This window comes from Furipterus horrens, unplaced genomic scaffold (genome assembly GCF_987537825.1).
Source record: "Furipterus horrens unplaced genomic scaffold, mFurHor1.1.pri manual_scaffold_6, whole genome shotgun sequence".
Taxonomy (NCBI): Eukaryota; Metazoa; Chordata; class Mammalia; order Chiroptera; family Furipteridae; genus Furipterus; species Furipterus horrens.
The window spans coordinates 60321541-60465719 of NW_028327176.1; the positions used below are offsets into that span (position 1 = coordinate 60321541).

Here is a 144179-nt window from a genome sequence, read left to right on the forward strand (position 1 = left end):
TCTCGGTCCAGGTGTTCTATGACCCGAGCTGGTGAGCTGGACTCACTGGTGCTGACCGTCTTTGACTGATCAGGCCTCAGGGTTTCAAGACATTCTGTGACTTAAAAGTAATCTCGCTGAGTACTCCATCCTCCCTGATGTTGACAAGGAAACCAAACAAAGCCGAGCATAGGTAGCACAGGTAGTGCTTAACCCTGCGTGCTTTCTGTTAATGTTTAAGGAACAGTGTAGCCATTCCCATATTCTTAAAAGAATAGATGATTGAATTCCTGTTATTTTCTGTTTTTGAATCTATAAATGATATATAGTCTTGTTTGTCAGGAAGCATTCTTTATAGTTTATATATTAACCTCCTTTTGTTGTAATCCCAAGTAAGTAATTGTATATTGTAATCAATATTGGAATGTGCCTGTAAGCTCATTCCTTACCCTCCCTATTGTTTTCTATACTTGTAAAACTCAATAAAAGGAGAGGTCTTTGCGCTGCTCACGGCTGACTTGCCAGAGTGTGCAGCAGCCCTCCAACCGACTCATTCTCCTTGCTGGAATTGCTTCTGCGCCCTCAACCACATTTAATACAACATCTGGCGCTGAACGAGGGACAGAAGGTAAGAACTGGGAACAGGGAGAACCAAGAAGGGTATTTGGTTGCGCGGAGCCTGCAAGCCTCTCGGCATACGAGTTGGAGTCATAGGGAACTCGCCCTCACTAGAGGAAGAAACTTCGAGCCTCACACATTCATTATTAAAGGGGTCACAACTTAAAGTTAAAGGAAGTGCCCTTATAGATTTATTTTCACAGGTTAAGAAACATTGTTATTGGTTTACTCCAGAAAAGGGAAAAACCAAAACCAACAAAAAAGGACCCACTTCCCATGAAAGAATGGGGTCAGGGTTATCTAAGGAACAAGAGATTTATTTTCAGTTGTTACAGCAACTAATAAAAGGAACTGGATGCCAGATTAATGAAAGGCATCTAATTAATCTGCATACTGCAATGACTCAAAGCACTGTGGTCTCGGAAAATTAAAATGAAATTAAAAAAAACAACTCAAGATTAAAAAGTGCCACAGTCACGATAAGAGTAGGAAAGGGGGAGGAAAAGGGGAATATGTGGAGTGCTGTCAAACATTCGGCTCTGCAGACCCCTTCCCTCTGGAATGCTGGAAAGCCACAATATATCTCGCAGCCTGTACCGGCTGACACAGGCCCACCGCCTGATCCAAACCTTGACAGAATAACTGTAAAAATGTTTTTCCTACAATTGCCTTAAAACTAAGGTTCTATTTAGTAAAATAATATATTATGGTATATTACTCAAATATTCAACTAATATTCAAAAATTTATGTCTTTTAGTGCTAAGAACTGAATTTTTTCAGTCTATATTAATATTATATACCTTTTATTATCACTTTAAATAAATAGTCAAATATTATTTCATATATTCCTCAGTTGACAAAATTTCCAAGATTTAAAAGTTAAAAAACTTCCTTACAACCTTGGGGTATTTCAAAGGGCCCTTGAAATATCTCAGGAATTTATTATTTTCTTCTTACCAAAAAGAAGAAAACTCTAAACCAATCAGGCTTAATACATTTTGAAATACTTGGAAAGCTTTGTCAAATAAGAAAATTTTACTAAAGAGCTCAGAAACAATTGGCTTTTAAGAACGCTAATGAAGACTGTAAAACAGTTCTTTGTCCTCTTAAACAAAACTTTCAAAATATTAGTCCGTTTACTCAGGCTTGTCAAAATATTGCCACGAAGAATTATAAAGCGTCTCTGTTTGCTGCAGCCATCTACGGCTGCCGCCAAAGATCAAAAAGATATTAAATGCTTCATTTGTAGAAAAACAGGCCACCTTAGGAAGGAGTGCTACAATAATCAAAAAGGAAACTAAATCTCCAAGAAAGAACTGTTCTTATTGCGGCAAGGGGAAACATTGAGCCAAGAACTATAAATCTAAATTTAATAAGAATAGTAAATGTATAGCACCCTCTGATAATCAGGGAAACTGGCAGTGGGGCATGAGCTCCGGTGCCCCGAACCAAAACAAGAGCCCCCAAGGCCCCAGCAATCAAATGTTTTGAAGTCAGGGCAGTGCCAAGTCACAAATCTTTTCGCCACAAGCAGGAGCACAGGACTGGACTTGGTCACCACCCAGCAATTAACTCTTAAAGAACAAAATCACATTTATGTTGCTCCTACTAGAGTATAGGAACCTTTGCCTAAAGAATATATAGGTTTAATAATTGGCAAATCTAGCCTTATTGTTAAGGGTATTATTACTCAACCAGAAGTTATTAACTCTAATTTTAATAAAAAATCAAAGTTACAATACAAGCCATGGGCTATCATATCATACTTGTTAACACTCGCATAGCACAGCTTATACTTCTTCCTTATACTGTGCCTGCAACTTAAAACGTTAAAAAAGGAAACAAAGGCTTTAGCAGCACTAATAATCAATGTTTTTTAGGCTGCCTCTATTAAATTACAAAAACCTCTTTTAGAAGTAAAAATTAAAAATAAAACATTTCAAGGACTATTAAATACTAAAGTACTGTGTCAGAAACAAAATATAATTGAATAGCTATTCTTACCACACAAATCAACCAAAAGGTTAAAAACTTACCTCAGTAAAATTGTTCAAATTATAATTTGTAGCAGATTGCGTTTTAGACGAATTTATGGTCAAAATCCTGATGAAGTTATTGTTCCTTTTACCAATAAAGAAATTACTAATCATTAAATATTATGTGATAAATAGCAAAATGCCTTCTCTGACTTTCTAGGTAAAGTTCATAATTCATATCCTTCCTCCAAAAGGTTTCAGTTTTTAAAACAAACTCAGTGAATACTTCCCAAATGTGTTGTTTCACAACTTATTACTAAGGCAGAGACATATTTTACTGATGCTAATAAATTTAGTGTTGCTAGTTATAGTAACTTAAAAAATCATAAGACTATTCAAAGCCCTTATAGTTCTGTACAAAAGGCCAAGTTATTCGCTATTGTTACGCTGCTAATGTACTTTCAGTTCCTTTAAACATCATTACAGACTCACAGTATGCTGCTCATACAGTTCAAACTTTAGAAACTGTAACCATACCTCAGAATAGTTCTGAACTTAATACTTCTTTTTTACAACTACAGTTTATTCTCTGAGCTTGCCATCATTCTATCTACGTAACACATATTTGTTCCCATATAGGTTTACCAGGACCTTTAGCTGAAGGCAACAATTATATAAATACTCTAGTTGGTTCTGTTGTCAAAGCACAAGCTGAACATCAGCTTCATCATGATAATGCTCAGTCACTTAGACACAGACATAATCTTACCTGACGTCAAGCACGTCAAATTGTTAAAGATTGTCCTACATGTCAACCTATTAATCAGCCTTCTTTACCAACAGGTGTTAATCCTAAAGGTTTATTACCTAATAAAATCTAGCAAATAAATGTTACTATTGTACCTAGTTTTGGAAAGCTTAAATTCGTTCATCATTCTATTAATACTTACTCTAAATTCTCCTGTGCTACAGCAATGTCTTCTAAATCCGCAGGATGTGTTGTTACACACCTCCTAGAAGCTTTCACTGTTCTTAGAAAGCCAAAAACTATTAAGACAAATAATGCTCCAGCTTATCTCTCTAAGAAATATCAGGATTTTTTTTTCTCAGCATAATATTAAACATGCATTCCATATAATAACACTAAGCAAGCTCTCATTAAGCATCATAATCAAACATTAAAAAAGTTTCTTGTAAAACAAAAAGGGGGATATAGTATGGATTCTCCTAAGAAAATATTAATGAATGCAGTATTTACTTTAAATTTTTTGCAAATTGGTAATGACTCTCTCATTCTAGCTCAGAGGCATTGGACAATGAAAACTGTTTCACCAATAAATCAACCTGTTTTTTATTATGATGTTTTAACCTCCAATTGGCTCCCAGCAACTGTTATTCAATGGGGCTGAGGTTATGCTTATATTTCCACAGGTACCCAGAATATTTAAATTCCTTTTATAACCTTACGCTAGTTAAAAATTCTACTCATTATGCCCAAGCTTGTGTAGGCATTCCATATCTAATCTTAAAAGGTGAAATATCTTAGAATTATAAAATAGGAAAAATTTATTGTTATAATTGTTCTTTATATACTTGTATTAATCAAACCATGAGTTTGTCTCCCAAGGAAAGCTTGTATCTCCTGAAAGCCAGAACTGGAGTTTGAATCCCCATCTAGATGAATTGCCTTTGGCAGGACAGCCCCGCCCTAGGATTCATAAGAAAGATTGCAGAACAACTTTTAAAAAGAAGCAAGCGTTTCATTGGACTTCTTATTGCTATAATAATGGGACTTACTGATGTCACAGCCACTGCAGCAACTGCTGGTGTAGCACTTCATCACTCTGTACAGATGGCAGACTTTGTTCAGGACTGGCATAATAACTCTGAGCAATTATGGACTGCTCAACGTCAAATTGACTCTGAAATACAATCTGAATTAGCAGATTTAAACCAGGCAGTTATTCTTGTAGGAGATCAAGTACAAAGTTTAGAAAAGCAGATTAAATTAAAATGTGATTGGAATCAGTCTACTTATTGTATTACTCCTGTGCCTTATAATGCAACTGAGTTCCCTTGGAATAAGGTTAGAAAACATTTGTTGAATCATGATAATCTAATGAAGCACATTATTTCATTACAGACGAAAATCCATAGTACTTTTGAGAAACATCTAGAACAATTGTCAGGTCAGGAACTCTTTGAAGATATTGTTAAAAGTATTAAAAATATGAATCCTATTCCTTATGTTAATGGGTTTGTTTCATCTTATACAGGTCTGCTTTTTTTTTGTTTCTTGTAATCTTTTTAATCATTATTATGGTAGAATGTAAGTATAGAAAAAAGCAGCAGGTTAAAAATGCCATCTTTTCAGTTATGGTTAATAAGATTTCCATAAAACAAAAAGGGGGAGATGATGCTGGAAATCAAGGTTCCTAAACCGAGGCATGTTCTCATGCCTCTCGGTCCAGGTGTTCTATGACCCGAGCTGGTGAGCTGGACTCACTGGTGCTGACCGTCTTTGACTGATCAGGCCTCAGGGTTTCAAGACATTCTGTGACTTAAAAGTAATCTCGCTGAGTACTCCATCCTCCCTGATGTTGACAAGGAAACCAAACAAAGCCGAGCATAGGTAGCACAGGTAGTGCTTAACCCTGCGTGCTTTCTGTTAATGTTTAAGGAACAGTGTAGCCATTCCCATATTCTTAAAAGAATAGATGATTGAATTCCTGTTATTTTCTGTTTTTGAATCTATAAATGATATATAGTCTTGTTTGTCAGGAAGCATTCTTTATAGTTTATATATTAACCTCCTTTTGTTGTAATCCCAAGTAAGTAATTGTATATTGTAATCAATATTGGAATGTGCCTGTAAGCTCATTCCTTACCCTCCCTATTGTTTTCTATACTTGTAAAACTCAATAAAAGGAGAGGTCTTTGCGCTGCTCACGGCTGACTTGCCAGAGTGTGCAGCAGCCCTCCAACCGACTCATTCTCCTTGCTGGAATTGCTTCTGCGCCCTCAACCACATTTAATACAACATCTGGCGCTGAACGAGGGACAGAAGGTAAGAACTGGGAACAGGGAGAACCAAGAAGGGTATTTGGTTGCGCGGAGCCTGCAAGCCTCTCGGCATACGAGTTGGAGTCATAGGGAACTCGCCCTCACTAGAGGAAGAAACTTCGAGCCTCACACATTCATTATTAAAGGGGTCACAACTTAAAGTTAAAGGAAGTGCCCTTATAGATTTATTTTCACAGGTTAAGAAACATTGTTATTGGTTTACTCCAGAAAAGGGAAAAACCAAAACCAACAAAAAAGGACCCACTTCCCATGAAAGAATGGGGTCAGGGTTATCTAAGGAACAAGAGATTTATTTTCAGTTGTTACAGCAACTAATAAAAGGAACTGGATGCCAGATTAATGAAAGGCATCTAATTAATCTGCATACTGCAATGACTCAAAGCACTGTGGTCTCGGAAAATTAAAATGAAATTAAAAAAAACAACTCAAGATTAAAAAGTGCCACAGTCACGATAAGAGTAGGAAAGGGGGAGGAAAAGGGGAATATGTGGAGTGCTGTCAAACATTCGGCTCTGCAGACCCCTTCCCTCTGGAATGCTGGAAAGCCACAATATATCTCGCAGCCTGTACCGGCTGACACAGGCCCACCGCCTGATCCAAACCTTGACAGAATAACTGTAAAAATGTTTTTCCTACAATTGCCTTAAAACTAAGGTTCTATTTAGTAAAATAATATATTATGGTATATTACTCAAATATTCAACTAATATTCAAAAATTTATGTCTTTTAGTGCTAAGAACTGAATTTTTTCAGTCTATATTAATATTATATACCTTTTATTATCACTTTAAATAAATAGTCAAATATTATTTCATATATTCCTCAGTTGACAAAATTTCCAAGATTTAAAAGTTAAAAAACTTCCTTACAACCTTGGGGTATTTCAAAGGGCCCTTGAAATATCTCAGGAATTTATTATTTTCTTCTTACCAAAAAGAAGAAAACTCTAAACCAATCAGGCTTAATACATTTTGAAATACTTGGAAAGCTTTGTCAAATAAGAAAATTTTACTAAAGAGCTCAGAAACAATTGGCTTTTAAGAACGCTAATGAAGACTGTAAAACAGTTCTTTGTCCTCTTAAACAAAACTTTCAAAATATTAGTCCGTTTACTCAGGCTTGTCAAAATATTGCCACGAAGAATTATAAAGCGTCTCTGTTTGCTGCAGCCATCTACGGCTGCCGCCAAAGATCAAAAAGATATTAAATGCTTCATTTGTAGAAAAACAGGCCACCTTAGGAAGGAGTGCTACAATAATCAAAAAGGAAACTAAATCTCCAAGAAAGAACTGTTCTTATTGCGGCAAGGGGAAACATTGAGCCAAGAACTATAAATCTAAATTTAATAAGAATAGTAAATGTATAGCACCCTCTGATAATCAGGGAAACTGGCAGTGGGGCATGAGCTCCGGTGCCCCGAACCAAAACAAGAGCCCCCAAGGCCCCAGCAATCAAATGTTTTGAAGTCAGGGCAGTGCCAAGTCACAAATCTTTTCGCCACAAGCAGGAGCACAGGACTGGACTTGGTCACCACCCAGCAATTAACTCTTAAAGAACAAAATCACATTTATGTTGCTCCTACTAGAGTATAGGAACCTTTGCCTAAAGAATATATAGGTTTAATAATTGGCAAATCTAGCCTTATTGTTAAGGGTATTATTACTCAACCAGAAGTTATTAACTCTAATTTTAATAAAAAATCAAAGTTACAATACAAGCCATGGGCTATCATATCATACTTGTTAACACTCGCATAGCACAGCTTATACTTCTTCCTTATACTGTGCCTGCAACTTAAAACGTTAAAAAAGGAAACAAAGGCTTTAGCAGCACTAATAATCAATGTTTTTTAGGCTGCCTCTATTAAATTACAAAAACCTCTTTTAGAAGTAAAAATTAAAAATAAAACATTTCAAGGACTATTAAATACTAAAGTACTGTGTCAGAAACAAAATATAATTGAATAGCTATTCTTACCACACAAATCAACCAAAAGGTTAAAAACTTACCTCAGTAAAATTGTTCAAATTATAATTTGTAGCAGATTGCGTTTTAGACGAATTTATGGTCAAAATCCTGATGAAGTTATTGTTCCTTTTACCAATAAAGAAATTACTAATCATTAAATATTATGTGATAAATAGCAAAATGCCTTCTCTGACTTTCTAGGTAAAGTTCATAATTCATATCCTTCCTCCAAAAGGTTTCAGTTTTTAAAACAAACTCAGTGAATACTTCCCAAATGTGTTGTTTCACAACTTATTACTAAGGCAGAGACATATTTTACTGATGCTAATAAATTTAGTGTTGCTAGTTATAGTAACTTAAAAAATCATAAGACTATTCAAAGCCCTTATAGTTCTGTACAAAAGGCCAAGTTATTCGCTATTGTTACGCTGCTAATGTACTTTCAGTTCCTTTAAACATCATTACAGACTCACAGTATGCTGCTCATACAGTTCAAACTTTAGAAACTGTAACCATACCTCAGAATAGTTCTGAACTTAATACTTCTTTTTTACAACTACAGTTTATTCTCTGAGCTTGCCATCATTCTATCTACGTAACACATATTTGTTCCCATATAGGTTTACCAGGACCTTTAGCTGAAGGCAACAATTATATAAATACTCTAGTTGGTTCTGTTGTCAAAGCACAAGCTGAACATCAGCTTCATCATGATAATGCTCAGTCACTTAGACACAGACATAATCTTACCTGACGTCAAGCACGTCAAATTGTTAAAGATTGTCCTACATGTCAACCTATTAATCAGCCTTCTTTACCAACAGGTGTTAATCCTAAAGGTTTATTACCTAATAAAATCTAGCAAATAAATGTTACTATTGTACCTAGTTTTGGAAAGCTTAAATTCGTTCATCATTCTATTAATACTTACTCTAAATTCTCCTGTGCTACAGCAATGTCTTCTAAATCCGCAGGATGTGTTGTTACACACCTCCTAGAAGCTTTCACTGTTCTTAGAAAGCCAAAAACTATTAAGACAAATAATGCTCCAGCTTATCTCTCTAAGAAATATCAGGATTTTTTTTTCTCAGCATAATATTAAACATGCATTCCATATAATAACACTAAGCAAGCTCTCATTAAGCATCATAATCAAACATTAAAAAAGTTTCTTGTAAAACAAAAAGGGGGATATAGTATGGATTCTCCTAAGAAAATATTAATGAATGCAGTATTTACTTTAAATTTTTTGCAAATTGGTAATGACTCTCTCATTCTAGCTCAGAGGCATTGGACAATGAAAACTGTTTCACCAATAAATCAACCTGTTTTTTATTATGATGTTTTAACCTCCAATTGGCTCCCAGCAACTGTTATTCAATGGGGCTGAGGTTATGCTTATATTTCCACAGGTACCCAGAATATTTAAATTCCTTTTATAACCTTACGCTAGTTAAAAATTCTACTCATTATGCCCAAGCTTGTGTAGGCATTCCATATCTAATCTTAAAAGGTGAAATATCTTAGAATTATAAAATAGGAAAAATTTATTGTTATAATTGTTCTTTATATACTTGTATTAATCAAACCATGAGTTTGTCTCCCAAGGAAAGCTTGTATCTCCTGAAAGCCAGAACTGGAGTTTGAATCCCCATCTAGATGAATTGCCTTTGGCAGGACAGCCCCGCCCTAGGATTCATAAGAAAGATTGCAGAACAACTTTTAAAAAGAAGCAAGCGTTTCATTGGACTTCTTATTGCTATAATAATGGGACTTACTGATGTCACAGCCACTGCAGCAACTGCTGGTGTAGCACTTCATCACTCTGTACAGATGGCAGACTTTGTTCAGGACTGGCATAATAACTCTGAGCAATTATGGACTGCTCAACGTCAAATTGACTCTGAAATACAATCTGAATTAGCAGATTTAAACCAGGCAGTTATTCTTGTAGGAGATCAAGTACAAAGTTTAGAAAAGCAGATTAAATTAAAATGTGATTGGAATCAGTCTACTTATTGTATTACTCCTGTGCCTTATAATGCAACTGAGTTCCCTTGGAATAAGGTTAGAAAACATTTGTTGAATCATGATAATCTAATGAAGCACATTATTTCATTACAGACGAAAATCCATAGTACTTTTGAGAAACATCTAGAACAATTGTCAGGTCAGGAACTCTTTGAAGATATTGTTAAAAGTATTAAAAATATGAATCCTATTCCTTATGTTAATGGGTTTGTTTCATCTTATACAGGTCTGCTTTTTTTTTGTTTCTTGTAATCTTTTTAATCATTATTATGGTAGAATGTAAGTATAGAAAAAAGCAGCAGGTTAAAAATGCCATCTTTTCAGTTATGGTTAATAAGATTTCCATAAAACAAAAAGGGGGAGATGATGCTGGAAATCAAGGTTCCTAAACCGAGGCATGTTCTCATGCCTCTCGGTCCAGGTGTTCTATGACCCGAGCTGGTGAGCTGGACTCACTGGTGCTGACCGTCTTTGACTGATCAGGCCTCAGGGTTTCAAGACATTCTGTGACTTAAAAGTAATCTCGCTGAGTACTCCATCCTCCCTGATGTTGACAAGGAAACCAAACAAAGCCGAGCATAGGTAGCACAGGTAGTGCTTAACCCTGCGTGCTTTCTGTTAATGTTTAAGGAACAGTGTAGCCATTCCCATATTCTTAAAAGAATAGATGATTGAATTCCTGTTATTTTCTGTTTTTGAATCTATATATGATATATAGTCTTGTTTGTCAGGAAGCATTCTTTATAATTTATATATTAACCTCCTTTTGTTGTAATCCCAAGTAAGTAATTGTATATTGTAATCAATATTGGAATGTGCCTGTAAGCTCATTCCTTACCCTCCCTATGGATTTCTATTTTTAGTATACTTGTAAAACTCAATAAAAGGAGAGGTCTTTGCGCTGCTCACGACTGACTTGCCAGAGTGTGCAGCAGCCCTCCAACTGACTCATTCTCCTTGCTGGAATTGCTTCTGCGCCCTTGACCACATTTAATACAACACCGATCTCCCTTTCTTTTACTTCTTCCCTGAAACCATAGGTTTAAAAAGGCATTTACCATTATGGAGTGTGAATAACTCATGCTATAAGATTTGAAAAGCTCCCATTGACTCAAATATGTTGCTATCAGTCTCCTCTTTTGCCCTTAATTTTAACCTTTCTCCCAAGGAAATAATACACATAAAGACTCACTAATTTGTCAAACGGTCTGACTATATCATTTGAGAATATCTTCCTCCCAAGACAGTGACTTGGACAATAAGGGGTATCTGGCTTATGTGTCATCTGTACTTTTATTTCTTTATATAGTTAGTCAAAGAAAAAACTGTTTACCTGTGCATTGCCATGGTTCTTATTACCATGGCAGCCAAGATCTTGTATTACAAAGATGAGAGAGAGAAAAGAAAGAAAAGAGAATGAAAGTTGATTAGTAACAGGATTGAGGGATTATGGAGGAAATCACAGGTCCCTGGAGCAATACCTGTGAGGGAGGAAGATTGGTGTTGTCTTCTCAACCAATCTTGAAGAAAAGCAAGGAGATAAGATAAAATGTTGGAAAGGTATTTAGTGTTCCATAGAAGTTCAGTTGTCATCTTTTTTGGTTGGTGCTCTTTAAAAAAGCAATGGTATTTTTTGGTTGGTGCCCCTTAAAAAAGTGATAGTTCTTTCCATGCTTAATTGAAGTTTGGAATGGCTGTTCCCTTCCATAAATCATTACAGCCACTCAAGGAAGTAATGGCGGTGATGGGTAACTAAGGTTACACGGAATTCCCTGGGGCTGAAAACTGAATGCTATTCATTGGAGCACTGGAAGGATATTTTCTCTGTGGATAGCTGTATTTTAGTCTGCAGCCACTGAGAGCTGAGAGCCTTCCAGCTCATGCTGTAACTGGATGGTTTTCTTTCAAAGGAAAGCTGGAGGAGAGGAGCCTATACAATGGCAAAGACTGAATGGCATGAAGCATCACCTAGGTGATCCATGTAATGCCAGATTGCCTCTGGGACTAAAGATGAAGCTTTTTAGAATGTCCCCATTAATTCTCCCAGTGGGTCTTTAGAACCAGGGGTGTGGTATGTACAAGCACCCCATTTCCCAGGGTAGGTCACTGACATCCAGATGCAAAGAAATATTTTCAGCATTACACAGCAAATAAATGGTGAAAAGAAAAAGCAAAAATAGTGTCCTGAATTTTGGATGAATTGAAACTCAGAGTTCACAAATTGAGCTTTTCTTCTCTGAGCAACTCTGGCTTCAGTGCAAGCATTTAACAAAAACATTGGCTCCCGTCATCCTTCCCTTTGTTCTGTTGGAACATTTCTGAATGGAAACAATGCCCTGGGTCTGGTTAGCATCACACTCACTTGAGCACTGGCTTCTGGTTGGAATTCTCTAGTATAAGAACCTTTGTTTTGTCTCACAACATTATCTGCTTTCTGCAACAATCCAGATGTCACCATTTACCTGCCTAAACCTTCTGTCACCTTCCCTTTGCACTCCCACTTTTCTTCATTGATTCCCCAAAGCTTTGTCCTAGACTACTTGACAGCATCTTCCTCAGTCATGAGAATCTGGTGGACCCTTCTTGAGTGGGCTCTCAGAGCTGATCTCCTTTTTGAAGCATCTATTTGCATGTATGAGGCCACTGATGACATCAATATTTTGCAGTTTTGAGCCACATTTGGGGGTTTACCTAGAAGATGTGCAGAATATAAGTGTTTCCATAAGTTGTGGGGGGCAATTTTTGATTCAGGAGGACAAATGTTGCCGATGAAAAAATTTAAGAACATAAACTGAATGCTTAGTTTCTGTGGGCATTTCTGTTCATTTATATAATACAAATGCATTAAGCGATATGTGAAAAAGTTTTAATGCTGAGAAAATACTACAGTTCCCCTTCTCTAGGAGCTTGTACTCCTGCTAGAAGGGAAAAGCAATGTCTGGCAAATATATTATGAATCAAATAAGTAACGTAGACAATTAAGATTCTAATTTTGCTTTCATCCTCACCTGAGAATATATTTATTGATGGGAGAGAGAGAGAGAGAGAGAAGGAGAAAGTGAGAGAGATCAATTGGTTGCCTTCTATATGTGTCCCAGCCAAGGTTCAAACCCACAACCTAGGTATGTGTCCTGATCAGGAATTGAACCCACAACCATTTGGTGCTTGAGATGATGCTCCAGCCAACTAAGCCACCAGTTAGGGAGTGCAATAGTAAGGGTTTTATACAGAAGTTCAAAGGCACTGAGAATGGGAAAACTTGGGAAAATACACTGTAGAGAAAATTGTCATCACTGTAGGTAGAGTAAAAAAACAACAACAAATAACACAAGACCATTTATGTAAATAAAAATACACATACAAAACAACACTAATTTTTAAGGACACATGGGTTTAATTACAACAAACACTTTAGTTTGGGTGCCTTTGTGTACGGAGAAAATAGAGTGGGGATGAGAGCAAATAGAAAACAAAATAAGAGAAAAATTTTGCTTGAATTGAAGATTATAACATGCTATGAAGTGCAAATAACTCAGTTTTCTTCTTCATTTTTAGTTTCAATAGCAGTACGAAAGATAAGATAGAAAAAATAAATAAAACCAGCAAATTCCAGAAAGCTTGAGTATTCAAAAAGTGAGCAGTACTTTATGTAAATATGTTCTAGGGGACTAAACAAAGGGTTATGGTGACCTTCAAAATGCCTATAGTCTTTGGCTTTGTTCTACAAAAAAAATTGTCCACATGAGTTCATCATTTCACTGGGTGGGGCCAGCTGCACACAAGTATCTACTTAGTTCTGGAACTGAATTTAAGGGGAACATTGGCAATCTTGACTATGTTCTGATAGTGACTAAATTATTCAAAGATGATATGGGGGAACTATTAAAGGAACTGGGAATGTCTGTCCTAAAGACATGAAAAAGGAAACATCTGACTTGTATATAGACGCTTTCAAACCACTGGATCTAGCTGATGAGGAAGAACTACTGCCTCAGAGTTGCTGCCCTGCCTGTATTTTCAGAGACCACAGGAGTTTTATGTTTAGCAAGGTCACCAAAACTTTCTTAAGAAAACAATCTGATTGAAAGGGGAAGGACATATCTGCTTTCATGAGGCAAAGAAATATTGAGAAGTCATCTCCCCATTGGCTCATTGTTATTTTATATACCAGAATGAGACAGGTTTTAAAAACAATTTCCTGATTGAGAAAATACATAAGTAATTCACAAAAAGATAAACTAGCCCATTTCAGAACACTTCCTAAAGGTAACTTTGATTAAAAGAGAGAAAAGTCTCCAGAAAATACAGTACCACAGAATCAATAGGAAGTGTGTGTGTGTGTGTGTGTGTGTGTGTGTGTGTGTGTGTGTGTTGTAAGGAATTACCTCACTCAGTTATAAAGTCTGATCTGTAGCTGGAAATCTGGAGACCTAGGGGAGCTGGTGGTATAGTTCCAGCCCAATCTTAAGGCCTTAGATGTAGAAGAGACAATCCAGTCCAAATTCCAGTAGGCATGAGACCCAGGAAAAGCCAATGTTTCAGTTCAAGCCTAAAGACATGTAAAAAAACAATGTCCCAGCTCAAGGTGGTCAGAAGAGAGGAGTTCCCTCTCACTCCCAGGAGTGTCAACCTTTTTGTTCTTTTCAGAGCTTCAACTGATTAGATGACACTCAGCCATGTGAGAGAGAGCAATCTGCTGCCATAACAAAATATCATAGACTGGGGGTTTAAACAATAGGAATTTATTTCTCATGGTTCTGGAGGCTGGGAACTCCAAGATCAAGATGTTGGCTCTCTTCCTGACTTGCAGATGCCTGTCTTCTCATTGTAATATCTCACGGTGAAGGACGAGGGAGTAAAGAAGAGAGAAAGAGAGGGGAAGAGAGAGAAAGAGTGTTCTGTCAGCAAACTAGTGTTTCCTCCTTCTTCTTTCTTTTCCTTCTCCTTCTCCTCCACCTCCTCCTCCTTCTTCTTCTTCTCCTCCTCCTCCTTCTTCTTCTTCTTTCTTCTCCTCCTCCTTCTCCTCCTCCTCCTTCTTCTTTCTTCTTCTTCTCCTCCTCCTCCTTCTCCTCCTCCTCCTTCTTCTCTTCTTCTTCTTCTTCTTCTTCTTCTTCTTCTTCTTCTTCTTCTTCTTCTCCTCCTCCTCCTCCTCCTCCTCCTCCTCCTCCTCCTCCTCCTCCTCCTCCTCCTCCTTCTTCTTCTTCTTCTTCTTCTTCTTCTTCTCCTCCTCCTCCTCCTCCTCCTCCTCCTCCACCTCCTCCTCCACCTCCTTCTCCTCCTCCTCCTCCTCCTTCTTCTCCTTCTCCTTCTTCCTTCTCCTTGTCCTTCTCCTCGTCCTCCTCCTCCTCTTCCTCCTTCTCTTCCTTCTTCTTCTTTCACCCAAGGACATCTTTTCATTGCTTTTTTTAGAGAGAGAGGAAGGGAGAGACAGACAGAAACATCAATGTGAGAGAGATACATGGATTGCACTCTGACTGGGGAATTTAATCCACAACCTCGGTATGTGCCTTTACTGGGATCGAATTTACAACCTTTCGGTTTATGGAATGATGTGCCAACCAACTGAGTCACACTGTCCAGGGCTCTGGTGTCTCTTCTTATATAAATACTAATACTATTTTCGGGGCCCCATCCTTATGACCTCATTTAACCTTACTTATCTCTATGTAGGCCCTATCTCTAAATAAACATTGGGCTTCAACATATGAATTGTGGAGGGAGGGAGCAAAATTCAGTCTACTGTAACTACCTACAACTCTTCAAAAAGAACAAGTATTCAAAGTTAGTTCTCTCTTTCCCGAATCATCAACTTCCTATGCTGACCTTTTTTTTTCCCTCCAAAGCAGCTATAGGATATGAAACAGAGACCTCAGATTAAATATTTTATAGATGATTGGAAGGATTAAACTCAGTAACATATTTGAATTTTGTATAAAATTTCACTTAATCTTTACAGATTGTTTTACAACTGATATTTTTATTCAACAACATATCATGAATAATTTTCTATTTTACTAATGTAAAACTAGATAACTTTAGCTGGTGCATATTATTTTAATTCTATTTGTGATTATTCAATATTTATCTATTCTCCTCTTCAAGGTTATGTTGCCTATTTGCTATTATATATGAAATAATGAATACGGTCATATATGCAGCTTTGCACTTGTGTATATATCTTTGTTCATGTCACCTTCAGGTTTGACACAACTTATTAAAAGGTCATCCAGAAAGTTCATAGTGTTCCATATTTGGATGATTCTTGATGTATTTTGTTTCATGTTCTTTGTGTTCAATAATTCTATATCAGGGACCCTCACTTTCTTCTCCAGATATAGCCCACTTTCGTTCTTTCCCCCCAGAATTTGCTTCTGCAAGTAACCTTGACACTTACCTTGTCGAGAAGAAACTTTGTTATATTCTGAAAATTCACTTACTCAGCTTGCAAGCTTTTTCTTTAATTAAACACCTTGAATTGGGAGAATCAGGTTGCTGCATTAGATTTCATGTGTTGTTAATACAATTCAAATTAAATGCCAGCTCTAAGCCAAAAGTAAAAGGTCACAGATGCAAGAAACAGTGCCAACTCCTTCATTTAGATCAATGCAAAAAGTGCTTTTTCAACTTGGCTGATTTTGTTTCTTGTTTGTTGTTTCCAACTTTCACACACACACACATGCATGTGCACGCACACATACATGCTTTTTTTCTTTAACTGTGCCTAGTTTTCTACCTCTGCACATATGTTGCACAATGTTACTTCCTTTTAAAAAATTTTATTTTATTGATTATACTATTACAATTATCTCAATTTTTTATCCTTTTGCCCCTCTCCACCCAGCACCCCCCATTTCCTCAGGCAATCTCCCCACCATTGTTCATGTCCATGGGTCATGAGTATAAGTTCTTGGGCTGCTCCATTTCTTATACTGTACTTTACATTCCCATGGCTATTCTGTAACTACCTGTTTGTACCTGTACTTCTTAATCCCCTCACATCTTCACCCATTCCCCCACATCTCTCTCCCATCTGGCAACCATCAAAATGCTCATTTTAAGAAGTATAAAATTACTTCTTAAAAAGCTCTTTAGCTGACAAATGCTGATATATGTACCCAATTAACAGCTGAAGAATAGAATAAACTATAAACCATGGATTTTGAGAATATTAAGGGGAAACTACCCTTCATCTCCACGTCTCTGTATATTAAAATTTCACCAGTTCTCTATGACATTTTCTCAAAGACCTCTTTCCTCCTCCACTGGATTCCTAAAGTACCACCTGGATTGAGCAAGTTTTTAATTATCCATTCTCTGCCAAGTGTTTCCATGTTGTGAGTCTTGTTTCCCTCAACAAAACTGATTTTCCAAAGGCAGGAATTTTGAGTTCTCTTTTTTTCTGCTTTGCCTTATACTAAAAATAGTAAATAGTAGAACTTTTGTAAATACTTATTAATAGATTGTTGTGAATAGTGGAACGGTAAAGAGAAAGGTATTGGCCTTAATTTTATTCTTAGACAACATAAAATCTAACAGTGGCCTATAGACATAAATATATACAATTTTAAAGAACATTCCTCACAGCAGAGACAAGTAATTAGTCATATTGTCTATATCCGGTTATAGAACAGAGAAGGCTCAATTATCTGACTTCCTGAATCAGAGTGCTCTTTCCTCTGATCTTTTCATGTAACAATTTACCTTCCCAAACTTTCAAAGCATATCCATCAACATACATTATGGGTCATGAAAGAATTAAACAATTTACAAGTCGTAAAAGAGATTTTCAGCTGGAATATTAGAAGTTCATTATGAGCTGTGACTTTTGCTTATTAAGCATGCCTACTTTTCTTCATTTACAGCACTCATTTGTTCATGCACTTATTCAATGTACTTGTGCTCCTGAGCACCTACTATGCACCAGGCACTGTGCTAGGCACTGAGAATACTGCAATGAGTGATTCAGGCAGGGACCTATGTTCATGGACCTTACTGCATCTGTAAGTTGACATTGGTCTCTGTTTCCCCTTCACCCTCCTTGAGAATTGGGGCACCTAGTACATGGAAATGCCTGCTACTCTTAGTCTTTCCTTGGTCTTGAATGCTTATGGTGTTTTGATATAACCTGCCCTCAATGCAGGCTTTAAAATTCTTTGAGAAATCTTTGTTGCCCTGTAACCACTCACACCCACTAACATCTTGGATCTGGTCATCCCCTAGCAACATTCCAGTTCTGAAATCTCAACCTTGTATCTCACCTTCTGACAACAAACCCCTTCTCTCTCTCTCTCTCTCTTTTTTTTTTTTTTTTAACTTTTTTACATTTGAACTAGAATTCTGAAGGAAATTCCTCAAAGACCAATTCTATGATACTGTCAAGGTCTACAGTCTTCAAATTACTTCAGTTCCCCATTTTCTCCTATTCTCAGGTAATTCTTGTGGTTCATTTCACTATTTCCTCTCCTTTGACCTCAAATATCTTTGTCAGCTATCCTACAACCAAGCCTTGTTTTAGTACAATTATTTAATTTTTTAATACCTATTCCCAGACTGCTGAAGAAAATCATACCACCATGCAGATTGGACACATTACAAGTTTACCCTATACCAAAATTCAACTATCTATCTATCTATCTATCTATCTATCTACCTATCATCTATCTTTATCTACTCATTGCTTCACACTAACCCCCTTCTCTGATTTTCACTCTTTTTCTTTCTTTCTTTTTTCCTTAAAGTCAAACTTGGAAACAGCTTATCCACTTCACTGGAAACAACTTAGTAATTGAATTTAGTTACTCATCCATCTTCCATTTGATCTCCAAGTCTCTACAATCTATTTTCAGCACATATCACTTCATGCAACTGCTTCTCCAAAGGTTCCTTGTGACCCCATTAGATCTAACCCCAGGAAATACTCTGTTAGTATGTTTAGTGCATTAGCAGTATTCTGATTGTTTAGTGTCATTGTCACAGGCTACAAGATGGAAAACAGGTGAAGCAGCTAATAAGTTAAGAAAATTCTGATTAAGTTCCATGAGGCCTCAATAAGCATTATACAGGTTAATTAAATTTTTATACATAATTCTCCTTTCTGGATTCTAAAAGATTGTTCTACTTCAGAGCCCACTGCCAAACCAGTGATGGAAGAAATTAGAAAGCCCAAGCAAAAATAATTGTTCCTATTTTTCATCTTGGGGATCATAATGCATAAGGCAGCAAATATGAGATGAGTAGAGAAAAAATGTTAACTAAATTATAGGGTTATGTGGACACATCAATAGCAGTACAAGATACATTTCAGTCATAATAATGTATAACAAAACACCTTGAGGATTTACTGGATCTAGACAATGAAGAAATTTTCAAGAGCTGAAACAAAATTCTAGATGATTTGTGCTTTCCACATACCCAATAAGTACATTACAGGGCTTGAGCTAAAGCCATTTTAACAATCTTCTAGAAATTAGGAAACAGATGTGAAGGGTAAATATATATTTTTTAAATTAATAGATTTTTGTTTTCAAAAATGTTTAGGCTTATAGAAAAGTTGAGCATAATATATGGCTAGTTACTACACACCTCCTCATTCCCATCCCTTCCAAACACACACTATTAATGCCTTGCATTAGTGTGATATAGGTGTTATAATTGATCAGTCAATATTAGTACATTATTATTAACTGAGGACTAATAGCTTACATTAGGGTTCACTATGTGTTGTACATTCAATGGGTTTTTGACAAATGCATAACAGTATGTGTCTACCATAATAGTATCACACAGAATAGTTTCACTGTCCTACAGTTCCCCAGTGTTCCAACAATTCACTCCTTTCTTCCTCCTCCAAACCCTGGCAATAACTGATCTTTACACTATATCCATAGTTTTGTCTTTTAAAAATGCCATAAATTTATTTTTTCTTTTTAATATTTATTTATTGATTTGAGAGAGTGAGAGAGAGAGAGAGAGAGGAGAGAGAGAGAGAGAGAGAGAAAGGAACAATGATTCATTGTTCCACTTAATTATGCATCATTGGCTGATTCTTGTGTGTGGCCTGACCTGGGATCGAACCCACAACCTTGATGTATTGGGATGATGCTCAAACCAACTAAGCTATCCAGCCAGGGCCAAAATATCATAGATTTGAAATCATACAGTATGTAGTCTCCATAGACTGTTTTCTTTCACTAAAATTTCCTCCAAGAATTTTGCTTGAAAGCACACTTCTTTCTATCATTTAATAATATCCCATTGTATGGATATAGAACTATGGATTTTTAACAGTAGACTGTAGAATCCCCCAGGAGCTAAGAAATTCCATCCAGGAAGTTGCATCCCTTTCTTCTTTCTCCAATGGAGAAGGACCATACAGAATTCATTGATTGTGGGGAGACAGGTTTGTATATGGCAACCACATCAGGATGTGATTGGGGGAATTATTTCTGTATCCTTTTCTCAGTTGATGCGCCATCACAAGATCCTTCTAACCAATCACCTTAAACGTGAAGACCTGAAGATTTTACCTCTTGCATTTCCTAAAGTTTATTAGATTCATACCTTCTTTTAAATTAAATTCTGCTCTCTCTCTATATATATAATTTCAGGCCCTTATCATTTCTCCACAAACTATTGTAATATTACCCTACCTGGTTTCTCGGCTTTCAGCCATGCCCTCCTCCAGTCTATGTTTTTCATTGTTTTTAGAGAGATGTTTTTCTTATACAGAATCGTTTTCCACTCTTCTGCTAAAATCATTTCATGACTCCGCTCTCACTTTCCTTGAAGTCCTGGTTCTTCACCATCTGGCTCTTCTTGCATCTCCAGATTCATCTTTGGCTTGGCTCCCCCTGCCTCACACTTTGCCGTTTGGCAGTACCATTTCTTGTACAGCATTTTTCCTGACCTCTGTGACTCCTTTACTCTTTCTTCTTTCTAAAATGTCACTCTGCAGCCCCTAATTGATATAACTTGACTTCAGTCTTAGCTGAAATATTACATGTGACAAGATGTCTTCCATGAAATTACTTTCTCTCATTACTCTTCTGTCTCAATTGTGTTGAGTCCCCTTTTCTGCATTGCAATAAACTTTGCCAACATCTCTGGTTTTGTATCTGCCCTATTGTGGCTTATTAGATTATTTATAACTGTGTCTGCCTTCTATGCTAGATTCTAAGTTTTGTGAGGGCAGAGAGTCATTCACTGTTAAATTCACCACCCCTGGAACAGAGATTGATACATAATTCAGTATGTAAATGCTCTTTAAATAAATGAAAGAGTACATGTCCAAGGCCAAGCTGACTTCTAACTGGCCACTAAGTAGAGCTCTTAAGTTTGAAGTTCCTGTCTCTCCAGTGAGGACATCATGTTGGAAGGTAATTACAGTTTGTCCATGCCACTGTCCTGGGCAGAGAGACCTGGCATGGTTTTCAAGAACCCTGATAAGCATTGAATGTTATGTGTCCCTGTTTCTCTGATAATATATTCAAACTCATGGAAACATCAGAGATTATTTTTCTCTCCACTCTTAACTTGGCATAGATGACATTTTCCCACTGCTCATTTCTCACTTCTCAAGTTCCCCCTGAGTACAGTAAGAATGTAATGCCTCTGTCTCAACAGGAGACAACTTGAGTCATTCCTCAGTTGGCAAACTCTGGAGTCAGAGAAGTGAGATATGGACTTTCTCATTAAATAGGGAGCTTTGCCTTGCAGAGTAAATTTATTTGAAAAGACAGAGTGAGATCCAACTCTAACCCACATCTGAGAGAGTTATCATGACAATGCCTACCTCTCATATTTCCCATTCCTTTAAGCTCTCCATCTCTGGCTCAGGTTCCTCCTATTCATTTTCACATGGCTAGTGCTGGGCAACCACATCTCCCCTTACCTGGGAGAGGCTGTTTTTCTTCTTGGTGTTTAAGGTCAAACCCGATTGGCTCTGTTCGCTCATGAAACAAAATATCAGATTCCTCTTTTCCTTCTGTCAGTTGACTAAAGAATATCTACAAGGAATATGGGAGAGGCAAAGGACAGTTCTGATGGTTTTATCTCACTTCTTTAGTCCTTTCTTGGGCGAGTTTGTGACATCTTTCTCCTGTTGGGAAATATTAGCTGCATTCTCAATGAAGATTGGGGTATCTTGATGACAGGGCTATCTGGACAGGAAGACTGGTTTCTTTGTTTGTTTGTTTTTGGTGTGTGTGTGTATGCACGCATTTGTTTTTCTTTTTGTTTCTTTGTTTTTGTGGGAAAACACCCTTTCTAGTCCTATGCAAATTAGATTCATGTTTTCTGGTTGCTAAGGAAAAAAAAGGAACTATTATTAATTAAGTGCCCATTCTGTACCAGATAAAGCTCAGTGATTTGCATATTATTTCAATTTTAATAACTACTATAATAATAATGTATCAATGTTTATAAAGTTCTAATTATGTGTCAGGACCTACGTTAACAGGTTTACTTACACTATTTAATTTCAGCCTCACAATCACACCCAATATAGGTATTTTAAATTATCTTTGTTTTGTAGATAAGAAAGAAACAAAAGAAGTTAATCAACTTGTGTAGGTAAGCATAATTAGTAAGCCAGGCTGAGGATTGACTCCAAAACCAAATGAATCTATATCTAAACCCATAGATAATATGCCATACTGCTTTTTTGACCATGTAAGATAGGAATTTCTATTATTATTCACATTTTATAGCCCAAGAAAACAATTTACTTATTTTTAAGCATATTTTATTGATTCTGCTATTAGAGTTGTCCCAATTTTTTTCCCTTTGCCCCCCTCTGCCTTCCCTCCCTTCCATCCAGCAACCACCTCCTCCCTTATTTCATGCCCATGGGTCATTCATATAGGTGCTTTCATTCTCCATTTCCTACACTATTCTTAACATCCCCTTTTTATTTTGTACCTATCAGTTTCGCTCCTTGATCCCTGCAGCTTTTTCCCCATTCTCCCTTTCTCCCTCACCACTGACAACCCTCCATATGATTTCCATATCAATGGCTCTATTCCTATTTTAGTTGTTTGCTTAGTTTTCTTTTTTTTTTTAGATTTATTTGTTGATAGTTATGTGTTTGTTTTCATTTTACTGTTCATAGTTTTGATCTTCTTTTTCTTAAATGTGTCCCTTTAACATTTCACATAATAATGGCTTGGTGATGATGAACTCCTTTAGCTTTATCTTGTCTGGGAAACACTTTATCTTTCTTTCCATTTTAAAAGATAGCTTTGCTGGATAGAGTAATCTTGGTTGTAGGTCTTTGCTTTTCATCACTTTCAATACTTCTTGCCAGTTCCTTCTTGCCTGCAAAGTTTCTTTTGAGAAATCAGCTGATAGTCTTATGGGGGCTCCTTTGCAGGAAACTCTCTTCTTTTGCTGCTTTTAAGATTCTTTATCTTTAAACTTCAGCATTTTAATTATAATGTGTCTTGGTGTGGTCCTCTTTGGGTCTAGCTTGTTTGGGTCTGTGTTTCCTGGACTTGTGTGTCTATTGCCTTTTACAAAATTGTGAAATTTTCTTCATTATTTTTTCAAATGAGTTTTCAATTTCTTGCTCTTCCTCTTCTCCTTCTGGCACCCCTATGATTCAGATGTTGATATGTTCAATGTTGTCTCAGAGGTTCCTAAGCCTCTCCTCATTTTAATTTTTCTTTTAATTCTTGTTTCTTCATCCTGTACTGATTGACTGCTTATTTCTTCCTTTTGTTCCAAATTGTTGATTTGAACCCTGGCTTCCTTCCCTTCACCATTGGCTTCACATGGGTTTTTCTTCATTTCACTTACTATAGCTTTTACTTCTTCCTGTATTCATCTGCCATACTCAATCATGTCTGTCAAGTCTGTAAGCATCATTATCACCAGCATTTTGAACTCTGTGCCTATTAGGTAGTCTATCTACTCATCACTTGGTTCTCCCACTGGAGTCTGGATCTGCTCCCTCTTTTGGGCCATACTTCTCTGTCTCCTCAACTTCACAGCCCCATGTGTTTGCCTCTGTGTGTTAGGTAGAGCTGTTGCATCTGTTACATTGTACGGAAAAGAGCCTTAGGTATTTGTCATTGCAGGGCGACCTGTTTCACCACTTTGTGGTGTTGTATGTAGGGGAGAGGTTAGAGGGAGAACAATGCATTTGCTTAGCACTTTCCCCTTTTCCTGTCACTTTACCCACATCCCCTGCTTCCCATATGCAACTGGCACCCCTCTAGCTGTTGCGCTTATGATAGTTCCCAAAGTGGGTAGGTTTGTGGATATTTTAGAACTGGGGGCCTCTAAACAGATCCATAAGTTTCTTCCACTACCCCAGCCCTCACTTGTTTTCACAGCCAGAAGTAATGAGACTTTATCTCCCTGGTGCTGGAACCATGAGCTGTGCAGTCTGGCCTGGGCCTGGGCTCGCTTCCCAGCTGTTTCTCCTGGCTTTTATAATGTGTGACTGCTCTTTCCAATGGCCAGCCACAGCACCTGCCTTGTTGCCACTGCCACTGCTGCCATAGCCACCACACTGTGTCCTCTCTGCCCCAGCTCCACCCCTCCTACCTGTCCGGATGAGTATTACTTCTTTATATCATTGTTTGTTGGACTTATATGCAGTTCAATTTTCTGGTAGTTCTGGTTGTTTTTTGTTTTAAGGTAGATGTAATCCTTCTTATGATTGTGGAAGGAGGCAAAGTGTGTCTACCTTGCCCACCTAGACTCCAATTGTGGACATTGCACCATGTTTCTTCCAGCAAATCTGGTCTATTGTCTCATTTGCAGATGCACTCACCAATCTCTTGGCATGTAGAATGAAGCTGGTGAGTCTTTTCCTATGGAAGTATTTATACATGAATATATTAATGCATTATCTTTCAAGGGCAATGTTCTTTTTTAACTAGACATAAAGTTCTAATCAAATATAAACTTCCAGTCAACAGAAAGAAATAGTACTAGGGATATATATTGGGCCTGTCACCCTTAAGGAAAATTTGCAAATCATAGCACACAATCAATTCTGTTTTGCAACTATGTAGGTTTTTACTGTTATGTGAAATTACTTTCTGACTCTTCATAAAATATATACTCTGTTTTCCCTAACAGTAACTCAGGTATCATTTGAGATAGTTGTATTTGATTAGTCTCATTCATTCATTCAACAAGGATTCATGCATCAGAAATTATGCTAAGTACCTGCTAAGAATTAGACTGTGTTTAAATTAAAAGTAAAAAAACAGTAAGGTGAGAAAATTATTTCTTAACCAGGTTTGAGTGGTCCATATTTGAAGATTAGTCCAGGATGAAGACTGGAATCCAATCATTGTAGATAAAGCCTTTGGGAAAATAGACGCTCCACACCTGGCTTCAATCTTACTCTGGCTCTTCCTTCACAGTGAAGAGTATTTGGCTGGATATTTGTCACAATTCTAATAACCCTGTAAAAATGAGTTGCATAAATCATGCTGCAATCTCATCCAAAAGGCAAGGAAACAGGGGTCTATTTTATCCTGATGGATTTGCCTACCTTAAATCAAGTACTTTCATTTCTTCATCTCCTTTTCCAAGATATGAGTTATTTCTTTTTTCTTTTCAAAACCTAGCTAACTGCTTAACATCCCATATGCAGGTAGCATTAAACCTTATCTCTTTGTAATTAGTGTTTGTGCACAGGGCAATTAATTAGCTTCCAGCATTAGCCACTTTTTTTCCCCTCACTCAAGGAACTAAAGGACAAAAATGCTAAAGTCTAGATAAAAATTACTTCAATGAGTTTGATTAATTTTCTATAAATCATCCTTAAGTACTTCAACAGACATTGTATGCTCTCACCCCCCTTCCACATTATGTAGTGTCATTTGATAAGCTGATGTATCAAAATGTGGGCAGAGGGATCAGCGTCATTCTCTGGTCAGTTTCACCTTCAAAGATTGTCACCAGGAAGGGACTGGGACTGAAGCAGCTTTGCCCCTGCATAGTCTCTAATGTGTAAACCATTTGATCCTAAGTGTCCCTGGTTAGAAAAGATCTTACAATTTATTAGCTGGCTGTTAATTACTCAACCTTTCCTAACTATCTGCTTCCATTTTCCTCATTCCATTTGTCAAGAAATTCTTCTAACATCTCACAAACCTGTCTCAGTACAATGAATAATTATGTAACAGATTCTATAGCAGCAGGCTCAGAAAAGTGAGACCACAGGGGATGACTTCTGGTCAAGGATAATTTTAGTGGATCTTCCTATCAGGAGCATGGACCAAAATCCTGCATTGGTCTACACCTTCTACTACACAACTTTAACGCAACTTTGTTCCAAAGATAGGAACTCCTCCCAAGGACACCGTTTTGACTCAGTGCGATCAGTTCATTTTGCACATTGTTTCACAGGGGAATGCCCATATGACATCTTACAAATGAGATACAGTAGTTTTTCTCTGAGAATAGGTTTACCATGTACCCTCCAGATATATTAGTTACTTGCTAGTACCCAAGTCCCTGAACACTAGTTGATGGAACATTAAGTCATCCTCATCATTTATGGACAAAGCTCTGTTCTTGAATGTATAAAGGTCACATTGAGCTCAAACACGTATTTTAGCAAATGAAAATGAATTAGGTCCTGTTCTTTTAGCCTTACTATGAATTCCAGAATCAGAAAAAAACAAAAAACAAAAAGAAATAGGATAAATCACTTCATTAAGTTACTGTTCTGAGTGATAGGTGAACGCTTTCCCCTCAGTGGTCTCCCTCTTTTTATCTTCTGCACTTAATGGTGATTATGATTTTCATAAGATAACTTGACCTACTTTTCTCTCATTTTTCCTTGATTCACTTGACTTTTAAAAAACTTTATTAGCTATATTGAGATATAATTTAACACACTATAAAATTTACCTATTTAAAGTCTACTCAATGGTTTTAGGATAGACAGATTTATGCAACCAATATCACTATTTTTTTTTAACTATAACAATTATAAACATTTGGATTTATTTTATATGCAGAAATAATGTTTAACAGTATTCTTATATTAAAAAGACAGAAGCAAAAATGTTTGTTTCTACATCCTAAAAGTAAAGTATATAAAATTGAATAGTCCACTAACAATTTATTCTTGCTTTAGTGTAGTCTGTTATTAGGGACAATTCTTTTCACTATTTCCTTTAAGTGGCCATTTGTCCTCTTGATTTTAGTAGCAGTTGTATATTTGTCAATCTGATGTTTAGTTTCTTTCTTGTATTCCTTTTAAACTTGAAGAAGAAATTTTGGGTTCTGTCATTTGAACACATTTTTTTTGGTTTTTCAATTACAGTTGTCTACTTTTCCCCTAATTTCTCTCCCCCACACAACCCACCCCCTCTCCCGCAATCATATCCATCCCTGTTGTCCATGTCCATGAGTCTTTTATACAGGCTCTTTAATTAAACCCTTCCCTTACTTATCCCCCTTCTCTCCCTCTCCCCTCCCCCCTATTGACTGATATTCTGCTCTTTGTTCTATTTAGTTCCTTTGTGTTGTTCTTTAGTTTCCTGTATTAGGTGATATCATATGGTATTTTTCTTTCTTTGCCTGGCTTATTTCACTAAGCATAATTCTCTCTAGTTCCATCCATGTTGTTGCAAATGGCAGGAGTTCCTTCTTTCTTTCTGCTACATAGTATTCCATTGTGTAAATGTACCACCGTTTTTTGATCCACTCATCTACAGATGGGCACTTAGGTTGTTTCCAGCACTTAGCTATTGTAAACAGTGCTGCAATGAACATAGGAGTGCATAAGTTCTTTTGAATTGGTGTTTCAAGATTCTTCGGGTATAATCCTAGTAGGGGAGTCGCTGGTTCAAAAGGCAGTTCCATTTTTAATCTTTTGAGGTAATTCTATACTGTTTCCCATAGTGGCTGCACTGGTCTGCATTCCCACCAGCAGTGCAGTAGGGTTCCCGTTTCTCCACATCCTCGCCAGCACTTGTTGCTTGTTGATTTGTTGATGATGGCCATTCTGACTGGTGTGAGGTGGTATCTCATTGTGGTTTTTATTTGCATCTCCCTGATGGCTAATGAGGTTGAGCATTTTTTCATGTGTCTATGGACCTTCTGTATGTCCTCTTCGGAGAAGTGTTTGTTCAGGTCCTTTGCCCATTTTTTAATTGAGTTGTTTGTTTTCTTGATGTTGAGTCGTATCAGCTCTTTATATATTTTGGAAATCAGTCCCCTGTCTGTGATGTCATTGGCAAATATGTTTTCCCATATGGTTGGTTTCCTTTTCATCTTGCTGATGTTTTCTTTTGCTGAGCAGAAACTCTTCAGTTTGATGTAATCCCATTTATTTATTTTTTCCTTTATTTCTCTTGCTTTAGGAGATGTATCCGTGAAGAGATTGTTACGTGAAATATCTGATATTTTCTTGCCTATGTTTTCCTCTAGGACTTTTATGGTATCACGGCTTACATTTAAGTCTTTAATCCATCTTGAGTTTATTCTTGTGTGTGGTGTAAGTTGGTGGTCTAGTTTCATATTTTTGCAGGTCCCTATCCAGTTCTCCCACACCATTTGTTAAAGAGGCTCTTCTCACTCCATTTTATGTTCCTTCCTCCTTTATCAAAGATTAGTTGACCATAGAGACCTGGGTTTATTTCTGGACTCTCTATTCTGTTCCACTGATCTATATGTCTGTTCTTATGCCAGTACCATACTGTTTTGATTACAGTGGCTTTGTAGTATTGTTTGATATCTGGTATCGTGATTCCTCCTGCTGTGTTCTTCTGTCTCGAGATAGCTTTTGCTATTCGGGATCTTTTTTGGTTCCATATGAATTTATGGAGTATTTGTTCTAGGTCTGTGAAATATGTCATTGGTATTTTAATAGGGATTGCATTGAATCTGTAAATTGCTTTGGGTAGTATGGCCATTTTGATGATGTTGATTCTTCCCATCCAAGAACATGGTATTTGCTTCCATTTATTTGTATCTTCCTTAATTTCTTTCTTCAATGTTATGTAATTTTCAGAGTACAGGTCTTTTATCTCTTTGGTTAAGTTTACTCCTAGGTACTTTATTTTTCTTGTTGCTACAGTAAATGGTATTTTCTTTTTTGTCTCTGTCTCTGATATTTTATTGTTGGTGTAGAGAAATGCCTTAGATTTCTGTATATTTATTTTGTACCCTGCGATTTTGCCAAATTCACTTATTATATCGAGTAGTCTTTTAGTGGAGTTTATAGGATTTTCTAGGTATACTATCATGTCATCTGCATATAATGAAAGTTTTACTTCCTGTTTCCCAATTTGGATGCCTTTTATTTCTTTTTCTTGTCTGATTGCTGTGGCTAGGACTTCCAACACTATGTAGAAAAGGAGTGGAGAGAGTGGACAACCTTGTCTAGTTCCTGAGTTCAGGGGGAATGCTTTCAGTTTTTGTCCATTGAGTATGATGTTGGCCTCAGGCTTCTCATATATAGCCTTAATTATGTTAAGATATGCTCCCTTTATTCCCATTTTGCTGAGTGTTTTCATCATAAATGGGTGTTGTACTTTATCAAATGCTCTTTCTGCATCTATTGATATGATCATGTGATTTTTGTCTTTCATTTTGTTTAGGTGATGTATTATATTTATTGATTTGCGAATATTAAACCATCCTTGCATCCCTGAAATGAAGCCCACTTGATCATGATGTATGATCTTTTTGATGTATTGCTGGATCCTGTTTGCCAATATTTTATTGAGGATTTTAGCATCTATGTTCATCAGTGATATTGGCCTGTAGTTTTCTTTCTTTGTTGTGTCTTGACCTGGTTTGGGGATTAGGATAATACTGGCTTCATAGAAAGAGTTTGGGATTTTCCCCTCTTCTTGGATTTTTTGGAACAGTTTGAGGAGGATAGGATTTAGTTCTTCCCTGAATGTTTTGTAGAATTCGCCTGTGAAGCCATCCGGTCCAGGGCTTTTGGGTGCAGGGAGATTTTGGATTACTGTTTCAATTTCCTTCTTTGTTATTCATCTGTTGAGACTTTCCACTTCTTCTTGATTCAGTTTTGGAAGGTTGTATGTTTCTAGAAATTTGTCCATTTCTTCTAGATTGTCAAATTTCTTGTCATACAGTTGTCTGAAGTAATTTCTAACTATCATTTGTATTTCTGAGGTATCAGTCGTGATTTCTCCTCTTTCATTTCTGATTTTGTTTATTTGTATCTTCTCTCTTTTTTTCTTGATTAGACTGGCTAGAGGCTTGTCGATTTTGTTGATTTTTTCGAAGAACCAGCTCCTAGTTTTGTTGATTTTTTGGATTGTTTGTTTAGTCTCTATGTCATTTAGTTCTGCTCTGATCTTGATGATTTCATTCCTTCTTCTTGCCCTAGGCTTTGTTTGTTGTTGTTGTTCTAGTTCTTGTAGCATTGTGGTTAGGTGTTTTATTTGAGATTCTTCTAGCCTTTTCAGATATGCCTGTATTGCTATAAACTTCCCTCTCAGGACTGCTTTTGCTGTGTCCCACAGGTTTTGGGTTGTTGTGTGCTCATTATCATTAGTTTCTAGAAATTTCTTGATTTCTTCTTTGATGTCATTGTTAACCCATTCATTATTTAATAGCATGTTATTCAATCTCCATGAGTTTGGGTGTCTTTAATTTTTTTCTCTGAGGTTGATTTTTTGTTTCAAGGCATTGTGATCTGAAAAGATGCTTGGTATGATTTCAATTTTCTTGAATTTGTTGAGGCTTGTTTTGTGACCTATCATGTGGTCTATCTTTGAAAATGTCCCATGTGCACTTGAAAACAATGTATATTTTGCTTCTTTGGGGTGAAAAGTTCTATATATATCAGTTAGATCCATGTGGTTTAGTGTGTTGTTCAATGCCTGTATATCCTTGGTGTTTCTTTGCTTTGATGATCTGTCTATTGTTGATAATGGAGTGTTGAAGTCCCCTACTATGAGTGTGTTGTTGTTGATATCCTTTTTGTGGTCTTCTAGTATTTGCTTTATGTATTTGGGTGCTTCTATGTTGGGTGCATATATGTTTATCAAAGTCATATCTTTTTGATGGATTGTTCCTTTAAGTATTATGAAATGTCCTTCTTTGTCTCTTTTTATTGTCCTTGTTTTGAAATCCATTTTGTCTGATATGAGAACTGCTACCCCGGCTTTTTTTTCCAGTCCGTTTGCTTGGAATATTTTTTTATATCCCTTTACTTTCAGTCTGTATAAATCTTTTGTTTTCAGGTGTGTTTCTTGTAGAGAACAAATATGTGGGTCCTGTTTTCTTATCCATTCCGTTACCCTATGTCTTTTAATTGGAGCATTTAATCCATTTACACTTAAGGTTATTATTGACGTGTATTTATTCATTTCCCTTTGTACCTCTGTTCCTTTCCTCTCTTGTTTTTTCTTCTTTTTTCTTAGAACACTCCCTTTAGCATCTCTTGCAATGCTGGTTTGGTGGAGATGTATTCTTTCAGTCTTGCTTTGTCTGAGAAACTCCTTATTTCACCTTCTATTTTGAATGAGAGCCTTGCTGGGTAGAGTATTCTTGGTTGTAGGCGTTTGTTTTTCATTGCTTGAAATATTTTTGACCATTCCTTTCTGGCTTGTAATGTTTCTGTTGAGAAATCGGTCGATAGCCTTATTGGAGCTCCCTTGTAAGTTATTTGCTGTTTTTCTCTTGCTGCTTTCAGGATTCTCTCTTTGTCTTGGAATGTTGCCATTTTAACTATGATGTGCCTTGGAGTGGGTTTTTGGGGGTTCCTCTTGATTGGAACTCTCAGTGCTTCTTGGACTTGCATAGCTTTTTCTCTCATCAGGTTTGGAAGATTTTCTGTCACTATTTCTCCTATCAGATTTTCAATTCCATGTTCCTTTTCTTCTCCCTCTCGTATTTCGATGATCCTTAAATTATTTTTTCTAATGCTATCCTGTAATTCCCTTACATCTTGTTTATATTTTTTCAATTGTTTTTCATTTTGCTGTATTGTCTGGGAGTTTTTCTCTACATTATCTTCTAACTCACTAATCCGATCCTCTGCTTCGTTTAGTCTGCTTTTGACTGATTCTACTGTGTTTTTCAGTTCAGAGATTGTATTCTTAAGTTCTTCCTGGTCCTTGTTAACAGTTTCTATGTCTTTTTTTATGCTGGTGTAGTTCTCTGCAAGTTCCCTGTAACTTTCTTGGAGCTTCTGGTAACTTCCTTGAAGGTTGTCATAGTTGATTTTAAGGATGTCGAGTATATTGAGCTTCTTTACCAGCATTGTTTTGAATTCCATGTCTGACATTTGGGCTATGTCTATTTCATCTATCTGTCTTTCTGAGAATTCCTCTTTTCTCTTCATTGAGGGGTTATTTTTGCGTCTTACCATGTTGGATTCTTTTTGTTTTTATTTATTTATTTATTTATTTATTTGGTTTTTTTTTGGGGGGGGTGGTAGTCTGCTTTGACTTCCCTCCTTTGTGGTGTAATATTCTTTATCGAAGGTCTGGGAGTTTCAGTGGTGCAATCTCTTTGATATCCTGAGCCTGATGTTCTTGAGTTACCCTTTATGTTGTTTGTTTATGCTGTTCGGTTATATTTCAGATGTTCTTTGATAGGATCTTCCTTCTGGCTAGTTGGTTGAGAGTCACTCTATCCGCTTTCTCTTGGGTTCTTTTGTGGATATGCTGTTAAAGACATAAACACACAGCCCAGGCAGGAGACCCACACCCTCAAAAAGTATCCCCCACTCTATCCTGCTATCATTAGCCAACTAGCCCGTATTAATATAAATGTAAAGAGATTAGAGCTTTTATACTATAAGAAGAATAGATAAGAGTTGTTTTGGGGAGGAAAAATATAATTTTTGATAGAGGGGGTGATAGATTAATAATAGTTGGGACTGTGCAAGCCAGTAAGTAATATTTACATTGTATGTTAATAAAAATAGAAGAAAAGGATAGAAAAATACATAATATAGTAAGAAAGTGGGATTGTATTGTATTTGGGTTTATATAGTAATTATATTATATTATTTAGAGTGATAGGGGGGCTAAGCTAGACACACAAACGAATAAACAACGATTAAAGAGAAAGGATGAGAAGGAGAGGTTATATGCAACACGTTAGAGATAAAGTTTGTTATTATTGGAAGAGGAGAAGGAAAAACACCCCCCCCAAAAATCCCCAAGAAAATAGAGGAAAGAAAAGAAGAGAGAAAGAGAAGAAAATAAAAAATTTACCACAACCCCCCCCAAAAAAACCCCAAGAAAATAGAAGAAAGAAAAGAAGAGAGAAAGAGAAGAAAATAAAAAATTTACCACAACCCCCCCCAAAAAAACCCCAAAAGGGAAGAAAGAAAGGAACAAAGAAAGATAGAAAAGAAAGAATAAAGAAGAAAGAAAAAAGAAAAAAATTGAAAAAAAAATATACCCCCCCAAAACCCCCCCAAAAAAACCCAGGAAAAAAATAAAGAAAGAAGGAAAGAAAAGAAATAATTAAGAAGAAAGAAAGAACAAGGGAGAAAAAAATTGGAAAAAAAAATTGGGAAAAAAAAGCGATGTTTTTACTCCGTTTTAGCCTTGGTGTGTTGCCTTCTTTTTCTGGGTCCGCAGCTGGTCTAGTGTGGCAGGTCAGAGGTTCTTGTTTTTTGCAGGACTGGTGTGCGCTCCCGGTTGCCGCTATGGTGCGTGCCTGCGGTTGCCGGCACGGCGCGATCCCTTGCTGCCCGCTGGAGCCAATTGAGGTGCCCTTGCGCTCGAGCCCCTGCGCGCTCGGGCGGCCCGAAAGTTTGTCCCGCGGTTGGAGCCTATTGTTGCCGGGCCACGGTGGTTCCCCGTTCGCGCCGAGGTGTCCCTGCGCGCATCCCTGCACTTGCGGGCAGCCCGAGAGCTTTCCCCGGGATTGGCTCCTGTTGTTGCTGGGCCTCGGTGGTTCCGCGTTTGCGCCGAGGTGTCCCTGCACGCGTCCCTGCACTCGTGGGTGGCCCGAGAGCTTTCCCCGGGATTGGCGCCTATTGTCCCCGGGCTGAGGTGTTTTCGAGCTCTCGCGCCGCCCCATGCCCTTAGTCCCGCTGAGCCGAGCTCCCGGAGTTGGTCTCTCGCCTCTTAGGGCAGGGCCGGGGACACTTGTGCTCAGTGGAAGTGAGCATCTGTGAGTCGCAGCCTCCCGCTGTTCCCGTGCTGCAGCCGCCGGCCTTCCCTCACCTGTCTGGGCGGGCACAAACAGAGCCTGCGCTAGTGGTCTGCTTTCCGGCCTGGGGCCCTGTGCCCACGGGAGCTGTCTAGGGGTGTCTGCGCACGGTTCTCTGCCTGTTCAGTGGGCCCTCCCTGTGCCCGTAGGGGCACTGATTTTATGTCTGTTGGGGAGTGTCCGAGGGACGCCTGGACTCACAGCCCCGCGCACCTGGGCCAGTGAGTGAGAGCACTTCCCTATGTGCGCCCCCACAACCCAAGGGGAGGGTTGGGGAGTGGATGAGCGCGCCTCTGCGCCTGGGCTCCTCCAGAATGGCCTACCACCCCCAAACTTTCCTCCCCTCTCCACCGTCCACTAGAGAAAAATATAAAGGAGAATTATGTTCTCACTTGCCCGGCAGCACGCTGTCTCCTGTCCTTCAGCGCCAATGCCACTTGGTTGAGTCCCGTCTCTGCCAGCGGGCAGAGATCCGCTCTCCACCTGACTCCTCTTCGGGGCAGCCTGTGGTCGCCAAAAATCCTTTGTGTGATTCCCGCTGCAGCTTGGGCAGCCGCCCCAGTCAGGAATCCCGTTTCGTCCCCCTTTTCTCCGCTATCCTCACTAAACAGGTTGTTCCCAGATGGATTTTCTCTAATCCAGCAGTGCCTTGGCTCAACTCCCGCCAATGTCCAGCTGCTCACTGAGATGTTCTGTCTGCAATTAGCCCAAACTGCAGATGGGTCTCCGGAGCCTAAAACCGCAACCTCTCCTCACTCCTCCACCATCTTACCTCTCAATATCACTATTAATATTTAAAAATTTTAATCTCTCCAAATGGAATCCTATATCCAATGTCAGTCACTCCCTACATCTCCTTAATCCTACTGCCCAACACCAACTGTTAGTCTAATTTGTGTCTCTTTGCATTTGTCTGTCTCAGACAGTTCACAGAAATGAAACTGTATAGTGTACAGTCTTTTGTGATTGATTTCTTTCACTCAGCATAATGTTTTCCATACGCATCCATGTTATAGCCTTTATCATTCATTTATTTTTATAGCCCAATACAATTTCATTGTTTGAATATATCACATTTTGTTTATTTATCATTTAATGAATATTTGGGTTCTTTCTACTTTTTGGCTATCATGGGTAATGCTGCTATAAATATTTGTGTACAACTTCTTTTATGGACATATGTTTTACTGTGTCTTGGGCACATACCTAGAAGTGGAATCACTGGGTTATATGGTAATTCCATGTTTAACTTTTTGGAGAATGGTCAAAACTGTTTTCCAAAGTGGCTTAACCATTTTTCATTTTCACTAGCAATTAAAGGTTTTCATCACATCTTCACCAACATATTTATTACTTGTCCTTTTGGTTATAGCATATTTTTTAAATTTCTTGATACCTTTTCAAACACACAAAATATTTACTTTTGATGAAGTCCAATTAATCTATTTTCTTTTGTCACATGTGCTTTTTATATTATATATAAGAATATTTGCCTAACCCAATGTTACAAAGACTTACCCCCAAGTTGCCCTAAGAGATGTAATTTCAGCTTTTACATTTAGGTCTATAATCCATTTTGAGTTAATTATTTTTTTTAGTGTAAAAAAGGCATTCAAATTTTTTCCTTTTTATGTGGCTACCAAGTGTCTCAGTGCTATTTATTGAAAAGACTTATTCTCCCTTTGAACTGTCTTGGCACCCTTGCTGAAATTATACTGACCATAAATGTAATGGTTTACTTCTGGAATGACATTTCTATTCTGATAATCTACACTGAGATCTGTCCAGAAAAATCTAGCCATTGTTAATATAACAAAATTGTTTACCTGGCAGTCAAGGAGAGTGGACTGGAACGCACATGCATGAACAAAGATGACTTCACTGTCAATGGAGGCAGTAGATGCCTTTGAGTGAGCATGTGTACTGTGTGGCCATCACATTCAAAATGACTGAATGAGTAGAGCAATGAATCTGCATCAAATTTTGCATTAGGCTTAAACATCCCTCCATGGAAACTATTCTGATGATTCAGAAGGCTGCAGCTATGGGCAACTGGTGATTGGCAGTTTCAACATGATAACATGCTCACTCATGCATCACATCTTGTACAGTTTTTTGGTGAAACATCAACTCACTCAGGTGACTCAGCCGCACTACAGCCCAGATTTGGCACCCTGCAACTTCTCGATTTACCCAAAACTAATATTACCTTTGAAAGGAAGGGCATTTCAGACTCTCGATGAGATTCAGAAAAATGCAATGCAGCAGCTGACAACGATTGGGAGAATTGTATGAGGTCCCAATGTACCTACTTTGAAGGGGAATGAAGTGTCATTATCCTATATACAATATATCTTGTATCTTCTTCAATAAATGTCTTTTTCATATTACATGGCTGGATAACTTCTGTACAGAACTTGTATATCTAACCTTATGCCAGTACCACAGAGCTTTTATAGGAAATTTTGAAACAAAAAAGGGTGAATCCTCTTGCTTTGCTCTTTTTTCAAGACTGTTTTAGTTATTTTGATATCTTTGCATTTCTATGTGAATTTTAGGATCTGCTTGTCAGTTTCTACCAAAACTGGTATTATGTTAAATCTGTAGATTAGTTTGAGTAAAATTACCTTCCTTATAATATTAAGCCTACCAATTCATAAATACAGGTTATTTTTCCATTTATTTAGGTCTTCTTTAATTTCTTTCAACAATACTTTGTAGTTTTCAGAGTACAAGTTTTGCACTTCCTTTGTTAAATTCATTCCTAAACATTTTATTGTTTTTGACATTATTGTAAATGGATTTTTTAAAATTTAATTTTGGATTGTTTATTGTTTGTATACAGAAGTACAACCGATTGTATATATTGATCTTGCATCTTGCAAACTTACTGAATTTGCTTATGTACTCTAATAGTTGTCTTATGTATTCCTTAGGATATTCTATATATAAAATTATGTCATCTGTAAATAGATTGTTTTACTTCTTTTTTCAAATCTGGGTGCCTTTTGTTTTCTTTTTCTCCATAATTACCCTAGCTAGAACCTCCAGTACAATGTTGAATACAAGTAGCAAGCACAGACATCTGAACTTAGGGGAAAAGCATCCAGTCTTTGACCCTTAAGAATTATGTTAAATGTGAAGTTTTCATAGATGCCCTTTATCAGTTTGCGAAAGTTATTTTCTATTCCTAGTCTTTTAAGTGTTTTTATTATGAAACAGTGTTGGGTATGTCAAATTATTTTTCTGGAAATATTGAGGGGGTATTTGGTTATTGTCCCTTATCTTCAGTATGATGGATTGCATTAAGAGCTTTTCACAGGTCGAACCAATCTTGCATTTCCAGGATAAATCCCACTTGGTCACAGGGCATAATTCTTTCTATATGCTGATGGATTCACTAGTATTTTCTGAAGATTTTGCATCTATATTATCAAAATATAGTCATCTATAGTTTTATTTTCTTGTGATGTCTTCATCTGATTTTGGTTTCAGGGTAATAATGGCCTCACAGATTGAATTGGGTTATTTAACTTTTTGCATGGACTCCCTTTATTCAAGACTATATGAACTTAGGGGCAGCACCAAACCAAAGCCTTTCAAGCTAGTAATTAAAGTTGTAATGAACTGAATTGATATGGCTGCATAGTGAGCCCCTTCCATTATATAGGTCTCCACCAAATCCTGAGGAAATGGCTTAATTTTTCTCACTCAAATTCATCTTGGTTTCTCACTCTAAAGTTTATAAAACTTTGATTATCTCTGATTCCATAAGTTTGGTTGGAAATTGAGCAAGCTGATAATTTGTTTTGCCTTGAATCAAATCCTAGCCCTCCTGAAATTTTTTAAGATTTGTAAAAAGCTTTAAAATTTGCCATATATTTTAAGTTTTTCTGTACTTTTATCTTACTATATTAATATAACAGGTATTCAAAAATGGATTTAAAACATTGGAATAAATAATCAATATAAATTTGTTAATTTTTTATTAAGCATCAATATAGTAAATGGAAAATGTTGCAGCATTGTAAAGGATATTGTAATAAAACATTGTATTTATTCACTCTGAAATATTTGTTATATACTTATTAAGTGTAGACAAATAAAAATAAATGTTAGTTTGAGACTATTTTTCCATACTAATGATATATGATATCTTCTTATAAAAACAAGTCTTTGGTAATACATGTAGACTGATTGATTTTATATATATCGTCGGCAGCCGTCCGTCTCGAGAGACGATGGTGTAGCTTCTTAAGTGTCCATCTGCACCGCCGAGAATGGCTGTGCAGTCCGACTCGGGAGTGACACGGCATCTGTCTCCTCCCGTGTTGAATTGACATCTTGCGATGACGCTGGAGTGTCCTCTCCAGTGGAGCTGAAGCTACAGAGCCTGGGCAGGGTGATATGGAGGGTCTGCTGTTGCCCATGCAGCAGACCCCCCCTCTCTTCGCAGCTGAAGGGTCCAAGGGAAAGACGGAGTCAATACAGCTTGGCTTCAGGTGCGCCGCAGGAGTTGCCGGTGTTGACTACAATGTCAAACCGCCTTAGGGACTCCGGCTCCGGATTTTCTGTCGGGGTTTACTCCCTTAGCCTTTCCCCAGAAGAGGTATGCCGCAAGGCAGCGGAGGTTTTTTGGAGTCAGAGTTTTCCTTCTCTGATGTACCCTGACTGGAAGATCGAACCAGCGACACTTAGCTCGCAGGCCGACGCTCAATCCACTGAGCTAAACCAGCCAGGGCTGATTTTATATATATATATATATATATACACACACACACACACACACACACATATGGACATGTACACACACTTATGTAATTTATATCCAACACATATATGTATTATAATATCCAGATACTGGACTTAGAAGTTATGATTTAATTACTTTCTTTATCATTGCTTCTCCTGGAGCTATCATCAAATGCCATTGAGTCAGTAAGGTGTAAACAATAAAACTTTAGGTAAGAGAAGAAAAAATAAAATATTTTAAAGGATTCATCTTGAACTTAAATTGACTTTTTCTTACTCCAGGGTGACTATTACACCCACTTATTCCAAAGTTTAACAGGTTCCAGTTCAATCTGAATTAAGGAATATTTATTGATCTTGTTGATTGCTACACACTGGGCTCTGGCTCCCTCATATAAAGAGATGTATGTGTCATTATTATGGCCACTAAGATGCTCATTATTGACAAAAAGATATGCAACCTACAGGAAAGTATGAAGGTCTAAGGAATCATCAAATTATGCTCTGCAGGCTAAATTAGGGCTGCTGCCAAATTTCCTGGAACAAAACCATGCTTTTTTTTTTAAAGGTCTATAGCAGCTTTTCTGCTAAAACAACAGAGTAGAACAGTCATGATAAAAACTGTATGTCTTGCAGAGCCTAAAATATTTACTATGTGGTCTTTTACAGAACAAGTCTGCCAGTCCCTGCTCAAAGAACTCTACTACTTCTTTATATTCATCTGAAGAAATAAAGAAGGTACTGTTCCCTCCATTTGGACTTCAAACTTGATTTAGCAAGGGTCAGTGACAGTACCAACTTTTAAAATATGAAAATAATCCTAATGTAAACTGAGCAAATGTAGAATAGCCACTTCAAAATTAAGAAAGTTTTTTTCTGAGGTAGGTGATTTCTGAGGCCAGTACTAAAGATAAGGAAAGGACACTATTTAGTAAAGACAGGGTTCCCTCTCTAAGTAGAGAGAAAGACCCAGGAAAAAGTACTGATGTAGAATTTAAGCAACATACTACTCATTTCTTCTCTTTATCAAGAGGAAATTAATATGGACCTTATTCAAAGCCCATTGTACATTGACAAGGAAATTCTGTTCCATGCTGTTCTTAAGACATCCATACTTTTGCCCTGACCGGTGTGGCTCAGTGGGTTGGACATTGTCCCTCAAAGCAATTCCCCGGTAGGGCACATGCCTGGGTTGTGAGCCAATGGATCCGTGGTTGGGGGTGTGCAAAAGGCAACTGATGGATGTTTCTCTCACACATCGATGTTTTTTTTCCATTCTTTCTCCCTGCTTCCCCCCACCTCTAAAAGATAAATAAAATCTTTTCAAAAAAGAGAGAGAGATGCAGGTTTCTACCTATGGCTCTGTCTCCTTCGGGCCCTCCATATTCAGCTGGCAGAAGGGGAAAGAACACAAATACGCACTTGAGAATACACACCTAAGGATAGTGCACATTATGTCTACTTATATTGCATTGGCCAAAACTCAAGCCTAAGGCCACATCTAATTGAAAAGAAGCTAGAAAGGAAGTCTAGCACTTTGCCATATAGTCATATCACCTCTCTTTTCATTTGCATTCTGAAGGATTTAGGACTCAGATTAAGGATACATTTGTATCCTTTGAAAATTTTTATCTAATTATCCTTAGTCACAGTCATTTCTTCTTCTCTTATTTATTATAAACATGTATCATTAAAAAAATGACTGAAGCTGCCTCTAATTACTAAGGTAGTGGGATAACCACACACACACACACACACACACACACACACACACACACACAAAAGAGAATTCTTTTTTATGTTTCATGTACAAACCCTTTGATATCTCTGTTAAGGTAATAAACCTAATGCTATCCTCCATATTTTCCCAGGAATTTCTGGGAGAAATGAAACACCAAAACGCTAGAAATGCTCTCCCTATAAAAGTAATGTGAATTTGAGAATTGTTCACTGCATCTTTTGAGCCACAGAATAAGATTCTAGAAAAAGCAAGAAGCAAAAAAATATGAGGTGAAGGAGAAAAGAAGCACACCCACCTGGGTAGGCCCAGCAACCATGAAGGGTGATTCCATTTGTCAGGGAATTTCAATAAATTGCTTTATTCAACATTGACTTTGATGTGGTTTTCTTCCCTGCACTGATGGCATTACTTCCATGTACTTTAATTTTTTTTTCAATAAATACTTACCACATAAACATTTTTGGTATTTTCAGGAAATGGAGGAAGACTAAGTTCCCTATTACAGTGAAAATCAAGGAGCTAAGGGCCACACTGAGGAGATGGCTACACCAGGGGGCAGGTAGCTTCAGCCAGGACCCCTTTCTCTTCTCTTTCTCCCCTCCCTGTCCCAGCAATCTTTGGAGAAGACACAACAGACTTCCCCTAGTACATTCCTTCAAGTTTCAAATTATTTAATCTGGATTTTGAGGGAAGGAGCAGTTTCAGAAACTGGAGGATTTGGAGCAAATGGATTTCTACTCTGATATGTATTACATTTCTGTGTGATTCATTCTATGTATCAAATTGTCCCTGGGCTCAGGGAGGACCTGTGTGGAGACTTGAAGTTTATTGGACCTCAAACCAAGTCCTAGATAGTATAGGTTTTTCCTGGTACTTGATGATGTTGCTATAAAAAATTATAGTTTGCCATGATGTAAACCCCAGGATTGAGAGGAGTCAGTATCTTGCAGACAGAAAGTAAGGCTCTGCCTTTTTGTATCTGCTGAACTCTTGCACTCAAATTAGGAGGCAGCCTCATAGATGCTAGGATCTTCTGGCAAGTCCTGAAGACCACAACACACATGAGAAGATCACAGGCTTTGCAGAGAGAGGTTAAGAGTGTTTATCAGAATCTAATGCAGAAAGGGAGGTTAAACTTGCACTTGCCATTTTTAGACAAAGAAAGAACCATCTTAAAAAAAAAAAAAAAGAAAAAAAAAAAAACAGGAAGGAACTTATAGTCAAAATATCCTTTTTTTTCCCTCCAGGAAAAATAAAGACACTCTGAAGTATCAAACGTCTAGGCAATTTAAAACAGTTAAAAAGTCAACACTTTATTAAAACACACTGAAGACTAATTCTGTATTGAATTTGAATCTAACATTTTTTTCATTGATCCCCAGAATACTTTATGTTCTTAGAGTATCTTGAGAACATTATTACAGATAACACTGTAACATTTTTTTTGGCTACTATTGTTAAGTAATTATAATAACATTTGCTCAGTACTTATTAGTTGCCAGAAACCATATTAAAGGCTTTAGATGTTTTACCTTATTTAATAATCACATCAACTTTTTGGAGTTACATATAATATTAATACCCCAACGTTTCAGAAGAAATCATTGAGGCTTAAAAGAGTCAATCAACTTTCTAGGGAAAACTACAAATGTTTTTGGACTGCTAAGCCCCTGGTCTTAACTAGTTTGCAAGCTTTCATGTAAGGCGTTGGCCTAGTTGCAAGAATCTGAGTTCCTTCATTGAGATGAGACTTATATACAATAGAAATTGATATAAGAGTCTTTCAGGGCTAAGTCATGGGGAATTATTGGTACCACAGGCATTGAGATAAGACTGAAATGTTTTGTTAAAGGGGTTAGATGTGTTTCATGAAACAGAAGGACATAAGCTAGTCTCAGGTTTGACTAGGTTTTCTATTTGTTGAATGTTTAATGAGTCATTGACAGGAAACTCCTCAGCAGAATACTTTCTAATGATCCATTATTTAACTAATTCTTCTGAACTGAAAGTGACATAAAAAGAAGAGGTTCTATAACCTTAGCATTACAGATAAAAAGCCCAAGGTCAAGAAAGGACAGTGATTGCCTGTGTGTACCTTTGTGAGATAGTCAGAAGAGGCAAGATGCAGGTGATAAGAGTCAACCTCATCTTTTTCTTCAACCACTTTGCTGACACACATACACAAATGCATGAGCACACATATACATGCACACAGGCCCTCAGACTGGTAGCTCCACAGAGAGTCCTTGATTTCAGCCACAGACTCCAAGTGGCCACAGGGCTTTGGCAGACATAGATAATATCTCAGAGGATGTGTTATCCCCAAATGTCATTACTGTGCATTTGAAATCTATGTCTTCAGTTTTTTCATTTATAAAAATTACAGTGAAAGCAGCATTTGGAGATGAAAGGGCAAGTGTGATCAGAGAAGTTAATTTGGGAACTGTTAATTATTCAAAACTGCAATAAAGCTATTTTACAGGCAGGAGTCATGGAAATGATCCCTGGTCTGAGACTACTGTCCTAAAGGAGATATCTTCAAAAAACATAAAGTGATTGTCATGAACAAGGGCCTGGAAGACTCTGAGAAATTTCCAAGCACTAAATGAAGAGTCTATTAGGTGCTGATGGATTGTGAGATGCTGCCATGTTAATTTCACTGTCTTGGTATTATTTCATTGAGGCTCTATATTGACTTTGCCTGACCTTTTTATCATTAATGGTGGTTTTACATCTTTTTGTTTCTTCACATGCCTGTTATTAGGAGAGGAATCCTTTGGCAGAAACTTATCCTGAAAATCTTTTCACATCAGTTCCTCATGGGAGAGTGGACTGTTGTTTACACGGACATTTTCCCAAAACTCTAACATTTGAAAATATCTTCTGCACAGATTTTTTTTCAATTGTTAAATTTTCTAGTTGATCTGATTAGTAAATAAAGATGGTAGCTGTGGAGATTTGTGGTATCTTTACAGAGACAAGGCATATTTTTGTGTACATCAGTGAAGAACAATGTTTTTCAAAATACTTTCATTTCCATTTTCATTCACTTCTCAGAGTCCCCTTGAAAGGTTGGGAGGACAAATACATTTACTGTCATGTGCCAAATGGGAATTGTGGGGCTACAATAGGCTCAGAATTTACTTAGGGTACAACTGAGAGGAAATGGTGAAGGTGGAGTTGAACTTGGTTTCTGTCTCCTAGTCAAGTGTTCTTTTCATCTTCCCAATATCTACCCACACATTTCCCTGTAGCTTTCTTTTACTTGTAAGTCATTACTTTTGTATTTTGGTAGAGATGTCTCCAAGTTTCCACAGCTGGTTATTTCCCAACAAATACCTTCTTTTTGCCTTAAAGTCTTTCTTCATAGCCTTTGAGGCATTTTACAATGCTAGGAAAAAGTAGAGTAGCATATAGGACAGATAGAATTTCATTGTGCCCCTTCCCCTAAATCTCCGGTCCCCAGTATGCTTAAGCTGCTCCATGTTCCCCCTTCCTCATGCCTCTCCTGACCACAGGACAGCATCCTATCAGCCACTTCTCAATGAGCTAGTAAGTTACTCACCTTTTCAGAAACATTCTAAAGCCAATTCCTCACGTGGAAAAAAGAAAAACCAAAAAACCAAGACTTAGTCTAAAGGTCAAGGAACTATCAGCCATCAATCATATCATGCTTTGTTTTATATGTTAATGGTGAGGAATTTACCTGGAGATATTTTTTCTAAAATTATGCAATAGATGAAATTTAAGACTAAAGAGTCTAAGGAAATTCCCAAGGTTAAAAAGCTAGTATCCATAAGAGTGAGTGTAGAGGATGAAGGTAAATAGATGTGTACACTTATGGGCAGCAAATACTGATGGTTCTCTATCCAATATCCATTTCTATTTTCTTTTTTTTAAACAAAACAAAAGAGATCCATAATTTGTTTTTAAGGCATACAACCTTCTCCATGTTTCCATGAGTTTCAATAGAGACAGTTTTTAGCCTGAATCTCACTTAATTTAGTCTAACAGTGGTCCCATTTTTAGTGATTAGTTTGGGATTGGGCATAATACAATCCATCTAATGATATTTTGGACGAAGTTTCCTGGGGGCAGGGAGTTGGAGGTTTTCTAAAGTGTTTTCTCACTTCCTGAAGACCAAAATTGGTACTGAGAAATAGAGATGTTACTGTAACAAAAGCCTAAAAATGTGGAAGCAGGTATAAAACTTGGTAATGGGTGAAGGCTGGAAGAGTTTTGAGGTGTATGCTAGAAAAAGCCTAACCTGCCATGAAATGACTATTAAGGGCATTCTGGTAGGGGTTCAGAAAGAAAAGAGAGTTATAAAGAAAGCCTCAGTCTTCTTAGAGAATACTAACTAATACTGAGCAGAATGTGGGTAGAAATATGGAACGTAAAGCCCATTTTGATGAGGTCTCAGATGAAAGTGAGAAACATTTAATTGAACAATGGAAGAAAGTCCATCCTTGTTATCAAGTGCTGCAAAGAAATTGGCTGAATTTGTGTGCCTGTGTGTGTTTAGTGTCATGTGACATAACCCTGCAAGCAGTGAACTGGATATTTAGATGAAGTTTTTTTTCTAAGCAAATTGTTGAAGGTGTGGCTTGGTTTCTCCTAACTGCTTACAGTAAAATACAAAAAGAAAAAACTTAAAAACAGAATTGTTAGTCAAAAAGAAACCAGAATTTAAAGATTTGGAAAATTCTCAGCCTATCAATATTGTAAAAAAAAGAGTGTTGTTAAAAGAAATACTAAAAATGTGGTTAAAAGACTGTTTGATAAAATTAGTCAGCCAGCCCAACAGAATTTTTAATTTATTTTTATTTTTTCACTTTATTTTTATTTATTTATTTATTTTAATTTTTTTTTGTTATTCAATTACAGTTGTCCCATTTTTCCCCCATTGCTCCCCCCTCCCAGCCCATCCCTTCTCCCACAATTATATCCCTCCCCGTTGTCCATGTCCATGAGTCATTCATACACATTCCTTGACTAGACCCTTCCCTTACTTATCCCCCTTCTCTCCCTCCCCCCTCCCCCCTACTGACCACTATTCTAGTCTTTGTCTATTTAGTTCATTTGTTTGTGTTGCTCTTTAGTTTCCTATATTAGGTGAGATCATATGGTATTTTGCTTTCTTTGCCTGACTTATTTCACTAAGCATAATTCTCTCTAGTTCCATCCATCTTGTTGCAAATGGCAGGAGTTCCTTCTTTCTTTCTGCTACATAGTATTCCATTGTGTAAATGTACCAGTTTTTTGATTCACTCATCTACAGATGGACACTTGGGCTGTTTCCAGCACTTAGCTATTGTAAACAGGGCTGCTATGAACATAGGGGTGCATAGGTTTTTTTGAATTAGGGTTTTAGGATTTTTCGGGTATAATCCTAGCAGTGGAATCACTGGTTCAAATGGCAGTTCCATTTTTAGTTTTTTTAGTTAATTCCATATTGTTCTCCATAGTGGCTGCACCAGTCTGCACTCCCACCAACAGTGCAGTAGGGTTCCTGTTTCTCCACATTCTCGCCAGCATTTGTTGTTTGTTGATTTGTTGATGATGGCCATTCTGACAGGTGTAAGGTGGTATCTCATTGTGGTTTTTACTTGCATCTCTCTGATGGCCAACGATGTTGAGCATTTTTTCATGTGTCTATGGACCTTCTGTATGTCCTCTTCGGAGAAGTGTTTGTTCAGGTCCTTTGCCCACTTTTTAATTGGGTTGTTTGTTTTATTGATGTTGAGTCGTATCAGCTCTTTATATATTTTGGAGATCAGTCCCTTGTCTGTGATATCATTGGCAAATATGTTTTCCCATATGGTTGGTTTCCTTTTCATCTTGCTGATGTTTTCTTTTGCTGAGCAGAAACTTTTTAGTTTGATGTAGTCCCATTTGTTTATTTTTTCCTTTATTTCTCTTGCCTTAGGAGATGTATCCGTGAAGATATTGTTACGTGTGATATCTGAAATTTTCCTGCATATGTTTTCCTCTAGGACTTTTATGGTCTCACGGCTTACATTTAAGTCTTTAATCCATCTTGAGTTTATTCTCGTGTGTGGTGTAAGTTGGTGGTCTAGTTTCATTTTTTTTGCACGTCCCTGTCCAGTTCTCCCAGCACCATTTGTTAAAGAGGCTCTTCTCATTCCATTTTATGTTCTTCCTCCTTTATCAAATATTAGTTGACCATGGAGGCATGGGTTTATTTCTGGACTCTGTATTCTGTTCCACTGATCTATATGTCTGTTCTTATGCCAGTACCAGACTGTTTTGATCACAGTGGCTTTGTAGTATTGTTTGATGTCTGGTATCATGATTCCTCCTGCTGTGTTCTTCTGTTTCAAGATTGCTTTTGCTATTCAGGGTCTTTTTTGGTTCCATATGAATTTTTGGAGGATTTGTTCTAGGTCAGTGAAATATGTCATTGGTATTTTAATAGGAATTGCATTGTATCTGTAAATTGCTTTTGGTAGTATGGCCATTTTGATGATGTTGATTCTTCCCATCCAAGAACATGGTATTTGCCTCCATTTATTTGTATCTTCCTTAATTTCTTTCTTCAATGTTGCATAATTTTCAGTGTACAGTTCTTTTATCTCTTTGGTTAAGTTTATTCCTAGGTACTTTATTTTTCTTGTTGCTATAGTAAATGGTATTTTCTTTTTTGCCTCTGTCTCTGATATTTCCTTGTTGGTGTAGAGAAATGCCTTAGATTTCTGTATATTTATTTTGTACCCTGCTATTTTGCCAAATTCACTTATTATATCAAGTAGTCTTTTAGTGGATTTTATAGGGTTTTCTAGGTTTACTATCATGTTGTCTGCAAATAGTGATAGTTTTACTTCTTCTTTCCCAATTTGGATGCCTTTTATTTCTTTGTCTTGTCTGATTGCTGTGGCTAGGACTTCCAACACTATGTTGAATAGAAGTAGGGAGAGTGGACAGCCTTGTCTAGTTCCTGATTTCAGGGGGAATGCTTTCAGTTTTTGTCCATTGAGTATGATGTTGGCTTCAGGCTTCTCATATATAGCCTTAATGATGTTAAGGTATACTCCTATTCCCATTTTGCTGAGTGTTTTTAACATAAATGGGTGTTGTACTTTATCAAATGCTTTTTCTGCATCTATTGATATGATCATGTGATTTTTGTCTTTCATTTTGTTTAGGTGATGTATTATATTTATTGATTTGCAAATATTAAACCATCCTTGCATCCCTGGAATGAAGCCCACTTGATCATGGTGTATGATATTTTTGATGTATTGCTGGATCCTGTTTGCCAAAATTTTATTGAGGATTTTAGCATCTATGTTCATCAGTGATATTGGCCTGTAGTTTCCTTTCTTTGCTGTGTCTTGACCTGGTTTTGGGATGAGGGTAATACTGGCTTCATAGAAAGAGTTTGGGATTTTTCCCTCTTCTTGGATTTTTTGGAATAGTTTGAGGAAGGTAGGAGTTAGTTCTCCCCTAAATGTTTTGTAAAATTCGCCTGTGAAGCCGTCCGGTCCAGGGCTTTTGTGTGGAGGGAGATTTTTGATTACTGTTTCAATTTCCTTTTTTGTTATTAGTCTGTTGAGACTTTCTACTTTTTGATTCAGTTTTGGAAGGTTATATGTTTCTAGAAATCTGTCCATTTCTACTAGGTTGTCAAATTTTTTGCCATATAGTTGTTTGTAGTAATTTCTTATAATTGTTTGTATTTCTGAGGTATCAGTCGTGATTTCTCCTCTTTCATTTCTGATTTTGTTTATTTGGGTCTTCTCCCTTTTTTTCTTAATGAGCCTGGCTAGAGGCTTGTCAATTTTGTTTATTTTTTCAAAGAACCAGCTCCTTGTTTTGTTGATTTTTTGGATTGTTCGTTTGGTTTCTATGTTGTTTAATTCTGCTTTGATCTTGATGATTTCCTTTCTTCTTTTTGCCCTAGGCTTTGTTTGTTGTTGTTGTTCTAGTTCTTGTGGCTTTATGGTTAGGTTTTTTATTTGAGATTCTTCTAGTCTTTTCAGATATTCCTGTATTGCTATGAACTTCCCTCTTAGGACTGCTTTTGCTGTGTCCCATAGGTTTTGGGCTGTTGTGTGTTCGTTGTCATTAGTTTCTAGAAATTTCTTGATTTCCTCTTTGATGTCATTGTTAACCCATTCATTATTTAAGAGCGTGTTATTCATTCTCCATGAGTTTGTGTGTCTTTGATTTTTTTCCCTGAGGTTGATTTTTAGTTTCAAGGCATTGTGGTCTGAAAGGATGCTTGATATGATTTCAATTTTCTTGAATTTGTTGAGGCTTGTTTTGTGTCCTATTATGTGGTCTATCTTTGAAAATGTCCCATGTGCCTTTGAAGAGAATGTATATTTTGCTTCTTTGGGGTGAAAATTTCTATATATATCAGTTAAGTCCATGTGGTTTAGTGTGTTGTTCAATGCCTGTATATCTTTGGTGTTTCCTTGCTTGGATGATCTGTCCATTGTTGATAATGGAGTGTTGAAGTCTCCTACTATGAGTGTGTTGTTGTTGATATCCTTCTTGTGTTCTTCTAGTATTTGCTTTATGTATTTGGGTGCTCCTATGTTGGGTGCATATATATTTATCAGTGTTATACCTTCTTGATGAATTGTTCCTTTAAGTATTATGAAATGTCCTTCTTTGTCTCTTTTTATTGCCCTTGCTTTGAAATACGTTTTGTCTGATATGAGGACTGCTACCCCAGCTTTTTTTTCAGGTCCATTTGCTTGGAATATTTTTTTATATCCCTTTACTTTCAGTCTATGTAAATCTTTTGTTTTGAGGTGTGTTTCTTGTAGACAGCAAATATGTGGGTCCTCCTGTATGATGATAAGCAAATACTGACTGAACGTGAAGGTCTTATTTATTAGCTCTACATGATTTCAGGCAAAAAAAAAATATGTGGGTCCTGTTTTCTTATCCATTCCGTTACCCTATGTCTTTTAATTGGAGCATTTAATCCATTTACACTTAAGGTTATTATTGACGTGTATTTATTCATTTCCCTTTGTACCTCTGTTCCTTTCCTCTCTTGTTTTTTCTTCTTTTTTCTTAGAACACTCCCTTTAGCATCTCTTGCAATGCTGGTTTGGTGGAGATGTATTCTTTCAGTCTTGCTTTGTCTGAGAAACTCCTTATTTCACCTTCTATTTTGAATGAGAGCCTTGCTGGGTAGAGTATTCTTGGTTGTAGGCGTTTGTTTTTCATTGCTTGAAATATTTTTGACCATTCCCTTCTGGCTTGTAATGTTTCTGTTGAGAAATCGGTCGATAGCGTTATTGGAGCTCCCTAGTAAGTTATTTGCTGTTTCTCTCTTGGTGCTTTTAGGATTCTTTCTTTGTCTTGGGATGTTGCCTTTTTAACTATGATGTGCCTTGGAGTGGGTTTTTGGGGGTTCCTCTTTATTGGAACTCTCACTGCTTCTTGGACTTGCATAACTTTTTCTCTCATCAGGTTCGGAAAATTTTCTGTCACTATTTCTCCTATCAGTTTTTCAATTCCGTGCTCCTTTTCTTATCCCTCTCTTATTCCAATGATCCTGATATTTCTTTTAATGCTATCCTGTAATTCCCTTACATCTTGTTCATATTTTTTCAATCTTTTTTCATTTTGCTGTATCATTTGAGAATTATCTCCTACATTATCCTCTAACTCATTAATCCAATCCTCTGCTTCATTTAGTCTGCTTTTAACTGATTTTACTGTGTTTTTTAGTTCAGAGATTGCATTCTTCATTTCTTCCTGGTTCTTGTTGATAGTTTCTATGTCTTTTTTTATGCTGGTGTAGTTCTCTGCAAGTTCCCTGTAATTTTCTTGGAGCTGTTGATAACTTCCTTGGAGGTTGTCATAGTTGTTTTTGAGGTTTTTGAGCATATTGAGCTTCTTCACCACCATGGTTTTGAATTCCATGTCTGACATTTGGGCTATGTCTATTCCATCTACGTCTCTTTCTGGAGATTCCTCTTTTCCTTTCATTGAGAGGTTGTTTCTGCACCTTACCATGTTGGATTCTTCTTGTTTGTTTTTGTTATTTGGATTTGTCTGCTTTGCCTTCCCACCTTTGTGGTATGAGATTCTTTATGGTAGATCTGGGGGTTTCAGTGGTGCAGTCTCTTTGATCTCCTGAGCCTGATGTTCTTGGGGTACCTTTTATATCATTTGTTTATGCTGTGTGGTTATATTTCAGATTTTTTTTGTTAGGATCTTCCTTCTGGCTTGTTGATTGAGTGTCACTCTATCCACTTTACCTCGAATTCTTTTGTGGAGATGCTGTTAAAAACATAAACACACAGCCCCAGCAGGAGACCCGCACCCTCAAAAATATCCCCCACCCTCTATCCTGTTATCGTCAGTCAACGAGCCAGTATTAATATAAATGTAGAGAGATTAGACCTTTTACACTATAGGAAGTATAGATAAGAGTTGTTTTAGTGAAGGAAAAATATGATTTTTGAGACAGGGGATAATAAGTTAATAATAGTTGAGACTGTGCAAGACAGTAGGTAATATTTACGTTGTATGTTAATAACTATAGTAGAAAAAAAAGGGGGAAAGAGTGCAGAATATAGTAGGAAAGTGGAATTATATAGTATTGGATTAATATAGTAGTTATATTCTATTTATTTAGAGTGAAAGGGAGGCTAAACTAGGCCCACAAAGAAATAAACAACAATTGAAGAAGAGGGATAAGAAGGAAAGATTATATAAAACAGATTAGAGATATAGTTTGTTTTTTCCTCCTTCCTTCCCCTCCTTTCTCCTCACCTCCTCTTTCAGGAAGAAAAGGAAAAGGAAAAAGGGAAAAAGAAAAAAAAAGGAATGTTTTTACTCAGTTCAGCCTTCTTGTGTCGTCTTCTTTTTCTGTGTCCACAGCTGGTCTAATGTGATGGGTCAGAGATTCCTATTCCTTGCAGCAGCGGTGTGCGCGAGGTGGCCGGCAGGGCGCAATGCAAGGCAGCCAAGAGCTCACCTCAGGTCTGCCACGCCGCGCTCTGGGTAAGCTGGCAAGGTGTTTTTTTTCACTCAAGCATCAGTGCACGCCCAAGGCGCCCAGGGAACTAAGCTTAGGCCTGCTGTGCCGCACTCCGAGAAAGCCGGGGAGGTGGTTTTTTGTTTGTTTGTTTGTTTTTTGCTCGAGTGCCGGTGTGCACCCAAGTGGCTGGGGAGCTTGCCTCAGGCCTGCAGCGCCGTGTTCCGAGAGTTGGTCTTTCGCCTCTTAGGGCAGGGCTGCAGACACTTGTGCTCAGTAGACGTGAGTGTCTGTGAGTAGCTGCTGCCCGCTGTTCCCACGCCGCAGCCACCCACCGTTACCGCACCTCCTCAGCGGGCATGCGCAGAGCCTGGGCAAGTGCTCTGCACTCCGGATTCTGGCCTGGTACTTCGGCCTGACACCCACTGGGCTGGCCAGGAGTGACTGCGCACAGTCTTCTGCATGTCCAGTGGACCCTCCCTGCGCCCGTTGGGTCACTGATTTTATGTCTGTTGGCGTGTGTCCAAGGGGCACCTGAATGCGCAGCCCTGCGCACCTGGACCAGTGAATGAGGGCACTTCCCTATGTGCGCCCCCGTGACCCAAAGGGAGGGTTGGGGAGTGGGGAAGCACACTTCTGCACCTACGCTCCTTAAGAATGTCCTATCACCCCCAAACTTTCCCCCCCTCTCCGCAGTTCACAAGAGAAAAATACAGAGGAAAAATTACGTTTTCACTTGTACAGTAGCACGCTGTCCCCCATCTTCCAGCGTCAATGCCACCTGGTCCAGTCCTGTCTCTGCCAGCGGGCAGAGATCCGCTTTCCTCCTGACTTCCCCCTGGGGAAGCCTGTGGTCACCAAAAAGCCTTTGTGTCCTTCCAGCCACAGCTCGGGCAGCCACCCCAGTCAGGAGTCCCGTTTCGTCCCTTTTTCTTCAGCTATCCTCACCAAACAGGTCGCTCCCAGATGGTTTTTCTCTAATCCAGCAGTGCCAAGACTTGACTCCTGCCAGTGTCTAGCCACTTACTGAGATGATCTGTCTGCAATTAGTCCAAACCACAGATGGGTTTCGGGAGCCCAAGAGCACAGCCTCCCCTCACTCCTCCGCCATCTTCCTAGTCCAACAGAATCTAAGAGATATTGTTGAAGACGGATGAGGAGGAGTAAGAACAGCGTATGGCTTGACTAGATGTACCTTGTGTTTGCCCTCCAACAACAATTTGGCATCTATCCACAGGCCAAAGCACCTTTGTGGTAACTGTGGGGATCCAGCACAATATGTTAAAGGTCCCAGAGAAGTCTCACCCATCCCTGCATTGGATAATTGGCAGTCTGACCTCAGGCCTGGCTATGCAATCTGCTATGGCCCATGAACCCGTTTTTCTCAGGCAAGGCCAGGGAGCTCCTAGAAACAATGTCTTAGACTATCACCCACAGATAAGACAGCCTTTGTGGAAGTCTGTGATCCCAGAGAAGGCATTCCAACACACCATTGGAGAAAAAAAAAGTGACTTTGGATGCACTCAGAGAGTAAAAGGAACAGCTTGATTTTATTCACATCAACGCGCTCCAAAAGTGGCACAGTTCTGGATCAAGAGAGATTCAGCCATGATTTCTCCCTCAGAGGAAAGTGAGAAACAATTAATTACCATATGTTATTTTATATTCTGCAACTTAGTTCCAAAAGTTTTTTGGTTGAATTTCTAGAATTTCCTACCTATAAAATAATGTTTTCTGCAAATAACAATAATTTTATTTCTTTTTTCTTATTTGAATGACTTTTATTTCTTTGTTTTACTTATTTGCTCTACTAGGACTTCCAGTACTTACGTTAAATAAAAGTGGGGAGCCTATGCACCCTTGTCTTCTTTCTGATCTTAAAAGAAAAGCTTTCAGGTTTTTACTGTTGAGTACAATGTTAGCTATGCATCTGTCATATATGGTCTTTATTATTTTCAGGTGTGTGATTTCTATACCAAATTTATTTAGGCTTTTAATTATGAAAGGATGTTGTCATCAAATGTTTTTCTTTGTCTCTGGTTTCTGTTTTGGCTTAAAGCTTATTTTATCTGATCTGTCTATACTATTTAAAAACATCTATAGATTTTAATGCAATCCCTATCAAAATTCCAATGGCTTTTTTATGAAAATAGGGGGAAAAAATCTTAAAATTTGTATGGTACCACAGAAGTCCCAAATAACCAAAGCAATCCTAAGGGGGAAAAAAGCAAAACTGGAAAGCTATAATAATCAAAACAGAATTATGCTGCCATAAAAATAGACACACCTGTTAGGACGGTCATCCTCAAGAAGACAAAAGATACAGGTGTTGGTGAAGGTATGAAGAAAAGGGAAACCTTGTGTGTTGTTGGTGAAATGTAAATCAGTGCAGCCACTGTAGAAAACAGTATGGAGGTTCCTCAAAAATTAAAAAATAAAATTACCATATGATCCAGCAATTCTACTTCTGGATATTTATCCAAAGAAAACAAAAAAGCCTACACAAAACAATGTTTTTACTCCTGTGCTCATTGCAGCATTATTTACAATAGCCAAGCTATGCAAGTAACTCCATCAATGTATAAAGAAGATGTGATTTTCATATATGCAATGAAATATTACTTAGCCATAAAAAGAAGGAAATCTTGTAATTTGTTTCAACATGGATGGACATAGAGGGAATTATGCTAGGTAAAAAAAGTTAGAGAAAGACAAAAAAACACATGATCTCACTTATATATGGAATTTAAAAAAAACTCATAGATGCAATGAAGATATTAGTGATTGCCAGAAGCAATGGGTGAGGGTTGGGCAAAATGAATGAAGGAGTCAAAAAGTACAAACTTCTAGTTATAAAATAAATAAGCCATGGGTATGTAATGTACAACATGCTGACTATAGTTTACAATACTCTATTGCATATCTGAAAGTTGCTAAGATAGTAAACCTTGAAAGTTCTCATCACAAGAAAAAATATTGTAACGATGGTAATAGATGTTTACTAGACATATTGTGGTGATCATTTCATAGTGTATAGAAATATTTATTTATTCATTATGTTGTACACATGAAACACATGTAAATGTTATATGTCAGTTATATAAATTTAAAAAAATAAAATTTTTAAGAAGGGAAGAGTCTTTGGAATGGAACAATATAGAAGAGGAGCCCAAGCCTTGCTCAGTGAATTCCTAAAACTGATGTTATTTTGGATTTCTTATTAAGTGAGACAAAAGATTTCTTTGTTGTTTAAGCTAGTTAAGTCCAAGTTGCAATTCCTGACAGTAAAGATGTTTTAAATAGTATCCTGCTGTTTTATAAGATTTAAGAGTTATTTCAGTGGTGAGACATGACATAGTAACACTTGTACAGATAGAAGACAGAACTTTTTGTTACTTAGAGCTCTGAATGAAAAGGCTGCCAGGAAGAGACACATAGGAGATCATGGTTTATAGCAGATGTTATGACTGTGTCCTTGAGTCTGGCTGACAAAAAATTCAGAACCAAGAACTCAAATCACAATAGACAGTTTACTAAGCAAACAAAGTGAAAGTACATCTAAAAGAAAAGAATCCATCAGTGGTTCAAAGAGCTGCCCTAGGTGTTGGCAAAGCCTCTTTTTCTAGCCAGAGGGGCCAATTACTTCCTTCTTTAAGCTGATATCGAGGCCTATCCCATAGTCTCCTGTCCTTGTAAAGGAGTCACCTGATGCTTCTCCCGACACCTTGTTTCCCCTCTAAGGATGTCTACCACATGGCTAACTACATACATGCCAGGGAAAGAGGGCTCAAGAGAAGGTCCAAACCACATGATCAGCAATATGCAAGGTGAAGGGATCTATATCACATGACCAGCAATATGCTAGGGGACAAAAGGTCACCCAGGGGCGAGGTCTCACTCTACAATGCTTGTTTTTTCAGTTTTGCCCATTGCTAGGTACCTGGGGCTTTCCACCGTGGGTGACTTTCTGAACCTGGCCTACTGTTCCTGCTCTGCTCATGTCTGTCTAAGTGCCTACTTTAAGAGTTGGCCTCCAGGGCTAAGGTAGCAGCAAGCTGGAGTTCTAGGGTGCAATTTATATATGACAAGTGTGATGGGATTGGGGTTAAGTAGGTTTCTGATTCCCTGTGGATAGGCTAATTTGAATAATTTCTCTGACTCCAGGCACAGGACTGTCCCCAGCTGTATGGTACCTGGCTATAGAGGAATTAGCATCATATGTATAGAGGATCTGGATGGAGTATCCAGAGTGTAAGAACCTGATAAGGGGAAGTGGTTTGGTGTAGACTTAATCAGCTACTTATCAAGGGGGACTGACTGGATTCCAGCCAGTGCCTGAAAACTGGATCAAGGCAACAAAATTAAAAAAAACTATATTACAATGAGGCAGGATAATAAGAAGCTAGAAAAATTCCTTGGCAAATAGAATGGGGAACCTGAGAGATAGGTGGCTTAGCCATTTACAGCCAGATACAGAATGTCAACTGCCTGGGGATAACATCTAGGCCTCAGTTGTATTTCATCTCCAGACCCAGAAAAGCAACAAAGCCAGGACCAGCTACAAAGATTAATGACCCCCTTGCCTTGGTACTAACCAATCAGTGAAGACCACAGTCCTGAAAGGATAAAGCTGAAAAAGTTGATGGATATTCTATTGAGATCCTTCCCTGAAACCTCCCCTAAACTCCAAGCCTTTAAAAACCCTCAAAACAAAGGACCCAGTGTGAACTCTCCCTGCTGGGAGCACACCTGTGTCTTTCCCTTCTTCCTCTCCTTCCCCATATTCTTCCCTCTATTCTTCCCTCAAAGGCATGTGCCTCCTAAACTCTAAGGGTCACCAGAGACTTGCAACCAGGAGAACAATGGGAGTAGCAGCTTGTTCCCCGCTAATCCCCTGAACCTGTCTCGAAGGCCCCGTTTTCTCTGACTTTCCAGTAACCAAAGCAGTCCAGGCTCTCTCCTGTTGCTTCTTCTATCTGAGGCCTTTCCTTGTTTCACTGTCCCCAGCTTTAATGAATTTCCTCTAAAAATCACCTGTACTTGTGTTGTGAAATCTTCCCTGCCTGAAGTCCAGAACCCACACAATACCAGCCAGCTCTAGGCAGACCTGCTCAGGGCCATGTCCCCTTTCTGGTAACAATGGACCCAGTGCGCATGCACGTGCACACACACACACACACACACACACACATACACACACACACTAACACACACAGAAACATACATATGACAGTGTTAACCTAAAAATGGAAGGTCAAAGTGAGAGGCACATAACATTTGAGACCCCAAAGTATAGCTATTTGGAAAACACAAATTCAGGCAGAAACCCAAGCAATGTTCTGATTAGAAGGTGAATGCTAGGAGTATTTATGACAAAGGGAAAGGGAATAATTACATGAATAGAAGAAAGGAATGTCTGTGAGTGTTAACAAGCTAAGGAAGGAATTTCCATAGATGTAGATAATCTACCATATTGATGCTAATTCAAAAGAATGTCTTCAATTTTTAGTCCTGTAGTAAAAATATCTACTTTCCTGTTAGCTTTGTAAACACTTGTTTGGACTACAATGCCATTTTAGGCCTAGTCCAAAGGTTGTTTTGCCAAGTTTCAATTTCCAAAGGTTTAAGGAGTAAGATATACTGGGCAGTTCCTCTTGTTACTAAACAAGAGGCCTAGCCCTGAGAAGATCTATCTGGGGCCAGCTGTCATGTGTGAGTTCTTGATTTCACCTGGGAAAGATTTCATAACATGAGTCTAGGTGACTATGAGGATGTGATTATTAAAGCTGGGGATAGTAAAACAAGGAAGGACCTAGCATAGGGTAAGCAACAGGAGAGCCTAGGCTGGGCTGCCTTAGCTCACTGGGAAGTCAGAGAAAAGGGGACTTTGGGGACAGGTTCAAGGAATCAGCCTTGGACAAGCTGTCAGCTGCCTATTGCCTTAAGAGTTTTGGAGATATGTGCCTGTGAAGAAAAAAGTGGGGGGAGAAGAAGGAAAAGGAAATGATACCCTCTGCTCCGCAAAAGCAGAGCATGCACCCTGTGTCCTCTGTCTTTAGCTTATATCTCTTTCTTACAGGCAAAAATCTTACGGAGTTTTGCGGGAAGGTTTCAGTGGAATATGCATCAGTTTTCCAGGTGTGGCTTTTCAGGGTCATGATCTCCTTTGATTAATCAGTAACAAGGCAGGGGGTCTTTAGTCATTGCAGTTGATCCAGGCATGCCCACCTGGTTTTATTGCTTTTCTGGGCCCAGAGCTGAAACACAACTGTGTTCTAGATGTTATCTCTAGGGAGATGAACTTTTGTATCTGGCTATAAATTGCTTGGCCATTGTGTTCAGTTACTTGTCTTAGTTTCCTTATTCTACTTGCCAAGGACTTTTACTAGCTTACTATCCTGCCTCGTTATGGGATGACACCTCTGACTCTACTTGAAGTGGCTCCATTTATATCGTGTCTTATACCAGTCATTTTCAGGAAAGAATCTCTTGAACAGTTGGTGTCCAGAAGTCACTTTTCATGCCTACTTTAGAGCATATCAGGAGGCATTACAAAGAGAAGTCACACTTAACACTGCTGAGAATGAAGATACAACCTGAGGTGGAGATGCTTACAGCTAAGGAAATGGGTTCAGGCTCCACAGGAACTGGCCCTGATGGTAAAATGGAGCTACATAAATCCACCAACGTTCAATAAGTCTGAAATTCCTGGCTTTCTGAAGCTGATTTTCAAAGCTATCTTCTGAAACATACAGAAAGGTCTAATTTTTATTAGAAGATTATGATAAGAGTTAAGTTCAAAACCTCCTAAAATCTTCCTGCGACTACAGACACCTAGGAGAGAGAATATATATATATATAAAAGAGGGGCACTGAACTATGAGAAAAAGGAATAGGTGTATCAATGGAAAAAAATCAAAGATGATTTCTCCCAAAGCTTCCTACGGCTTAGATCTTATAGACAATGAGATTACCTTTTCAAATCATTTTAAAGATGTGTTCTCTTGGAATAATCAATAATCATTCAGATTTAGGCTGCCAAAAAAAAGCAAAAAAAGAATCGGCAAATAAAAAAAAAAAGAAAAAAAATCTGCAAACTCTACCTACAGAGATTCTGAGATTCCAGGTAGGACCAAGAGTGTCACTAGTCTCTTTGTCTTCTTCAAATAATATTTCAGAGTTTGTGTGTGCTGCTGAGATAGACCTGTGGACAAAAAAGGGGTTCTACAGAAAGTACCCTCCAGCGTAATTTGATCATAAATTCCTAACTAGGAAGGTTGAGGTGGGTAGTCATGCCCCAGGCACATAACTTTTTAGTAAACGTGATGCAGGGAGATCTGACCAGATCACTGAACAGGGGACATTTATAAAACTTATGAAGTGATCCCCCAGTAAGTCTAGTTCACCATTTACTGAATATTAATTGAACCTGATGCTACCTTTATGGACTGTGCAATCTAGCAAAGTGTGCTTTGACATTGAGCAAGTAATACTAAGGGAGGTCTGTGATATGAAAAGAAAAGAACAACCAAAGTGCTAAGGGGACATCATATTTATGAATGCAGAGTCGTAAAACAAATGAGCAAATAAAACTTACCAGGTATCTAGAAACTAGAGAAGGAGATTTGAAGAAAAATTTAAAAATTAGTCACAGCTTCCAAATATTTTGGAGGCCATAAAGACTGCTGGGGCTAATTACACTATTTACATTTTTAGAAATTGGGAGATTAAAATTTCCAGAAGGCACTTTTCAAGCAAACTTAGATTTTTTTTTCCTATATTTGCTTCACCCTTTATAATTTAGGCAAGGTTACAGAGGGATATTCCAGGAATCCATTAACACTTGTTTTTCCTGAGCCATAAGAATGGGCTGATTATCCTGCCCAGATGCTACACTAATCATGGAGGAGAGCTGGTTCACTAAAGGCAGTAGGGGTGGGGGGGAGTAGAGTCAGGTAACCCAGAGTATCATCCACTTCTGAAATGTGCCGACTGTGTGATTTCAAACATTTTCTTTTTGGATCTTGGCTTTCTTGACTATAAAATGGATAAAATCTGTCTTATATCCCTCTGCAGGGAATTCCACACGTCTCTTGTACTTAGTCTGGGCATCAACTTGAAGAGGAAATGTAACGTCACTATCCTCTATAGTCTGTCTCTGATTCTGTCATTTTTCAGAGACACACCTTAATATGTAACATATTGAGAAAATCTAAAAAGTTAACCTAGTGCCAGTGGTTGCTCTGTAAATGCCCTTTGATGGAAAAATATAATTCTAAGTCTCCCTTGAATGTGGTTTTGACTGGACTGTAAATTTCAAAATCCAATTTGTTGCCATAACCCTTAGATCCAAGAGGTGGAAAGGCTGAATGTCTTGGGAGCTGGAAGCAACCCAACAATTCATATTAGCCTAAAATACAGGATCACACAAAGGCCCCTGTCTGAATGTTGGCTTTACTCTCTTCCTCACCTGAATGCCTAATGCTTTTGAAAAATCAAAGAATTTTAGTTTATTAGATATCAAACATTCTTAAGCTCAGCCAACCTCAATATATGGCTATAACAGACAGTTCTGTTATTTCCTTGGTATTGCTTGTCATTTGCTAAAGGTGCCAGTCTCAACAGGCACCACAAGAGATAATGCTTAAAGACATTCGTAGGTGGCATGACATGGGGGTAGCAGGGAAAGGTATCTCATCCATATCAAGAATCTCTCACCACAGTCTGTAGGGGCCTCAAGTTTGAGCGTTTAAGACATTTTCTCCTGCTGATGTGCATGTATGTCACCAAGATGAGAAAGAGAGGGATGGTAAACTGTCCACCTTCCATTACCATTAGCATGATTCTGATTGGCAGATGGCTAATTTCTCTTTGGAAAGTGCTCTGCACAATCTTAAGGCTTGTAGGACAGTGTTGGGTAGAGGAATTGAGACATGTCACAAGGATTACCCAAAGGGGGGAGAGACGTGAGGAGGCTCACTTAGGAAACTGCTCATGGGGTTCCAATCAGCAGAATAAGGTGTTGGCCATGAAGGAGAGAAGCATTGCAGAGAGAAGGAAAGGGCAGCAATGTAATAATGCTCCATCTTCAGAATATTATGGGAGCTGCAAGGCCCAGGAAAGTGTACATTTTCAATACCATTTAATTCAACAAAGATATGTATGATCACCTTAAGCAGAGTTTAATCAGTCACCCACAAAGATTGAGTGTGACTGAAGGGTGGTATGTTGGGAGCTAGTGAAGGAGAAGTTGGAGAGGATCCAAAAACAAACCCCAGAGTTTGCGGCTGGGAGATAGGGAAAAGGAAGCAGCTTTCAGGATGCCTTTGCATGCCTGGGGCTAGTGGATGGAAACTTTGTTGCACAAAGATCCTATTTGAAACTTCCAAGGCTCAGGAAGATAGGAGGAGTCTTGGACTGTGGGATGGTACAGAAGGAGCCTACAGAGCCTGTGTAGGGTTCTGTGAATGGTCAGAACTGCCTGCAACACCCACTGCATCAGAGGACACAGTCAGGAATATATAAGCAGCTGCAGACATTTTAGCTCACGCTCCTTCCAGGTGGCTTGGAGGAGGGAATTCTCCAGGCTGCTTTAAGAAGAGGCTCTCGCCATGTGATTTTTGAGAAGGAGAGGAGATCCATGTGGTTTGCAGGAAGAAGGCAGTTTACAAGGAGGCTGAGAATCCAGGAGGTTCTGCATTGAGAGCTGGAGGACACCACAGCACAGAAAGGACCTCCCCAATCAGAACTGAGTGACTGGCAGCTACTGGTAAAGCTGAACTGTGCCTAGGAAGTAGGGAAATGGTATTTCTGGCTTTTCTAAGACTGGCTAAGTCTGGGAGTGGGAGGCAGAACTATGTGCAAATAATTCTTTTTCTTTTCACTAAACTCTGGTATTGAGAGTTATAATTCTGGCAGCGGGCAATCAAGCCCCTAACTAAACAGCTCATGGGTTCTGTTTCAATAGGAGGAGCCCAGGGGTTCTGTTACAGTCAGATTACACAAGGCCTGCGCCAGTTTCCTGGGACTTCTGTAACAAATCACTATAAATGTGGTGGCTTAGCTCAGCAGAAATGTATTCTCTCATAGTTATGGGGGCTAGAAGTCTGAAATCAAAGTGTAGACAAGGTCATGCTCCTCTGAAGGTTATACAGAAATATCTGTTTCTTCCCTTTTTCTTAGCTTCTGGGGACTGTCAACAATTTTTGACAATCCTTAGCCGGTGGCAGCATAACACCAACCTCTGTCTCCTTCTTTACATGGCATTCTTCCCTCTGCAAGTTTCTGTCTCTGTGTTCAAATTTATTCTTGTAAAGACACCAGTCATATTGGATTTGGGCCCACCTTAATTCAATATAACCCCATCTTAACTTGATTACACCTGCACAGACCCTATTTGCAAGTAAGGTCACATTCACAGGTTCTGGGTAGACTTGAATCTTCTAGAGGCACTGTTCAACCTAAAACAGGGCGAGAATGACCAGTTAAGAAGTTGGAGCTTCAGACAGCAGGCACAAACCTTACTGCCTTGAATGTGGTAGTTCACTTAGCTACTATAGTTTACTAATCACAAGCCTAGGGAATAAGCCTATGGGTATTTACCTGCCAACTATAAATAACTTGAGTGTGGGAGGGGATGATGCAGAATACAAATTGATTGTCAAAAATGTGAGTGAGTGGCAGACAAAAAGGTATGTGTGGAGCATGGGGGATCCTGGAGAATCTGGACTCAGGCTGTGTTTGCCTATGGCATCCCCCATGCCAATGGCCAGTGTTTTTCTGAACTTCTGGTGGGATGTCCAGAATATGTCTTGATTGCTGTTCTTCCAGTCTGGATTTCAGCTTATCTCTGCTAACTATAGTTTCTTGACTAATAATAGCTGAAGTTATCTCCCTCCAGAGTCTCTGTGTTTTAATAAGAGAACCTGGAGATCCCAAGCCTTAATGTGCAAAGAAAGTAATATCTTATTAGCAAAGTAATAATATGGAGAAGTATTTTAACCATCGTGCCTTCCCACATAGTACAAGCACAGGTGTGGATGTGCCTGCCAGGTTTAAGTCAGTTGGGTTGTGGTGAATAATTCCTTCCTTGATAAACCTGTGCTCTCGCTTTGCCTGCAGTCTCCTCAGTGATCTGTCTAGAGATTCCCCTCCAGAGAATCTTGAAACTTTCCATTGTCTTGCTATAATCTCAATGGACCCTCTTACAGGGACACAGCTTCTCACAGTGGATCTCTACCAGGGAAGGGAGGGTGGCTTGTTTTTGCCTTTCTATGTTCTCTTTCCAAGTCCCAAGAACCCTGGTACCACTGCACAGGAGTTGACAGGAGGCAGCAGGCCAACTTCTCCTTAAAGAATACAGATTCTTTAAAAATTTTCAGGCTCTGCCATTTTAGCCTATAGATAAATCTTTCAAACTTATCCATGTCCTCAGATATTAAATCATTATGGGCCCCCAAGTTCCTAGGGCTACTTATCAAAACAATTAAGCAAAAACACAAAAAGCAAATAGTGAACCCATGGATTATTGAATGAGAACAAAATACGTGGATGATTGATTGGAATTGAAATTGATTTCAAGATTTACTAGTTATGCTGAGACACATAGTCACAACGGACTAGCAGAGTAGAATTGTCTGATCTTGGGTTGTATTTTACCTAAATATATATCACAAGATGTATCATCTCTGTCACAGTTCTCTTTTGGGATTGTCATAACCCTGCTGAAATCAGTGCTTATCCTTTGGAGATTGGTCAGGGATTCTTGGCCCGTAGCAGTAAAGGACAGGTGACTACCGTACCACCTCCATCCACATTAACTATTACTGAAAAAAACCAACAAAACATAAAAGACAAATATATTACAAGGGTATAATAGAATGAAGGTTAACATTTATACACATACCAGAAACAGGATATCTGTCAACTTGAGAAGTAATAAAATGACACTTGCTGTGGGGGGTGGGGTAGGGAAGATCCAGGGTGAGAGAGGGGAAAAGGAAAAGCAAACAGTTCTGGAAGTAAACAATGTGATTGGGAAGAAAAGAAGAATAAATCCTGTGGGCAGCATGTACCTTCACATACCCTCTAACTTGGAAATGCAAAAGCATGCTGCGTATGAAAGGTGGAGAGGAGTTTCTCCTAGGAACCTTCAGTTTCCCTCTCCTTGGGGACATTGGCACTGAGACCTCACCAGTATTGTAGAAGAAACTTTAAGATAGACTTCTGAGGTGGAATTCCATACTTTAAAAAGGTAACTAGGTATGGCACTGAGAAACCTTCTTTATAAAAGTGGTCAACTATCCTACAGAGCTAAAGGTATCAAAGAAAGATCCATCTATTCCATTATTCCAAGACTGCTTGATTTCAAAACAAGTAAGGTTTGCTTTGGAAATGCATTTACTTTCAACAGGATTGACATTGCATGTCCTTCTGTAAAAATATGGTCAAGACCCACATCTTATTTCCAACTTGAATATGTAACTAAACCAGCTTCAGGATAGCATAGATTCTTTTTTTTTTTTTTTTAATTACAGTTCACATTCCCTGTTATTTTATATTAGTTTCAGGTAACAGTCAATAATATTGCAATAACTATACAGTAGTCCCTCTCTATATTGCGGTTCACTTATTGTGGCCTTACTATCGTGGAGTTTTTAAAAATATTATATTTAATTATTTATTGTGGATTTTTTGCTATATTGCAGGATTTTGCGGAACTGTATATGTATATTATTAAAGTTACATAGGTTTAAGAGTGTAGAATATGTTTAAGAACATATAGTGCTTATAAAAGTGTGGAAAACATTAATAAGGGAGTGGGAAAGGTTAACAAGGGATTGGGAACAGGTTATAAGTGTGTGGGAAGCATTTATAAAGCCTTAAAATATATATAAATACTAAAATAAATGTAATGTTCTACTTCACGGATTCTCACATATCACGGGGTTGGGGTGGGTCTAGAACATAATACCCATGATAAGGGAGGGAATACTGTACTTGGTGCTAGGGTAGTATAGATACCTGATTATAGAGAGGAACAAGCAGAGCTGAATAACATGGGGTATTTGAAAGTATTTTTGTAGCTTAAGAGTGAAAACTCACCAATATTCTGAGGACATGCAGAATATTACTCTTGCAAAAAATTAATTTATTGCTCTAAGTAAATAATAAAAATTTTATTTTCAATGAGTTTCAAGAGAATTTTAGCTCTATGAAAATGAAAAAAACCAACAAGACCAAAAATAACTAATCAGAATTTTAAAAGAAACACAGCAGGCAAAACAATTGATATATTGAATGCCTTAAATAGTCAGAATCATAAGACCTTATACAGGGAGCAAAATTTTAGAAATGAAGCTCTATTAGAAAAGATAAAACATATTCAAGGGGCACAATCTACATGTAATGGAGCTTCCTATAATAGTGAATAGAGTCAATGAAGCAAAAATAATCAGAAATATAAAAATATTCCTGATTTAAGCAAGACTGTGGTCTCAAGTGAGAATATTCACCAGGTTTAAGACAAGTCTAAATAGATTGTTTACATCAATATAAAATGATTCTTACACAAATCCAGAAGAAAAGTTAACAAAAACAATTTATTTAGAAAAAAAGGGGGCAGGAGAGGACAAAATTCAGGTTGGTGGCAACCTTTCTTCATTAACACTAAGCATTAAAATTAAATTGAGTAATATGTAGAAAGTTTGAAGACACAGCTTCTGAATCAAGAACTCTTTATGCAGCCAATCTTTCATGTATGTGGTCGTAAGACAGAAAGAAATTATGAGATAGTTAAAGGATCAAAATATTTTAACCAAGTACTTTTCCTGAATAACTAGTCAAATGCTTGCTCTAGAAATTACAGAATCAAAATAAAGAATTCAAATGTGGGCAGTAAGATGTCAGCACAAAGGCAGAATAAGAAGCCCTGGGTTCTTCTTCACCCCAAGGATACAGTGATTCAACTATTCACAGAACAATTTGCTTTGTGAGAAATCCAGAAACTAGCTGAGAGTCTCCTGTGTCCCAGTGAGTGTGAAACTAGCCACAGCACAGCTGGTAGGGATATATGAGACAACATCTCGCCATAAGCCTTAGCACTGCCCAGTGCCAGGCAGTCAGGAAGAAACACTCAGGTCACAGCTTCTCCCTGGCAAGAGAAGGACCAGACCATATGCCCAGCATCCTGAATTTTCTGGAGACTGCCTGAGGCACTGGCCTCTGTTCCACCTGTCTGGAGTGTTGAAGTCACTGACATACTATAGTCAAATATACTACAGCCCAATCTTATCACTCCCACCTCCCATCTCAGCACAAAGTGAATGGGGGTGGGGTGGGGGAATCTTAGCTTCTCCTTCAAGAGGGAATGAAAGAACAAGAAGTGGAGAAACTGGAATCCTTGTATATTGTCAGTCGCAATGTAAAATAATATAGCCTTTATAGAAACAGTATGGAGGTTTCTCAAGAAATTAAAAATAGAATTATTATATGATCCAACAATCTCACCCCTAATAAAAACTAATAAAACTCCACTGACTGACTCTGAAGACAAAGAAGTCAGAATAATTTTCATAAAGAAATTCAATGAACTACAAAAAAATACACATAGATAATTAAATAAAATTAAAATAACAAAATGCATGAACAAAAAGAAATCTGAGAAGTCTGACAAAGTAGAAACCATTTTTAAAAAGTACTAGAATGTATGATTAGTAAATTAAAAAATTCAGTGGAGAGCTCCAACAGCAGTCTTGATTAGGAAAAACAAGTGAGCTAGAAAATAGGTCATTTAAAATCCTGCAGACGGGGGACAAAAAGGAAAAAAGTGAAAAAGCCAATGCGAACTATGGGATATCATTAAAACAAACAAGTTATGTATTATTGCAGTCCCATACGGAGAACAGATGAGGAAAGAAGCAGGAAGTTTATCTAAGGAAATAATGATTGAGATGCGGAGGCAGGGTGGAGAGGTAAGGAGATGCGGTGTGGTGTGCAGAGAGGAAGCAGCAGTGGCAGAATGAACATGGGTGCGCCCCTATTCGTGTGTGGTAGATAAAGTTTGGAGGGGTACCTTGGGAGCTAGCAATCCTAGCCCCAGGCCTAACTGCACATCCCAGGGTTCCCACACTGGGAAGATAAATCCCCATAACGTCTGAGTGTAAAAACCAGTGGGGGTTTGGGAGGCAGAAGAAACTGCCGGGTTTTCAGCAAACTTTTATTAAAGGGCCCACATGATTTTAAAACATACTCAAACCCACCCATTCTGGGATTCAACATCAGGGCAACAGCTGGAAGGGTTCCAGTCACATACAGGGAGTAGGTGAAGTGACTGCAAATGGGGCGAGTATCAGGCAAAGCCCCAGAAACCAGGCAGTGGCACAACCCCTTCTCTGAGCCCTCCACACAGAGCCACAAAGTGATGAAGTGGGTTTCCCCACCCTGGCAATTACCTAAGGCTCCATCCCACACAATTTACAGGTGCCTTTTACAGGGAGTCAAAGCAGCTCTACCTAATACACAGAAACAAACAGAGGGAGGATGCTAAATTGAGGAGACAAAGAAATATGGCCCAAATGAAAGAACAGAACAAAACCCCAGAAAAATAACTAAATGAAATGGCGATAGCCAACCTATAAGATATAGAGTTCAAAACACTGGTGATCAAGATGCTCAAAGAACTCATTGAGTACAGCAACAACGTAAAGGAACAAATGAAGGTTACACAAAGTGAAATGAAAAATATACAGAGAACCAATAGTGAAGGGAGGAAGCTGGGATTCAAATCAACAATTTGGAACATAAGAAAGAAACATTCAACCAGAACAAAAGAAGAAACAAGAATTCAGAAAAACAAGGAGAGTATAAGGAGATTCTGGACATCTCCAAACATGCCAACATCCAAATCATAGGAATGCCAGAAGGAGAAAAGGAAGAGCAATAAACTGAAACTCATTTGAAAAAATAATGAAAGAAAACTCCCCTAACTTGGTGAAGAAAATAGACATGCAAGTTCAGGAAGTACAGATAGTCCCAAACAAGCTAGACCCAAAGAGGACCACACCAAGACACATTCTTAATTAAAATGTCAAAGGTTAAAGATAAAGAGAGAATCTTAAAAGCAGCAATAGAAAAGAAGAGGGTTACCTACAAAGATGTTTCCATAAGAATATCAGCTGATTTCTCAAAAAAAAAACTCTGTGGGCTAGAGAAGACTGGCAAGAAATATTCAAAGTGATGAAAAATAAGGGCCTACAACCTGGATTACCCTATCCAGCAAAGCTATCATTTAGAATGGAAAAACAGATAAAGTGCTTCCCAGAAAAGGTAAAGCTAAAGGAATTCATCATCACCAAGCTATAATTACATGAAATGTTAAAGTGACTTTTTAAAACTATCTCTTTAATCTGTTTCATACCATCTCTCCCTTCCATCCTTCATCTTTAATCGTTGGTTTTTGTTGGTTTTGTTTAGCCTCCCTTTCACACTAAATATATAGCATAAAACTACTACATAAATCTAATACTATACACTACCACTTTCTTACTTTATCCTGCATTCTTCCCACTCTCTTTTTTATTTTTATTTTATTTTATTTTTTATCATTAACATACAATGTAAATATTACTTACTGTCTTGCATAGTCTTGACATTACCTGCTACTATTACTCTCTATCATCCCCCTCTCAAAAATTATCTCTTTCTTTATTTAAAACAACTCTTACCTATTTCTCCTATAATATAATAGTCCTAACCTCCCTACATTTATATTAATACTGACTCATTTGTTACTAGTAGTGGGATAGAGGGTAGGGGATATTTCTGAGGGTGTGGGTTTCTTGCCTGGGCTGTGTGTTTATGTTTTTAACAGCATCTACACAAAAGAACTCAAGACAAGGTGGGCAGAGTGACTCTCAATCAACCAGCCAGATGGAAGGTCTCAACAAAGAGTAACAGAAATATAACCAGACAGCATAAATAAATGACATAAAGGGTATCCCAAGAATGTCAGGCTGCACCACTAAAATCCCAAGATCCCCTATAAAGAATCTCATACCACAAAGGTGGGAAATCAAAGCAAATGAATTTAAAAAGCAAAAACAAACAAGAAGAATCCAACATGGTAAGATGCAGAAACAACCTCCCAATGAAAGGAAAAGAGGAATCCCAAGAAAGAGAGGTAGATGGAAGAGACATAACCCAAATGTCAGACATGAAATTCAAAATAATGCTGGTGAAGAAGCTCGATGTACTCGAAAACCTTAAAAATAACTATGACAACCTCCGAGGAAGTTACCAACAGCTCCAAGAAAATTACAGGGAACTTAAGGAGAAATAGACCAGCATAAAAAAGGACATAGAAACTATTAATAAGAACCACGAAGAAATGAAGAATACAATCTCTGAACTGAAAAACAGTAGAATCAATCAAAAGCAGGCTAAACGAAGCAGAGGATTGGATCAGTGAGTTAGAGGAAAATGTAGAAAAAAATCCCCAGACAATACAACAAAATGAAAAAAGATTGAAAAAGACTGAAGAAGGTCTAAGGGAAATACAGGACAGCATGAGACAAAATAATATCCGAATCATTGGAATACATAGGAGGAAGACAAAGAACAATGAATAGAGGGCCTGATAGGAAGAATAATGACAAAAAATTTTTCTACCCTGATGACAGGAAGGGTCATGCAGGTCCAGGAAGCACAGAGAGTTCCAATGAAGAGGAACCCCAAAAGACCCACTCCAAGGCACATCATAATTAAAATGGCAACATTCAAAGACAAAGAGAGAACCCTAAAAGCAGCAAGAGAAAAACAGCAAAAACATACAAGGGAGCTCCGATAAGGCTATCGAACAATTTCTCAACAGAAACACTACAAGCCAGAAGGGTATGGTAAAAAATATTTCAAGCAATGAAAAACAAAGGCCTACAACCAAGAATACTCTACCCAGGAAGGCTCTCATTCAAAATAGAAGGTGAAATAAGGAGTTTCTCAGACAAAGGAAGACTAAAAGAATACATCTCCACCAAACCAGCACTGCAAGAGATGTTAAAGGGAATGTTCTAAGAAAAACGAAGAAAAAAAGAGGAGAAGGACAGAGGTACAAAGGGAAATTAATAAATACATGTCAATAATAACCTTAAATGTAAATGGATGAAATGCTCCAATTAAAAGACATAGGGTAGGGGAATGGATACAAAAACAGGACCCACATATTTGCTGTCTACAGGAAACACACCTCAAAACAAAAGATTTACACAAACTGAAAGTGAAGGGATTTTAAAAAATATTCCAAGCAAACGGACGTGAAAAAAAAGCTGAAGTAGCAATACTCATATCAGACAAAACGGATTTTAAAGCAAAGGCCATAAAAAGAGACAAAGAAGGACATTTCATAATACTTAAAGAAACAATCCATCAAGAAGATATAACACTGATAAAAATATATACACCCAACATAGGAGCACCCAAATATATAAAGAAAATACTAGAAGATCACAAGAAGAATATTAACAGCAACACATTCATAGTAAGGGACTTTAACACTCCATTATCAACAAATAGACAGATCCTCAAAGCAAAGAAACACCAAGGATATACAGGCATTGAACAATACACTAAACCAAATGGACTTAACTGATATATATAGAACTTTTCACGCCAAAGATGCAAAATATACATTCTTTTCAAATGCACATGGGACATTTTCAAAGATAGACCGCATGATAGGACACAAAACAAGCCTCAACAAATTCAAGAAAACTGAAATCATATCAAGCATCTTTTAAGACCACAATGCCTTGAAACTAGAAATCAACCTCAAAGAAAAAAATCAAAGACATCCAAACTCATGGAGAATGAAAAACATGCTACTAAATAATGAATGGATTAAAAATTACATCAAAGAAAAAATCAAAAAGTTTTTGGAAACTAATGATAATGAACACACAACAGCCCAAAACCTACGGGACACAGAAAATTAATCCTGAGAGGGAAGTTCACAGCAATAAAGACATATCTTAAAAGGATAGAAGAATCTCAAACAAAAAATCTAACCCTAAAGTTACAAGAACTGGAGCAACAACAACAAATAAAGCCTAGGGCAAATAGAAGGAAGAAAGTCATCAAGATCAGAGCAGAATTAAATGACATAGAGACTAAACAAACTATTCAAAAGATAACAAAAGCAGGAGCTGGTTCTTTGAAAAAATAAACAAAATCACATGATCATATCAATAGATGAAGAAAAAGCATGTGATAAAGTACAACACCCATTTATGATGAAAACACTCAGCAAAAAGTGAATAGAGGGAGCATACCTTAACATAATTAAGGCTATATATGAGAAGCCTGAAGCCAACATCATACTCAATGGACAAAACTGAAAGCATTCCCCCTGAAATCAGGAAAAAGACAAGGCTTCCCACTCTCTTCACTCCTATTCAAATACTGTTGGAAGTCCTAGCCACAGCAATCAGACAAGAAAATAAAAGGCATCCAAATTGGGAAAGAAGAAGTAAAACTATCATTATATGCAGATGACATGATAGTATACATAGGAAACCCTATAAACTCCACTAAAAAACTACTCGATATAGTAAGCGAATTTGGCAAAATAGCAGGGTACAAAATAAATATACAGAAATCTAAGGCATTTCTGTATACCAACAATAAAATACCGGAGACAGAGACAAAAAAAGAAAGTACCATTTACCATAGCAACAAGAAAAATAAAATACCTAGGAGTAAACTTAACCAAAGAGATAAAACACCTGTACACTGAAAATTACGGAACATTGAATAAAGAAATTAGGGAAGATACAAATAAATGGAAGCAAATATGTTCTTGGATGGGAAGAATCAACATCATCAAAATGGCCATACTACCCAAAGCAATTTACAGATTCAATGCAATCCCTATTAAAATACCAATGACGTATTTCACTGACCTAGAAGAAATACTCCAAAAATTCATATGGAACCAAAAAAGACCCCGAATAGCCAAAGCAATCTTGAAACAGAAGAACACAGCAGGAGGAATCACGATACCAGACATCAAACAATAGTACAAAGCCACTGTGATCAAAACAGTCTGGTACTGGCATAAGAACAGACATATAGATCAGTGGAACAGAATAGAGAGTCCAGAAATAAACTCAGGCCTCTATGGTCAACTAATATTTGATAAAGGAGGAAGGAACATAAAATGGAGTGAGAAGAGCCTCTTTAACAAATGGTGCTGGGAGAACTGGACAGGGATGTGCAAAAAAATGAAACTAGACCACCAACTTACACCACACACGAGAATAAACTCAAGATGGATCAAAGACTTACATGTAAGCCATGACACCATAAAAGTCCTAGAGGAATACATAGGCAGGAAAATGTCAGATATCCCACATAACAATATCTTCATGAATACATCTCCTAAGGCAAGAGAAATAAAGGAAAAAATAAACAAATGAGACTACATCAAACTAAACAGTTTCTTCTCAGCAAAAGAAAACATCAGCAAGATGGAAAGGAAACCAACCATATGGGAAAACATATTTGCCGATGATATCACAGACAGGGGACTGATCTCCAAAATATATAAAGAGCTTATACGACTCAACATCAAAAAAACAAACAACCCAATTAAAAAATGGGCAAAGGACCTGAATAAACACTTCTCTAAAGAGGACATACAGAAGGTCCATAGACACATGAAAAAATGCTCAACATTATTGGCCATCAGAGAGATGCAAATAAAAACCACAATGAGATACCACTTTACACCTGTCAGAATGGCCATCATCAACAAATCAACAAACAACAAATGCTGGCGAGGATGTGGTGAAATGGGAACCCTACTGCATTGTTGGTAGGAATGCAGACTGGTGCAGCCACTATGGAAAACAGTATGGAATTAGCTCAAAAAACTAAAAATGGAACTGGCTTTTGAACCAGCAATTCCAGTGCTAGGATTATACCCGAAAAATCCTAAAACCCTAATTCAAAAAAACTTATGCAGCCCTGTTTACAATAGCTAAGTACTGGAGACAGCCTTAATGCCTGTCTGTAGATGAGTGGATCAAAAAACTGTGGTACATTTACACAATGGAATACTATGTAGCAGAGAGAAAGAAGGAACTCCTGCCATTTGCAACAACATGGATGGAACTAGAGAGAATTATGCTCAGTGAAATAAGCCAGGCAAAGAAAGAAAAATACTATATGATATCACCTAATACAGGAAACTAAAGAACAACAGAAACAAATGAACTAAATAGGACAAAGAGTAGAATAGTAGTCAATAGGGGGAGGGGGAAGTGAGAGAGGGGGGATAAGTAAGGGAAGGGTCTAGTCAAGGAACGTGTATAAATGACTCATGGACATGGACAACGGGGAGGGATATGATTGCGGGAGAAGGAGTTGGCTGGGTCGGGGGGAGCAATGCGGGAAAAATGGGACAACTGTAATTGAAAAACCAAATAATAAAAGAAAAAAAAAAACTAACTGTGGAAACCTGGCAAGGTATCCGAGAGCGATTTGCATACGAAGGCCAAATATGAAGTGGCTGGGAGAGGGGTGTTATGACATCTTTGGGGAAATTAAAAGACCTATAACTTAATTCTAAAGAACTTTCATGCGTTTTATAATTTTTTTCAAGTTTTAATATTCCACAGGTAGCTTCATATGTCACATGACCTAATCTCATTAGAACTTAGCACAGGGCCTTAGTGAGACACCTCTGGTGAGAGAAACCTTATTTCAAAATGTCTGAGATTCTTTATGCAGCCTTCCTTCCCTGCATCCACATATTAACATGTCATAAACATATACCATGATGTTCTAGGCAAGAAAATATCATTTATAGCCAACCAGGTCAATGGGCAGCAAGATGGTTAATGCTAAGTGAGAGTAGAATCTCTTCATGAAATGTCACATGAGAGCATCATGGTATTCATGTTCATAGGTTTAGCAAAGATGCTTAGAGCTAGAAGAGTATCCACTATCACTTAGCCCCTATTCCCTCACTTTCAGAAGAAGCCTGAAGCCCAGATAAATGTTAAACCATACACTTGTGTCAGAGAGAGGACCTGAACCCAGAACTCCTGACTCTTAGTTGAAGATTCTTCCCGTAGTACCAATTTAGTGGTTCCCAAGTGTGGTACAAGGACCCCTAAGGACTCCCTAATCATTTTCATGAGTTCTGTAAGATCAAAATATTTTTATATTAACATTAAAGAATTATTTGGCTCTTACACTCTTTTCTCCCAAGCATATAATGCACCTTTCCAGTGTCTACATGGCATGTGATGACATCATAATCTTGAGTATGTTTGTGATTTAAAATTTTCCCTATCTTAATATATAATATGTCCAATATCAACAGATACAATTTTGAGGTCCCTCAATAATTTTAGAGAGTGTCAAGGATTCTGAAACTAACACATTTGAGAAACACTGTTGTAGTTGAACAAACGGTATTAAGCTGCTAATATGACTAAGACCAGCATGGAGAGCTTTCTTTGCCCTTGGCACAAAAGTTTCTATCCTACTAACATTGGTGTAAACTCTTCCTAATGAGAAAAGGCCATATATACTTGTAATTAGTAATAGATTCATGGGAGAGATAGGTTAAGAGGTGGGTTCTAAAGGATGAGAATTTCAACAGATAGTAATCCAGAAGCGGAATGTTTCTGGATGACAGAAAAATACAATGAGATACTCCAAGGCAGCAGATCACGGAGCACATTCTGATAATAATCAATTCTCTTATGAAGAGAAGCAGCAGTAGGGAAAACCAAGAATGGGAGATGAGGTTAAGGTATGAGGAGGCTTGAGGACCAGACTCAAAAACATGAATTTTTAAGTGATCGTGATAGTTCATTCTGCAGATTAAATAAATAAATAAAACTCCCCACTATAAAAGAAATTACTAGCAGGTAGAAATTACTAACAAAGCAACCTTCTTAAAGCATTCTTCAATTATATTCCTAATGAAGGGTAAATTTTTTCAAAGGCATATATAAAATGTCAAAAGGAACTATATGGGGGGTGGATAAAGAAACACACCCAAATCTCATAGTCAAGATCTACTACTGATCCTGACCAGCTATTGGATCTTAAGGCAAGTATGTTTCCCTCACTGGATACCCGTAGCCTCACAACTCACATAATAATAATCCCCACATACTTCCCAAAGTTGTTTTGAAAATGAAGTGAATAAATAAATAGCAGTCAAGCTGTGAAGATTATAAGAGGACATGTAAAGTTATAGAACATTTAGCTATCGGAGTTTGTGTTGTCAATCTCAGCAAAAGGCACTGAAGCAACTCAAGATCATGGCAGGCCAGTAAGTATTAATATGCACAGGCATTAGGGAACCACAAAACCCTTTTTGTTTTTTAGCAAACAGAAAGGGAACAACCTTTCTGAATATCATGCCTTCCTTGGAAAGATCATGGTAAAAAAAAAAAAAAAACCTTTCTTTTTTTTTTTTTTTTTTTTGGAGGGAAGAATGAGTCTTTTAATAGAAAAACACGTGTAACAGTAGCAACACAATCTCTCACAATCCAGATGAAGTGCTGGACTTCAGTTCTTCACTTTGGGGGGCGGCCTGTACACACCCACGACCACAGCGTGGTCTCTTTCATATGGCTCTAGAGTCAGCTGCTCCTGGGGCTTCATGTTCTCCTGTTGCATCTTTTTCACTTCAGAAGCAAACACTGCCTCGGCAGAGGCTGTGGAGTCAATGCAGTTGGCCTTAATGGAAATCACAAAGTGTCCTCCATTACGTAGGAAGGTGTGGGCATTCAGGGCTACAATCCGGGTCTGGTCTGGCTGGGCCACATCAGCAAAGATCACATCCACCATTGCAATGAGCATGCGGTATTTGTGTGGGTGCCGAGCATCTTCAATGACAGGAATAATGTTGGTCCTCTTCTTGGCCAAGTTAATGAGGTCACGGCCAGAGCGGTGGGAGATTTCAACTGCATAGACCAGACCGTCCGGGCCTACAATGTCAGAGACGTGGGAGACGGTGGTGCCCGAGGCAGCCCCGAGGTAGAGCACCTTGGCCCCTGGCTTGATGTGGATCTGGTCCACACCTCCTAGGATTGCTGCTGCCAGCTTGGAGCGGAAGGGGTTCCAGGCACGGTACTCTATTTTGTCATCTCCCTCCGAAATTGAGACTCTCTTCTCTCCATAAACTGATTCTCCAGGGACCAGATTCTTGGTGACCAGTGCATCTTCCTTTCCTCGACAAATGAAAACACCCTCATGCCGGTAAGGTTCTACCATCACATTTTTCCCCGACTGATTTCCTCTTTTTCCTCCCCGACCACGACCCCGGTTACCTCCAGACTGGAATCCACCACCTCTTCCTCCTCCTCCTCCTCCTCGCCCACGGCCTCTGAAGCCTCCACCACGACCTCGGCCCCCACCAAAGCCACCTCGGCCCCCACCAAAGCCGCCTCGGCCTCCACCTCGACCGCCACGGTCACCAAAGCCCCCTCGGCCACCAAAGCCACCCCCACGGGGACTGAAACCTGGCTTCATGGCGAGCTCGGAGCTGCGCGGATAGGGATTCTGCGGCGTCCGGGGCCCCACGAGTCCGGGGCTTTCGCACGTGTCAAAAAAACCTTTCTTGATTCTATATTGAGATCCATAGAGGAATGAGTACATTGGTTCTTCAAGAAATCCTTTATTCTAATTTTAATTTAATTGGATGGTTTTGATCGATGATACACATGCATGTTAAAGATTTAGACAAGCAAAAAAGAATATGTAGTTAAAAGTGTAGTTAAAAGTATCCTTAATTTAAGGATAAATTTAATTGGGTAAAGAAGTTATTATACTTTATCAGAATAAAGTCCTAAAGGAAGTTTTCTTTTTGGCAGAAGAAAAGGTAACTACCGGAGGAAGGAATGGGAAATGGAAATGTGGATTATAGGTCTTTGATCCTTTTCATCATTTTTCCAGGCCTTTACAGATAGGATGACCATTTTCTGCCTTTATCTATTAGGGATTATGTTATGTGGAATTAAGAAAGAAGTTAGCTGGTCATACTCAAGGTGTTCCCTGACTAACCAAAAGAATCCTTAAGAATCAAAAATTTGTCTGTAGAGTGGCAGCAAGATGGTCAGCCAATGTCCCATTCTGAGCTTGCTCAAGCTTCTCAAACTAAGCAGTGACTATATACCAAGTCAGCTGTGGTCTTGTTTTTTCCAGCATTCTCTTTCTTCCTAGAATGCGTGGCCTGCTTCTGGCAAACACTTACACTCACCCTGCATCTCTTACTGCACCCACAAATATTGCAAATTATAGTCAAAGCTTTTGAACATCCAGGCAACACCTAACCATTTTGATACATTTTTCAAGGTCAAATATTTGTGAAAGTAGACCAAGAGGTTGCAACTGGTAGCTGATGAATGCACCTCTGACCTAGACTTGGCTGGAAACTCAGTGGAATTCTCATGCCCCTAAAGAGGTGTAGTCATCACTAGTGCTAATTACCAAATATCCCAGTTCTTTTTCCATGTGCATGGTAAGATTACACTTGCCATGCCCTTAGGCATGGTCATGAAATTTGAGCTAAAGAAACCTAAATTAATTTTGGGTGGAAGCTATAATCACAAATGCGTGATTTAGCATAACAATTTCTCCAATCTGCTATGGTGTCCACACCAGTCCAGAGAGTGGCAGTTCTGTCAGCCCGTTCCTTAACTAAGGATGAAACAGAGCATAACCTCCAGCTGACAGAGAGTGGACAGTAGATTAGGGGAGAAATAAAGCTATTTGTCATTGAGATTTAGGGGCTATTTGTTACCACAACATAACCAAGCTTATCTTATCAGATTGATAGGGGCAGAGGTCAGACAGAGCCAGGAGGCAAAGTCAATGCCATGAAAAAACAGGAGAATGGTTCAGGTCAAGAGGGAAAATAATAAAGAATTTGACAGCAGACCAATTTAAGTTTTAACCTCTCCACCACTTCTTAGCTGTGTGATCTTGGGAATGTTCCTTAATCCCCCTGAGCCTCAAAATAAATTAATATATGTAAAATTATTTTTCCAGTATCTCTCACATGGTGGGTATTTATTACATTTAAGTTAATACCCCATCTTCCCACATACATAATCACTCAAGATCACACCTTACAGAAAATTGAATCCTCTTATATTGTTTATAACTAGTCATAGCTGAAAATCCCCTTCTGACCACAGGTTAGAGAACATCCCTGAAGCAAGGGTTTTCTTTTGTTGCTCTTTATATCCTAGGGCCAAGGTTCCTAGATAGATATTTAGTTGTGTATACTGTATAGGCCAAGTCATTATGGGCTCAAGGAGCAGACGAATTATACAGTACAGTGTCACCACTAAATCAACACCATGCAAGAGACAATCAGGACAGGCAATCACTCTCCTTGGGCCAGGCTAGAATGCAAATGCAAGGCAGAGAGACAGGTCAAGGAAGATTGAATGTTACTGGGTAAGTCATTGAAAATAGCTGACTCCTGGCTGGTGCAGTTCTCAGATCAGTTTCAATTCCTAGTATGACTTTGATCTGGAGAGGAACCATTAAATCTGAAGGTACCATGAATATACATGGGGTACCACTTTGCCACAGAAAATCATGGATATTAAAGTCTTTTACAGCATAATGTTTTGGGGAAATAAAAAGAAACTATCAGCAAGCAATTTTCAAGGTAAGCAAATGAGCTAAGTTGATTGGTAATAAAGGACAATAAATAAGAATGCCCCAGCAAGAGAATTAGATCATAAGTATTCATGAAGGCTCATAATTGTGTTACCTTAGGTTTATAGAATGACTTTTGAGATGCCTTTTTTCCCCAATATATATGTCATTAGTGGTAATTTATAATATATCTGCTTTAAGTTCTGACAAGTCTATTGTCACTAGGGACAGTATTGTAAGTAGATATACAGACAAGTTGTTATTAATAGGGTTCTGTAAAAACCTACAAATTCAAAATATAAATTTATCTTTTGCTAACTAGCCTAATATTAGTTTATAAAACTCTTTGGGTGAAATAATATCCTCTTTGCTCTTTGCAGGAGTAACACATTAAGCAAAGTCAATACCTTGGTAGGAAATTGGGTTGCCTTTTGGAGAGAAGCTCCAGAACCCTCAGCTGCTTTAGGTAGAAAAAAATCTAGAGGTAAAAGTTTCAAAGACAGTTCACTTCACAGAGGCCCAACCAAGGCTCTGAGAACTCATTCTTCATCAAACTCAGTTTTATGTCACAAACAGATTTCACAAGCAAACTAGTAAGTAAACATTTAAAAAGAGGGGTGAGGGGTAGTAATTTAGAAAGAAGAGGAATAGGTGGAAAATATTTAACTTTCATTTACATTTTGTATTTTATTTTGGTTCCTTTTTTTGCAAAGTACATGATTTTAGACTTGCTCTTCAAAATCATCTCAACATCTTGAATCTTGTGCCAGATTTATATTACAATAATTCTTGGTATGTATAAAATATTTGAATAAATCTTTGCCACCTGCAAATAAGAATGCAGAAAGTGAGAAGATGATTTTAATTCTTTTTGTGTTTGGAGGTGAGAAAGAAAATGAGATGCTTCTTTTGCAGTTCTTACAGCCAGAGCTGTTTTGATTTGTATCCTCTGTCCCTCACCAAGAGCCCAGGAAAAAATCATGCTTCCTGGGTCCAGTAAAATGTTTCAATAATGGCCACTTGTAATTCACACCTTGATTTGCTCTGGGTCACTGGCAATTATGATGGATTGTGATTGCTGCACATTCAAAAGGTATTTTCAAGGTTACCTAGTGAGGGTTAATGTTCAGTTCATTTGCAGCATGTATGAGGTAGAGGACGAAGCTTTATTAGGTATTCTGTAGCTTTACCAAAACTTAGAAGATAATCTGCACTCTCAGGGGAAGCCTCACAATCTGCTGGAAGGTGAAAGTGATGTTTGTCTTAAACATAGTAGGTCATCATGAGTGTGTGTCACACAGAGGGCTAAGTAAGGGCATTTCTCAAACATACCATCATATAGACATTGAGTGTACTTAGCTCTGCATAGAGACAGAAGATATGTTATTTGCAAAAAAAAGAAAAATAAAAAGACATATTTCTGAAAGGCTAAAAAGCATACATCTTCCTACAATATTCAGAATTAAATTAATTCTATTAATTATCATGCTTTTACACAAGTGGAACACATCCTGGCTAGAAACAGGGATCTTTGCCTTATATTAGGGAAAGTGACATAGTTTTCTGTGTTGGCAGCGTTAGTTCAGTGTGGGTTGTCTTTTCTTAATTATGTTCTTTTGTTGGGCTTTTCTCTGCCAGGGTACAGTGAATGCCAAAAGGATGAGGAAGATGGCAGGCTGTTTCTCAGCATGAACAGGGTTTATAACCCTTGTTTATTTTGGCTAACAGCTGGTTGATTCTGGTTTGTCAAATATGTAGGGGATTTCAGAAAGAAAGCTGGAACCAATATCCTGTTCTCAAGTATAGGGACAAGACTCTAATTTCATGGGACTGTAATTAGAGGTCAAGACAGATAAAAGGAGTCGATTCATTCAACATTCAACACAAATTGGGAGCACCTAATATGTGTTCGGAACAGAGGAGGATATCTGCCTTGCCCTAACAACCATTCCAGGAAAGAGGATCAACAACAGATATTTTCATACTTATGTAAAATATGTAGCATGTCAGGTACAGTTGCAATGAGAGGAAAGATGAAGAGTACTAAGCAAGTGGGAAGTGCAAATTAAAGTAGGATGGTCTAAGGGTTCTCTGAGACATTTAAACAAATGGACCTAAAGGAAGTGAGAGAAAAGAACAAGAAAGTAAGGGGAAAGCATTCCTCACAGAGGAAATTGCAAGCCAACACAAAGCCCTTGAGATGACAATGCTGTGTGCCCTTTTTAAGGAGGTCTTTGTGGCAGAGAAGTTGGACTGTTACCAGACAGGGGCCTGGCCCTGAGTGGGTCTGCCTAGGACCAGCTGCAGTGTGTGGGTTCTTGACTTCATGTAAAAAAGATTTCACAACAGGAGTCCAAGTGACTATGAGGATCCACTTATTAAAGCTGGGGACAGTGAAATAAGGAAGAGCTTAGGATAGAGGAAGCAACAGGAGAGCCTAGGCTGGGCTGCCTTAGCTCACTGGGAAGTCAGAGAAGAGGGGGCTTTGGGAACAGGTTCAGGGAATCAGTTTGGGACAAGCTGCCAGCTGTCTATTGCCTTAGAGTATAGGAGATACGTATCTGTAAAGAATTGTGGGCAAAAAAAAAAGGGAAAGAGAGGGGCGAGGGCTGCTCCCCAGAGGGAGAGTACATACTGGGTCCTTTGTCTTGAGGTTTTTATCCCTTTCTGGCAGGTGGGAATCTTAGGGGAACTCTCAGGGGAGGGTTTCAGTAGACTGTTCATCAGTTCTCCGTGTGTACTCTTTTAGGGTCATGGTCTCCATTGATTGGTCAGTGTCAGGGCAGGGGATCTTTAGTCATTGCAGCAGGTCCTGGCATTGCCCACCAGGTTTTGCTGCTTTTCTGGGCCTGGAGCTGAAATACAACTGAGGCCTACCTGTTATTGCCAGAGAGGAAAGGCCAGGGGAGGAAAGATTACTCTGGGGGTGAGGTCCTTCTTTTCCCAGTTTTCCCCCTGCCAGGCACTGTCTGGTGACCATGTGCACCTGGCTGTAAATTGCCCAGCTATTGTGTTCAGGTATCTCTTTCAGTTTCCCTATTCCACTTGCCAAAAATTTTCTTGCCAAAAATAGCTTCTCTATTCTGTCTCAGGAGATGACTTTGGAAGCTAATTGGTGAAGAAATTATGTGAGAATTTCTAGACCAATGAAGATTCCTGGCAGAACAGTGCATCAAGATCTGGCTTTCCTAACTGTCCAGTTGAGAATCTAGCAGAAAGGGCAGAAGGGAAGCAAAGTAAGGTCTTAGAATACTGTTCCCATAATCCAGGACAGACATAGATAGGCTTTAGAGACAGAGAGACTAGGCTAGCATTTGCTCTGGCAATTAGAAATTATGGACTATGTGGTAAGAGTAACAAGAGGATAAGCAATTTACATGAATGATCTCAATAATAGTATTATAATCTATAGTATACAGGTGAGAAATTTTACATCTTAGTTTCTTTGTCTAGGTATGGGGAAAATAGTACTACTTATTATCCCCAACAGGGATATGGTGAAGACAAAATGCAATAATGCTGCCACAGAGTACATGCTCCAAAAGGGATGACAATTGGTTATTATAGGATTTGATTAGGACAGACAAAATTACATCCACATAATCTACCTACCTACGAATGTAGGTTCATGAAGCTGATACTCTTCACCATCCACTTAATTCAGTTCTAAATCAACAGAAAGAGTTAACACAAATCTGAGAAGCAGACTTTCTACATTTAAATAAAAGACTCCTTTTGACAAACCTTTTTACAGCCTTTGCCTAGAGCAACAAGTACCTCCATTCATCTGTCCTGTTATTTGTCTCCTATTATTTTCTGCTCAGAGCTGTTTCTTTCAAACCCTGGAATTCTATTTCTTCCTGCTTTTCTGGGGTAAATTTTATGGTTCTCCCACACTGCTCACAATTCCCTTTTGCAATAAAGCCTTTTTTATGTTATTATACCATCCTGCCCAGGGTATCATCCAAGTCGTCAGCTACTCCCTAGTTGGACACTGTCTTTATTTCCTCACTTTTTCATATTGTCTGAATTATTTCCTCTGGACTGAGTTCCATATTTTTGTAGACAACATTGAGTTTTTTTACTCATTCTCCATACCATGGTGAACTCTTTGAACTTGAAAATGAAAAGACAGTGTAGACATCTCCTTCATCAGATACACTACAGGTTTATGAAACAGGGAACCAGCTATTATACAAAGGTGCCAGGAATGCAATAATTGTTTTATATCAAGTCACTTATACCACAGTATATAATCAACTTAAAACCTTAGTTTAGATAAGGTTCTAATGATCTAAAGGCAAAATGATTTGTGTGTGTGTGTGTGTGTGTGATTTTTTTCCTGAAAGGACTGGATGACGTTGCACTTGAATAAAATTATTTTCCTGACACATTCTTTCCTAATATTAGGTGGGGATGACCTCTTACCCTTATCAAGTTTAAGCACAGAGACCAACTGGCCACTCACACGCTCACTTAGACCAACCTCTGACAGAGCCATAGACTTTGCTCAGTGCTCCATTAGGTGCTGTTGGAGATTAGGGAGCTGAGAAGGAAAAATGTGGGTGGCTCGGGGTTGGCCACTCCTCTGGTCAGTAGCATAAGTTCTATCAATGGCTGAAAGACAGAGACTATTAGGACTTTTATATTCAGGATTCCCCTGTGGAAAACAAGGATTGCAACCCCCAACCAACTTCAAATATCAACAGAGAACAGCATCTTACCTATATGGTTCCTTAACCATACAAAGTCCTCAACCATTGCCAGCTGCCGCTGCTGCAGATTCCAGAGCGTGTTGTCCTCTTCCTGTTGCTTCTAATATCATCTTGACTTAATCAAGGCACACCCACATGATGGCAGCAGCACCCCGTTTCCAGTCCACTGTGTGCATGATGCTCCCCAGTGCCATGCCCCAGTGACCACCTGCTCAACAATTTAGAGCAGCTTCTCCAGGCAGACTTAATGCCCCAAACTTCCTTTGAGGCCTTCAAGGCTCACTTAACTCAAACACTCTCACATTTCTCTCCAAACCACCTTCATTTTTGTTGGATAGACCCATCTGCTTTTCTCCTAGTACTTTGTTGATCCACACCTCCACCCTCATCCACTTCTGCTGGGAGTATCTTCCTCTCGGCACTAATTTAGATTCAGCCTGACACTGAAGATAGTTTAATTCCCACCTTACATGTGAAACCCCTGGGAACACTCTAGTCTTCAGGATTATTACAAGTGTAATTGCTGCTTTGCAGTTTAGTAATTAGTTGTCTTCTCCCTATTTACTGTGTCTTAATCTTATCTACGAGGTTGAAAGTTACTTGAGAAAATGATCCAGGTATTTCACTACTGCTTAGCTCATTGTAGGCACAGAGTTGATACTCAACTTGGTGGTCATACAATTGGGCTAATCTCTTATATAACATGAAATAGAGAACAGGATTTTGACTTCAGTATTAGAAAATACAAAGGTATTTTGTGCTTCTTCTCAAATTGTAGGCTAATTCTAACTCTATGTAGAAATAAACTAGTTGACTTTCAGAACTGAGTGATAGTTCTGAGATTCTATAATCCAAACCCTAAGGAGGAAGCTGAAGCCCAGGGAAGCAAAAATGTCTTGCCTTAAATCACAGAGATGATAAGACAAAGACCAGATCCTAATCCTTTAGAATTCCCAGCAAGAACTCCTAAGTGAATCTCACATATTGTCCTTTTGCATGTTGTCTTCGGAGTCTGGATGGTGGCAATAAAAAATAGTTAGACAAGTATCAATACTTTCTGCATATGCTGTCTATGTTCTATATCCTGAGCTCTGTTCTAGGGTTTGTGAGTCCAAAGAAAAGGAGAAATAAAAATAACATGAACTGCACTTTACACTCAAAACTCTCTATACTCTGCCTGTTTGGAGAACGCACGCTTTCATTAGGGTCCCGAGAGCAGAATAAGTTCTTGCATCATTTTGGCAGGGCTGGAGGGTGCTGAGCCTCAGACAATACTGGTGATAGGCCTATGGGTGTCTTAAGTGTGGCTCTGGAATAAAGATGCAATGAAAGGAGCACTTCTTTCAGAAGCCATATATAATGGAACTTCCTCAGGCAGGAGGAAGTGAGAGACAGATGGTACTGAACAGGCAAATACACCATGGGGACAAAGTTTTAGTGGGAAGGTGTGAAGAGGCAAAAGCCATTGGCAGCAGCAGACAAAGGGAAAAGCCCACACTTTGGAACTTACACACAGCAAGTTGGGGTGAGAGACAGAAGATGGGACCAATTGGCAAGAGACTAGTTCTCACAAAATGTGGAACCAAGGATAGCCTTTCATTAGCAGATAAGAGAACATCCTACCCATTAAAGCAGTTAATTGATGGGAATCATCCAAGATAATATAACAGAGACCTACACATATGTATTTAACCTTATCCTTTAGAAATTACAAAAATGAGGCCCCTTTGAATGGTCTTCAGTGAATGTGTCCAGGTCTTCTGTGTGCCTGAGGTAATCACATGCTGGGGGCATAAAATAACCAAGCCTCCATCACTGAGAAAAATCTGGAAGATCAGGCATCTTTACTTGGTGCTAACACCAAGGAGTAGAAACAACACATTATCTCTCATCAGCTAGGTGCAGTGCTGATTTGCCCAAGTGTGAGCACTCAATAGCTCTCCCTCTCTTCTAGCTGCCTGGCACCAGATGCCACCAATTAGGAAATTAAAAGGCCATGCAGAACAATGGTTCTCACTCTACCACTGTTCAGATCCCACTCCCGTAGCACATGATACAGTTGTCTAGACATGGGTCAGGCATCAGTGGTTTTAAAAGCCTTACATTTGATTTGAAAGAATGAGACCATCTGGTTCAGAATTTTCAGAAACCGTCAACTTTTTGTGTTCCTCCTTCATTCTAATTTTTCTCTTCTCTAGACCTACTTGACAGGCTGTGTAGGAACTCTTCTTTCTTTTCTGTGGCTAATAAGAGAGAGAGAAAAAAAATTTCTGGTAAAAAAAGGAAAGACAAAGTGAGATTCTGAGGCAGGGAAGAGGAATCAAAACTAGTGATCGAATATGACAAGGAAAAAAAGTAAAGGGATGGGGGCAAAAAAGCAGAATGAGGGGCTACATTCTACATTTTAGGTTCAAAGCTTTCAGAATACCTTATAGAAAAACAATTTAAAAATAAAAAAGAGAAAAACTGTAATAGAGAAACAATTTTTTAAAAAGGGAATACCTTATACCATAAAGAGTCTCAAAGGCAAACCACCAGAAAATGGCAAAACAGTTATTTTTCCCAAAATAAAGGTATGTATTGTGGAGTGTTGATTATAGCCAAAAACCTCTGAAGACCTTGAATGCTTAACTGGTAAAGGCCCATAGAAGGTGTGCCATCTCCCTGAAGGACATATAAGGAGAAAGAAAGGTAACTAAAAACAACAACAACAAAAAAAAAACCATCTGTGGACTTCATACTTCCACGGGTTCTTCAGAAGATAAATGATTCCTCAGTATATACGACTGGGAAATGTAATTCCTTGTAAATGAACAGTAGCATCATATAGAAACCTAGTAAAACATAGTATGATGTATAAAAAGAACAGCAAAATCCTTGACAAAATATATAGCAATATGAAAACGTTTGTAATAAATTGTTATAATGGTAGCATTTTGAATTAGAATAGCAAATACTTTGTTATAGGGTACTTACATTTTCATTTTTATCTCTCACATATCAATGGCAAATACAGGTTTGAGACCTTTATGGCACCTTCTAGCTAGATTGCACCTTCATCACTGGAGAAATTTTCATCAGATTTATTTATTAAGCCCATACCTGCAGTTGACTTTACGCAATATACAGACTTAAATAAATAAATAAATAAAACCTCGTGAAAGCAGTCCTGCCTTTAGGGACCTTACACATTATGATGAATATTCCTACTGATACATACAGAATGCTATTAACAATAGCGATACAGATCTGGTGAAGAAAACTGTGCCCTTGCCTGTAGCAGGAAAATACCTAAATAATTATCCAACTGAAACTGATGACCATGATCGTCAACTTGGCAATTCTCATGCCCTCAGTAAGCACAGGGCAGTGGAGTGCAGAAGGGGATGCAAACAAATCTAAAAATTGGACTTTGCCCTAAATGAACCCACAATCTGTTTGGAATGAGAGGAGGTAAACACATACAAAAAGATGAAGAATTCCTATGTAGTATTTTAAAGTGGTCATTGAGTGATCCAGACCCTAACTGCTGCAGTGGTTTGGAAGATGGAACATTCGCCAAAATAGGGCTGGTTTGCACAGTAAATTATGTACACTAAAACTAAGAAAAGAAGACATAATGAAAAGTCCTTACATTTACTTTATGGTGTCCAATTATACCTACTATCATGTTAACTTCTTATAATAACCCTTTGAAATAAGTGTAATAATCTCCAGCTCACAGATGAGCAAGCTGAGCTCAAAGAAGTTAAGCAGCTTCCCTGTGGCCACACACATTAAGTCTCAGAGTCAGTACTCAGGATCAGTACCAGTGGAAGTAGGTCTCCAAAGTTCACAGTGAACGTGTTTTGAAGCAGCTGGCCACAACAGAACACTGTTTATGCATTTCTTCTGGCTGAAACTAGAGGCAAAACCCTTTGAGTTTATTTTATTCAACCTGTCCTATTTTGCTAATCCAGTTGGGAATATCTAATGCTCATAATAGAATTATCCACTTGCCCTACTTGCCAAGTTCATGATTATTCAGTAGCAGTAGCAACAGAAATAGTTGAAAGACTACTTGTTCAAATCAAATCTCATGTGAAAGCCAAATGTATACATGGCACACCTTTTCCTGTCTCTGGCTCCCTTGTTTTCTGAAATTAACATTTCTGAAAGAGGTACCAAGGTTCATCAGTTTGATATTTTGGCTGCTACAAAATAACCATATGCACACACACACACATACACACGCAATAAAGGGGTGACGACAAACTCTATCACTGATTCACAGACTGACAATGCAGGAAGGAATAAAATATTTTCATATCTTTTCCCAGGGGAAAAAGTTTATTTTTTTATTGATTGAATGATTGATTTGAAAGAGAGAAGGGAAGGAAGAGAAAGAGAGAGAGAATAACATTGACTCGTTCTACTTATTGATGCATTTATTAGCTGATTCCTGTATGTGCCCTAACTAGGGATTGAACCCACAACCCTGACATATTAAGATGATGCTCTAACCAACTGAGCTACCTGGCCAGAGCTCCCAGTGGAAAGGTTTTTTCAGTTTCCTGGGAGTTAGCATTGTTAGACTAAATATATATATATATATTTTTTTTTTAAATTATGCTGCTTTGTTCTTACATTTAGTCAATGTTCTCAGAAACTGACAATGGCTCTTTAAAGTTTTAGTTTCTGGAGATGATGTATATTTCTGTCTTTTTCTGTTTCTTTGTTGATATTTTATTTGAAATTTGGGAGGTGATGCATCAGTGGCAACCAGTCTGACACCATTTTAAACTGAAATCCAATAGATATTTAGTTTGATTGCACTACAAATGTTTTACCTTAATGAGATTTTCCTCCTGTCAAGTGGTTCTCTCCCTCTCATTAGACATACCTGGGTAGTGCAAATGGCTGACTTGATGAAAAACAAAAAATGATTCATTCCATTTCAATTTTGAATATGACAGTTGTGAAGTCAGACTAATGTCCTGCATGCCAACCTGCAATATATATTAAAAATTTAAATGCTTGAATTATTAACAGAGAGGGAGGAATGAAAATCAGAATGGAGACATTTATAATGAGGTGACAGTTTCCAGCATAATAGAGTTACTCATTTTTGGACCATCCAATATGCATATTCTCTACAGTTTTCATAGCTTGTAAATTGTTTGTCACTGGGATTCATTTTGAATTCGCTTTACTATTTTATTCTCATTTGCATCAACAGTCAGGGCAGCTGTGGAGAGCAACATAGTATTACTTAAAAAAATAATCAAGTAAAGCTCAAGCTTTAGAGTCAGACATACCTGGATTCAAATTTGAATGCTGACTTTCATTTGCAGTGTGAGAGCTAATGGAGTGCTCCTGCCCACAGTGACAGAATTGCTTAGGTTGACCAGATACCACATCTCTCACTTTCCTAGCATCCAGCCCACTTTTTTCCTATGCTAGTTGTCTCTTTCCATAGCATCCTTTTCTTTGTTTTCGATTACAGAAGTAACAAAGATTAATTTTATATATATTTAAATACAGATAGGCAAAAATGGAGAAATTAGCACCAAGAATGGCTACAGTTAACCTGGGAATTTTTCTATATGTATTTAAGTATAAGTATACATGAATATGTTCTATATTGCATAAAATGGATCCCAATGCAATATCTTCGTTGGCTTTTTTTAAAAACAATATATTATGAACACTGTTCCATGAGAATAAATAAATGACTACATGCATCATGGAAGCATATTATTCCATTATATGCATAAATAGTTATATATTTTTTATTTGAGGTAAAACATATCTGGAAATTTCCAAAAAGGAAGTTTACAGGTTCTGGACTGAATTCCAAAGTGTGTATGTGTGTGAGTGGGGGAGGCTCTCCACACCAACAATTTTCTGACACCGGCTGTGTGACTTATAATTCACCTCAATTTTGACACTATTCACCTAGAAATAGCATCAGATCCCACAGGTTAAAAATTCAGTCTCACTTTCTCCCCACGTACACTTCAGAATTCAGTTACAAATTCAGGTTGTCACCAGCTTCTAACACCAGCTATAGATTAAAGTTTCAAATAACCCTCTTTTTAAAATATTATTAATTTGCTAGAGTGGCTCACAGAATTTAGAGAAACATTTTACTTACCAGATCATCAGTTTATTATTAAAGGTTGTTAAAAAAAAAAGAGAGAGCGAGAGAGACAATAGACCTAAAATGAAGTTTCTTAGGTTAAGCCCCATGGCATCAAATTGAGACCTAACTTAATTACAGCTTTGGCCTTCCCATAAATGAAATCTTAAATCTGTCAATCAGGAATCTCCTGATAGGTTAGTGAGGTAATCTGCGTGATAAACCTCTGCCATCCTCTATAGAATTAAAAAAACAGAAAAACAAAAACCTTGCAATAACCAGTCTGCTTTTTGCCTAGTATAACTTCCTTATTCTTACTCCCTTTGGCCAATAAAAGTCTTTCATTTTTACAGCTCTTCAAAGCTCCTTTCTATCTGCTAAACTGGATGCTGCCTGATTCAAATCAAATTTGCTCAAATAAACTTAAAATTTTTCATATGCTTCTGTTTATCTTTTAGCAAGATATAACTCAGGAACGGCCAGATGGAAGAGATGCATAAAGCCAGATATGTGGGAAGAGGTGTGGAGCTTCCATGGTCTCTCTGAATGTGCCATCTTCCAGAATTTCCTTGTGTTCATCAACTTGGAAGCCCCCCATATTGATCATATTTTTAGATTTTCAAGGAGGCTTCATTACATAGGCATGCTTGGCTAAATCATTAACCAGCAGCTGTTGATTGAACCTGGAGTGCCCCTTCACACCCTGAGAGGTGGGGGTGGGAAAGACTGAAAATTCCTAATTTTTAATCTCAAAGTTGGTTCCTAAGGCCATCAGCCTCTATTCTTGGGTGCTCTCCAAAAGTCACCTTATTAACATATCAAAATACCACTATCACTCTCATTATTTTGGTAATTCCAAGGGTTTCAGGAGCTCTGTGCCAGAAAAGGGGATGAATATTAAATATATATTTCTTATTATCAATATCACAAAGCCTTTCCTTGTACACTTACCCCTTAGTCTTTCTTGGGTGGCCATTCTCCAAGCCCCCATAGAACCTAACAGGCCTTTATCACAGCACTTATCATATTGTGTAATTCCTTATTCTTTGTGTCTCTATACATATGTCAATTAAGATTTTTAAAAAAGTTTAATACTTAACCAGCTCTTGACACACAGTGGGTGAAGAGGGAGCAGAATTTCCCACCCCAAAATATGCCTCTTTGGGATATTGATTATTTTAGGATGGTTAATTTTAAGAAACAGAACACCTGGGAGAAAGCTCTGAAAATCAAATACAAGTTACCATTTGTAAAAGCACATTTGCATTTGTAAGGAAAATCTCCACTTTAGGGTGTTGCCCTCACTGTGTAAAGACTGCCTTCACAATCAATAGAGAAGGCTGGGCTTAAATCTGCATAACAATCTCACCTTTGCTGACTGTAGTTTTTTTCCTGGTAACTTCCCATAATTCACTGTCAACCACCAACCTCAACTTTAGTCTTTAGCTGGAATGCTATTTAAGGTGATGGCTTCCACTGTTCTGGCAAGGTATTCAGTTTTCCTGAATCATTCCCATGTATGTAGAAGACATACATGTTATTAAACTTTAATATGATTTTCTCCTGCTAATCTGTCAAATATCAATTTGATTATAGCAGCCACAAGAACCTTGAAGGGTAGAGTAAAATGTATTTTCTCCTCAACATGGGTTTCCTAACATATCTGTTGAAATAAAATGAAGAATACCTCTATCGTAAAGATCCTTCCTCAAATATCTCTTCACATGTTTCAGATAATTTATCTGAGTGAACATTTTGAAGTGAAATGGTCGAGTCACACAGATACAAATACTAAAGTTTTTGATTTACAGAAACTTCCTGATACTATTTCTGGACAGGATAAATCATCCTCAGATTTCTGCCTTTTTTCCCCTTTATTCTTGTTATCTTTCTGGAAATGAGAAAAGAAAGGAGAATTTTTTTTTAAAGACAAATTTAGGAAAGGATGTAAATTCCTTTCTTCAATCCATTCTAACTTAATATACAAAGTAAACATAAATTCAATTCTAAAATTTATATACAGTAACCCTCAAAATATCCCATTAGAAGATGTCCAGCACCCCTAGAATCTCTTATTTACACAATTGAGACAGTTGTGTTAATGCTGTTTATAAAAATTGCTGCTGCAATTTACTGCATCACTTTGTTCTATCCATAGGGAAATTACTAAACAACTTCTCATAATCTCAAAACTGGACAGAAATTTTGTTGCAAAATAATATAGAAAGAACGTATTATAAAGTACCTCCCAGGCACTTATGCTTGAGTGTCTTGTTCAGAGAAATGGTTATTGCAGGGAATAAAATTGCAATAGGGCTGAGAAATTTCTGCTATTTTCTTTTTTCATGACTGAGAATGAGTGAGTTGTCCCAGGTTGCTCAAGGACAAGAGGTTTTATAACCCCAAGGCGGTATCATTACTCTGCCTTTTATGTCTATGCCTCTTCCACTTTATAAAAATGGAAAATTTTGTGGCTTTTGCACATATTTGCCTGCCATCCTAACTTGGGTCTAAAGAAATACAATCATATGTGACATTTCTTTTCAGTCCAGAAGCAAACAGCACAGAACATATGATGAAACAGTATTAGTTTGTGAATTCAGTCCCTCTAAGCAGTCTAAATGCATATTTCAAGCTTTGATTACTCTTCCATTGGGGTTTTTACTTTTATTTTTCTCCAATTAAGGAAGCAACTATAGACAAAGCAGAATTTTAAAGGTTTAAAACACCTGGAAAATTACAATTAGATAGAGCTCCAGAGATAGAGGGCAGGCTTATTAGTAGTAAATGTTAGACCTCAGTCTTTGAGTTCAGCTAAGAAAGAATTTAGAGCCAAGAACTCTAGTAAAAAAGAAAGTTTATTTAGAAAGTCACAGAAGTAGAAGAAGTGAGCCATCTGGGCAGCATGATTCAGGAAACAAGTTCCAGAGGCAAAAGGAGGGCCCTTGGAGCTTGGGAGAAAGAGAGCCATGGTATACGTACACCTGAGAAAGAAGGCACAGGCCTGCTCTAGAGAGAAGGAGAATGCATGCTGGATCCTTTGCCTTATGAGTTTTTATTTGTTTTCTAAAGGCAGGAATGCTAGGGGAGCTCCCAGGGGAGTATCTTGATAGCATATTCATCAGCTTTCCAGGTGTGTCCTTTTATGGTCTCCACTGATTAGTCAGTGCTAGGGTAGGAGGACATTAGTCATTGCATCTGGGCCTGATGTTAGCCATGGTGTAGCTTCATCTGATTTTGCTGCTTTTCTGGGCCTGGAGCTGAAACACAACTGAGGCCTAGATGTTATCTCTAGTTTGACCAAAACTCTGTCTCTGTGGCCAACAGACCCAAACTTTGTTCCTAAGATGATCTGATGCTGATTAGAAACTCATTGTCTTGGTCCTGAGGGCTTAATGATTAAGGGAGTGGTCATGCAAGGGCTTGTATGGAAGTCTTAGGAGGATATTCTCTGGACTTCTTGTTCCTCCTCTAAGGGGGTTCTAAACTACATGACCAGTGACATGCTAGGATAGGAAAGGTCACCCTGGGTGTGAGGTCCTGGCCTATAGTAGTTGTTTTTTCTAGTTTTGCTCATCGTTAGGCACCCAGGACCTTCCACTCTGGTGATATTCTGTACCTGGCCTATTGTTCCTGCTCTGCTCATGTCTATCTAACTGCCTACTCTATCAGGTTCTCAATAGGAAGAAGTGCCTGGTATATAAAACAGGTAAATTAGAAAGTGGTTTTTAACATTATGAGTAAATTCACTATTTTGTGAAAATTGCATTATGTGATGATTTAGTAGGAGAAACTCTGAACTAAAACTCACTATACCTGAACTGTAAAATAAGAAAATTGCCATTTTTAAGACCTCTTTGAATTTAAGTTATATATTTGTGGGGGAGGAACAAACTTTTCTTTACCTTCAAGGTATTTCTGGCTGGTCTAATAATCAGATATACTTGAGACAGATTAGCAAAATAAAATAACCAAATTTAATACATACATGTGTATTGGAACCCCACATACATGAGAGGTTCAGAGATCTCATATGAAGGATAGTTTCAGAGACAGAAAAGGAACATGGGTATATAAGGTACCCTGAGCTAGCGATGAATTAAGGTATGCTGGGGACTTCAAAGGTTCTTTGCAGATGATAAGAAGAGCAGATGCTTTGTAAATAAAAATTTGTTCTGCCCTATAGCTGGATCAGAAGAGGTTATCTCTGATAATCTCCCATATGGGCAAGGACCCTAATTCAAGTTCTTCTAGGTAGTTAAAGCGAAAGGCAGACATTTCTCTTAAACCTGAAGCTAAAATTACCTTTAACTCAAAACAATCTGCATGCATAGAGTCACATCTTGGGGTGACTAATTCTGGACCCCCACATACGATATTTTGCATATAATTTGAATTTAAAAGGGACTTAGATATTACAACTACCTTATTTTACTAATTTGAGAAATTCCTAGAATTTGGGAGTTCTCAAATCTGAGAAAAACCAGTATGCTTTGAAGATAGTTAATATTATAATATGATTTTATTTGGTTTTCACAGAATTGTTTCAGGGACAGAATGAGAATATCAATTGAAGCAACAACTGAGAGGTTTTTTGTTTGTTTTTAAGCAGGATGTTGAAGAATGTTCCTAAGAAACCAGAGTGACTACATGGAAGCATTCAAGAATGCTTAAACAACAGAGAAAGTTAGAGGTTAAAACAGCCTCGATGGTCATCCACTCCACCTTCCTCGATTTATAATTAAAGAAAATGAGACCCATGTACCAAATAACTCATGTCAGTTAACGAATAATAACCAAGCCCAGAGAACAAATCCCAAAGATGTCTGGCCAATGCTCCTTCCAACACACCTCAATGTGCCTTTCCTTAGTGAAAACAAGTTTTATCTCTGATACAATTGTTATTATAATTTTTAACTTTCATTAATGTATTTATATCTTCATAGTGTCAGAACACGGCTGAAGCTGGACTGCCTGACTGGATTTTGATGTATGCAGATGAACCATATGCAAATTAACCTGCTAAATGTGTTGATGGGTAAACCCACCCTAACCAAAATGTATGTTTGACAAGGTGTGGAGAGGGCACCTGCAGATGAACAGACCGGCAATTCCTATGGCCTGCGTGGGTGGCCAGGAGTTTCCACTCCCCCTTCCTTCCCCTTCCCCTTTTCCCTTGCTCCTATGGGCCCTCGAGTTGGTCTGGGAGTTACCCCTTACCTATAACCCTTCTCCTCCCTCCCCTCAATAAACCTGGTATAAAATCCTAGACTTTTCTCAGGGTGATTTCTCACAGCAAGTCTACCTGACACATAGGTATGACTTAATTAAATAAAATCTATCAAGTAAACTTTAAATAAATGTATGCAGCATCTAATTGTTTAATGCCATGGTTTCATTGCAGTATCTGCTTGCTTCATCAAGATTGTTGCTACTCAGGCAGTGAAGATTTCTAAGTTGAGCAGGAAAGACTACATTGGAGACATTTTATAAAAGAACTTCATATCTCAGTTGAGAAATAGCCTAAAGTTTTTTTTTTGATGAGAGGTTCCTTTTTGTATTGAGGCTTTAGTAGTAGTGACCCCTCTCTCTCTATAAACAGGTGACTATTCAGGATCCACAGCTCTCTGGGGCATAATAGGCTACTCAACAAGCATCTTTAGGTTTGAGCTAAAGTTTCTGTTTTTGGAGATGACGAGTTGGAGTTGTCTGGTTGCAGAGATTAATCACATCTTTCTCTGCTGGTAGGTCCCATTATGTTTATACTCTTAGCAATGCATGCTTGTTTGACTTTGTGTAAAAAAAGACTATTATAAAAAGGAGGATTTGACATATCATTTCTGAAAGCAGATTAGGCCATTAAGTGGAAGTTATTGAAGAGAAAGAACCTACGGCCATAATTAGGAAGAATTTTACAACATTTAAAGCTGTCTAAAGGAAAATGAACTATCTTTAAGTTTAATAAATGTCTTTTCACTGAAAGTGTTCAAGCAGAGCCTGAAGGACCACCTGTCTGAGATTTTGTAGAGATGAAAAGAAAATAACACATTGAGAGACTACACTCAATCTTCTTTTTTTAAAATATGCTTTACTGTTGATGCTACTACAGTTGTCCCAATTTCCTTTCCCTTTGTTCCCCTCCACCCGGTGACACCCCCCTCCCTGCAGCTGTCCCTCCCCCTTAGTCCATGGCCATTGGTTGTGCATATAGTTCTTCTCAACATCTTCCTATCTACTCCATTCCCTCCTACTATGCTTCTTAATTCCTGTACCATCTCCCTCCCTTTCCCTCCTTCCCCCTCCTCACTGACCTCCCCCCAAAATGTACCCCATACCTATAATTCTTTTCCCACTCTCATTGCCTACTTAGTCTGCCTTTGTTTCAATTCCCTAGCTTCTGTTGTTGGCTGTTGTGATGCAGTTTTCATTTTAATGTTCATAGTTTTGATCCTCCTTCTCCTGAACAAGTCCCTTTAACATTTCATATAACAGTGGTTTGGATCTGATGAACTCCTTCGGTTTTGCTTTGTCCTGAAAACACTATCTCTGTACTTCTGTTCTGAATGACAGCTTCGATGGATAGAGTAATCATGGTTGTAGATTTTTGCTTTTCATTACTTTGAATATTTCTTGCCAGTCCCTTCTTGCCTGCACAGTTTCTATTGAGAAATCAGCTGACAGTCTTATTGGGACCCCTTTGTATGTAATTCTCTTCTCTCTTGCTGCTTTTAAGATTCTCTCTTGATCCTTAATTTTTGACATTTTGATTATAATGTGTCTTGGAATGGTCCTCCGTGGGTCCAGTTTTTTTGGCACTCTCTGTGCTTCCTGGAACTGTAAGTCTATTTCCTTCCCCAAGTTAGGGAAGTTCTGCTTCATTATTTTTTCACATAATTTTTCAGTTTCTAGTTCTTCTTCACCTTCTGGCAGCCCTATGATTTGGATGTTGGCCTGCTTATAACTGTCCAATAAGTTTCTGAGCCTCTCCTCATTTTCCTCACTTCTCATTTCCTCATTCTGCACTGGTTGACTGCTTGTTGCTTCCCTATGTTCCAATTTGTTGATTTGATCCCTGATTTTCTTGCCCTCACCACTTGTTACGTATGTGTGTTTGTTCATTTCAGCAGGACTAGCCTTCATTCCTTCCCTGTCTTGTTTAAGATCTGTAGTTAGGTCTGTAAGCATTTTTATAACCAAAGCTCTGAACTGAGCCTCAGAAAGATTTTCTATCTGCTGAGCTGTTAGATTATATATTGGCTGTCTGGTCAGCTATGTCATCAGGATCTCTATCATGATCTGTGTCATTCTGACCATTTTGTGTTTACCTTTGCTTCCTGGACAGGGCTGTCCCACCTCCTATGCTATAGGGGGTGGAGCCCTGTGCACTCATCACAACTGGGCAACCCTCCTCTCCATGCTGTGGTGTTTTCTGCGGGGGTGGGGGTCCAAGATGGATTCCTGCTGTTCATGTTCCACTGAGAAACTGGGAGCCTCCTCCTCCATCCCCACCCACTCTGGGCCTCAGAGTCCAAGACAATAGAGGTCTGCCTTCCCTGGCTTTGGAATTGCAAGCTGACAGGTCTGGTCTGCAGCTGGGAGTGCTCCCCAAGCACTTCTCACCTCCCCCTAAATACGGGTGTCTGTGCTTACCGCTGTCCTGCCTCCGTCGTTGCTGCCGCTGTGGACAGCACAACTTGAACTCTCCTTCCTGGCTTTGCCTCTCTTACCTGTCTGGATGAGCACCCATTCTTTATAACATCATATGTTGGGCTTCCATTTATTTTCTGGAACTTCTGGTTATTTCTGGTTTTGCAGTAGTTGTATTCCTCCTTAGTAGAGGAGGGAGATGGAGTGTGTCAGTCTAGGCCTCCCTCTTGGCTGGAAGTCTCCTATGTTTGTTTTCTTCTGTATCCCAGGGAGAGCTGTTGCTCCTACTACATTGTAAGGGGTGGAGCCTTAGGCGTTTGTCAGTAATGGGCGACCCATTTCACCACGTTATGGCGCTGTATGTGGGGAAGGGGTCTGAGAAGGAACAGTGCTGTTTGCCCAGCACTCGCCCACTTTCCAGGCATTTCTCCCACTTTTGCACCAAACTGGTGCCCCTCTAGCTGCGGCCCTGGCTGTTGTTTCCAGAGTGGGTGGGTCTGCAGACATTCTAGGATTGTGGGGGCCCTTTAAACAAGCAAACTCTGTTGAGAGACTTGCAGTTTCTTCCTCTGTCCCAACCCCCACTGGTTTGCACAGTCAAAAGCAATGAGGCTTGATTTTCCCTGGTGCTGGGACAGTGAGCTGCGCAGTCTGGTGAGGAGCTGTGAATGTTCCCCAGGTGTCCCTCCTGACTTTTAAAACATGTAACTGCACTTTCTGCCAGCCTGCTGCTCTTGCCGCTGCTGCCACCACCACACCGCATCCTCTCTGCCCCAGCTCTGCCCCTGCTACCTGTCTAGATGAGTATTTCTTCTTCATATCTTTGTTTGCTGGACTTCCATGCATTTTGATTTTCTGGAACTTCTGGTTGTTTCTAGTTTTGAGGTAGCCGTATTCCTTCTTAGTTGTGCAGCATGTCTGTCTATGCCTCCATCTTGGCCGGAAGTCTTCAATCTTCTAACTTTAATGTGCTAACATTCTATGAGTTTTTCTATTAAAAAAATTAGATACCAAACTATCAACAAATATTTTTTAATCTCCTCTGGTGAATTTAGATATGGGAGTAAAAACAGAATGCAGAATTTATTCCAGAACAGTGTTCACTGATGTTTTAGGAGAAAAGAATAATTCACCTAAAATTCTTAGAGAATGACATAACTAACATATGAAAACATGTCAAATTAGATGATCTTATCTATAAATTCTGTAAGATCTAGAGAAATAAGAAACATAATTGAATGAAAAAATGGGTTTTCAGAATGAACCTTAAAGAATGCCTAGAAGGAGAAGGGCTGGGCTGGGTCGGGGGAGCAATGGGGGAAAAATGGGACAACTGTAATTGAAAAATCAAAAAATAAAAGAAATTAAAAAAAAAAGAATGCCTAGAATGTGAAAAGAGACTACAGTGGCCATGATGGAGGTGTAGACAGACACGCTGCATCTCCCTCCACAACTAAGAAGAAATACAACTACCTCAAAACTAGAAACAACCAGAAGTTTCAGAAAATCAAACTGCATTGAAGTCCAACAAACAAAGATATAAAGAATAAATACTCGTCCAGACAGGTAGGAGGGTTAGAGCTGGGGTGGAGAGGACGCGGTGTGGTGATGACAGCAGTGGCGGTAGTGGCAGGCCAGCAGAGAGCACAATTACACATTTTTAAAAGTCAAGAGGGACACCTGGGGAGCATTCCCAGTCCCTCACCAGACCATGCAGGTCATAATTCCAGCACTGGGGAAAATCAAGCCTCATTGCTTCTGACTGTGCAAACCAGTGGGGGTTGGGGCGGAGGAAGAAACTGCCGGTCTCTCAGCAGAGTCCAGTTGTTTAAAGGGCCCCCACAATCCTAGAACATCTGCAGACCTATCCACTCTGGGAACAACAGCCAGAGCAACAGCTAGAGAGGCACCAGTCCCATAAAAAGTGGGAGAAGTGCCTGGGAAAGGGGCGAGTGCTGGGCAAACAGCATTGTTCCCTCTCAGACTCCTCCCCCACATACGGTGCCACAATGTGGTGAAATGGGTCACCCTGTACTGATGAATACCTAAGGCTCCACCCCTTACAACATCATATGAACAACAGCTCTACCTAAGACACAGAGGCAAAGAAACACAGGAGCCTGTCAAGATGAGGAGACAGAGAAGTATGGCCCCATAGAGGAAATTGATCAAGGTTCCAGTGGGATAACTAAGTGATGAGGAGATAGCCAGATGAGGGGTCTGAGAGGGACAATACCGCTTGCTCAGCACTCGCCCCTTTTCCAGGCACTTCTCCCACTTTGTATGGGACTGATACCTCTCTAGCTGTTGCCCTGGCTGTCGTTCTTAGAGTGGGTGGGTCTGCGGATGTTCTAACACTGCGGACTCTACTGAGAGACTGGCGGTTTCTTCCTCTGCTTCAATCCACACCGGTTTGCACAATCAAAAGCAATGAGGCTCTATTTTCCCTGGTGCTGGGATCGTGAGCCGCGCAGTCTGGTCTGGTGCTGGGAGCGCTCTCCAGGTATCCCTCCTGACTTTTAAAAATGTGTGACTGTGCTTTTCACTGGCCTTCCACTGCTACTGCTATTGCCACTGCTGCCGCCACTGTACCACGTCGTCTCTGCCTTCTCTCCACCCCTTCTACCTTTCTGGATGAGTATTTCTTCTTTATATCTTTGTATGTTGGACTTCCATGCAGCTCAATTTTCTGGAACTTCTGGTTGTCTCTAGTTTTGAGGTAGTTGTATTCCTTCTTAGTTGTGGAGGGAGACATAGTATGTCTGTCTAGGTCTCCATCTCAGCTGGAAGCGAGAGGAGACCAGAAGAAGTACACTTTTACTTTTTCATTTCCCATCATAACATGGTACGTAGGCAAATGGATGTAGAAGAACTTGTTCCTGAACTAATTTATGACCTCCTCTTTTTAAAAAATAATTTATTGAAAAATAACTGACAAACGTAATTGTATATGTAAAGTATACAATTAATGTTTTGATATACATATAAATTGTGGAATGATTACTGATATGGAGATAATTAACATGCCCATCCCCCTGCTATGTGGACACTAAGCTCTAAGTGCTCCCTTAGTTTTTAATATGCTACAGCCATAATGGCGTTATATCCAATATGATGTTGGAAACCATCTCCTGAATTCTCTATTATTTGAAAAGCAGTTTCTTGTCAATCAAATACACCTGTCCTTGACTGAAGCTGCATATATGGGGGCTGGCTACCTTTCTAGATGCAATAAATGGCACAAAGTAAAGCTTTCTTGTGTTTGCATGGCATCCCTATTTAGGATGGTAACAAGCAACTGTTATATTTGAAAGTGGGATGGAGAGTGAGAGAGGAAAGTTGGCACTATTATCCAGGCCCACGCATAATCACTGCAGTTCAAAGAGTGGAAAGGGCAGAGAGAAATTGGGCAACTCTTACAGGCTGTGCATTATAATAAATGGGAAACTTAGCAACCAAGATCAACAGAGGTAATGGAGCATTTGGCTTCACAACTTCCCCAGGATATACTGAAATTTGAAGGAGTATATGATGAAAACAATCAGAGTAGATTTTAGGGCTGTGTCTCATGTTGCTTTAATTAAAAAGCCTTTCATCATTTTCAGCTTAACCATCTCTTCTCTCAATCTTAAATGTAACTACTGAATCTTCTAGTGCTTTCACATATGTAGTCAGGAAAATTGGTTTTCATTTCCAGGTTGTACAAGGAAAACATTTTATATTCTTTCCCTGGTAATTTGAATGAATATTTTGTCTCTCTTTTTTAGCTCGTTCTAGAGTAATGCGTGTTATTTTAGGTATTCAAAACCAACTAGGATGTCAAACACTTTGAAAGAAAGGTTATAAGGAATGTAGGAATCAGAATAGCTCTAATATACACTAAGTGGAATCAATATAAACAACGGTTGCATTAGGAGGCACTTAAGATACTCAAGACAACTTAGAGGACATTACTTTGATATCTTTAAAATGCAGAGAAAATGTAACTGCAGGGCTGTTTGGTGTTTCTGCACTTGCTCTGCATCCTCTTGGTGTATTTGTGTGGACTTACCCCATTGCTCAGAATTGTTTTCCCTAATTTTCTTGTCAAAATTCTAACCAATCTCAAATCCAGTCACCCTGACTCCATGATCTTTAATCTCACTACTTATTAAAGACCAGACTAGCTGATATTCATGTGGGTTTGTGTAATAAATGTGGTCCAGTATCACATAAAAGTGACACTAAAAGCCTTTGTTATTAAGAAGAATGACAATGCTAATAGTACAAAGCTGATCACATTTCTTGAGTCTTAGATATACTATATTTAGTTAAATGTTTATCACATAGAGCTATGGGATTTAGTATAAAATAGCATTTATTTGCATGTATGTGGAATTTTTATTACCTGTTTACATTGTCCTGTTTTTACTAATGACTTTCTTATTTCTCTTTGAAATGCATCATGCTTCCATCTATCTGCCCGAGTCATAAGTCTTTTAACAAACAAAAGTGTCCAGAAAAGTGGAGCAACTGGTGTGTTGGGTCTTGGGCATTGTCCATATGTAGATCTGCACCATTCCTTCATGAACATTAAGCTGGTACTAATAAGAGACCAGAGGCATGCTATTTGTCAGCTACTTTACCACTCATAAAGGTTGCCTTCTCACTTTCAATGAACCCCAACAGGCACTTCACTCTTTCCTTAGTGCCCCCTCTTCTAGCTATGTTCCAGCCACAGAAGGCTACTTGGGTAAAATTCCAAATATCAGAAGATGCATCTTCAGAAGAGCTTATAGTATGGTATACTGGTCCCTGAAGCTGGCTGTCTATGAAATCTCCTGATGAGCTTTGTTGCCTCATTTCTAAGCATTCTTCCTATGATTAGAAGATTTCCCACAGGTGAGCTTTGCCTGGACACAGACACTGCTTGCCAACACAGGAGCAGTCAATGCCACATACTCATTTTCCCAGCCTCCCTTGCTGTCAATGCATGGGCACTTGACAACAGCTGCACCCACTCTAGACTTTCAATCAGGGTTTTGGAGAGGCAAATACAAGAGAGCCATTTGAGTACCACAGGTGTCCATGAGAGGCACAGTGCTGTGGTGTCCAGGAAAAGGTGGCAAGGGCAGCACTTCTGTGCTATGGTTGGAATATTTTTGCAGGTGCCCTCTGAGCTGCAGTGCTGTGAGTACACAGTGTATTTTTAAAAATAGCTATTTGAGGTACAATTTGCATACCATAATATTCATCCCTTTAAGTGTACAATTCAGTGATTTTCTGTAAGTTTACAGAGAAGGGCATCAGTCACTACAGTCCAGTTTTAGAACATTTTCTTAACCTAAAAAATAACTCATGTCTATTGACAGTTAATTCTGGTTCTAATCCCCAGTATAGGCAACTACTATTAATTTCCCCTCTTTATAGATTATAGGTTTGTCCTTTTGGATATTTCACATAAATGCAACTATGTAATATGTGGTCTTTTGCATCTGTTTTTTTTTTTTTTACACTGACATAATTTTTCTTTTAAATTAATTTTACAGAGGGAGAAAGGAAGAGAGAGAGACACATCAATTTGTTGTTCCACTTATTTATCATCCATTGATTGATTTCTGCATGTACCCTAACTGGGGATCAAACCCACAATCCTGGAGCATTAGGATGATGCTCCAACTAACTGAGCCATTCTGCTAGGGCTAATGTAACATTTTGAAGTTGCAGCATGTATCAGTACTTTGGCAATTTTTGTTTATTCATATAACAGTTGTTAGGCATTTGAGTTGCTTTCACTTTTTGGTGGCTATGAATAATGCTGCCTTTGCACACGTTTATCAGATAAATTTCTTCTTAATACTCTGAAGTAGATCCTACTCCTTGCAACAAAGACTTCTGATGGGTATGAGGACGCTTTCTAGATCATGATTCCCTGGGACCCAGCCAAAATCTTCTAATTAACTACCCATAGGCAGTAAGCATGACTTAACTCAGTGGAACAACTGTCGGGAGCCACTGGCTTAAGAGAGAACATTTGTGCCTCTTTCTCCCACCTCTATGTTTGCAATTCTATGCATATCCTTTCCTCCTCTTAAAATATCCTTCTTTTCCCATATCTTCCTATATAAAGTTCACCAACATGAATATTCTTTATAATAAACATTTAACATACCCCCTTAATTTGAAACAAATATTCGATCCTCTGTGTTTCCACACAATCTGTCTCATTAATTAAAACTTGCCTTATTTACCTATTTTTTCTCAAATTTGACCTTTTCTCTCTATATATACATTGCAACCTAAAATCTTCAAGATAAGAGAAGCTCCCCCAAATTATTTTCTCCTGTATTATAAACTCATTTCCACCTATGTATTTGATAACCTCGACCCATTTAATAATTTGTTGTACTTTTGTCTGCACTATTCAATTTTCAGCTCATTGACAGAAGGAATCATATTTGTCTGAGTAGGTGGCAGAATCTTCTTATATTCACCTGGATTATCTAGGTCTTCTTCTTTAGTAGGTCCATTTATTCACATTGTCAACCCCTCTCCCCCAGTGATAGATACTAAGGCAACTGATATATGGCCATCACTCTAAGAAACATTAGTCCAATAGAATACTAGAGTCAAAAATGTAGCTTCTGTACCACATACTCCCTTACAGGTCAGTAGTCTCTGTTTTCATTTTCTTTTTAAAATAACTCACCCTGCTTTTTTCTTGAGAACATCTCTGTTTAAGTTGTCTGGAGATCTGAAGAACTGAGATCTTTCCTGAGTTCCTGGCCCAGTGTTCTAAGTCCTTGTTCCAGAAGTACAGCCACTTGCCTTGGATTACCTCACCAGGCTCCAGGCATGGGCTTTGGTTCCAAGCATTCGGAACCTGAAGTTCTTTCTCTTTTTCTCTCTCTCAACCTTGCTATGACTGCTCTACTGTTGATCTATTTAATAAGCTCTCCATCCTCACTTTTACTCCTCAGGGATTCTCTTTTCTGTTCCATTCTTGCTTCTGAGTCATCATGGGTCATGTTTCACCTATGAAACCAGCATGAAAGAGGAATCACGGTACTCTTTGGTGAAGTCAACATTTGGAAGCTGGTTCTAGCTTCAGTGTTTGTCTCTAGAGGCACAGGTACATGGCCCAAGTGCCAAGTGCCAGGGAGCACTGTACTCACAGTCTTGTTTCAGCACTGGTTGGCACTGGTGCTTTCAGCTAGATAGTTCAATCAACCAGGAATCATACTGGCTGCTAGTGGTAAGTTTGGAAACTGTCCAAAGAAAGGTGCAGAGTTCTAGGCTGGCCATGGCAAAGGCAGGGTCAGTGGTGTTCCCTGACATGGAAATAGACCTTCCAGGAAGGCTCTGGTGCTAGAAAACATCTGGAGTGGTAGAATAGCCATTGAGAAATAAAGATGATAGTAAATTGGTGAATGTAGCCAAAATCAGGTATGAAAGAAGGAGAGAGAGAACAGAAGAACCAAATGTAACCACAGAGCCATATGAAATTGATATTTTAGGTGATAACAGGCCATAGGATTTTTCATCTTGAAGCAAGACTTGATACTTTATTCTTTTGGAGGGGAAAATGAGGCTGTTAAATTAATGTTCTAATTTGATCAGAACTAGCCTACCAACTGAAAAATTAAAAAATATAATAGTGGAGGTACATATTTGTGTTGGATAACCTGTTATGCTGGTAAGAACCAATGGAAAGATTGTAGTAACTTAAAATAGGAAAGATTTATTGTAATTCAAATTATAAATTCCTTCACATGTTGCATAATGACCTTGCTCTCTCAGGAACCCAGGCTGATGGGGCAGGTCAATGTTCCAGAAGGAGGGGGACTTCTGTAAGGTCTTAAATCAGTAATTAATGGCCAAGCCTAGAATGTGTACAGGACTCTTCTGTTTATGACTCATGGGCCAGAACTAGTTATATGGCTTCATGCAACCAAAATAAACCCAGAACTTGCCCAGAATGTATAGAACTAGAAATATTGGATGAACAGTATTATTGTCAGCATCTTTTAGCTTTTAAAATTACTTGCAGATTAAAAAAAAATACAATGAATATAAAACAAAGTTTCAAATACAAACACAGGTGTGCAGTTTTAATGATTCATCTCTCTTTTCATTCATGTCAGTGTAACTGTGGTTTCCAAAGGCTACATTTGTGGTTCCTCTAGTGCTGTCCTTTTCCCACTCCACATCCCTAGGCTCTGGTCTGCCTGCGAATATTCAAGAGAGCAGAGGCCTTGACTAACTACTGCATTTTCTGATCTCATGAACTCACTTTGGGCCCTAGAACCCAGACATCCTCCTTTTTATTCCTCTCCCCTCTTTCTTTTGCTGTCCCCTCCCCATCTTTAACCGTGATCATATAAACACCTCACCAAGTTTCCAACATTTTCTGGGATTTATCTCGAGAACAGTTTTTCCTGCTAAATAAAAATTCATCTGCATTTATTTATAAGTAATCAACTTTGGCTCCAGCCAGGCTGGAAACTACCAAATTTAACCTTATTTATAGTTTGGGGCTATGTATTGCACAAATACATAGAAAGTCCAAAATTAAAAGAATAATCTTACTTGGAAATCCTCCCAGTTATAACATATATAGAGATATCTTAAAATTATCCTATTTTAAAGAACTTGGGAGAACATATTAATATAAAAATAAACAAAAGTATCCATTTTGTTTTTAAAATATTACCATAATGGTCTGCATAAGTGATCTGAAGTAAAAATCTGACTTGATATCGTCGGCAGCCGTCCGTCTCGAGAGACGATGGTGTAGCTTCTTAAGAGTCTATCTGCACCGCCGAGAATGGTTGTGCAGTTCGACTCGGGAGTGACACGGTATCTGTCTCCTCCCATGTTGAATCGACATCTTGGGATGAAGCTACAGAGCCTGGGCAGGGTGATATGGAGGGTCTGCTGTTGCCCATGCAGCAGACCCCCCCTCTCTTCGCAGCTGAAGGATCCAAGGGAAAGACGGAGTCAATACAGCTTGGCTTCAGGTGCGCCGCAGGAGTTGCCGGTGTTGACTACAACGTCAAACCGCCTTAGGGACTCCGGCTCCGGATTTTCTGTCAGGGTTTACTCCCTTAGCCTTTCCCCTGAAGAGGTATGCCGCAAGGCAGCGGAGGTTTTTTGGAGTCAGAGTTTTCCTTCTCTGATGTACCCTGACTGGAAGATCGAACCAGCGACATTTAGCTCGCAGGCCGACGCTCAATCCACTGAGCCAAACCAGCCAGGAGATATATTCATCATACAATTCACCCATTTAAAGTGTTTAATTCAATGGTATGCTATAAAGCATACCAATTGATGTAGAATTTCAGTCCATTGTGCAGCTAAAAAAATTAGAAAAGTAAGCATAACATTTGATAAATTCATGGGCTGTTTGCAGCTTCAATGTCAAGTAAAATAGAATATCACTCACTCAGGTTCTATAACCTTAAATTTTTGTGACACTGGAAATATGCAAATAAGTCACTGCACTTCACAGATAAAATCCCTGGGGTGGGGTAGGGGGATATTTGCAGCACTAAGCAATGTTCAGAAACAAGGCAAAAGAGAGACTTTTGCACATTTTATAAATTAAAAACATATTCATGCCTAGTAAGTATGTTTTGTGAAGAGTGAATTATTGTCATCTTCAGTTTCATAAAAAACAAAGGTACATTTATGAAGTAGAAATATTGTTTCCTCCCAGAGTTATGTATGTCATGCACAGAAAATAAGAAAGCTGTTCTTACTCTGCCATCATAATGTATACAATGTGAATAAGCTGGTTTGGCATTTTAAAACATCCAAGAAAGAGTGTCATGGATTTAAATATCTCTAATATTAACTTGTGGGTCAGCTATGTGTTTGAAGTTTTCTCCTGCTTTGAATGAGGCTAATTTAGAGAAAAATGTGTTTATTTACCCACAGGGTAATAATCAATGGGATGCTTCTGTTACTACACAATTATATAATCAAGTGATAATAATTATGTAAAGAAGCTAATTATTTCATGATCACTTCAGAATAAGCATTCTAGGAACTGGCATTCACTTCCTCAAAATGCATAAGAGTCTAATTTTAAAAACCAGCAGCAAAACCATTTTTTTCTTTCAACTCTGGGAAGTACATCTGTTGTTTTTGCTCTCTGAGTGTCTGTGCTAACTTGGTCATTCTCTGTTCTTCAGATTGACAGGGACCAGAGAGGAAGCCAGCTGGGGGCCTGAATAAGAGATGTGGTGCTGGAAGCTAATTAGGTTTGACTTATTTCTTTCAGCAATGCTTTCCATTTCTTTTTCAATGTTTGATTTAAAACTTGATTGCTTAAATAGCAATAAACAAGCAGCTAAGCAGAACCCAGCTGATAATGATATTGAATTTTATGTTTATCATTAGTGGTATACATGATCTACAACTCACTGAATTATCACCTGTCCATTCAAAGGAAACCACCAACAAAACGAAAAGACAACCCACTGAATGAGAGAACTTATCTGCCTGTGATACAGCTGATAAATTTATAACATGTACACAACTCAACACCAGAAAAAACAGATAATCCAATTAAAAAAGGGCAAAGGATCTGGATAGACACTTCTCCCAAGAGGACATACAGACGGCGAATAGACATATGAGAAGATGCTCAATGTCACTAATCATCAGATAAATCAAATTAAAACCACAATGAGATATCACTTCACACTGGTCAGAATGGCTATTATTAATAAATCAACAAACAACAAGTGCTGGCGAGGATGTGGAGAAAAGGAAACCCTTTTTCACTATTAGTGGGAATGCAGACTGGTGCAGCCACTGTGGAAAGCAGTATAGAGTTTCCTCAAAAAATTAAAAATGGAACTGCCTTATGACCCAGTGATTTTACTTCTGGGAATATATACAGAGAAACCCCAAACACTAATTTAAAATAATATATGCACCTCTATGTTCATAGCAGCATTATTTACAATAGCCAAGCTTTGGAAGCAGCCCAAGTACCCATCAGTAGATGAGTGGATTTAAAAAGTTGTAGTACATTTACACAATGGAAAAAAAGAAGAAAATCTTACCTCTAGAGACAGCATGGATAGAACTGGAGAGCATTACGCTAAGTGAACTAAGCCAGTCAGAGAAACACAGGTACCATATAATTTCACTTATATGTGGAATCTAATGAACAAAATAAAGAACAAAATAGAAATGGACTCACAGAGAAAACAAACTTATAACTGTCAGAGCAGTGAAATTTGGGGGCTCAATAGAAAAGGTGAAGGGAGTCCTGGCTGGGTGGCTCAGTTAATTAGTTGATTGGAGCTTCTTCTAATACACCAAAAGGTTGCAGGTTTGAGCCCCAGTCAGGGCACATGCCTAGGTTGCAAGTTTGGTCCCTGGTTGCGGTGCATACAGCAGGTGACCCATCAATGTTTCTCTGTCACATTGATGTTTCTCTCTCTCCCCCCATTTCTGTCTCTCTAAAATTAATAAACATATCCTTAGGTGAGGATTAAAAGAAAAAAGAAAAGGTGAAGGGATTAAGCAAAAAATAAAAATAAAAAAACAACTCATAGACACAGAACACAAACAGTATGGTAATTACAAGAGGGAAATGGGGGTAGGTGGAGGAAGAAGAGGGTATAAAGGGGATAAATGGTGACAGAGACTTTGGATGGTGAACACCCAATACAATATACAGGTGATGTATTATAGAATTGTACACTTGAAACTTATAAAATTTAATTAACTTATGTCACCCCAATAAATTCAATACAAATTTTTAAAAAAGAGTTTAAAATTGAATAAACAAACAAACAGACAAATAAATAAATAAGTAAATAAATAAATTTACTTCAGGCTCCAGGCTTAGGGGGTTTCGTTTTCCAGATCAAGGAAACCAAGTTAGAATTTTCTTTCTTCAAATTTTAGTTTCAATCCCAACTTCACTATTAAGCCCTCTGTGATTAATTTATGTAGATGAAGGTTTTTCCTCTGTCTTAAACCCTAATAATGAGTTTATAGTTTTCTTATAACACTTGTCACATGTAGGTTTGACTGCTACTTGAATAATACCTGGACACTGTTCATTGGAAGCAGAGTAAGTCCCCACCCAAGCAACCCCTATTCATGGTTATGTAAAAACAAGCCTCGATCCCCTTCTGTGTAAGTAGGAAAGATGACTTCCAAGTTGCTGTGGCATCCAACCTTGACAAAGTAAATAACAGAGCTTCCTATACCACAGGTGTTAGCACAGAAATGGCACTTGTGTCCATCAAAGTAAAATGATCCTCCTACTATCCTTGTGTCCTCCAAGAAGACTGATGCTCAATACCTTTGCTTAGTTAATAAAGGAACATGTGACTGAATTAATTAATTGACTAATTCATTGATATAGGAAATAGACATTCTTAAGGAGGGGTCCAAAGAGGAAACCAGTGACTAAGTGAGTAGAAGAAGGAGATGAAAGGAGAAAAGCAAGAACTAGAAATGAAGAGGGCCCTGATTCCCATTTCAGGAGACACCAAGCCATGTTTTCCCCATTCCTCTCCCTTCAGGCCTGCTTTGAGGCTGAGCTGCCTCCAATGCCCCAGCTTGGTTGAAAACTCTCTGTCCAGCAGATGTTTCAGGACCACAGCAGAACAATTTATCCAGGACACTGTATTTTGTCTGGGGGGAATGGGAGGTCGCTAATCTCTCTACTGGAAAAGAGCGCAGAACTTTTGTCTCCTGTGCCTTTTATTGAGGAGGGGATTCAGGAGATACAAGGTCAAGATTTATGAATCATCAATAAGCTTTCAGATGCTTGGGTTACAGTTGACAGTTACTGGTTACAGAAATCAATATAGAGAACACAGTGAGCAGTCTGTGTCAGGGTCTGCTAAACATTCCGATGCCATGCTGACATCAGGTGCAAGGCTTCATACATTTTTAGCTACAGATTGTTTATAGTTGACTAAGAGATAAGAAAAGCAGAGCAAGCTCTAAAGCATAATATGCATTCTTTAAATGCAATTCCCATGGGAACCTTCTGAGTGGCCTTCGGTCCTGTCTGCTACACAGTCTTTTGGTTTTCTGCTTAGACTTAAAGACCTCCTGGAGCAGGGGTGGTGGTGATGCCTGGCTCATGGCTTGGGCTACAATTCCCAAAACCACAAGGAGCAGTCTCCTACACTGCTTGCCTTTATATAGATTCTGTAGGACTCTACCCAGTGTCATGATCATCACTTCTGCTAACACTTGATGAGTTCTTACAATAGATTATTTCCTTTAACTCTCTCAATACATACAAATCAATGAATAGGGCTGGTGGATAAGTCTGTGTCTTCACCATACATGAGGCCGCAGGGCATGAGACTAGGTCTCTAGAACTTCTTACTATATCTTAGCAGTCCTTGCTTCTTTTGGTGACCTAGTGTCAGCACCACATAAGAGATGTTTCAAAGCTTGTCACTATTTTCAAGCCAGCCTGGGAGAGTGCTTCATCTGGCCAACCACTGAGCTCCACCCAACTGCCCTGACCTGATGAGTATTAGAAGGCTTACCTATGCCAACTGAAAAACCTGGATTCAAATCTTTAATTTGCCTCTTATTTGCTGGGTAACTTTAAGTTCAATATTTTAATTCCTCTGAACCTCAATTTCCTCATATACAGAATGGAAATGATAATACACTTCATCTCTGAGGGTTATTGAATGGATTCAGATTGGTAGTTTACATGAAGCACTGGCACATAGGACAGGCTCTGTGAGTGGGACCCCTCTACATTACTGTCACAGGTGCTCCTCTAGTATCTGCCACATTCACTGTGAATTTTACATGTGGCTGAACCTTTCTTTCTTTTTTGGAGGGGGATGGGCAGTGAAGAAGAAAACTTTATTCAGTGCCAACAGCTCAACAGTGATACAGCAAGGCTCTGAAAAGAGCACAACTGTGTGAGGTGGCCCTGGGGCCAGGCCTCTGTTCAGCTAGGCAGATTTGTTCTACTCACGGTGGTCTGCTGCACTCTGCTCCACTCCAACCCAGTCTGCTCTGCTCCACTCTGATCCAGCGAGACATCTTGGGTGTTTCAGCTCTACTGCGGAAATGCAGTCTTCAGTCTTCAGGGGAATGTGCTAGCTGGATCTTTACTTACACTGCACTCTCATCATCCTAAATGTTAGATTTGTATTTTCTTAGTTAGTGCATGTTTGCTAGAGCTGCTCTAAAAATACTACAGACTGGGGGGCTTCAACACAGAAATTTTATTTTCTCACAGTTCTTGAGGTTAGAAGTCCCAGGTCAAAGTATTACCAGGTTTCTTTTTTCCTGAGGCCCCTCTCACCGGCTTGCAGTTGCCTGCCTTCTCTTTGTGATCTCACAGGGCCTTTCCTTTGTGCACATATATACACAGTGTCCCTTTGTGTGTCTAAATTTCTTTTTCTTGGAAAAGACACCACAAAGACTAGATTAGGGTCCCATGCTTATGGCCTCATTTAAATTACCCCTTTGAAACGGACACTAATGTTAGGGCTTCCACATATGAAGTTTGGGGAAGACAATTCAGTCAAGAAAGGGGCCTTTTCCATAGGTGTTGCTGAGGAGCACTTGCTCAGTGAATGGGGGAATGTTTCTGCATCAGGGGATGGAAGTAGGAGTGGTTCTCACACTTCAGAATGACTGAGATTCACAAAAGTGTCCACTAACATCACAGATGTCCAAGTTATGATTCCTAGAAATCTATCTCAATAGCTTTAGAGTGGGGCTCAAGGCTATGTAATTTTTAACAAAACATCCCTAAGGCAAGGGACCTTCAAAAATGCTCAAAAATATCCTAAAGTAGGGGCTGAATGTAACCTAAGAGAAAGATCAACCTCTTGTCTGAAATTCAAGCTTACTATTTTTTTAATCATGATTTCAGTTTATTTGACTGACCCGGGAGAAAGTATGATCTTGTTAAGCGATCTGTCATCATTCAAACAAATGTTTCTTTGTGTCTGTTAATTTTCTTGATACAGATGTAAACAACAGAAATTTTTTCTATCTTTATTTTTTCCTAAAAATTTAGTTCCTCTTCCCATATTTTTACTCATTGGAAAGAAATCTGCTTTCTTAGTTTACATATTTTATTCTAACCAACTGTTCTTGAACACAATGGAAATCTCAGATGTTGTCACCATTTTTTCTCAATTTTGCTGTAGACTCACAGTTCCAATCCATACTTACCTTATTATTCTTAATGATAGCCTATGCAGCAGGACCTTTTCCCCTTAAATTTCTGAAAGATAAAATCATCAGCAATATAAAACAGTTTTTTTTCTTCAAATAAACAGCTATTAGTTAATGGCATATTGGAGATTTTTCAGGTGGCTAAAACTAACTCTGAGTATATGCATGTTTCAACCAGGAAAACCTCACATACTTCTTCCAGGTTGCTTACTGAAAATTTTGACCACCCTGGCCTATGTGGCTCAGTTGGTTGGAGCATCATCTAGTAACCAAAACGTTGTGGGTTTGATTCCTGGTGAGGACACATATCTAGTTTACAGGTTCTATCTTCTGGCAAGGTGCAAGCAACTGCAATCCCCTGTATGGATGGGTATGATCCCAGGTCCTGGCACATATTGGGGCAATCAATCAATACTTGTCTCATATCAGTTTCTCTATCTCCCTCCCTCTCTCCATTCTTTTCTCTCTAAAAACCATGACCTTGGATCAGGATTTTTAAAAAATCTGATCTTACTTTTGGCCTACAGGGGGAAGGTAAGAAAAAGGATATGATCAAAACTTAGGGAAACTTTATCCTGAGTCAAAAATTCATTGAGTTAAACTTATATTTAAGGTTGGGACCAGTGGAAAGGCAGTACTGGTCATATGTTTACTTGAACTTTACCCAATCTTCATTCAGATGAGTCAGAAGAGGCCATTCATGAGACTAGAGCCCCAGGTAGCATTGTCAACATCAAAGAACACCATGGAGTTTATGTTAGTCCTCTATTGTATCAGTAGGATTAGGCTTGGAAAGCAAAACCAGTTTCTAGAGCAGAGGTCAGCAACTATGAACTATGGAACAAATTGAGATGTTTTTAAATAAAGTATAATTTGAACAAAGACACACTCATTTGTTCATGTATTGCCTATGTCTTCTCTCATGTTATTCTGACAAAATTGAGTAGTTGCAGCAGACTATATAAGCACAAAACCTAAAATATTTTCTATCTGGTCCTTCGCTGAAAAAGTTTGGCAGCCCTTCATCTAAAGTAAGTTCCTCCAGCTATATGAAAAATGCTCACTGAGGGAGAGAAAGTTGTTCTTCCAAGCCCTGAATTTACAATAATGAGCTGATTGCTGATGACCAGGAGCATGGTCGTACCTTGTATTTTTCCTTTTGTGACAGAACTCAGTCTCCATCTATTCTTTGTTCTAGCCCCCAGCCCCTGGATCAGTTTGTTTTGTATCAGAAATGAATTTAAATGACCATAAAGCCCTGCTTCCTGCAGAATTGCCTCTCATGTTATGCTGTTCCCTTTTATTCCCTGATTTCTGCCCGATCCTGCAGGGCTGCCTAGACTCCCAGGCACCACCTTCCCTGCTCAGAGTCATTTAGCTCCTTTTGGCCCCAGTTCTAACAAAGGGGGACCACTGAGCTATATAATTTAGTTCCTTTGTGGTATCCAGATGCAGGTACACAGCTTTGAGCTCATGATTAACAGGAGGGTTGAGCAAGCACGTTTGTTTACTCATCAATGGGAGCTCAGGTGGAGAGATAAGCCTTTACATGCCTGATATTTGCACTCAGGGCCAAACTCTGGACACATTTTTTTGTTTCTGTTTTTTCATCTCCCTCTGATGATCACTGTATCTCTTCTGTGTTTGTTCCCTGTGACATGAAGGGGAAACTTAGGCATAGGACCACTCCTGGCAACACAGCTGCTCATGCTATATTTTACAACAGAAGTGAACTTTGGTGGTGGGAAATGTGAACTCTTATAAACAAGCCTGCTGGTGTGGCTCAGTTGGTTGGAGTATCATCCTGTAAACTGAAAGGTTATAGGTTTGATTCCCAGTCAGAGCACATACCTAGGTTGTGGGTCTGATCCCCCTAGTTGGGACACAAATAGGAGGCAACCAAATAATACTTCTCTCTTTCATTGATGTTTCTCTCCCTTTTTCTCTCCTTCCCTTGCCCTCTTTCTAAAACCAATAAGCATGTCCTTGAATGAGGATTTAAAAACAAAACAGTCTTAGCACAAGCCTCAGCATACAGTGGGTGCTCACTTAACCATAGTCACTAATTTTTTTTAATGCGTTTTATTGACTACAGTGTTACATTTGTTCCAATTTCCCATCCCTCTGCTCCCCTCCACCCGGTGGCCCCCCTCCCTCCCCTTGTCCCCCACTTTTAGTCCATGTCCATTGGTTGTACATATAGTTCTTCTCAACCTCTCTGTCTATTCCATTCCCTCCTACAATGTTTCTTAATTCCTATACCATCTCCCTCCCTCTTTCCCTTCCCCTTCCCTGCTGACCTCCCCCCCAATATGCTCCCAATATCTATAGTTCTCCTTCCACTCTCACTGCCTATTTAGTTTGCCTTTGCTTCAATTCCCTAGCTTCTGTTGTTGTTTCTTGTGATGCAGTTTTCATTTTAATGTTCATAGTTTTGATCCTCCTTTTTCTAAACCAGTCCTTTTAACATCTCGTATAACAGTGGTTTGGATCTAATGAACTCTTTCAGTTTTATTTTGTCCTGGAAACACTTTCTCTGCCCTTCTATTCTGAATGACAGCTTCGCTGGATAAAGTATTCGTGGTTGTAGGTTTTGGATTTTCATTGCTTTGAATATTTCTTGCCAGCCCCTTCTTGCCTGCAGGGTCTCCCTTGAGAAGTCAGCTGATAGTCTAATTGGGACCCCTTTGTACATGATTCTTTTCTTCTCTCTTGCTGCTTTTAAGATTCTCTCTTTATCTTTAACTTTTGACATTTTGATTATAATGTGTCTTGGAGTGGTTCTCCCTGGGTCCAGTTGTTTTGGAACTCTCTGTGCTTCCTGGACCTGTAAGTCTATTCCTTCCCCAAGTTTGGGAAGTTCTGCTTTATTATATTTTCACTTAATTTTTCAATTTCTAGTTCTTCTTCTTTGCCCTCTGGCAATCCTATGATTCGTATATTCGATCTCTTATAGCTGTCCCAGAGGTTTCTGATCCTCTCACCCTTGCTTCCAGTTTCCTCTCTCTGCACTGGTTGACTGTTTGTTCCTTCTCTGTGTTCTGGTTTGTTGATTTGAACTCTGGATTTTATTTTCTCACCATCTGTCTCGTATGAGGTTTTGTTCCTTTCAGTATAAGTGTTTTTCAATTATTTCTCATCTTTTTCCAGATCTTTTGTTAATTCTGTAAGCCACCTGATAACAATGGCCCTGAACTGAGCCTCTGACAGGTTTCTTATTTGTTCATCTGTCAGGTTCTTCATCTGTTGCCTGGTGAGCTGCGCCACCGGGATTTCTATAGTTGTCTGCCTCATTTTGACAGATGCATTTTGCTTTCTTGGGCCGGCTATAGGGGGCTGTGCCTGTGTACTCATCACAACCCAGCGACAGGTGGTGATCTGCAACCTTTTTCACCGCACGGTGGCCCTTTGTCATCACACCCCAGCGACTGGCGGTGGTCCAGCAACCTTTCTCACCGTGCTGTGGCACTTTGTTGTCACTGCCCAGCAACCAGTGGCTACCCGCAACCTATTTCGCAACGCTGTGGCGCTTTGTGTGGGGGCGGGGGTCCAAGATGGATTCCTGCAGTTACTCTGCTAGGAGACTGGGATCCGTCCTCCCGCCCCCTGAGCCTCACTGTTCCGGGCGATGTGGTGGTTGCTTTTCCGAGCGTTGGGGTTGCAAGCTGCCGAGGTTCGACTGCAGCCGGGATTGTTCTCCCTGCCAATGTCCCTTGTGCTACCACAAACAGCTCTGCCCCCTTTTGCTCTTACCTGCCCAAAGGGTGCTGCTGGTTTATAACTTTGTACGTTAGGCTTCCGTGTAGTTTTATTTTCTGGAATTTCTAGTTATCTTTTGTTCTGAAGTAGTTGTATTCCTCTCTAGTTGTAGAGGGAGACCGAGCGTGTCCGTCTAAGCCTCCATATTGGCTGGAAGTCCCATAGTTGCTAATTTAACCAGAGTTATTATGCTTCATATTTATAATATATCCTAACACTATTTATTTTTTGTTTTCTAAAATGTAATATATGTATGTGTAAACTCGTGGTTTAACAAGATAAGTGCTTGTTAAGTTTTGTTTTGCTTGCTTTAAAAAATATATTTATTTATTTGTTTGTTTGCTTATTTATTTATTTGTCTTTAGAGAGAGGGGAAAGGAGAAAGGAAGGGAGAGAAACATCACTGTGTGGTTGCCTCTCACTCATGTCCCCAACTGGGAACCTGACGTGCAACCTAGTTATGTGCCCTGACTGGGAATCGAACCAGTGACATTTGGTTTGCAGGCCAATGCTCAATCCACTGAGCCACACCAGCCAGGCATTTTGCTTGCTTTTTAATGTCATACTAAAATTTCTGCTTTAGTGGGTTCAGTACATAATTCAATCTTTCTTTTCTCATTGCTTTTCTCACAGTAATCTAGGGACAATTATTTGAGTTTTATTTCTCATTGTGCACTGGAAAAGAAGATTGTGTAAAATATTAGGTTTGAATATCTTCTAAACTAATACAAAATTACTGAATTTTACATTTCTAGTTAAAGCCAGAACATAGATTTTTTCTCAATTAAACTAATTCAACAGATATTTTAGGAGTTCTTCATATATCTTAAGGATATACTGGTGCTATAATTGACTAAAATAAATAAATCATATATCCAGTTTCTTCCTGGCAGATCTCTAACATTAGGTGGATACATTTTCCCTCAACTAATGAGAGTGCACATTTGCAATAAACCATTGAATTGGGAGGAAAAAAACTCAGCTCATCTCTTAGTATATTACTCTCCATGAGGACCTAGGAATCCTGATGGATTACCTCTGTCATCCAAGAATGTCATTTTTTATATAAGTAGTCTTCAAGTTTCAGTGTGCCTTAGAATCACCTAGAGGGCTTCTTAAAAAACATATTTCTGAGAGTCACCTTCAGATTTATGATTCATTGGGGTAGGATAAGACTTTGTATCCCTAACAAGTGCCTAGATATGTTAAAAACACTGGTTCAGTGACCATTTTTAGAGAATAACCACATGCTGTAAAGAGATGAAATGTTCTTAGCTCTGTAGGGATTATCTTTCACAAGAACTATCCCTTTAACAACCAAGTGGGTCTTTGTTTTTAATAATATGTTTTTCTATTCCTCCAAGATCTGAGCACTACCTGAGACTCATTCTTTATATCTTCTTTTCATTTCCCTTCTCTCTTGCTGGGCAGCCTCCAGTCTTCTTTGATCATCTCCATGCAGTTGGCTTTCATGTCTCCATTTCTAATTTTCACATCTCCCATGAGATCCATATCCATAACTCTACATATTCTTACTTAACAAGAATTTGTGGATATGCAATGCCTTAAGAACTAACTAAAGAACCAAAACTTCAAGTGAAGTTCTTGTTCTTTAATTAGTTCTTGGCTCTAAATCTCTGTGGTATTCCAAATTAACTATAGAAATATATACTCCATAACTCTCTATGATATTTAATGAAAACAGGAATATGGGGAAAGATGTGGGAAGAGTGAAATTGATCTGCAGTTGCTATAATCATATAGAAGATTTGGAAAACAAGCAGATCTATGACTGAAAATTTGTCACAATAGGATTTAATGAGCCGTAGGAGGTTGATTTATCTCTATGCCATTTTAATCCCAAATCCCAATAGTAGCTGCAGTTTATGTGAACCACTTACCTTAAAATATGCTTATTCTGATTTTTGGCCAAGATGGAGGCCCAGCAGACACACAACTAAGAAGGAATACAACTATCTCAAAACTAGAGAAAACCAGAAGTTCCAGAAAATCAAGCTGCATGGAAATCTAACAAACAAAGATAAAAAGAAGAAATACTCATCTAGACAGGTAGGAGGGGCAGAGAGGATTAAGTGTAGTGTGGTGGTGGCAGTGGCAGGGCAGCAGAAAGTGCAGTCACACATTTTAAAAAGTGTGGAGGAGGCTGATCAAGATGGCAGAGGAGTAAGTGGAAGCTACACTAACCTTCTCCCAGGACCAGTCTGGATTTACAACTTAATTTTGGAGAGATCATCTGGAATAACCACCCGAACACTAGCTGGAGAGAAGTCTTATAACCACGGAGAGACAGAAAAAGTCGCTACATCACAATATGACCGGTAGGGAGTGCGGAGACACGAAAGGGCTGATTGGGCTCCCACAGGTGGTAGCTGAAGGGACTGAGAAACAGCTCAGCAGCCGGGGGTTCCCCCTGAGAAGGGCAGGGTCTAAACCCCCAGCTGGGCTTCCCAGCCTACAGCAACAGAGTGGAAATTAAATAGTATCCAGCTACGAAAAGCAAAAAGCCACAGGGTTTCTTGCTAGCTGGAGAGAAACAGCAGGAGAAAAAGAGCTCTTAACTGGATCACATACAAAAATATTTTGGCCTCCACTTACCCTGGGCTCAAGCGGAGGGAAGGCAGAGAGGACTGGAGACACTTGGGGAGAATTTGGCGCGGTGGTTTTGAGGGAGAACTAGGGGAACAGCTGACCAGGTCCCAGTGCTGACTCATCCCCAGTACTGCAGGCAGACCATTCCCCTCCAAGTGGCATCAGCCTGAGGGGAAGCAAAAGCCCTGCCTACAGGAATTAAGCTGCCACACCCATGGTCCTTAAGCCTGACGGCTAATCACAGACTGAATAGATTAACAACTAAAGAAGACAGACAAAGACAGTAGATCCCTGGAAGTCTCCAACAGGCTGCCTAGGCCCAGACTGGTACAGGATCTGACGCCACCAGGGGCAGATCCAGGAAGTGCAGATCATTCTAAGAAGCACCAACAAACAATAGGAGTCACAAAAATGGGGAGACAAATAAACAACCCCCCATCAAAAGGAAAGGTAGAATCCCCAGAAAGAGTGCTAAATGAAATAGAGGGAAGCAAACTATCAGATATAGAATTCAAAACATGGATTATGGAGAAGGTCAATGAGCTCAGCGGAAACTACAAAGAACTCCAGAAAAACTACAAGGAACTTACTGAGAATTACAACAGCATGAAAAAGGACATAGAAGCTATCAATAAGAGCCAGGAGAAAATGAAGAATACGATCTCTGAATTGAAGAACACAATAGAAGGAATTAAAAGCAGGTTGGAGGAAGCAGAAGATTGTATCAGCAAGCTGGGGGACAATGTAGACAAAAACTCCCAAACAGTTCAACAAAATGAAAAAAGACTGAACAAGACTGAAGATGTTCTAAGACAGCTTCAGGACAACATGAAACGTAATAATATCCGTATCATAGGAATTCCAGAAGGAGAAGAAGAAGAGCAAGGGATAGAAAACCTCTTTGAAAAACTAATGACAGAAAACTTCCCTAACATGAGGAGAGAAAGAGTCATGCAATTTCAGGAAGCACAGAGGGTCCCAATGAAGATGAACCCCAACAGGCCCACTTCAGGACACATCATAATTAAAATGGCAACATTCATAGACAAAGAGAGAATCCTAAAAGCAGCAAGAGAGAAACAACTAATAACATACAAGGGAGCTCCAATAAGGCTATAATATGATTTCTCAGCAGAAACACTACAAGCCAGAAGGGAATGGCAAAAAACGTTCCAAACCATGAAAAACAAAGGCCTACAACCAAGAATACTCTACCCAGCAAGGCTCTGATTCAAAATGGAAGGTGAAATAAGGAGTTTCCCAGACAAAAGAACACTAAAACAATACATCTCCACCAAACCAGCATTGCAAGAGATGCTAAAGGGTCTGCTTTAAGAAGATGAAGAAACAGAGAGAGACAGAGAGGAACACGAGTACAATGAGGGAAAATGACAATGAATCAGTACTTATCATTTATAACCTTAAATGTAAATGGATTAAATGCTCCAATCAAAAGACACAGGATAGCTGAATGGATTAGAAAGAATGACCCACATATATGCTGTCTACAAGAGACCAACCTTAGAACAAAAGATCTACACAGACTGAAAGTGAAGGGATGGAAAAAAGTATTTCAAGCAATGGACATGAAAAAAAAGCTGGGGTAGCAATACTTATATCAGGCAAAACTGATTTCACAGCAAAGGCCATAAAAAGAGACAAAGAAGGGCATTTCATAATACTTAAGGGAAAAATCCATCAGGAAGATATAACCCTTATAAATATATATGCACCCAACTTAGGAGAACCCAGATATGTAAGGAAAATTTTGAAAGACTCCAAGAAAGATATAGACAGCAACACACTCATAATAGGGGACTTTAACACCCCATTGTCAACAATGAACAGATCTTCGAAGCACAGAAACACCAAAGATATTGAGGCACTGAACAATACTCTAGATCAAATGGACTTAGTCGATATATATAGAACTTTTCACCCCAAAGAAGCAAAATATACATTCTTCTCAAGTGCCCATGGAATATTTTCAGAGATAAACCACATAGTAGGACACAAAACAAGCCTCAACAAATTCAAAAAAAATGAAATTATATCAAGCATCTTCTCAGATCACAATGCCTTAAAGTTGGAAGTCAACCTCAAGAAAAAAACTCAAAAACATTCAAACTCATGGAGAATGAATAACATGCTATTAAATAATGAATGGGCTTTTCGCGGGTCCTCGCTTCCAAGATGACCAAGAAAAGAAGGAACAACGGTCGTGCCAAGAAAGGCCGCGGCCATGTGCAGCCTATTTGCTGCACCAACTGCGCCTGATGCGTGCCCAAGGATAAGGCCATTAAAAAGTTTGTCATTCGAAACATAGTTGAGGCCGCAGCCGTGAGGGACATTTCAGAAGCGAGTGTCTTCGACGCCTATGTGCTTCCCAAGCTGTATGTGAAACTGCATTACTGTGTGAGTTGTGCCATTCACAGCAAGGTAGTCAGGAATCGCTCTCATGAAGCCCGGAAGGACCGAACACCTCCACCCCGATTCAGACCTGCGGGTGCTGCCCCACGTCCTCCACCAAAGCCCATGTAAGGAGCTAAGTTCTTAAGGACTGAAGAACAGTTCTCTGGAAAATAAATAAAATGGAAGTTGTACTTTAAAAAAAAAATAATGAATGGGCTAACAATGACATCAAGGAATAAATCAAAAAGTTTCTGGAAACCAATGATAATGAACACACAACAACCGAAAACCTATGGGATACAATGAAAGCAGTCCTGAGAGGAAAGTTCACAGCAGTACAGGCCTACCTAAAAAAGCTAGAAGAATCCCTAATAAAAAATTTAACCCTACAGCTACAAGAACTAGAGGAAGAACAACAAGCAAAGACCAGATCAAGTAGAAGAAAGGAAATCATCAAGATCAGAGCAGAATTAAATGACACAGAGACTACCTTAACAATTCAAAAGATCAACATAAGTAGGAGCTGGTTCTTTGAAAAGATAAACAAAATTGACAAGTCTTTAACCAGGCTCATCAAGAAAAAAAGAGAGAGGACCCAAATAAATAAAATCAGAAATGAAAGAGGAGAAATCACAACTGATACCACAGAAATACAAAGGGTTGTAAGAAATTATTACGAACAACTGTATCAGAAGAAATTTGACAACCTTGAGGAAATGGATAAATTCCTGGAAACATATATTCTTCCAAAACTGAATCAAGAAGAAGCAGAAAGCCTAAATAGGCCAATAAAAACTAGTGAAATTGAAGCAGTAATCAAAAACTCCCAGCACACAAAAGCCCTGGACCGGATGGCTTCACAGGTGAATTCTACAAAACATTTAGGGAAGAACTAACTCCTATTCTCTTCAGACTATTCCAAAAGATCCAAGGAAACGGAAGACTCCCAAACTCGTTCTATGAAGGCAGTATAACCCTAATTCCAAAACCAGGTCAAGACACAACAAAGAAAGAAAACTACAGGCCAATATCGCTGATGAACATAGATGCTAAAATCCTCAAAAAAATATTGGCAAACCAGATCCAGCAACACATTAGAAAGATTATACACCATGATCAAGTGGGATTCATCCCAGGGATGCAAGGATGATTTAATATTCGCAAATCAATAAATGTAATACACCACATAAACAAAATGAAAGACAAAAACCACATGATCATATCAATAGATGCAGAAAAAGCATTTGATAAAGTACAACACCCATTTATGTTGAAAACTCTCAGCAAAATGGGAATAGAGGGGGCATACCTCAACATAATAAAGGCCATATTTGAGAAACCTGAAGCCAACATCATACTCAATGGGCAAAAACTGAGAGCATTCCCCCTGAGTTCAGGAACAAGACAAGGATGTCCACTTTCTCCACTCTTATTCAACATAGTCTTGGAAGTTCTAGCCACAGCAATCAGACAAGAATGAGAAATAAAAGGCATCCAAATTGGAAAAGAGAAAGTAAAACTGTCATGATTTGCAGATGACATGATAGTGTACATAGAAAACCCTATAGACTCCACAAAAAAACTACTCGAACTAATAAGTGAATTTGGCAAAATAGCAGGGTACAAAGTCAATATTCAGAAATTGAAGGCATTTCTGTACAGCAACAATAAAATCTCAGAGATAGAAACTAAAAGAAAAACCCCATTTACCATAGCAACAAGAAAAATAAAGTACCTAGGAGCAAACTTAACCAAGGAGGTAAAAGACCTGTACTAAGATAATTACATAACACTGAAGAAAGAAATTAAGAAAGATACAAATAAATGGAAGCATATACCATGCTCATGGATGGGAAGAAGCAACATCATTAAAATGTCCATACTACTCAAAGCAATTTATAGATTCAATGCAATCCCTATTAAAATATTAATGACATTTTTCACAGACCTAGAACAAATATTAAAAAATTTATATGGAACCAAAAAAGAGCCCGAATAGCCACAGCAATTTTGAGGAAGAAGAACACAGGAGGAGAAATCCCAAAACCTGATATCAAACTATACTACAAGGCCACGGTAGTCAAAACAGGCTGGTACTGGCATAAGAACAGACATATAGATCAATGGAACAGAATAGAGAGTCCAGAAATAAATCCAGGTCTATATGGTCAACTAATATTTGTCGAAGGGGGAAGGAACATCAAACGGAGTGAAAAGAGCCTCTTCAACAAATGGTGTTGGGAGAACTGGACAGGGACATGCAAAAAAATGAAACTAGACCACTAACTTACACCATACACCAGAATAAACTCAAAATGGATCAAAGACTTAAATGTAAGTTGTGACACCATAAAAGTCCTAGAGGAAAACATAGGCAGGAAAATTTCAGATATCCCACGTAGCAACATTTTCACTGATATATCTCCTAAGACAAGGGAAATAAAGGAAAGAATAAACAAATGGGACTACATCAAACTAAAAAGTTTCTGCTCGGCTAAAGAAAACTTCAGCAAGATGAAAAGGAAACCAAACTTATGGGAAAATATATTTGCCAATGATATCTCAGACAAGGGATTGATCTCCAAAATATATAAAGAACTCATACAACTCAACACCAAGAAGACAGACAACCCGATTAAAAAATGGTCAAAGGATCTGAACAAACACTTCTTCAAAGAGGACATACAGAGGGTCCATAGACATATGAAAGAATGCTCAACATCACTAGCCATCAGAGAGATGCAAATAAAAACCATGATGAGATACCGCCTCACACTAGTCAGAATGGCCACCATCAACAAATCAACAAACAACTTGTGCTGGGGAGGATGCGGAGAAATGGGAACCCTGGTGCACTGTTGGTGGGAGTGCAGACTGGTGCAGCCACTATGGAAAACACTTTGGAATTTCCTCAAAAAACTAAAAATGAAACGGCCTTTTAAACCAGCAATTCCATTGCTAGGTTTATATACAGAAAATCTTGAAACACCAATTCAAAAGAACATATGCACTCCAATGTTCATAGCAGCACTATTTACAATAGTCAAGTGCTGGAAACAACCTATGTGCCCGTCTGTAGATGAGTGGATCAAAAAACTGTGGTACATTTACACAATGGAGTACTATGTAGCAGAAAGAAAGAAGGAACTTCTACCATTTGCAACAACATGGATGGAACTAGAGAGAATTATGCTTAGCGAAATAAGCCAGGCAACAAAAGAAAAATACCTTATGCTGTCACCTATTACAGAAAACTAATGGACAACACAAACAAATGAGCAAAATTTAACCAGATGTATGTAAACAAGGAGTAGACTAACAGTAACAAAGGGGGAGGCAGGAGGGAGAAAATGGGGTTAGAAGGGGAAGGATCTATTCAAAGAACATGTATAAATGACCCACGGACATGGGTAACTGAGTGGGGATTGAATGTGGGGGAAGGGATGGACAGGGTGCAGGGAAGCAAGGGGGGGGAAGTGAGACAACTGTCATGGAAAAAAATTTTTTAGTGGGGTAAAAATGAAAATATGAAGAATGGAAATGCCAGTTCAGTGAATATTAGGACAAGGATTTTCCTTCACATTGTATATTTTTCTCCCTATCTGATCCCTCCAGAGTTTGGCATTCTAAACAAGTAAGTAATGACATAAGTTTCTTTGCATAAAATTAATAAGACCACTTGTTAATAGAGGGTTTTTTTTTGGACCAAATCTTTGACTGGAATGTCATGCCTAAAGGAGACATGCTTGAGCTCTGGTTGTTACCAAAAAGCCCTGAGGAACTGGGAATGACTTTCGAAGGTAATAAAAACCCATGAGATAAAAGGCCTGGTACCATGGTTGGTTGTGCGGTCCACAGCAATCTTTCCAGGGAAGGAATGAAGGTTATTTTCCTGAAAGATGGCTAGAAGGGACCTTAAGGCACAATGTAAAACCAGAAGGGCTTGGAAAAGACAGGTGTATACAGGCAAGGCTGAATACCAGGTATGTGGCTCAGCTTCTGTGCCCTGAAGGGCAGACTGAAGGTCACCCTAAATGTTCCTTGGGTAAGTTCTAGCAAAGCAGGACTAAAGATCATAAGTGATCATTTTCTGCTGTTGTTGTGTTTATGCAAATGAACAGGATAAATTAAAAATGGACTTAATGCAGTCCCTTTAATAACCAGGAGGGTAATCTTAGGGAGAAAAATCATTATTTAAGGAAAATCACAATGACCAGAGGTAGACTATAAAGTAGCACAGCTAATCGTCTTTAAAGTTTCTTTTCATTTAAAATATGTTTTTACTTGAAAGTTAAACTATGTGGTATCATTAAAGATATTTAATTTACAGGCAAGAAGAATGTCAAATGCCTTGCAACTGGAGGTCTTTCCAATAAGACAGTCTTACAGATTTAGAGACTTGTTTGTGGGTTATGTTACATAAATTAACATGTGTTTTCTGTTTTCAAGGGCATAAGCCTATGATCTCATTACCTGAGTGATTGTACGTATAGGCCTAACCTAATCCTGTCTGCGGCGCTGCCTCCTGAGACTCAACGGTTTGGCTGAACTAGGTGGCTGGGTTGGTGAAGAATGAGGTGGTCTGTGGGCTTCACTTTAAAACTGGTTTCTCTTTTCTATCCTAATGGCTTGGACAGAAAGGGCCCAGAGGCCTGGTGAGTGGGAAACCTTAAATATTTCCCTCAGCCAAAGCTAAGTATAATGGGAAAAAGGGTTTTGGACAGGTGAGATGTGCCTGGGACACCTTCCTCCAAAGAAGTCCTTTTTTTTTTTTCCCTAATGTGGGACATTGAAAAATTTATACCTGTCTTTTGTCATCTAGTGTTTATAGATTAAATGATGTCTTTTAACCCTTTTGCCAAATCTGTTGCCCCCAGAATACAACAAGGATGCCAGCATGTTAAACCAAGCACGCTGTTGTCCGGGGACAGCCAACTGACCTGGAGTCTGCACGATCCTTCCCCATGTCTCCTCCACACCCTTACTCTTATTAGGGATTTCTGGACCCAAGGGTAGGTAGGACGACAACCATGTCCAGCTTGAAGCAGCTAGAAGAGCTTGAGACCTTCGCCCATTGTCCTTCATAAGATTATAAAGGGTCTTAATATCTGAGAGGGAGGGATTGTTATTTTTTTTTGTTAAAATAATTAATTAAACATTTATTTATTAAAAAAAGAAGAAGAAGAATATATGAAAGAGTGAAGCAGGAGAGCTTGTATGTATGAACCATGGCCATGGACTTTTGGGGGGGGTTTCTGGGGGAGGGGGGTGCTGAGTGGAGGGTAGCAAAGGGGAAAAATTGGAACTATTGTAACAATATAATCAATAAAATATACTTTAAAAAAAAGTATGGAGGACACATGGGGAGCATTCACAGCTCCTGAGCAGACTGCACAGCTCACAGTACCAGCACTGGGGAAAATCAAGCCGCATTGCTTCTGACTGTGTAAACCAGTGGGAGTTGGGGCAGGGAGGAAGAAACTGCCATTCTCTCAGCAGAGTCCACTTGAATAAAGGGACTCCATGGTCCTAGAACATCCACAGACATCCATTCTGGGAACAATGGCCAGGTCAACAGCTACAGAGGTGCCAGTCCTGTACGAAAGTGGGAGAAGTGCCTGGAAAAAGGGCAAGTGTTAAGCAAGCAGCATTGTTCCCTTTCTGACCCGTCCCCTACATACAGCACCACAATGTGGTGAAATGGGTCACCCTGTATGATGAATACCTAAGGCTCCGCCCCTTACAACATAACAGGAGTGACAGCTCTACCTAGGACTCAGAGCCAAACAAACACAGGAGCCTGTCAAGATAAGGAGACAGGGAAGTGTAGCCCAAAACAGGGAATGAATCAAGGTTCCAGTGGGAGAACTAAGTGATGAGGAGATAGCCAACCTAACAGACAAGGAGATAGCCAATGTAACAGATGCAGAATTCAAAATACTGGTGATAAAGATGGTCACTGGCTTGACAGATATGTTGAGTATGGCAGACGCATAAGGAAAAAGTGAAACAAAGGAAAATCCACACAAAACCAATGGTGAAGGGAAGGAAACAGGGGTTCAAATCAATGATTTGGAACATAAGGAAGAAAAAAACTATAACCAGTACAGAATGAGGAAACAAGAATGGAAAAAAAGTGAGGAGAGGATTAGGAACCTCCGGGACAACTTTAAACATGCCAACATCCAAATCATAGGGGTGCCAGAAAGAGAAGAGGAAAAGCAATAAATTCAAACCTTATGTGAAAAAATAATGAAGAACAACTTCCTAAATTTGGTGAAGGAAATAGACATACAAGTCCAGGAAGCACAGAGAGTACTAAACAAGCTAGACCCAAAGAGGACCACACCAAAACACATCATAATTAAAATGACAAAGGTAAAAGATACAGAGAGAATCTTAAAAGCAGCAAGAGAAAAGCAGAGAGTTACCTACCAAGGGGTGCCTATAAGACTATCAGCTGATTTCTCAAAAGAAACTTTGCAGGCAAGGAGGAACTGGCAAGCAGTATTCAATGTGATGAAAAGCAAGGACCTACAACCAAGATTACTCTATCCAGCAAAGCTAGCATTTAGAATGGAAGGGCAGATAATGTGCTTCCCAGACAAGGTAAAGCTAAAGGAGTTCATTATCACCAAGCCATTATTATATGAATTGTTAAAGGGACTTACCTAAGAAAAATATCAAAACTATGAACACTAAAAATGACAACAAACTCACAACTATCAACATATGAATCTAAAAAAATAAAAACAAAATCCAACTAAGCAAACCAGAATAGGAACAGAATCATAGATATGGGGATCATTTGGAGGGTTATCAGCTGGGAAGGGGAAGGGGGAGAAATGGGGTAATGGTGCAGGGATTAAGAAGCATAATTGTTGGTACAAAATAGACAGGGGGAAGTTAGGAATAATATAGGAAAGGGTGAAGCCAAAGAACTTACATGCATGACACATGGACATGAACTAAGGGGTGTGGTATTGCTGGGGATAGGAGGGTACTGGGTATAGGGAAGCAAAGGGGAAAAAATTGGGACAAGTGTAACAATATAATCAATAAAATACACTTTAAAATATGCTTTTTCTAATTCATACTACTTCTTGGAGAAATGACAGAGATTAGTATCATCATTAAAAATTTTAAAAGATGTGGGTCTGATAGTTTCAATCACAAGCCCATTAAATTTGTCTCTTTAAATATCTCCTTTGTGCTTCAGAGTTATATCAAATTTACCTGGCCTCAGTCATAATACAGTTTTTACAAACTTTGATTGCTTTGATATTCCAAAGAACATTAATGGGTTTATTATTTTGATAATGACATGCAATTATGAACCTGGGGAGTAGAAATTGATATGTATACTAAATTTCTACTAAACAGGCGTGTTTCAGAGAGCAGAAGGAAAATAACCAATACCTAGAGTATTGCCTTAGGTAAATTTTTAGAGGTCCAGTGGTCTTAGGTCATTCTATGCTGTCCTTCCAAGTTAAAGGAGAGAACATTCTTTCACTTTCAGATGTGGATGACAAACCATACTTTAGAGTATGAGATCTCCCTTTCTGAGCAGCAACCAAGGCAGAGATGGCACAATAAAGATGTGTGGGAGCATTAGTACCCAATGGGCTGAACTTGAACCAATGGAAATTGGTGGGGGATGGGTCAGAAGGAGCTGAGCGGATAAATTCTTTCTCTTTTGTTTCTAATGTGATTTCTCTGAAACATTGCCAGAGAAAATATACATCAAATAAAAAAGCCAGCTGAGAATGTTCATGGTGAAGCAGTAGCCAGTGCTGTAATGCAATAGACTGTGATGCTTTGCGTCTCTCTTGACAGCAATTTCCTTTTCACTAACCCTACAGCTCTGAACTGGCATCTTCTAAATAAATTGTTAGCACCTTAATTATTGGCTTAATTTCTTCATACTAGAGGATCCAGCTGTACTACTAATCATGTAGAGTTTATTCCAGAAATGTAATTTGATGTCAGTACATTTATCAAATTTACCAAATTAATTATAAAAGAGAAAAAGAACATGATTATCTCAGGAAAATAATTTTATAAAGTTCAATACCTATTTATGCTTTTTGAATGAGATTTTAGATATGAAAATATTTTTTTAACTTGATAAAAATTATATACAAAGTCTAGAGCAAACATTACTTTTAAAAGGGAAACTTTGACTGCACATCCTTTAAAATCAGAAAAAGACAATGATGTCCACCATTTATGTGCACTATCATTGTAAGCACTTAACACAGTACAAAGGGTTTGTACCAACATCATAAAACAAAACTAAAATAAAAGTAAAAAAATTAAAAGTGGGAGAGAGGCACAGTAGGAGAGAGGGACAGAGGGAGAGAGAAAGAGAGAGGGAGAAGAGAATAAGACAGAGAAGTTAGATTTGTTGATGATATAATTATTTCCAGAGAAGAATTATTAGAACATAATTGTTCTCCAAGTTTGCCAGTACAAACTCAACTTACAAAAAGCGTTCTTTAGTCCAAAAACCAACTATAGTAGCAAAAATAAATAAGTATATAGTAATTGAATTAATGCATAATCTTAACAATAAAAAAGAATGATGAGAATTATAAAAGGAAAACATTAAAGAATAGAGGGTTAAACCGCATCAGTAGAAAAGGTCACAGTCTTTTCAAGTTTTCAATTTAGCCTTCAATAAAACTATATCTCAGTGTAATAATTAATATTCTAGCTGAATTTTTGACAAATTCCCATTCTAAAAATTTATATGGAAAAATATAAGTTCTACAAACAGCAAAGGAAGACAACTAATACTGCTAGATATTTAGACATATTAAAAAGACATAATAATAGAGACTAAATGGTACTTAATCCAAGAACAGTAAACACAACATGATGCTGGAAATCAAGACTTCTGATTTGAGGTATGTTTACATGCCTCTCGGTCCAGGTGTTTAATGATCCGAGCAGCGAGCTGGACTTGCTGGTGCCAACAGTCCCTGACTGCTCAGGCCTCAGGATCTTAAAGACATCCTATGACTTAAAAAGAATCTTGCTGAGTATTCCATCTTTCCTGATGTTGATAAGGAAATCAAACAAAACTAAGCACAAATGGTGTTTAACCTTGATTGCTTTCTGTTAGTGTTTAAGGAACAGTGCATCCGTTCCATAGTCTTAAAAGAATAGATGATTGGATTTCTGTTTTTCTGTTTTTGAATCTGTAGAGAATATATAGACTTGTTTATCAGGAAGTGTTCTCTTTAGTTAATCCTTTAAGCTTCCTCTGTTGTAAATTTCAAGTACATTGTAATCATTCCTGGAATGTGCCTGTGAGCTCATTCCTGGACCCTCCCTGTTGATTAGCATATATTCAAAATCCAATAAAAGGAAGATGCTTGCACTGCTCAGTGCTGACCTGCCTGAGCGTGCCGCAGCCCTCCGTCTGTCCGATTCTGTCTGCTGGAATTACTTGTGTGCCCTCGACCACAAAGTACTACAACAACAACAAAAGAAGAGAATAAAGAACCAAGAAACTGACCTGTGTTTAAAGATGAAATATATGATAAGGATAGAATCACAGATTAATGGGTAAAAGGTGGATTATTTATTAAATGTTTTAGAAAATTCTCTCACAGAGTGGAATATATATAAAATACCTTAAAGTAAAGGCAAAATGATCAAATTAATAATAAAAAATACCACAGTATTGTGTCTAAGGGTGAGAAATGTCTTCATAACAAGAACAAAACTAGAAAGTAAAGTTTTATGTTTCTATTAATACAAGTATAGACAAAATGAATAGAAATATGCAGACTGGAAGAAGATATTTGCAATCTCTAGAACTGACACACAAAAAGAGTATTATCTAGAATTACACTGTCTAATACATAGTCATTAGCTATGTATGATTATTTAAATTTGGATTTAAATCAATTAAATAGAGTTACATTTCCTCAGTTGTACTAACTACATTTTAACTGCTCCCTAGTCACATGAGGCTAGTGGCTACCATATTTAACAGTGCAGATAGAGAACATTTCCATTATTATAGAAAGTTTTATTGAACAAGCAGACCTAGAATATACCAAAAACTCATGAAAATCAATAAGAAAAGGCTAAAAACTCAAACAAAACAAGCAATTCATAGACAGAGAAATCTAAATGACTTGCAAGATTTGAACATATGCTCAATCTCAGAGAAACTGAGAAGAAAATTAAAATAACATACCAGCTTAGAAAGAGCAGACTGACAAAAAATTTAAAGTGGATAACAGCAGATCTTGGGGATAAATTGAATAAATAAGGACCTTTATGCACTGTTGGTGGAAGTGTGAACAAGCACAACCTATATGGAAGGTGATTAGTAACTTCAGTAAATTTAAAAATGCTCATGTTCCAGCACTCACACCTTTAATTGAATACACTAGAGAAATTCTACAAGCTGATGAGACACAGTCATGGTCCTGGATCTTCATTCTCTTGTTTTGAGCTGGTTCAGCAAGTCTGAGTACTACAGCAAAAGAAGACTGTGATTGCACTAGTTGGCTCTAGAAGTTCTGTTTTTCTAACAAGATACTGCAAATAGACTTTATTTGCCTCAACTCTATAAATATGTAGAGCATTACAGAAGTGGGCCTCTCTGGAACACTAGCCATGTTGCATATAGACTACCTGTGCAATACCTAATCTGTGGGGCAGTGGGAGTTCAGGAGATTGTGTTCTCACCACTTCTATACTTGTAAGCGTTTCCCAGATGAAATTTATATGATACCTTCATTGCATGGTACTGTAAGTATGTGTATGTGACACTTTTTAATAAACTAGGTCTGTAGGGAGATCTGTGGGAAGATATTTGTTTGTGTTTTTAAAGTGGTAGAAGCAATATCAGTGCCCATTACTAGGGGAAATAGATAAGAAAAATGAGGTAGATCCATAACATGTTATTGTGTTGCAGTCAGAAGCAAGAACAAGAAACTATTTGTCCTTACTGTTCATCCAGAGGTCTTAAAGAGTATTGAATCAAAATAGTAAGAAGCAAAATAAGTTCTAATAGCTCATAGAATTATATATATTAAACCCACATACATATTCCTGCATATTTTATAAGAATGCATGTATATTATGAAACATATATCAAAGAGTTTGAGTAAGTGGTGTAGGAAAACCAGATTATGGTTTAGAGATAAAAAAATAAATTGTGAAGGAGAGGTTTTACGTGGACTTATGATTTTAGTGAAATTAAAATAAAAGGAATATGCAAAACTCAACTGTTTGCTCCTGAGGTATCCAAAAAACATGGCATAAAATAATTAATTTGTATAATGACTTAATAATAATTAGTAAAAGAATCAAGTGAGTGATAAAGGAGTTAACCAAAGATGATTCTGAGCCTCCAATCCTGTGAGTTTTAAAGTAACTAGGAAAAAGAAAAACATAATTTAGAGTGATAGAGAAATTGGTAAGTAGGGGTCATTTGAGTGAAAAAAAGTCATTACTATTTTATCCATACTCTATTTGGGGTACTGATACAACATCCTAAAGAAAATAGAAACACAATTTTTATTTAAAAAGAAAATTATACTTTTGAATCTATGCAAATGGAGAATTTCATAAACTGCAGGTTGTTGAATTTATTGTTCTATTGATAAAGCAGACTATAAAAAGTTAATGAGCTCAAATAAAATGACTGCTAGATGAGAAGCAAAGGTAGGAATACACATGGGAAGGAAGCTGACTGAGGTACCCAAGGGGGAAGGGATATTAAAACAGGAACATGAGGGGGAGGAAGATGGTGGAGGAGTGAGGGGAAGCTGTGATTTCTAGCTCCCAAGACCCATCTGTAGTTTGGACTAATTGCAGACAGAACATCTCAGTGAGCATCTGGACACCAGCAGGAGTCGAGCCTTGGCACTGCTGCATCAGAGAAGACCATCTGGGAATGACCTGTTTGGTAAGGATAGCGAAGGAAAAGGGGACGAGATGGGATTTCTGACTGGGTTGGCTTCCCGAGCTGTGGCTGGAAATACACAAAGACTTTTTAGCAACCACAGGCTTCCCCAGAGAGGAATCGGGAGGAGAGCAGGTCTCTGCCCTCTGGCAGAGCCATGAGTGAGCCAGGTGGCATCTGGCGCTGAGAGATAAGAAACAGCGTACTGCTGTGTATGTAAGAACGTGTTTTACCTTTATATTTTTCTCTTGTATTCTGCAGAGAGGGGAGGAGAGGTTGGGGGTGAGAGGAGATTCTTGAGGAGCGCAGGTGCAGAAGTGCACTCTCCCACTTCCTGACCCTCCCCTTGGGTCACGCAAGTGCGCACAGGGAGGTGCCCTTGTCCGCTGGCCCAGGCGCACAACCAAGTCGCTGACTGCACATCCTGGTGCCCCTCAGGCCCACCCCAACAGGCATAAAATCAATGCACCAACGGGCACAAAATCAACCCGCTGGGCACGCAGGAGACCATATGCAGACACCCTTGGCCTGCCCCAATAAGTGCCAAACCAATGCACAGGCCACTTGCATAGGCGCTACTCATGCCCGCCCAAAAGGGTTCAAGAACAGCGGGTGGCCGCAACTCACAGATGCTCACTTCCAGCATGCACAAGTGTCTGGGGCCTCGCCCCAAGGGGTGAGAAACCAACTCCCGGGGCACGGCTCAGCAGGCTTGAGGCTAGCGCACAGGCCGTCATCCACACGTGTGCACGCTCACATGCAACCCGGCTGGCTCCAACAGGAGTGAAACAAATGTGCCTACCATGACCCAAAGGGCACAAGGCTAGTGTGACCAACACCACACATAGGCGCACACTGCTGCTGCCACGATCAGGAACCTCTAGCCAACTCCGATAGACCAGGTGTAAATCCAGAAAAAGAAGACTGCACACAAAGGCTGAACTGAAAAAAACTTTCTTTTTTTTTAAATTTTAATTTCTATTTTAGTTCTTTTATTTATATTTTATTTTAAGTTTTTTAATTTCTTATTTTTAATTTTAATTTTTTAAATTAAAAAGAACACTATCTCTTTAATTTGTTGTATACCATCTCTCCCTCTCATCCTTCCTCTTTAATTTTTGTTTGTTTGTCTGTTTTGTTTAGCCTCCCTTTCACACTAAGTATGTAGCATATAACTACTATATAAATCTAATACTATACAATTCCACTTTCTTGCTACATTCTTCATTCTTCCCTCTCTTTTTTTTGTATTATTAACATACAATGTAAATATTACTTACTGTCTTGCATAGTCTCGACATTACTTGTACTATTACTACTCTATCATGCCCCTCTCAAAAATCATTTTTTTCTTCATTAAAAAAACTCTTATCTTATCTTATCTTCCTTATCTTCCTATAGTATAATAACCCTAACCTCTATACACTTATATTAATACTGGCTCATTTGCTGTTGATAGTGGGATAGAGTTTGGGGGATATTTTGGAGGGTATGGGTTTCCTGCCTGGGCTGTGTGTTTATGTTTTTAATAGCATCTCCACTAAAGAACTCAAGACAAAGTGGGCAGAGTGACTCTCAATCAACTAGCCAGAGGGAAGGTTCCACTAAAGAGCATCTGAAATATAACCAGACAGCATAAACAAATGACATAAAGGGTATTGCAAGAACATCAGGCTCAGGAGATCAAAGACACTGCACTACTGAAACACCCAGATCTCCTATAAAAAATCTCATACCTCAAAGGTGGGAAATCAAAGCAGACAAATCTAAACAACAAAAACAAACAAAAAGAATCAAACATGGGAAGATGCAGAAACAACTTCCCAATGAAAGAAAAAAAGGAATCCCAGAAAGAGAGATAGACGGAATACACATAACCCAAATGTAAGGTATGAAATTCAAAATAATGGTGGTGAAGAAGCTCGATGTTCTTGACAACCTCAAAAATAACTATGACAACCTCCAAGGAAGTTACCAACAGCTCCAAGAAAATTACAGGGAACTTATGGAGAACTACTCCAGCATAAAAAAGGACATAACAACTATTAATAAGAACCAGAATGAAATGAAGAATACAATCTCTTAACTGAAAAACACAGTAGAATCAATCAAAAGCAGGCTAAGCGAAGCAGAGGATCAGATTAGTGAGTTAGAGGACAATGTAGAAAAAAATTCTCAGACAATACAACAAAATGAAAAAAGATTGAAACAGTATAAAGAAGGTCTAAGGGAATTACAGAACAACATGAGACAAAGTAATATCCGGATCATAGGAATACAAGAAGAAGAAGAAGAACAAGGGATAGAAAATCTGATAGAAAAAGTAATGTCATAAAATTTTCCTAACCTGATGAGAGGAAAAGTCATGCAAGTCCAAGAAGCACAGAGAGTGCCAATGAAGTGGAACCTCAAAAGGCCCACTCCAAGGCACATCATAATTAAAATGGCAACATTCAAAGACAAAGAGAATCCTAAGAGCAGCAAGAGAAAAACAGCAAAAACATACAAGGGAGCTCTGATAAGGCTATCGAACAATTTCTCAACAGAAACAATACAAGCCAGAAGGGAATGGTCAAAAATATTTCAAACAATGAAAAACAAAGGCCTACAACCAAGAATACTACCCAGCAAAGCTCTCATTCAAAATGGAAGGTGAAATAAGGAGTTTCTCAGACAAAGTAAGACTAAAAGAATATATCTCCACCAAACCAGCATTGCAAGAGATACTAAAAGGAATGATCTAAGAAAGAGAAGAAAAAAAAGGAAAAAAGAATGAAAGGAACACAGGTGCAAAGGGAAATGAATAAATACATGTCAATAATAACCTTAAATGTAAATAGATTAAATGCTCCAATTAAAAGACATAGGGTAGCAGCTTTTTGGCTCCTTCTTTAACCTCTGTCTGGTTTGGCCTTCTTGCCTCCACTCCAGCCTCCACCATGTCCACAAGGATGACCCAGAAAATGACCTACAAAGTGTCCATCTCTGGCCCCCAGGCCTTCCGCAGCCACTCATACTTGAGTGGGCCCACCGTCAGCTCCTCGGCCTTTTCCCAGGTGGGCAGCGCTACTGGGTTGGCCTGGGCGCCAACATGAATCTGGCTGGAGGTTTCAGTGGAGCAGGGAGTATAGGGTCCATCAAAGCCGTCCAAGTGAACCAGAGCCTGCTCAGCCCCCTGAAGCTGGAGGTGGACCCCAACATCCAAGCCGTGCGCAACCAGGAGAAGGAGCAGATCAAGACCCTCAACAACAAGTTTGCTTCCTTCATTGATAAAGTGCAGAGCCTGGAGCAGCAGAATAAGATTCTGGAGACCAAGTGGACTCTTCTGCAGCAGCAGAAGACGACTCGCAGTAACATGGAAAATATGTTCGAGAACTACATCAACAATCTTCGGCAGCAGCTGGAAACACTGCCCCAGGAGAAACTGAGACTGGAGGCAGAGTCTGGCAACATGCGGGGGATGGTGGAGGACTTGAAGAATAAGTATGAGGATGAGATCAACAAACGCACAGAGATGGAGAATGAATTTGTCCTCATCAAGAAGGATATGGATGTAGCTTACATGAACAAGGTAGAGCTGGAGTCCCGCCTGGAAGGACTGACTGATGAAATCAACTTCTATAGGCAGCTATATGAAGAGGAGATTTGTGAGCTGCAGTCCCAGATCTCCGACACGTTTGTGGTGCTGTCCATGGACAACAGCCGCTCCCTGGACCTGGATAGCATCATCACCAAGGTCAAGGCCCAGTACGAGGAAATTGCCAACCGTAGCCGGGCTGAGGCTGAGACCATGTACCAGATCAAGTATGAAGAGCTGCAGACATTGGCTGGGAAGCATGGGGATGACCTGCGTCGCATCAAGACGGAGATTTCTGAGATGAACCGGAGCATCAGCCGCATCCAGGCTGAGATTGATGGTCTCAAAGGCCAGAGGGCTTCCCTGGAGGCCTCCATCACTGAAGCCGAGCAGCGTGGTGAGCTGGCCATCAAGGATGTTCAGGCCAAGGTGGCTGAGCTGGAAGCTGCTCTGAGAATTGCGAAGCAGGACATGGCCCGGCAGCTGCGTGAATACCAGGAGCTCATGAACGTCAAGCTGGCCCTGGATGTGGAGATTGCCACCTACCGCAAGCTGCTGGAGGGCGAGGAGAACTGGCTGGAATCTGGGATGCAGAACATGAGTATCCATACCAAGACCACCAGCGGCTACTCAGGTGCGCTGAGCCCAGTACAGCAACCTCAACTACGGCATGGGCTTCCAGGCCAGCTTGGGCTCTGGCTCCTTCAGTCGCACCAGCTCCAGCTCCTCCAAGATGGTGGTTGTGAAGAAGATTGAGACCCGTGATGGGAAGCTGGTGCCTGAGTCATCTGATGTCCTGCCCAAGTGAATGACCGCTTCGGTCCCTCCTGTCCTCCGAGCTGCGCGGGGGCGTGGAGGGCACAGGAGGCCCACCTGAAGCTCAGCCCCACCCAGTCCTCAGCTCGCCCTTGGGGTGGGGGAGTTTACTGCCTTTTCCCCATGTTCCTGACTAGAAGCCAAATCAAGTGTTTTCCTTTTACCCCAAAATAAAGTCTCACCTGGCTCTGCCAAAAAAAAAAAAAAAAAAAAAAAAAAAAGACATAGGGTAGGGGAATGTTTACAAAAACAGGACCCACATATTTGCTGTCTACAAGAAACACACCTCAAAACAAAAGATTTATACAGACTGAGAGTGAAGGGATGGAAACAAGTATTTCAAGCAAATGGACATGAAATAAAAGCTGGCGTAGCAATACTCATGTCAGACATAAAAAATTTCAAAGCAAGGGCCATAAAAAGAGACAGAGAAGGATATTTCATAATGCTTAAAGGAACAATCCATCAAGAAGATATAACACTGATAAACATATATGTACCCAACTTAGGAGCACCCAAATATATAAAGAAAATACTAGAAGAACACAAGAAGGATATTAACAGCAACACACTCATAGTAGGGGACTTTAACACTCCATTATCAACAATAGACAGATCTTCAAAGCAAAGAAACACCAAGGATATACAGGCATTGAACAACACACTAAGCCACATGGACTTAAATGATATACATAGAACTTTTCACCCCAAGGAAGCAAAATATACATTCTTTTCAAAGGCACATGGGACATTTTCAAAGATAGACCACATAATAGGACACAAAACAAGCCTCAACAAATTCAAGAAAATTGAAATCATATCAAGCATCTTTTAAGACCACAATGCCTTGAAACTAAAAATCAACCTCAAAGAAAAAAATCAAAGGCATCTAAACTCATGGAGAATGAATAACATGCTACTAAATAATGAATGGATTAAAAATTACATCAAAGAAGAAATCAAGAAGTTTTTGGAAATTAATGATAATGAACACACAACAGCCCAAAACCTATGGGAAACAGCAAATTAATCCTGAGAGGGAAGTTCACAGCAATAAGGATATATCTGAAAAGGATAGAAGAATCTCAAACAAAAAATCTAACCCTAAAGTTACAAGAACTGGAGCAACAACAACAAATAAAGCCTAGGGCAAATAGAAGAAAGAAAATCATCAAGATCAGAGCAGAATTAAATGACATGGAGATTAAACAAACAATTCAAAAGATCAACAAAAGTAGGAGCTGGTTCATTGAAAAAATGAACAAAATCAACAAGCCTCTAGCCAGACTCATCAAGAAAAAAAGAGAGAAGACCCAAATAAACAAAATTAGAAATGAAAGAGGAGAAATCACGACTGATACCACAGAAATACAAAGCATTGTAAGAAATTACTACAAACAACTGCATGGCAAGAAATTAGTAACCTAGGTGAAATGTACAAATTTCTAGAAACATATAACCTTCCAAAACTGAATCAAGAGAAGTAGAAAGTCTCAACAAACCAATAACAAAGAAGGAAATTGAAACAGTAATCAAAAATCTCCTGGCATACAAAAGCCCTGGACCGGATGGCTTCACAGGCGAATTTTACAAAACATTTAGGGAAGAACTAACTCCTACCCTCCTCAAACTATTCCAAAAAATCCAAGAAGAGGGAAAAATACCAAACTCTTTCTATGAAGCCAGTATTACTGTAATCCCAAAACCAGGTCAAGACACAACAAAGAAAGAAAACTACAGGCCAATATCATTGATGAACATAGATGCTAAAATCCTCAACAAAATATTGGCAAACAGGATTCAGCAATACATCAAAAAGATCATACACCACGATCAAGTGGGATTCATCCTAGGGATGCAAGGATGGTTTAGTATTTGCAAATCAATAAATATAATACACCACATAAAATGAAAGACAAAAATCACATGATCATATCAATAGATGCAGAAAAAGCATTTGATGAAAACACTCAGCAAAAAATGAATAGAGGGAGCATACTTTAACATAATTAAGGCTATATGTGAGAAGCCTGAAGCCAACATCATACTCAATGGACAAAACTGAAAACATTCTCCCTGAAATCAGGAACCAGACAAGGCTGCCCACTCTCTCCACTCCTATTCAACATAGTGTTGGAAGTCCAAGGCACAGCAATCAGACAAGAAAAAGAAATAAAAGTCATCCAAATTGGGAAAGAAGAAGTAAAACTATCATTATATGTAGATGACATGATAGTATACATAGAAAACCCTATAGACTCCACTCAAAAACTACTTGATATAATAAGCAAATTTGGCCAAATAGCAAAGTACAAAATAAATATACAGAAATCTAAGGCATTTCTGTACACCAACAATAAAATATCAGAGACAGAGGCAAAAAAGAAAATACCATTTACTATAGCAACAAGAAAAATAAAATACCTAGGAATAAACCTAACCAAAGAGGTAAAGGACCTGTACTCTGAAAATTACATAACATTGAAGAAAGAAATTAGGGAAGATACAAATAAATGGAAGCAAATACCATGTTCTTGGATGGGAAGAATCAACATAATCAAAATGGCCATACTATCCAAAGCAACTTACAGATTCAATGCAATCCTTATTAAAATACCAATGACATATTTCACAGACCTAGAATAAATACTTCAAAAATTTATATGAAACCAAAAAAGACCCCGAATAGCCAGAGGAATCTTGAGACAGAAGAACACAGCAGGAGGAATCACAATGCGAGACATCAAACTATACTACAAAGCCACTGTGATCAAAACAGTCTGGTACTGGCATAAGAATAGACATATAGATCAATGGAACAGAATAGAAAGTCCAGAAATAAACCCAGGTCTCTATGGTCAACTAATATTTGGTAAAGGGGGAAGGATCATAAAATGGAGTGAGAAGAGCCTCTTTAACAAATGGTGCTGGGAGAACGGGATAAGGACGTTCAAAAAAATGAAACTAGACCACCAACTTACACCATACACCAGAATAAACTCGAGATGGATCAAAGACTTAAATGTAAGGCGTGACACCATAAAAGTCCTAGAGGAAAACATAGGCAGGAAAATTTCAGATATCCCACATAGCAATATCTTCACAGATACACTTCCTAAGGCAAGAGAAATAAAGGAAAAATTAAACAAATGGGACTACGTCAAACTAAAAAGTTTCTGCTCAGCAAAAGAAAACATCAGCAAGATGAGAAGAAAACCAACCATATGGGAAAACGTAATTGCCAATGATACCTTAGACAGGGGACTGATCTCCAAAATATATAAAGAGCTTATATGACTCAACATTAAGAAAACAGACAACCCAATTAAAAAATGAGGAAGGGACCAGAACAAACACTTCTCCGAAGAGGACATACAGAAAGTCCTCTTCTGTATGAAAAAATGCTGAACATCACTAGCTATCAGAGAGATGCAAATAAAAACCACAATGAGATACCACTTTACACCTGTCAGAATTGCCATCATCAACAAATCAACAAACAAACAATAAACAACAAGTCCTGGCGAGGATGTGGAGAAGTCCGAACCCTACTGCACTGTTGATCGGAATGCAGACTGGTGCAGCCACTATGGAAAGCAGTGTGGAATTACCTCAAAAAACTAAAAATGGAACTGACTTTTGAACCAGTGATTCCACTGCTAGGACTTTACCCAAAGAATCTTAAAACCCTAATTCAAAAGAACTTATGCACTCCTATGTTCATAGCAGCACTGCTTAGAATAGTTAAGTGCTGGAAATATTCTAAGTGCCCATCTGTAGATGAGTGGATCAAAAAACTGTGGTACATTAACACAATGGAATATTATGCAGCAGAAAGAAAGAAGGAACTCCTGCCATTTGCGACAACATGTATGGAACTAGAGAGAATTATGCTTAGTGAAATAAGCCAGGCAAAGAAAGAAAAATACCGTATGATATCACCTAATACAGGAGACTAAAGAACAACATAAACAAATGAACTAAATAGAACAAAGAGCAGAATAACAGTCAATGGGGGGAGGGAGAGAAGGGGAATAAGTAAGGGAAGGGTTTAGTCAAGAAACATGTATAAATGACTCATGGACATTGACAACGGGGAGGGATATAATTGTGGGAGAAGGGGTGGGCTGGGTGAGGGGGGAGCACTGGGTAAAAAAATGGCACAACTGTAATTGAAAAAAATAAAAAGAAAACAAGAACACGAAGCTATATAGCTTCCAAAGTACGCTGTATATATGTATACACATATACCATGTCTTCTAACATCCATGTGATGAATCCAAATAACCTTTTGAATGTTATGGTTGTACTACAACAACATTTTTCTCAGTATGCTTTTTCTCTAAATTTTAAGAATGACAGATCTTTTAATTTGAAATACAATATTTTTAGACATACATTTTTTGTCTCTCACATTTGGAGAGAGATATAATGCTAAGCTTTGGATAAATACAGCCTCCTCCTAGATCTACAGCACTAAGACAGTGTTGCAGCATAATTTTAAGCCCATTTCCCAGTGTCTAATGTGAAATTATCTGGTCAAATTAAGGTAGGATCTTCTTCTACCACATGCCTAGTTTTCTGATACTAAATTGGAGCCACCACCTTCAACCTTCACTGCTACTAAGATTCTCACTCTTTCCTTTTCTTTCTGAAAAATTCCACTTATGCACAATGGCTTTCGGGATACAATATGACATAAAAGGTTTTCCCATATTTTTCAGAACAAATGTAGAAAAAAGACACCACATGTATTGGTAATATCAAAAGCAGAACTCAAGTGTTTTAAGGACAGTCACCATATTATTTGATTGTCATAAGCTTTAAGTCCATAGTCAGGGTATGGATAGGGGTGGGATCAATATATTCTATCTTTTTCCAGGACAGCAAATACACTGTTCTTCTAGCCCCTCAGAATCAAGTCAATGTTGGTATTTACATTCACCAACCAAACTCTAATGATCTTGTACTTATAGAAAAAATTTCCTGAATTCTTCCATTATTGCTGTTATTTTAAGGTTTGGTATATGTTATTATGAACTTTTTAAAAAAGTATGTATTTTATGCATTTGCAATTCTGCAAAGTTGGGAGATATTATAACAAGAGCTGTCAACCAGGCATTATTTTAAACTTGATTCCAGTGTTAGGAAATGTGGTCATTGAGTTCAGTGGAGACGTCAATTTACAATTATCAGCACAGAGATAGTACTTTTAGTATTCTGGCAGGCCAAATTCTAAGATCATTCCCTATGATTATATTATATTGGTATAACTTAGTTAAGCCCTTCACAATGAAGTTTAGAGATGAGAAATTCAAAGCAGCAGAGACTCTCTTTCTCCTACTAGCTCCGAAATGACATGAGTCCTAATAGCCACAAGAAAATGAAATCTGTCAACAACCTGAGAGAGATTGAAAGAGACACCAAGAACTAGGTGATATTGCAGTCCTTACTGACAATTTGATTTTGCCCTTGTGAGACCCTGAGCAGAGGACCCAGCTGTGCTGTGCCCAGACTCCTGACCCATGGAGACTGGTAATAATAGGTATTGTTATAAACTGCTAAAATTGTGGTAATCTGTTACATAGCAATAAAAACTTAACACAAGCATTGTGGATGGGTAACCTGCCTGTGGGAGCCAGTATTCAGGAAGATGGAAACAGGAGATCAAGGACAATGTCATAGAATTTAAGAAGAAAAGAGACCAGGGATGAAAGTTTGTTAACTTTAAAATGCTGCAGAGAAAGTAAGATGAATGCAAACTAGATTTGACAAAGTCATTACAAGAAAGATCTTTGATACTCCAGAGTCCAAAAACTTTACTTACCAATTTCCACTCAGAAAAGAATCATGCTATCTGCAACTCTGAGCTCCATCATTAGCAGTGGCCAGGAAGGTAGAGTAAGAATCAAACTCATAAGACACAAAAGGCTACACACAACACAATTTTACTTAGCTTTAAGAAATGATACATGCCAGACCATAACACAAAAATTGTGGGCAATTCAAGATGATTCAGAAGTGTAATAGCCAATGTCTAAAAACTCCTCCACACTCAGGACCCACATGGACATGACGGAAAAGGTTGAGTGGCTATGGACTGCTTTCCTCTGGGAAGATTAAACTTCTGGGTCTTTGCAGCTTTTCTGCATTGCTAGTCATGTACCTCCTTCAAGGGCATGCTAATAGCACACAGTCTCTAGAGCAGCTGAGCATCATCAACACCAGTTACTGATTACCCAGTAATCTGTGTTCAAAATGAGGTAAAGATGTTTGTCCATTGTACAGTCACCTTAATCATTTTCTCATGTATTTTAATTCTGGTGTACTCCTGTAAAATCTTTGAGTTAATGTTGCAAGAAAGATTTGATTGAGGCAAAATATTCAGACTAGAGGAAATGTCACTTGTCAGCTTTTGCTTCTGCCATTCCAAATGGAGGAGATACTCATAGCCATATCTCAGTGCCTGGATGCTTTCTCTAGAAACTTCACTCCACCCACACTCTAGTATGTTTTTCCACTGCTATTTATTCTTTGTAAGTATCATATTCCATCTCTCTAACTTTCCCTACCTCCTTAGTTTCAGCTGGATAACTACTCTTATCCACCTTAATTTCAAGGAACTCTTCTTACATCATCACACACAGCCTGCATTTATAATAGCTACTGTCTTCAGTTCAAATGTGTACACATTTATTCTGTCTCAGTGTAGAGCCCTGCTCTCCAGTCTAGTCAGAATGGGAAAAGAAGTAGAAACTCAGATGCAGAGCCATATTGCATATGTTCCTAATGCAAGAAAATGATATTACTATGGGAAAAAATTGCAAACTTTGGAAAACAACTCAGTACTACCTTTCATGATAAAGCTAAAAAATTATTTGATTTAATCTCATTTTAAAACCATGTAAGTGACAATCATTGTGGGGGATGGTTCTAGTAGGTGGCGAGATGACATTACCTTCCAACTGCGTTCAGGAGGGCAGCTCTTGGCTAATCCCAAGAACTAAGTTAAGAAAGAATAGATTTTCTTCCTCTGTTTAAATTTCTCTCTTATTACACAAAACTTCACACACATTACACATATACTATACACATATTCACACATACACATACTATGTCATTTGTCCATCCTACAAATAATCTGTAATGATCTCACCCTCCCCACAGTGCTTTCCTCCAAAATAATAAAAGAAACAGACCAGACCTTCCTTAATTTATGCAATCATTAGATAGAAGGATCCTGGGTCGAAGGCATACACCAGGCAGTCAAAGATTTCTCAAAGCTCATCCTAGACTGAGACAGCTCTCCACCAAGATAACTCAGAAAGATACAGTGTTACCTTGATCAGAAAAAAAAGTCAAACAGACAAACTTCAGGCCAAGATGAAGGCCTAGACAGACATGGGGCATCTCCCTCCACAACTAAGAAGGAATACAACTACCACAAAACTAGAGACAGCTAGAAGTTTCAGA

General features: G+C 38.7%; 1 protein-coding gene, 1 long non-coding RNA gene, 1 other non-coding gene and 2 pseudogenes across 4 annotated transcripts; 4 read left to right on the forward strand and 1 right to left on the reverse strand.

Moving 5' to 3' along the window:
• Window positions 1-5525: 5525 nt before the first annotated feature.
• On the forward strand, window positions 5526-94021 carry LOC150006300 (uncharacterized). The gene is made up of 3 exons (XR_016511740.1): window positions 5526-5641; window positions 39206-39274; window positions 93717-94021. It is a non-coding gene; the product is annotated as an uncharacterized LOC150006300 (long non-coding RNA).
• LOC150006301 (small nucleolar RNA SNORD44) lies at window positions 49096-49159 on the forward strand. Its single transcript, XR_016512131.1, has one exon. It is a non-coding gene; the product is annotated as a small nucleolar RNA SNORD44 (small nucleolar RNA).
• LOC150006302 (rRNA 2'-O-methyltransferase fibrillarin) lies at window positions 74751-75869 on the reverse strand. 2 transcript variants are annotated; one of them, XM_090280310.1, is made up of 2 exons: window positions 75786-75837; window positions 74751-75614 (listed from the first exon to the last, which is right to left on the reverse strand). In XM_090280310.1, exons 1-2 carry the CDS (start codon window positions 75793-75795, stop codon window positions 74830-74832), a joined length of 795 nt encoding a protein of 264 aa, XP_090136436.1. In that variant the 5' UTR covers window positions 75796-75837; the 3' UTR covers window positions 74751-74829. The 2 variants fall into 2 exon arrangements, with proteins under 2 accessions (XP_090136436.1, XP_090136437.1); XM_090280311.1 differs by having other exon boundaries at window positions 74751-75869.
• Window positions 94022-120143: 26122 nt separating the features above from the next.
• LOC150006303 (small ribosomal subunit protein eS26 pseudogene) lies at window positions 120144-120572 on the forward strand (annotated as a pseudogene).
• A 14633-nt stretch (window positions 120573-135205) lies between these two features.
• LOC150006304 (keratin, type II cytoskeletal 8 pseudogene) lies at window positions 135206-136698 on the forward strand (annotated as a pseudogene).
• Window positions 136699-144179: the final 7481 nt, after the last annotated feature.

Excerpts from the sequence above, each read along its gene's own strand:
- LOC150006302 (XM_090280311.1), bottom strand. The coding sequence starts at position 75,795 with ATGAAGCCAGGTTTCAGTCCCCGTGGGGGTGGCTTTGGTGGCCGAGGG.